At 43.4% G+C, this 144,179-nt stretch overlaps 1 protein-coding gene across 1 annotated transcript; it reads left to right on the forward strand.

The window, feature by feature from the left end:
* Positions 1 to 31,984: 31,984 nt before the first annotated feature.
* LOC118701484 (neuromedin-K receptor-like) lies at positions 31,985 to 97,184 on the forward strand. Its single transcript, XM_054517769.1, is given in 8 exon segments — positions 31,985 to 32,004; positions 42,689 to 42,877; positions 44,616 to 44,766; positions 93,786 to 93,816; positions 93,819 to 93,975; positions 96,869 to 96,947; positions 96,950 to 97,104; positions 97,106 to 97,184. Coding segments are annotated over 8 exon segments (861 nt in total).
* The last annotated feature ends 46,995 nt before the right edge of the window (positions 97,185 to 144,179 follow it).

Consider the following 144,179-nt stretch of genomic DNA (forward strand, 5'->3'; position numbering starts at 1 on the left):
ATTTCCTTTTATGACCATCTGGTAGATGCAGGAAAGGCTGTGGATATTGTCTATTTGGACTTTATCAAGGCCTTTGACACTGTCTCTCCACAGCATAATTCTGGAAAAGCTGGCAGCCCACAGATTGGACAGGAGCACTCTTTGCTGGGTTAAGAACTGGATGGATGGCCAGGCCCAAAGAGTGGTGGTGAACGGTGCTGCATCCAGCTGGTGGCCAGTCACCAGTGGTGTCCCTCAGGGGTCTGTGCTGGGACCAGTTCTGTTCAATATTTTTATTGATGACATGGATGGGGGGATTGAGTCTTTCATTGGTAAGTTTGCGGATGACACTAAGCTAAGATTGTGTGTCAATCTGTTGGAGGGTAGGATGGCTCTGCAGAGAGACCTGGAACAGTTAAATGGATGGGCTGAGTCTAACAGGATGAAGTTTAATAAATCCAAGTGCTGAGTCCTGCATTTTGGCCACAATAACCCCCTGCGATGTTATAGGCTGGGGACAGTCTGGCTGGACAGGGCTCAGGCAGAAAAGGACCTGGGAGTACTGTTTGCAGTGTGCCCTGGTGGCCAAAAAAGCCAACGGCATCCTGGCCTGTATCAAGAATAGTGTGGCCAGCAGGACCAGGGAGGTCGTCCTTCCCCTATACTCAGCACTGGTGAGGCCGCACCTTGAGTACTGGGTCCAGTTCTGGGCCCCTCAGTTTGGGAAGGACGTTGAGGTACTTGAACACATCCAGAGGAGGGCAACAAGGCTGATGAGGGGCTTGGAACAGAAACCCTATGAGGAATGACTGAGGGAGCTGGGATTGTTTAGCCTGGAGAAAAGGAGACTTAGAGGTGACCTTAGCACTCTCTACAACTTCCTGAAAGGTGGTTGTAGTCAGGTGGGGGTTGGTCTCTTTCTCCAGGCAGCAACTGACAGAACCAGAGGACACAGTCTCAAGCTCAGTCAAGGGAAATACAGGTTGGATATTAGGAAAAATTTTTTTTACGGGAAGAGTGATAAAGTTCTTGAATGGTCTGCTCAGAGTGTCTTAGGTTGGAAATGGGTGTGTGCATTCTATTCCTATCTGATGGGGCAGTTATCTTCTGTTAATTGGGCCATTTTCTTTATCTCTTCCACAACCAATCCTCCCTCCAGGGAGATATCTTCTGTTAATGGGCCATTGAGTCTCCCTGCATGACCGATAAAATTGCATCATCCCATTGTATGATGCTCTGCCCAGAGGGAGATGCGACGGTGTTCACAGGGGTTTTCAGGTGAGGGAAGAGATGAGAATGTTGACTCTATGTTCAGAAGGCTTGATTTATTATTTTATGATATATATATTACATTAAAACTATACTAAAAAGAATAGAAGGAAAAGTATCATCTCAGAAGGCTAGCTAAGCTAAGAATAGAAAGGAATGAATAATAAAGGTTTGTGTCTCGGACAGAGAGTCCAAGCTAACTGGGCTGGGATTGGCCATTAAATTGTAAACATCCAAGATGGCCAATCACAGATGCACCTGTTGCATTCCACAGCTGTAGATAACCATTGTTTACATTTTGTTCCTGAAGCCTCTCAGCTTCTCAGGAAGAAAAATCCTAATAAAGGATTTTTAATTAAAAGATGTCTGCGACAGGGAGGAGCCAAGCATTCCTACCTAGATATAATCAGAGATTTGGAAGACCACAGCCAGCCTTTTCTGCTGGATTCCCAGAGGAAGACCAGGCCCATCTACTCCACCACTGGATTTTCAGAGGAAGACTACACCCTTCTACAGGATCACTGCTTCAACAGAACCACATTTGTCACTCCAGGACTGCAGCCACCATTTCAATTGGACTGCTACTAACACCCTGACAGGGTGTCTGGTCGTATTCTGACTCTGTCAGTGTTGTTTTGTATTACTGCATTGTTTATTTATTTATTTTTAAAAATTTTCTTCCCTAATAAAGAACTGTTATTCCTGCCCCCATATCTTTGCCTGAGAGCCCCCTTAATTTCAAAATTATAACAATTCGGAGGGAGGGTTTTACATTTTTCCATTTCAGAGGAGGCTCCTGCCTTCATTAGCAGACACCTATTTTTTCAAACAAAGGCACCGGAGAGTTGGTGGAGTCACCATCCCTGCATGTGTTTAAAAAAAGACTGAATGTGGCACTCAGTGTCATGGTTTAGTTGTTAGGGCATGGGTTGGACTCAGTGATCTTTAAGGTCTCTTCCAACCCAGTCATTCTGTGAATTCTGTGAAGTTTAATAAAGGACAATAGGAGACGAAACAATAAAGCAAAGGTTATGGCTGGCTGCATCTTGGCACTCAGCCAAGAGCACACCTGCTATTTTGGAAACACCCTCTATATACAATTTCTATTGCATCAGCCTGTTACATATTCATAAACAATTATGCATAGTAAACTTTTTCCACAAACTATTTTACATATTCCAAGAATTGCTTAGCCTGGCTCCTCCTTGGTTCCACCTTTTTAGAGCATGCATATTCCTTGGTTGTGGTTTTAGTCCATTATTATCACCTCCAGTTTTTGGGCCTTGGTCCACACTGTCTTCAGATGGTGAGTGCTGATAGTTGGCATATCTGTAGCAGGTGTCCTCTTCATATGTTCATTGGATGTTATCCCATCGAAGGAGGCATTTTAACACAGGCATACTTATATCAGCTATTTCACTTCTATGTTTAAGCTTATTTAACAACAGAAATAAAAACTATATCTTTATAAGAAAGTTACTTTAACAGCGCACATATAAAATCCATTTTAATATCTGTGAAAAGCCAATATTATAATATGTATCTATTACACGGGTGATGCAGAAGGATGGAAAGACACGATGTATACCTCAAGGGGACCTTGTTTTAGGGTGAACCACCTGTCACACTGTTTTTATATCTAGATCTATATGTATACATGTATATAATTACGGTAGTGCATGTATGTATTTAGTTTAAAAGTCTAAGTTTGATGTAAAAGGTTGATATGGTAAAAAAAAAGCATGGTGGATAATGTTGCAGGTTAGGAGGTTAGGATTTTTCCTCTTTTTTTTTTTTTTATGGAATTTGTCTCTTATTTGTCGCCTAAGAGATGGATAGTTACGAGAAACAAAAGATGTGGCCAGGGAAGGGGGAAGGGGTGCAGCTTGTTATCCTCTCTTAGCTGGGGGGTTTTCTCTTGGGAAAGGCAGAGATATCGTGAAATTTTGGCTGGGGGTGAGGAGCTGGCCTCAGCCCTCTTTCTCTCTCTCAGGACCACAGTAGAGACAGGTGGGGTTTTGATGCCTGACTATTGCTACCCAGAGGATTCGCTGCCACTGTGCAGTTTTTGTCCTGCACTGCTACTACTTATCATGTGTGAGCCTTTGCTTGTAAGAGCAGCTGTTGAACTGGGACATTTTCAACATCCGACCTCACTGGGAAGGGGACCATGACCCCTTCCCCCACCCCACTCTGAAGGGAGCATCTGCTGGCTGCTTGCGGCAGCTGCTTGCAGAATCCTGGCTGCCGCTGCCAGACCAGCCCTGCTGTTTTCTGTTGCTGCTTTGGGCTTTTTTGCTACACTTGAACCTGACACCCTGTGTCCACCAAGATCTCCCACGGCTCCTGGCATGGCTTTGGAGTTCATGTTACACTTTGTTTGCCACCCTCGGTGTACTTGCCTCTGCTGCTCCAGCCTGCTGCTCTGAGGTTCCTGCTACAGTCCATTTTACCATCTAGAGGGGCACTGGGACTGGCTGCTTCCCGTGAGTTTGTAAAGGAAGCCCCTTTTCTCTCTCTCTCTCTCTCTCTCTCTCGCTGAGTGAGCTGCCATTACCACATGGAGAGGCTGCTGAGCTCATGCCACAGCACCCCCTGCACCTATGGGGGAATCATCACACCTGCCCTGTCTTGCCAGGAGCCAACAGCACCCCTGCTGGCTGTGGCCATAACTACACCAAAGGGGAGGTTGTGTGACAGCCAAGAGAAGGCTGTTATTGGGTGTCTGCTTCTTTCTGTTTGTTGTTACTGCTGTTGTTGTTTTCCTTGTTATACATACATATACTGGTAAAGAACTGTTATTCCTTTTCCCATATCTTTGCCCAACAGCCCTGTAATTTCAAAGTTATAATAATTTGGAGGGAAGAGGGTCATATTTTCCATTCTAAGGGAGTAAGGGAGCTTCCCACCTTTTTTTGGCAGGCACCTGTCTTTCAAACCGAGACAAATAGGGAAATGAAAATTGGTATAACCCTGAGGTGGTGGTTCAACACATAAATGTGGTTTTAAGTGAACAAAGGGTGCGAAAGGAGAAAGGTAAAGTAGTTTTATGTGCAATTTTGGGAGTGGTTTTAACCACTGCCAAAAAGGAAAGGTATCCCAGCAAATGGGCAGAGGGGGAAATTATTGGATCTCTGCAGGATATGGTGAAAGGTTTGCAGGATCAGTTAAATGAGGAAAAGGAAAGAAGGCTTCAGGCAGAGGTGTTGCTTGTTGCTGAGTGCGATCCTATTAGGAAGCTTCAGGTGGAGCTTTGGGATGCATATGAGTGAATCTTATGTGAGAAATTGCAGGATTTAGAATCTGGACCATTTGCAGAAACACTGTCTCACAACTCTGACTTTTTGTATCCAGTGAAGGAGCTGGAAGACAGTAAATGTATCTATTATTCTGACAAAAAATGAGACGTAACATTTGCATTGTTATCTATGGGGAATAGGACAGATAGTAAGATGGAACTGATAAAGCAGCCTGATATGTTAGGCCTGATCGAGCAGAAACCATGGGAGAGACAGACACAGATAACTGCTCCCCAGGGTAGAAGTGAGCAAAAGACATGATTTGAAACTTTGTGATAAGATAATGATTACCAGGTAACCAATGTCATTAAGCATGTGCAACCAATGGGAAATTGTTACCAAAAATGGAATCCTATATAAGTACCATAAAAATAAAACCATATATAAATGCATTGTATTCTCAATAAAAATCAGCTTCTGATCCAAGCTCAGACATCCTTGTCTCTCCATCGCTGATAATTGGTGCCCCTATGTGAGGAGCAAGAAACAGCCTGTCTGTGCTGCAGTAGGCGAGCCCCCGGAACTGGAAGTGCTGGAGCGAGAACCAGGAGCAGGCCCAAAATAATCTCTCCACGAGAAGGAGGTGAGCCAGGGGGAACATGGGGCAAAGTATGTCTAAAGAACAGAGGCGTTATTGAACTAGTGTTTGCTTTGCTTGCGAAACATGGCAAATCCTTGCCAAAGCTGGACTTGAAGCTAATTCTTAAATGCGTGGCTGTTAAATGTCCTGACCTCACTGCCTCCTCTATTTTTACAACAGGTGTTTGGGATGATGTGCGGATCAAGCTCTATGATTTAGCCACTGTGGGACATGAATCAGCAATGCATATGCTCCCATCTTGGAGAATGATTTTTGAGATATTGAAGAATCAGAGCAGTCTCAGGCTGTATCCTCTGTGGATACCGCTGGCCCCCCTCCCCGCTCTGACTCTCCCTGCCCACTTGAAACTGGCACCTCTGATACTGATGAGTGGCCACAGCCATCAACCCCCCCATCTGCCCAGTCAAAGGAGGGGAAGACATCGTATCTCACAGTTGTTAGCACCTTATATTGCTGACCATAGCTCTAGTAGTGAGGAGGAGGGGGACCCCTTTGATCTGGGACTTTCAGATAACTGATGCCTCAGGTTTTAGCTTTTATATTTTTCAGATTCTGTGCTGCTTTAGTGTGTGGGTCTGGGCTTCATATTAGGGGATAGTAAGCTCTCTTCACAGAGTAGGTAGACAAAACAATTCCTTCTCTAGCTGGGGACCCAAGGACAAGAGATCCAGATCTCAGGCCCAAGAGCATAAACAACAGTGGACTAAAGAGAGAAAGACAAGAGGGATGGGACTTCATGGGCGAAGCTGTAACTGGACAATTAACTCCAATATGCTAATGGACCAAAACTTATAAAAGTGTAAGACTCCGTGACCGGTCATCCATTTTGTGACCATTTTGAGTTCACTTGGGGTATAGCTCTGGCTGGGCTCTTGTGCTGCCCAAGGTGGATCTATTGAAGCCTCCTAATAAATACCTACTTTATTATTTAGCTCCGTCTAGTCTCTGTTCTAGGTCAGCCTTTACAAAGCATCATTATGAGCCTGACCTATTCCCTCCTGACCCTCTTGATTACTGGATGCAGTTAAGGGAAAAGGCTCTTAAGGAAGGGGACTTTGATATTGCAGAGAAAATAGTCACGCCAATCAGGCTTGATGGCACCAGGGGAAACAACCCACGGTGGGAACACCTCGCTTATTTGGAAATTAAGAAACTAAATCGCACGGCTACAGAACATGGGCTGGGTTCTCCCTATTTTGCTAATCTTTTACGGTCTATGTTGTCAATTCATCTTATGACCCCTCATGATTTAAAGGGACTGGCGATCTTATTATTAACCCCAACTCATTATGCCATATTTGATGGTCAGCAGAAAAAGGGGTTAGAAACTTTGCTTGTAAGATTTGGGGGCATGCAAACCAGAATATTGCAGGTCTCACGACTGACCACCTGGCTGGAGAAGGGGCTCACTCAGACCCTGTGAGGCAAGACCAAATTCCTAGAGAGGCCCCCAAGGGTATTACCAAAGCTGTGCGTATTGCATTTTTTAAAGTTCCCAATGCTGCGACCCTCCAAAAAGTGTTTACTAAAGTAAATCAAGGACCGGCTGAATCTTATATGCAATTTACTGACTGCTTAAAACAAGCTCTTGAAAGACAAATTGAGAATGACATTGCCAGAGAGGTATTGCTTTTAAAAATAGCTGTTGAAAATGCTAATGAGGACTGTAAAAAACTCCTTAAGTCCTTGCCTAACGAGAAACCCATCCTGCTGGAAATGACTGAGGCATGTAATCACGTCGACACGCTTCAGCATATGGCAACAGTTACTGATGCGGCTGTGGGGGCTGGTACAACTAATGCCTTTGCAGCTTTGAAGATTACACTGGGGGACCCCTGAATGGGCTTTGGGTGCAGGAAATCTGGGCATTTGAAAAAGGACTATTTTGAAAAGGGGGAGGCCAGATCCAAAACTACCAGTATTTGCCCTTGGTGCCATAAGGGAAGGCATTATGCTAATCAATGTCGGTCCAAGTATGATTTTGAAAGGTGTCCAAAATCGGGAAACAGGAGACAAAGTGCAGAGCGGCACCACGCGAAGACACAAATGCCACAGCTGATGCCTCAGAGAAGACCACTGCAAGCCTCAGCCCAGCCGCCGCCCCAAGCAGCCTTCGACAGACCACAAGCAGCCTTCTCTGAACCGTCACCGATTTACCACCCGCCACACCAGGGAGTGCTGGACTAGACCTAGAAACCTCCATCACAGTAACATTACTTGATTCATCTGGTCATTTGCTTCCCACAGGAGTTTTTGGACCACCAGGGCAGCATATGCATGCATTGCTTTTATGTTGGTCATCCACCTCTTTGATGGGGCTGTTTGTTCTCCCTGGGGCTATAGAGTCTGACAATGCGATTATGATAATGGCCTGGACACCTTGACCCCCTTGCACCGTTCCCCAAGGGACTCGAATAGCTCAATTGACTTTACTTCCCCAAACCATGAGCGTACTCTTCACAGACGTAATGCAAAAAGGGAGATTTAGGTCTACTGAGACACCCCAAGTATGCTGGGTACAGCCTATATCAGAACAACGCCCCATATGCCGATGTAACCTGACATTAAAAGGAGAAGTATTGTATTTGCTGGGACCCTCGTGGCAGGAAGGAATGATGAATCTGACTCCATGTTCTCAGAAGGCTAATTTATTATTTTAAGATACTATATTATATTAAAGAATGCAATACTAAACTATACTAAAGAATACAGAAAGGATACTTACAGAATGCTAAAAAGATAATAATGAAAACTTGTGACTCTCTCCAGAGTCCCAACACAGCTTGGCACTGATTGGCCAATGGGTGAAAACAATTCACACCAGAAACCCAATGAAAGAATCACCTGTGGTAAACAATCTCCAAACACATTCCAGAGGAGCAAAACATAGGAGAATGAAATGAGATAATAATTGTTTCCCTTTTCTCTGAGGTTTCTCAGCTTCCCAGGAGAAAAATCCTGGGTGAAGGGATTTTTCCAGAGAATGTGAATGTGACAGAGAAGAGGTAACACTTGTTGGTCTCATAGACACTGGGGCTGATGTTACAGTTATCTCTCAAGCTAAATGGCCCTCACAATGGCCCGTTGCTGAAGTGCCTTCAGGCACTTTAAGGCATTGGAGGGAGCAGTTGTAGCTATCAAAGCTGCCACTTGATACAGATCAAAGGCCCTGAGGCACACCTCGCCTCAGTCAAACTGTTTGTGTTACCAGTGCTGATGGTGCTTTGGGGGAGGGATGTTCTCTCCCAGTGGGGCTTTAGAATTCAATCAGATTTTTAATGGGGGCCATTGAAGCACGAAACACTTCAACCTGGAAAACCAAAAATCTGGTTTGAGTGGATCAATGGTCCCTACCATTGCAAAAACTGCACGTGTTAACGGAGTTGGTACAACAACAACTCCTGAAAGGACATATTGTCCCTTCTACCAGTCCTTGGAATTCTCCTTTGTTTGTTATCAAAAAACAAACTGGCAAGTGGCGTTTACTCCATGATCTTCAAAAAATGAACACAGCTATGGAGGACATGGGGGCATTACATCCTGGTCTCCCATCTTCTACCATGATCCTCTGAAATTGACACTTGACTGTTATTGATTTAAAAGACTGTATTTCTGATATTCCTTTCCATCCTGAAGATGATACTAAATTTGCCTTTTCAGTTCCTAGCACAAACATGCAAGCACCCTTACAGCGATATCACTGTGTTTTTTTATCACAGGGCATGGAAAACTCCCCTACTATTTTTTCGTCAACAAATGCCTAATGTTCTTTTGTACCATTATATGGATGATATTCTTGTAGCAACTGAACAACAGGAGATCATGGAGAAAACCTTAACACTTGTCACCAAAGCTGTAAATCAGGCAGGGCTTTGCATAGCTCCTGAAAATGTAGAAAAACACCCCCATAGAGGTACTTGGGGTGGTGCATTGGAGTCCATTCAATGTCTCCCTAAGCTCTGCAAATTCAGACAGACATTCACACCTTACATAATGCACAAAAACAATCACCTGGGTGGGCTCCTTGTTAGGGATTTCAAATGCAGAGCTAAGTCCTTTTTTTGAAATGCTAAAAGGAGACTCAGACCTTTTATCACCTAGACAACTTACTTTACAAGCTCAGCAGGTGCTGCAGTGCGTATCTGATGCCTTAGCAAGCCAGTAAGCTGCACACTGGGCACCTGAGCTGCCTTTCTTTTTAATAATTTCGCATCCAGCAAAACAACCCCATGCTTTGATTTATCAATGGGACTCCAAGGCACCAGACTCTTTGCTTATCATTGAATGGATTATTTTACCACACCAAATGACCAAAAGCATCACTACCCAACATGAAATGATGGCCCAACTAGTTGTTAAGGCCTGACAGAGACTCACTTCTTTTGGGGGAGTGGAATTTTCCACTATTTTCCTGCCTCTTGCCACCTTTTATTTAAATTGGATATTTCAGGAATCAGAGGCTGCTCAGATAGCCTTTGCTGAATTCAGCGGACAAATTTCAATACATCCTCCAAAACACAAACTTTTAACACCTCTATTTCAATTGATAGAAAAACCAAAGAAGAGTGAGGTTCCAATTCAAGCCTTAACAGTATTTGCAGATGGTTCTGGTTGCTTTCATAAATCAGTGGTAGTATGGAGACATCTCTCTTCTAGTGCCTGGAAAGCAGATATATCCACAGTTGAGGGGTCCCCCCCACATTGTTGAACTTGTTGTTGTCAGAGCTTTTCAAAAATTTTCTGTTCCTTTTAATCTGGTTACAGATTCAGCTTATGTTGCAGGAATCATGATGAGATCTGAAGCATCAGTTTTGAAAGAGGTTGAAAATTCACAACTTTTTTTTATTGGTTGCAGCTCCTTGTTTTTTCCTTAGAAAATAGAACATCCCCTTACTTTGTTATGCATATTCAATGGCATACAGACCTTCCTGGATATTTGGCTGAAGGGAAATCTCAGAATCTCTACTGGTTAGGATGACCCCGAGATGCATTAGAAAGTCTCTTTTCCCAGCCTGGCAGTCAAAGAAGGAGTCAGGATTCTTCAGCTGTGGTTTTCAAGGTTGTTTATTTTTCTGTTATCTATAACATTCTTTCTCTGGCCTGCTGAGGTCTGTTCAGCAGGTCAATCCGAGGCACACTGACCGCCTTCAGAGGCAGTGTTATCTTTTATACTAAAAACTACGTGTACGTTATTTCCAATAATTTTCCAATACCTATCACCTATGTTAGACAGTGTGTTCCTACCTTAAACCAATCCAAAAGTGCCACCATCACCCAGAAGATGGAGGCTAGGAAGAAGGAGAAAGAAGGAGAAAACATGCCCAAATTCCTCCATCTTGGGACCCCGAGCCCCCATTCTAAAAACCCAAAAATTCTACTTTTTCACCCTGTGACAACTAACTATTATTCTACTTAAACTCTCCTGACTTGTAATTCTTTGTACAAAGCTGGTAATTTGCTCCATGGGTCAAAATCAAAGTCACAGGTGTCTTGGGCTCTGTGCCAAGGTCTCTGAGCCCCCTGGCAGGGGCTCGAGCCATCCAGGACAGCCAGAGAGATGTCCTGGGTTCCGACAGGGAAAAGGCAGGCTCACCTTTTAATAATGCCTGGACAGCAATCTGTCCTACCTAATAAGATGGAACAGTCTAAATGGAGCCATTATTTTTTTCTTTAAAATGCTGCCACTTTGATTTGACACTTTGTCATTACTAAAGCCCAAGCTTCAGGAATTATTGCTGTTTGTCCTGATTGCTAAAGGTGTTCTTTTGTCTCTGTTGCAGGAGGAGTTAATCCCAGAGGGCTTCAGAGACTTCAAGTCTGGCGGTCACACGTTAACCATTTTTCTGAGTTTGGCCATTTAAAATATGTTCATTCTTCTATTGATACCTTTTCTGGTGCTCTTTTTGTATCAGCCCATTCAGGGGAAACAGCTAAAGATGTCTGTAGACACTTCACTGCTGCTTTTGCAACTCTTGGTATACCATCTGAAGTAAAGACAGACAATGGCCCAGCTTATACTTCCCGTCAAGTTGCTACCTTTTTTGCCTTATGGAGAAGTACGCACAAAACAGGTACTCCTCATTCCCCAACAGGCCAATCTCTCATTGAACAGGCTCATGGCTCCCCCAAGCATCTCTTAGGTCAACAGAAGGGGGGAGCTGGAGACGGCACCCCTGCCAAGAGACTACAGAAAGCCCTTTATGTTTTCACCTTTTTGAATTGTTCTTTGATGGACCCTAACCCACTGATCGCTTGACATTTTAATTGTAATTCACAATTGCAACAAAAGGAAAATCCCCCTGTTTTAGTGAAGGATATAGAATCCAGTAAGATATTGGGGCCTTATCCTTTGGTCACCTGGGGTAGAGGTTTTGCTTGTGTCTCCACAGAGAATGGTCCCAAGTGGATTCAAGCAAAGAATGTGGAGATGTTTCGAGAACCTTTGACTGCATCACCTGAAGATTCACCTCTAACACCAACATCAGAGGAGAACCCTTGTGAACAGGACCTTGTCACTGCATCAGCACCTGTCTGAATGCAAATGTATTTAATGTGGGATACTGTGGTATTGTACATCTCATAAAAAGTGAGATACTTGCTGTCAATGCAATCCAACAAGATGCAGCAGAATGATTAGTGTGTGGGTATAAGTTTGGTCTACCTGAACAATTGAAAATTACTCTGGAGCAGTGGCTTACTGCTACTGAGAATAAGGATAAATTATGATTTCCCGAATACTATGGTATTTACTGGGAATTGTTTCTAGTGTTCAGACACGGCCTGTTAGCCGATCTAAAACAAATGTTTAGGTAACCTTAGCAAATTATACAGGACAAGATACATTGTGTTTGGCCACTGCATCCCCTGATAATTCTTTTTCAATGTGCCTTGTTGCTCTGCCCTTAGACAATTGGCCTTGCCTGACTCAAGCCAATACAATGTTGCAAAACAGCAATCATGCTGACGCCTGAGATCAATGGACCCCTTATCTCTCCCTGGCATCCCTTGAGCCTCAAGAGTTAGAACTCCTGGGCTCAGTGAAAATGGATCTTTGTGTAAGGTTTAATTATTCTGGGAAAAATCAGTCTAAGGCTTGGGATATTTTCCCTCATCACCCTGTATATAAAAATGCGAGCACTTGGTGTCATTATAAATCCGGAATTATTTCTAGCTCAACCAATGCTCCATTACTTTTACCTCCTGGGGTATTTTTAATTTGTGGGGATAGGGCTTGGCCTGCCATCCCATCACATATTAAAGGAGGACCATGTAGCCTATGGCGATTATCCCTTTTAACCCCAAACACGTCCATGATTTTTCAACATAAATATCCCTCTAGAATTAAGCAAACCTTACATGCTTTTGACAAAGATTGTGATGACCAGTTTGATTTTTGGTCCAAAGGACAGCAATGGGCAGCATCGTTTTTTACCCCCAGTCTAGCAGCAGGAAAAGCTTTAGGATTATTTAACAAATTAGGTTGTTGGCTAGCTAAACAAACTAATGCTACGTCCTTAGCATTAACAGGACTTTTAACTGATGTTGATTCTATTAGACATGCTACTTTGCAAAATAGGGCAGTGATAGATTTTTTTGCTTTTAGCACAAAGACATGGATGTGAAGAATTCAATGGAATGTGTTGCATGAATCTTTCCAACCACTCCTAATCGATCCATGCAAGCATTCAAGCCATGAAAGAGGTTGTAAAAAAACTGCAAGTAGATGATGGATTTGATTGGCTAGGCCAACTTCTGGGAGATTGGGGACTTAGTGAATGGATAAGAAATTTAGTTAAAATAGGCTTATATGTATTAGGCATTATATGATGTATTTTTATAGTTATTCCTTGTATTTTCCAGTGTGTAAAAAATTAACAAAGTCACTTAAGAGTGTATTGAAAGGAAAGGGGGAGGTATGGGGAATAAGACAGAGAGTACAATGGAACTGATAAAGTAGCCTGATATCTTGGGTTTGATCAAGCAGAAACCATGGGAGAGACAGACACAGATAACTGCTCCCTGGGGTAGAAGTGAGCAAGAGACATGCTTTGAAACTTTGTGATAAGATAATGATTACCAGGTAACCAATGTCATGAAGCATGTGCAACCAATGGGAAATTGTTACCAAAAATAGAATCCTATATAAGTATGTCCTAGGTTTCAATATAAAAATGTATTCTATTCCCATCCTCAAGAGCTGCTGAAACCAGGAGGGGTATTGTTTTTTTCCTTATCTCCTGTTAACGGGCCCATCAATGTCTTACCCAGCCATTTCTGTTTAATGGGTAATCAAGGACCCACCGCATGACTCAGAATGATATCAGCCCATTGTGAGATGCTCTGCCCAGGGGGGAGGAGTTAAGCATCCCCACCTGGATAGACTCTGGGTTTTGGGACAGAGCAGTCAGTCTTTCCACTGGATTCCCAGAGGAATGGCTGCCCTTACCTACTGGTTTCCAGAGGACAAGAGCTACCAGATTGTTTCTACAGGATCACCACTTCAACAAGACCATTTCATCTGGACTGCTACCACCACCCTAACTAGCAGGGTGTCAGGTTGTATTCTGACTCTGTCAGTGGTTTTTCTTTTGTATTATTGCATGCATTTGGGTTTTTTCCCCTTTTCCTAATAAATTGTATTTCTGACTTGGAGTCTCTCACTGGTTTTGCTTTCAAACCAGAACATAGATTTTGGTGTCCAACATGAGGCCAGAGGTACTGAGAAAAGTCAAAATTACAGTTTTGTATTGTAGAAGCCACCTATTTGCTATGATGCTCAACATGCTTATGTGGGTCTTATACCTAGCTCTCTATATTTTTCCATCCATGGGGAATTATCTGTCGATTATAATGCTCCTGTGTAAACCAGGGTATGGTATAAAAATTGCTTTATTGGTCTGTCTATTGCATGATAACCTCGGAGGTAATGAACATAATTTGGAATATGTACTCGATTTTGTTTGCTTGTCCTAATCTAGGCTGCTACGTCTAGGGCCTCAACAATCACACCCAACCCCTGGGGGGAGGGGTAAAGAATTACTTTTTCAAGCCTTTCAGGTTTGACACGGCAGTTTTTGAAAATGTTGAGTTCTCTCTGGATGCCAAGGACAGCATAGTGTTGTTGTTAGTTCTGCTTTGCCTTCTCTGCACAGCCTGCAACATGCTTAGAAACAAAGCACTACATGGTGTGGTGCAGCATTTTCTTGAGGAAGAGGAAAGGAGAAGCAAAGCAACAGTGTCCGTGTCCACACAGAATGCCACAGAGGAGGAAAGAACCAAATGCCAAACAACAGCATCCATGTCTACGCAGACTATTTCTGACTTGGAGTCTCTCACTGGTTTTGCTTTCAAACCAGAACAAAGCACCATACCCGTAAAACCATGTAAAATGTGTTGTATTCTCAGTAAAAATCAGCTTCTGATCCAAGCTCAGATGTCCCTGTCTCTCCATTCTGATGATGAAGAAGTAACATTACGGCCCCAAATTAAAACTGACACCACAGATGATGGTCAGGGTCAGCAAACTGCTACTAAAATGGTGCTGTATAAGGCAACTGAGATATCTGTTCCAGGAAAAGTATAGCAGGCTTACATGGGATGGAAACATTGGGGTGATTCCAACAAGAAAGAACTGAAGAAAGATGATTCTTCATCTCCTTCAACTCCTGAATCTACTAGACCTCGGGGTAGAGTGGAAAATCACACATGAAAAATGATCCCATTCAATCAAATTCAGGTGTTTAATTTGCAAAAGCATTATGGCCACAAGCCAGGCAAGATTGAAATCCAGCAAGTAGAATCCTATCAATGCATGCATAATAATGGCCCATACATTCAGATTCCAGTAGGTTCTTGTCAACAATTGATTAAATTTCTAATTGATACAGGAGCACAACATTTCATATTGACCCAGCAGGATGCCAAGAAGTAGGGTGTGCAACTCAGGCGGCAAAGAGTTAAAATCACTGGAGTAAATGGAGCAAGTGTTACCTGCTGAGCTGCTAAGATTAATTTATGGCTCCTGGGTGAGAAGCAGGATGTCAGCTACTATTTTTTCAATTAAAGATTACAATGAAAACATTCTAGGTTTTGATCTTCCTAATGATTGAATCTGGTGTCTGCTGAGCAGTAGTGTGTGGATCTTTGGTTCGAGCATCAACCCTAACAGAAATCCAGAGACTGCAGTGTGCTTGCTCTGCACGACACCTGCACTCCCTGATTCAAGGATTGCTAGTGTATCACAGTGCCAAATTTTTGCTGTGGAAATTTGGCCCCTCTAACACCTGTGGTACCCAATATCACAAACCTAGCAGCCACAATACAAGCAGACGTGCTTGAGCATTGACAGGGTGGTAGCATGTTTGGGGAAAAAAGGTATTATCACTCACTCAAACCTCCCTTCTAATTCTCCTATCTGGTCTGTGAAAGACCTGAACAGACAGTCCTGGCTCACAGTTTATTATAGGTAGTGGCCTGCTTGGCCTGCTCAGAGCATACTGACATTGCTGAAAGCTCAGCGTAGAAGAGCGGCTTGTCATGTTTATCTTGACTTTGATAAAAGCTTTCTGTTCTCTTGGGGAAGGTGCATACCAGAGGGATGACTACAGCCATACAGCACGTGTGAATGTTTTTCTTTTACCACCCAGAATGCTGGGAGGTGGCATGTTTGAGAGGCATTACCAACCTCTCTCATTGGCCCAGTTTTGGTCAGCAGCATGTCTATCTTCAGAGCCATCAGCTGTTTGGTCTGCTGGACATGGTGGGAAGCTTCATCTCTGTGGTAATATATTTAAGAACATAAAAACAAAAGTCACAAGTTTGTGCTTGCAGTTAGAGAAGAGGAGGATGTCGTTGTGGAGATAGTCATAACAAACAGAAGAACAGAAGAACACACTGTATTTAAGAAGGCTTCTCTATATTTATTTTACAGCATGCTGTCTTTTTATACTCTTCCACAACGTTTATACATATTCATTGGTCAGAACAAATCAACATAGTATTCATTGCAGCAAGGCGGCCTCCACCACTGTTTTCCACCCAAAACCTTACTACAGGCCACTCGTTTATCTCTCTCCCTCCTTTGTTTCCATGCTGACAGCCTTGGTAAAGCTCCTTTCAGGAGCAAAGGTGACTTTTATCAGCTCCTGTTGGAACCCAGGACATCCCTCTGAGTGCCCTGGATGGCTTGAGCCTCTGCCAGGGGGCTCAGAGACCTTGGCAAGAAGCCAAAAACACCTGTGCCTTTGATTTTAACCCATGGAAAAAATTACCAACTTTATATGAAGATTTACAAGCCATGAGAGTTTAAGTAGAACGATAGTTAGTTTGTTAGAAGATAGAAAAGTAGAATTTTGGGTTTTTAGAATGGGGGTTCAGAAGCCAAGATGGAGGGATTTGGGCATGCCTTGTCCTTCTTTCTTCTTCCTAGCCTCCATCTTCTGGGTGATGGTGGCACTTTTGGATTGGTTTAAAGTAGAAATAAACTGTCTAACATAGGCGATAGGCATTGGAAAATTATTGTAAATAATGTACATGTAGATGTACATGTAGTTTTTAATATAAAAGATAACACCGCCTCTGGGGCGGTCAGCGTGCCACAGACCAACTTGGTAGACAGACCTCAGCAGGTCAGGAAAAGAATGTTATAGATAACAAAGAATAAACAATCCTGACAATCACAGCCAAAGAATCCTGACTCCTTCTCCAATCTCGGGGCTGGGAAAAAGAGACTTTCTAACACCTTGGGGTCATCTCAACAACAGAAACCCCGAGAAGCTCCTCTCTTTCTGACTCACAGACCAGCTATGAGCCCCTTCCACAGGAGGAGGTAAGAATGTGTGAGGGAAAACAACATGGCGACACCAAGGTCAGTGGAGAAGGAGGGGGAGGAGGTTCTCCAAGCACCAGAGTTGAGATTCCTCTGCAGGTTGTGGTGAAGACCATGGTGAAGTAGGCTGTCCCCCTGGGTGGGATGGGTCCACGGGGGATGCAGAGACCCACCTGCAGCCCGTGGGGGAGGTGCCCATGCTGGAGTGGGTAGATGCCTGGAGGAGGCTGTGATCCAGTGGAAGACCCAGTGGAGAGAGGGGGCTCTTGCTTCCAAGCTGAGGCAACCTGTCCTCAGAGGACTGCATCCCGTGGAAAGAGACCCATGTTGCAGAAGTTCTGGGAGGATTGTCTGCCTGTGGGGGGAGTTCATGTTACAGCAGGTGTGGTGAGTGGACCCACACCAGAGAAGTTCACAGAGAACTGTCTCCCGTGGGAGGGACCCCATAGCCTCACAGGGGAAGGGCTCCTCTCCTGGAGCAGTGGAAGAAAATCTCGGTGATGAACTGACCAAAACCCCCATGCCCTGTCTCCCTGTGCTGTCAGTGGGAAGGAGGGAGGGGCTGGGGGGATAAGGTGTTTTAAGGGCTGATTTTACTTCTCATTATCCTCCTCTGATTCTCTTAGTAATAAATTTCACTTTGCAATTTGAGCCTATTTTGCCCTTGAAATGTTTCTCCTGGTCTTTATCTCACTCATGAAGTGTTTAGTTATTTTCTTTTCCCTTCTGTGCCCAGCTGTGGCAGGGGAGGGTGAGTGAGTGACTCTCGTGGGTGCCTGACATTGGGCCAGTGTCAAACCATGACACTGTACTCAGTATTTCATCCACACCTCTTGATTCCCTTAAATGTATTTCTAAGGCTTCAAAAGGGGCATGTGGTTTGTGCTTACCTTTTCCAAAAAAGGCATTCGGTACAGTGTAAATAACAGATGCTCAATGACACACAGAAGCCATTTAGCCCCAGGCAATGGCCACACCATTAGAGAGGATAGGGGAGATACAGCAGGGTTTCCCAGATGTGGGATCCTCACCATCACTCTTTCTGGTACACCTCTGTTTGTAAAATCTCACCAGAGTGCTCAGATATGCAGGCCCTGTTGATGTCATTTAGCTTGTTGTCTAGAAGATTCTCAGGTTTTGTGCAAAGTTTAAGTGCCCTGGAGATGAAGGTGTCCAAGTCAAACTCAGGGTCTGTTTCACTGTTCACCTCTGTGGGTTCTTTGTGGAGATGGTGTGGAAAAGATGGCAGACTTTGCTCCTGAATCTCTGGAAGAGAGCTGGGACACTCAGACCCATCTGCATACTCTTCACCCACTGAGCAGTCTCCAGTAAGAGGTTGGATGGTTCTTTTTCCAGTGATAGCTCAGCTGCAGGTGCTATGGTTGCTCTTTTCCAGTGGGATAAATCTAAAATTAGCTTGGGATCTGAGTAATGATGGGGCTTATTGTCTCTCCCTAGCAATTTGTCCAAATAGGAAGGTGACCCTGCTTTGTAATCACATGATTTCCCACAATTGGCATTAAATACTCGTTCCATGGATGAGCAGGATAGCTCCAAGAACCTCGGCAAGCTGCTTTGTGAGTATTTCCGTGGATCAACCTGTACTTCTTCAGCGATGGATTCAGACCCTGCCCAGGAGTTCCGGTGAACCTCATCCATGTCATGGTGTTTATAGTGTCTCCATTCCAAATCAGAGGAGAGGCTTATGTGATATTTGTGAAAGACATGCTGCTATTACACACACAGATGATGGCTTAATTGGAAACAGCAGTGCTCAAACCAATATGCTTTGCCTTTTACTTGCTAATATACCATTTACCTAGAGGTCACTAAGTTCTTATTAATACTAAAGACCTTTTTCTTGTGTGCTAAAAAAGATGGGGGTGGGTGAGTAATTTATTATGAATCTGAGATGGGACCAGTAGCAGGAATAAAACCCCAACAACCGAGTCAATTGGCCCCTTCATTTAGTCTTTCATCTTCTCTCCACTTGGGATTAAAACATGATTATCAACATTAATAATCAAACTGTCCCTCAGCCCACAGACAAGTAACACAGTGTGAGTGCTCCCTGTCTGTTGCCATAAAAGTAAAAAAGATGAGCTTAAATCCCCACTGAGATTGGACATCACCAGTTTACTCTGACAGTGAGGACCAACAGCAGCCCTGAAGGATCACATTGCTAAGTGATAACTTCTCCAGCCAATTAAACTCCCTTGATTGCAATTACCCAATAACATCCGTTCTTGGACAGTTTTCAAAGTGACATCTAATTTACTGGTTCCTAACTGAGCTGCTTTTAAGACATGTTATCCCAGGTATTGAGGCTCTATGTCCTGTACCAAGGGGGTCCGGTACCTTGAGCTGCAGGACCATGACTGAGAGAATGAACAACTCCCAGTCAATCCTGAAACTACGAGATCTGCTGCTCCAGCTGGATCCTGACAAATCTATGGGGACTGATGGGATTCATCCAAGAATCCTCAAAGAGCTGGCTGATGTAATCTCAAAACCCTACTCAGCTATCAGGAGTCTTAGGAATCTGCAGAGGTCCTAGCTGACTGGAAGATGGCAAACACTGTCCAGATTTTCAAGAAGGGCAAGAAAAAGGACCCTGGAAACTATAGGCTTGGAAGTCTCACTTCAGTGCTTGTGGAGTGCTCCTGTTCCTAAGAGGCGGGAATTTGATTGTACCCTCCTTATGTTGCTAATAACTCCTCCCTTGACCCAAACCCTCACTCCACCCCTGCGATACCCAATAAAAACCCCATGACCCTGCCTTTGCCTGGTCTTTCATCTTTGTCCCACCCCTCCTTCCCGGGGCTAATAAATGGATTCTGGAGCTTTATGAAACGAAGACCCGTCTCGTTTGTTCCCATGCCCAGCACCGGCAGCTGCACCCTCCCTGGATACGATGAACTGTGTTGCAACGCAATGCAACAAATGGCGGAGAATGCAGGCAACCAGTGAGAACAGCACAACTGGCACCTCGTAAGTCACCCGCTGATGGTTACACCTTGTGGGACCCCTATCTTAAAAAGGAGGACTCAAGAGTACCATGGCGAGAGGCCAAGTTGAGAGTGACCTTAAAAACATGGGGGGAGGGGAATTCCAAGTAAGGAGACCAGCTTACTGGGACCGGACAATGGGACTGACATCTACCATCACTCAGCAAGACATTTATGAATGGTTAATTTTTCTCATTTTTTATGGGAGGGAGTTTTTAAGTGGTACAAGTGGCTAGTCTGCCTGCAAAAAGGACCATTCTACGGACTCTTGTCAACTTTCCCGACATGTCTGCTGCAGCTTATGGACATTAAAGCCCTGGAGGCTACTTATGCATGGTTATGGATGATTGCATGCAGTGTGTCATGGCCCTAGATCAGTGGTCCCCCCTCCTGTAAACCCCAACGTTTTTCAGTTTTTGTGAAGCTGCCCATGTCTTTCCTTACCCTTTTGTTCCTAAGACAGCAGCAAGGAGTGACAACTGCCAGGATGGCATGGAGTTGCTACCGTCTCTCTGTCACCCCCTGTCCCTCTCCACCACCCTATACCCCTTTTCCTGAAGGCAGAACAAGGGTCAGAATCCATCCAGAAGTGATGCAGGAGTGCTACTGTCCTCTCACTGTCCTGTGTCCTCCTTTACTCCCTGTCTTTCCATATCCCCCTGTTCCCTACCCGGGAAGGTGATGGCTGCCCTGTCCTGAGCTCTCCTTCTAAAAATGGCGCTTACCACGCTGTTTAAGATTCCCCCTTTTCCTGTCCAAGTTCTTATTTTCTGGTCCCAAACCTCCCCTTCCCCCCTACTTACTTCCCTCCCTTCTTGCTGTACGGCTGCAGCTGGCCCCACCCCAGGCCTGCATGGCAGGGCTGCTTGGCCCAGTGAGAAGCCAGCCCCTGGAGCTGGCCCTGCTCCAAGCCCTACACCTGGGGCCCTCACCGCTTCTCTCGCTTTGCAGTCATCATCATCCAAAATAACAACATCCATAACACCAGTGCCAAAACTGAGACTGAACACTAAGGACTGTGTCTCTTGTGAAAAGGTGATCAAAGAACTGCACCCCTGCTGGTGAGAAGATCAAAAGCCAGAGGAGATTGAACTATTAACTCATTAAGTAAAATGTATTCATTTAATAAAGCATCATCATTTCTGTTACCATATCCTTGGTGATTAAGTCTCAAATGCTTTTCTATTCCTTGTTAATTTAGCTTAATAATTTTCATTTTGGTTTTGTAAACTATTAAGTCATATTCCCGAGAATCCCCTTATTCTAAGCTATTCAACATACATTGATCAATTTAAAAATGGGGGAGTTGTGGAGTGCCCCTGTTCCTAAGAGGCGGGAATTTGATTGTACCCTCCTTATGTTGCTAATAACTCCTCCCTTGACCCAAACCCTAACTCCACGCCTGCGATACCCAATAAAAACCCCATGAACCCTGCCTTTGCCCGGTCTTTCATCTTCGTCCCACCCCTCCTCCCCAGGGGTAATAAATGGATTCTGGAGCTTTATGAAACGAAGACCTGTCTCGTTTGTTCCCATGCCCAGCACTGCAGCTGCACCCTCCCTGGACATGATGAACTCTATTGCAACCTGTGAGACAAAGTAGAAATTCTCCAGAGTAGAAATCCATTTTGATTTAAGTGAAATGTACATCTTTAAGTCTGTGTAGCCTGACTGCAAGGCCTAGGCTCAAGAGAAACTGCTTCAATGAAGGACAGAGATAAGGGAAGACAGAAGGTGATAGAGAGACACAGAGAGACTGCTGTGAGAGCAGGTCAACCTGACCTAGGAATTCTTTCTGATAAAGAAGAACTAGCAGCAAATGTCACGCAAAATTCGTAAAAATGAATATGTATGAACCTATTGTGAAACTGTATGTATATGTATTTGAGAGAGAGATAAAAAGGGACCTGAAATTCCTAGAGGTACGCATGTCTTTTAAGGAGAGTAATCTCCACATGCATGCAGCGCTGTAATAATAAACATACCAGCTTTACAACTTTCACAGAGTTGTGGAGTTTTTGGCTATCTCCGCAAAACACCTGATGCAACAAGTTCCTGGTAAAGTTATGGTGTAAGTTATTCTGGGAGATATTGAAAAACACCTGAAAGACAATGCAGTCATTGGTCACAGCCAGCACAGCTTCTTGAGATGGAAAGTCCTGCTTATAAAACCTGATTTCCTTTTATGACAATGTAACCTACCTAGCTCATCAAAGGAAGCCAGTTGATGTAATCTTCTTGGATTTCAGTAAAGCTTTTGATGCTGTCTCTCACAGGATCCTTCTGGACAGAAAAACCAGCACACAGCTGGATAAACACATCATGCAGTGGGTGAGCAACTGGCTCACAGGTTGGGCACAAAGGGTTATAGTGAATGGGGTGACATCAGACTGGCAATCTGTCACTAGCAGGGTTCTACAGGACTCCATCTTAGGCCCTGTGTTCTTCAATATCTTCATAAATGACTTGGATGCAAGACTAGAAGGGATACTGAGCCTAGTAACTGGGGAAATCATCTAAGACATGAGAGACCTCAGCTCAAGGCTTTGATCTACTCCTAACTTCCCATATGGCTGAGGAAGAACTTTCCAATGGTACCTTTTCATCAGGGCTTCCCTGTTGATAGTGGGGACCGAGAATGCGAAACGCGGTGCATCGTCAGGGCGTAGGGGAATTTGGAAAAAACAATCTTTTATATCAATAACAGCTAATTTCCAATCCTGGGGAAGCATCAATGGGGATGGCATACCAGGTTGGAGAGAGCCCATATCTTCAATGACATTATTAATTTGTCGGAGGTCGTGGAGGAGCTGCCATCTCTTTTTGTCAGCTTTCTGAATGACAAACACTGGAGAATTCCACGGAGACGTGGTCTCCACAATGTGACCCTTTTTCAGTTGCTTTTCCACAAGCTCCTCAAGCACCTTCAGTTTTTGTTTACTGAGTGTCCACTGCTCTACCCGAACTGGTGTGTCTGTCTTCCAATTCAGTTTTTGGGTGTAGCGCTTTTCAGTGACCGCTGCCCAAAAATCCTGTGGAAAGTCTGGAATATCAATTGTGACACCCCACTGAGCCATTAAATCTGTTCCTAACAATGGTTCCGGATAATCTAACACAAATGGAAGTATATTTGTCAGTTGTCCATTTGGTCCCTCGATTTGGATGACACTCTTGGATTGTCTTGCCAATTGCATGCCCCCTACACCTTGAACGTGACCAGTCACGTTTTGCAAAGGCCAATGTGCTGGCCAGTCCTGTGCTGGGATCACTGTGCAGTCTGCACCCATGTCTACAAGCATCTCAATGCGTTTTGACTCCCCACCCCCACTGACATTACACCATAATTTGGGTTTGTTTTTCCCAATAACTTGGACCCGGGCGACTGTGGGCCCTTGTTTTTCGGTGCCTTCAGGTAAACTCGGCACAGGGATAGCTTGTGCAACAATTTGTCCCTTGGGAAGAAACAGGGGTGGGTGGAAACAGTGCAGCCCAAGAATTAATTGCTCAGGATCTGATGTTGTCATTCCTGGAGCAATTTCGATCTCATGTGGTGTGTGTTTGGTGTCCCCAATGAGGATGTACTTACAGCGAATTCGGTGGCAAGTACCCTGCTGTTGTGGGTTCACGGAGACAAAATGCCAGTCAGTGTCTTTCAGGTGGAGTGGTTCTGTCAGCTGCAATCTGTAAGGCTCATTAGCAGAAGTTGTGGTTAACATAGGTTCACCTAAGTCATAACAAAGGTTATTTGGTTTCACTTTCAGTGGTGGACCAGCAGAAATGGTACTTGAAGCATCTGCTTCACTTAGAGAAATAGGCATGTTACGGCGCGCTTGGTCTTTTTTGCTTCCCTCATTGCCTTGGCGTGCTCTTTTTGTGTCTGCGCGCCTGGCAGGCGGGCGCTCCCCATTCAGTTTTTTTGTTGTTGTTGACCCCCTGGGAGCACTTGTAGTTCTCCTCCCCTGCTATTTTTAAATTAATCAAATTGATTTTTCAGGGGACACTGGTTACTCCAGTGCCCAAGGTTGTTACAAAGCAGGCATGGCTTTGTGGGGTCAACCCTTGCTGGTCTTCGCTGCTGCCCAGTGTGCTGCTGTGCTGAGGGAATGGGCGCAGGGCTGGCAACGGCGACTCGCTGAGGTGGTCTTGGCAGCAGCTTTGGTCTGGTGTCTTCAGCCACACTCATCAAAGGCACTTTCCTGTTACAGACTAGAAGCATATCTTTTAGCGTAGGGGGAGTTTCTAGAGGTAAGCTTAAAATTGCTGCTCGACACTGCTCATTTGCGTTTGTAAATGCCATTTCCTCTAAAACCTCTTCCCTTGCATTCTCTTTTTAAACTTGGATTTCAATAGCTCTAGTCAACCTTTCTACAAATTTCAAAAAAGGCTCTGATGGTAGCTGCTTGATCTTACTATAAGGCTCAAATAGGCCTTCAGGTTGGAGGGAAAAGAAGGCCTTTTCAGCTGCTTCTTTGACTCTCTCAAGGGCTTCTACAGGAATTAGTGCAGCTTGGATTGGGCCTAAAGACCATTAGCCCTCACCAGCGAGATGCTCAATGGTAATTGGCAAGCCATTGGCATCCTTTGCTGTGTTTGGATCAGCATGCAAGTCTGGGAGAGCTTCCTTTAACAGTTGTTTCCATGCCGATTCCCATAATTTGAATTCAGTAGAGGTCATGAGGCACGAAAAAAGCTGTTTTAAATCATGTGGTATAATAAAGCCTCTATTCTGGCCTTATTATCGAGCAGTGCAAGATGGCCCAGGAGCCCAGTCCTCAGGGAGAAAGGGTGCCCGAAAGCTCAGCTAGCTCATGGCCCTTGCTGCAGGTTACCCCCTTAGCAAGCTTGGTGATTGCCAGCTCTATAGTGGTATCAGCTCTCTTAGGTTATCAGCTCTTAGCTTGCTAGGTAGATAGCCCTTGGCTTGAGGCTGCAGCAGATGGCGAGAGAGGAGGAGCGCCTTGGTGTTCCACAGCGAAGGTTTATTGCGGGAGAGGCCGTGAAGGTTCCAACGACAGCTCTTCTTCTGTTGAATGGGCTAAAATAGTCCCCTTCTATAGGGTTAAGGGGGATCCAAACTTGACCAATAGTAATGTTTAGGTAAAATGGCCTATAGGGTTACAGAGATAAGCTTTGGGGCGGGGGTTCTGAGAGACAGGAACTTATGATGACTCAGCAGTTCCTACTGTTCAATTCTCCATGGAGCTTTAACAAGCTCCATGGGGTTTGCTACAACTCCACTTTCTGTTTTTACAAAAAAGGCGTTCACTATAGTTCTTTTGAAACAGTGAACAAGGCACGAGAACATAGCTAACACAATAACAACTACAAGGAGAATCCACAACATTCCCTTAACCAAAGATGCAACCCATCCTGTTAATCCCCATTGCCCAAAAAGTTCATTGACCCAGTCTGGGATTCTCTCTACTTTCAAGTCCTTCATGAGATCTTTCAGTTTCTGGATGTTCACATGGATGGATTCCGAGCATGAAGAGAGGTTGAAGCAGCACATCCCTTCGAAGTCTTCACAGCCGTGTCCATGGGCAAGCAGCAGGAAGTCAATTGCTGCTCGATTTTGGAGAGAAGCCTGTCTTGTGGTTTCTTCTTCCTTTAAAAGATCGCTCAGGGCTGCAGATGTAGCGTTAGCTTGTTTACTGAGCCAGCACCCAAGGTGATTGATTTCACCGAGGGCTTTAGCTGCAGCTACCCATGGTAAGAATAGGGAGACAGCAATCTTTTTTGGTTTGTTCCAATCGTATAATTTGGGATCACAATTTTCATCAAATTCAGTGTAGGACCTTTTTTGGCGTTTTGATTGACTTTCTTTTTTCCAATTATGTAACAGGGTGATGTTTGTAGTGAGGGTAGAAAGTTTTCCAAGGGTACAGGGACCTCCCTGGACTTGGGAGGGGATCCCAGCCCATACTCTGTCACCACAGATGAGAAACGTTCCCTTGGGTAATACTTTGGGGTGGAGAGAAGACACAGAAATCACACGAGCCATGTAATTGCACTAATCATGAGAGTTATAGGCTTTGTTAATTGGTGATATATCCTTTCGCTATGTGTTTTTGTTCTGGTTAATTTCTGGCCAATTGTTTTTTGGACGTCTAAAGTAAAATTTGACACAATATGTGGCCTTGGAGGACCCCAACAGATCTAATTCTTGGGGTTCCTCTTGAGCATCTGGCAGAATTTTTGTCCACTCATCCCAAGTATCAGCCACATTGGGTCTCTTACCTGTTGTGCAGAGGAGCTCTGAGTTATAGACGGGCCAGTCATCTGCTACAAAGGGAATTCCTACCAGACATGTGGAAAGTGGGTTATCAATGCTTCCCATGGACAAGCACATGTTGTCCTGTTTTAATGTTTTTGCTAAGGTTACCCAAACATTATGGCTAGGCTGTGGGCTAATCCAGCCGAAGGCACGTGGTACGGTAAAGAACATCCAGGCAGCAGTGAGGACAGCACCAACGGAGATATTTTTCATCTTTGCACAGGGATAGGGCGTCTGATAGGGAATATAAGCAGAATTTGTTATCTTTATGATGGGAGGGTTTTCTCCCTTGTTTCTTTCTCTGTTCCCCTCCTCCCCCCCCTGTGATGGTGGTCACAGGGGTTTGCAGGTGAAGAGAGAGACGAGATTGTTGACTCCATGTTCAAAAGGCTTGATTTATTATTTTATGATATATATATATAACATTATAACTATACTAAAAAGAAAAAGAAAGGAAAAGGTTCCTCAGAAGCTTGCTAAGCTAAGAATAGAACAGAAAAGAATGATAAGAAAGGCAGCTCTCTCGGACTCTCTCTGATATAGCTCCGTCTTGATTGGCCATTAATTATAAACATCCAAGAGGAGCCAATCACAGGTGGACCTGTTGCATTCCACAGCAGCAGATAATAATTGTTTACATTTGTTGCTGAAACTTCTCAGCTTCAGCAGGAAAATCCTAAAGAAAAGATTTTCACAAAAAGACGTCTGCGACACCCCCCTTTTTTCTTTTAATTTCTAAACTACACTAAGGGAGGAGTGGGTAGAAGGTTAAGGGGTTTTAAAAGGTTAGGAAGAGGGAATAATAGGGTTTTTTGGGATACAAAAAAAAAAAAGGGTAACAACACATAATTCAGAGAACACTTTTGTGTCAAGGCTATCTATGGCTTGATGCAGCAGAATGATATTTAGGTTTCAATTTTGTCTGCTGTCTTGTGATGGGGGCAGTCTGTTCTTGTGTTTGTGGGTATTCGGCGATGTCTTCGTCTCCAGGCAGAGCTGGTTTGGTTTTGAGGTGGTCTTGTGTTTGACTCAGGAGAGTTCTTGTCCTCATTTGCAGGAGTAGTGTTTGCAGTGCCTAGGTATGGTTTTATGTTTTTTTCTGGGTACCGCCTTGGACCGGATGGTAGTAGCAGGCACGCATATACTTTACCCCAGGTAATCAACTGGTAAGGCCCAGAAATTGGGTGTGTTTCAGGGTCCTTCACGAGCACCGGTGGTTTCTCAGTGAGCTTTGCTTGGGTGGTATTTGCAAAGTGGCGAAGTATTTGGGGGTCAGGCTCTGATGCTGTACAGTTCAGGAAGTTGATGACATAGAGAGCCTTGCAAAGTCTTTCCACTGGAGGTATGATTCTCATGTCTCTGTTCTGTAGATTGAGGACTCTTTTGAGGGTTTGATGTGTCCTTTCCACGATGGATTGTCCTGTGGGGTTTGCAGGTATGCCGGTCTTGTGTGCTATTCCCCATTCATTGAAGAATTCCTTTAACTTGCGGGAGGTATAGGCAGGTCCATTATCTGTTTTAATCTCATTTGGTACTCCCAGGGCAGCAAAGGCGAGGAGAAAGTGTTTTATTGTGTGCAGGGTATTTTCTCCTGAATGTGATGATGCAAATACTGCTCCTGAAAACGTGTCAACCGATACGTGTACGTATTTTGACCTTCCAAAAGTTGCGAAGTGAGTTACATCTGTCTGCCACAGCTGGCAGCTATTCAGACCTCGGGGATTGACTCCCATCCCCATAGATGGTATCTGATAGTTCTGACAGTTCAGACACGTAGCAACAATAGCCTTTGCCTGATCCTTTGAGAGCTTAAACATTCTCATAAGGGCAGGTATATTTTGATGAAAAAACGCGTGTGACAACTTTGCCTGGGCAAAGATGTTAGGAACATTAGCAGTTTCTGCTGCCATTGCTAATGCATCCGCTTTTCTGTTGCCTTCTGCAACAAAACCTGGGAGGTCTGTATGTGACCTCACATGCATTATATGGTAAGGTTGCTTTCTGTGGGAGATTAGGTGTATTAATTTAGAGAGCAGTTGGTACAACTTTGGATTAGAAACCTCTTTGAGAAGAGCATGTTCTGCTCTCATAGATATCCCAGCAACATAAGATGAATCTGTGACCAGATTGAAAGGTTCATTTTTAAATTTTTCAAAGGCATGGACAACAGCTGCTAATTCTGCAATCTGTGGAGATCCCTCCACTATTTGTATTTCAGATTCCCAATTTTGTGTTTGGGGGTCTTTCCATGTAATCACTGACTTGTGGGAAGACCCTGAGCCATCTGTAAAGATGGCTAGAGCTTTGAGAGGTTTTCTACTTTGGATTAATTTTGGAATCAAATGGAAGGTTACATCAGGGTTAAAAAGTTTGTGTTTTGGGATCTTAACTGAAGTTTGGCCCATATAACTATCTAGGGCAAACTGGAGGCTTTCATTGTTCTGGAGCAAATCCTCAAAGTCTGTAAGGGTTATTGGCAAGTATATGCATGTGAACTCACAACCTGAAAGAGAGCAGAGGCGAGTCCTAGCCTTTTTTATTAAATGTGCTATGACCTCCTGGTAGGTGGTAAGTGTCTTTGTGGGCTGGCTACTTGTAAAGACCCATTCCAGTATCAACAAAGGGTCTCAAAGCTGGGAGTCCCATTGGAAAATCAGTCCATGGAATCGAGGTGCTTTTCCCAGGATGATGAACTGGAAAGGCAGGCTGGGCTCGAAGAGATGGGCTTTGTGTGAAGACAGGGCTTCCTGGACTTTAGTAATGGCACCTCTGGCTTCTGCTGTGAGAGTTCAGAGAGTCCAGGTCTTTAGGCCCATGAAGAAGATTGAACAGGGGAGCAAGGTCCTCTGTTGTGATTCCTAGCAGTGGACGTACCCAGTTGATGGATCCGCACAGGCTGTGTAAGTCCCTCAGGGTTTTTGGGTCGTCGTTTATGGTGAGCTGCTGGGGTACGATGGTCCTTTCCTGGATCTGGACTCCAAGGTAAGTCTATGGGTTGGTGTACTGTATTTTATCCTCATGAATCTCCATTCCTGACTTTTCTATGGTTTCAATAGTCTTTTTAACTGTTTTGTCCAAGTAAGCTTTATCTGAAGCACACACCAGGATATCATCCACATAGTGGTGGATGATAGCATCTGAAAATGATTTCCGAATGGGAGACAGGATGTGAGCCACGTACCACTGGCAAATAGTGGGGCTGTTTTTTAGTCCTTGAGGAAGATAACACCAATGATATCTTTTGAGCGGGGCCTCCTTGTTAAGAGAGGGAATGGAAAAAGCAAACCGTGGAGCATCCTCAGGGTGTAGAGGAATTCTGAAGAAACAGTCCTTAATGTCTATGATAGCAAGTGTCCAGTCTCTAGGCAGCATCGATGGGGAGGGCAGGCCAGGCTGGAGGGTGCCCATGTCCTTGATGACCTCGTTGATTCTGCGAAGGTCGTGGAGAAGCATCCACCTGTTTCTCCCAGCCTTTGGTAGAACCAAGACTGGAGAGTTCCAAGGGCTTTTGGACTCTACTATGTGGCCTTTTGCGAGCTGTTCTTCCACAAGGGTGTTTAGGGCGTGCAGCTTGGCTTTAGAGAGGGGCCACTGTTTGATCCAGATCGGCTTGTGGCGTTTCCAGGTGAGACGAGGTGTATCTGGCAGTGCACGTGCTTCAGTGGCCCCAATTAGAAATCCTGAGTGGGAATATGTAGGGAAGCTCCCCACTGGGATAGAACATCTCTGCCCCAAAGGGTGATGGGGGCCCTTACCACGAATGGGCGGATGGTTGCCAGCTTGCCTTCAGGCCCTTCCACGAGGATGTTGTTCTTGCTTCTCATGGATACTGTAGCTCCACCAATCCCGGAAATCATGCCTGCAACAGGTTGTAGATCCCAGTGTGCTGGCCATTCTGAGCGGGCGATGATGGTCATGTCAGCACCGGTGTAGAGCATCCCTGGTAGGTGGGTCTTCTCCCCTTTGCAGGTAAGGCCGCACTCGATGGTAGGCTTGGATGGTCCCACAACTTGTGCCCACATAGCTGTAGGGTTAAGAGGAATCTGTTCCCTGTGATTCTTTGGGAGTAAGAAGGCTTGTGCTATTGGAGTTCCCTTTGAAAGAAAAAATGGTAAGTCTATGCAGTATACCTGGACAAGGATCTCTTGTCCTGGATGCACTGTCAGCACTTCTGGAACAACGAAAATTTCCTTTGGGCTATTAAGAGAGTCACCTATAATTAAAATGTCTGAAGGACCACCTTTTGGCCCATATTTGCCTGTGGGAACACGGTGAACATTCTCATTATTAAAGTCAATGGACAAAGCAGTTACCAATTGGCGGCGGGTTCCCATCTGTATCGCCCCGTGTGTTGGGTCCTCTTCTTGTGGTCCAGAACCTCCTGGGATGGTGCATGGTTGGGTCTGGGTGGCCTTTGATTTGTTGTCAGCGCCCGGGGCTCCACCGGGCTGTGCAAGGCGTTTCCCAGACGCTGCTGGTAACACGGCTGATTCTGGGGTCTTTGATAATTGTTACAGTGGTATTGGGGAGGTGATCTCTCTGGGCAGTCCTTTATGTAATGTCCAAGATCCCCACAGTGATAGCATTTAGCTTGGTCTTTAGAAGCTATTACTGCATATGCCCCAGAAACTCCTTCAGCAATACCCTTAGCAACTGCTTGGGCCACTGTATTTTCAGTGCACATGTGACGTGTACAGCATTCCAGCATTTGCTCTATGGTAGGGTCTGTATCCACGGGTAGAGACCTCAGAATGGCTTTGCATTGTTCATTTGAGTTACTCAAGGCAAGTTTACATAAGAGTTCCTTCTTTGCCTCTGTGCTCTCTATCTGTTTCTCCAGAGCATCTCTAAGTCTGTCCACAAATTTGATAAAACTTTGATCTGTCCCTTGTTTAATAGTAGAAAAATGCATTGTTGGCATTGACTCATCATGCATGAGAAGTAAAGAGGTTTTTGCTGCAAGTGCCACATCTTGCAGTGCCTCTTTATTTAAAGTTTCCAATTGGTCTGCTGGTTTCTGTAAATCACCAAAAAAACCAAATCAGCTATGGATTTCCAAAAACCGCAGTTAACAAGTGAAAACACGCAGACCTTTAGCCCTGCACTACGCAGCTGCTTGTACTGCTTTTAAAAGTGCCGCCAGCAGCAGCACAGAATCAGAACTCGCCACGCCGTGCCGGGGGATAGACAGAGCCCCCCCGCCCGCGCGGCAAACCCGAAACCGGAGCTGCCTTGCGCTGCGCCGAAAAAGCCCCCTCCGCGCCTAGTGGGTTTTTTTCCCTGCTTTCTCCTTTTCCAGCAGGCTGTTTGCAATCTACTGCAGAGATGGCACAGATAGTTCAAACCAAGTTGTTTCAGGCACCAGAAGCAGCAGGGATTTTATGCTGTGCTGCTTCATGGGCATTCATTCCTGCATTCTTCTGTAGCTCACACTGCACAGTTCCATTGCTTCCAGTGCAACAGTTCCTTTAGCTATGTTATGTGGACAAACTTATAAATAGTCCAAGATAAACTGAATAGGAGATAATTCTGGAGCCAATATGCCCTTGTCACTCACCAGTGCATGATCCTAAAGGGTCCATCCATGATTCTAAACTCCATCTGTGATCATGGCAATACAGTGTGTGACTGCAGTTCACTTCTTGGACATACTAATGACAGTAAATTATGCAGAATTTAGGCCACCTAATACTTAAGATCTGCTGTCCTTTCCTACAAGATCTTAGCATGCAAAGAAGGTTGTTCAGGTATGCCAGCAATTACTTTTGTGTCCTGAGATTGCTTCATTAGACAACCTGTTTTGTGTGTAGGCCTAAAAATTCTCTGCAGATGCTTGATGATTACAGTGGAAGTTTGGGGATGCAGCAATATAGCACAAAATAACATGCCTTCAGAAGAGCACTTAGTACTATGCATTTTCCCCTGGTTTTAGCACATTTACTGTATTACTTTCTCAGTTACTTTTCTCTCTGCAATTCCATAATGATTTTCACATGTCAATGAATTTAATTCTTCGTAAAAGCAACTCCTCTGGACTTAAAAGTATTCTAATAGCAATGGTGAGTAGTTGCTGATCCTATTCACATCTTACCATTTATTTTCTTTCTAGTATGTCTGGAAGTTTTTAGTCTGTGAAGGCAAAAAAGCATTTGATTCATTTTATGTGACTTTATATTTAATATTCAATTTTATTTCTCCTCTTGCACAGCCTTCTCTCTTTTTTACGAACCTTAGTGTTACCTAGTTTCTAGCATGCATATGTATGTCCTTATTCAATACCTGTCATTCTAGTTTCCCACCTTATTTTCTCACTTTTAATATATCTACAGAAGCACACATATCCTGTGTCAGTTTTCTCTTTTTCCTGTGACATTTTTCAGTTACTGATGGCTGTTAATAATCCTTCTATACACTCAGACTTCAGCAAAAGTAATGATACAAGCTTGTAACAGAAGACGGACATGAGACAAACACAGGATTCACCTCATAAAATAAAACCCAAACTCATCATATATACACACTCACATCCTCAAAATATCACTTAGGCTCTTCAATCTCTCCAGATGTATTCTGTAAGAGCAGTTATTATTGTCACAAAATAGTACCACATGCACTATAAATTAATGTTACTGAAATTCTGAAGTAGGCAGTTGGCACAAAAATGTCTTATCTTTCCAGTAGAATACATTTTGGTATCACACTCTGCCTGATTTCCCATTCCTGGGACAAATTGCTCAAGGCCTTCATGCACCATAAAAATTTTAAACTGATATTCCTTCCAAACCATCTATTATCTGACTGTTATTAAGTATCTGTTACCTGCCTTGTGTGCTCAGAAATAATAAAGTACAGGGAAATAGGAGCACTCATCTTGGTGCAAATCCAAGTGAAAGTAATGGACCTCTCACTAGTCCTAAACACATTCATACTCTTAACTCTAGTAACCCTCTCCACCCCCATACTATTCCCCCTTCTATCCAGCAACCTCAAAAATACCCCCAGCACAATCATAAACACAGTCAAAACTTCCTTTCTAATCAGCCTAATCCAAATAACAATTTAGATCTACTCCGGAACAGAAAGCCTCACCTCCTTCTGGGAATGAAAGTTCATCATAACCTTCAAAATCCCCATCAGCCTAAAAATAGACTTCTACTCTCTTATCTTCTTCCCCATTGCACTGTTTGTATCATGATCCATCCTACAATTCGCAACATGATATATAGCCTCAGATCCTTACATTACAAAATTTTTCACTTAGCTACTATTCTTCCTAATCGCTATGCTCATCCTAATCATCGCCAACAACCTATTTGTCCTATTCATTGTCTGAGAAGGAGTCGGAATCATATCCTTCCTACTAATCAGCTGATGACACGGTCGGGCAGAAGCCAACACTGCCGCCCTCCAAGCCATACTTTACAACCGAATTGGAGACGTCGGACTTATCCTCTGCATAGCATGACTGGCCTCCTCCACAAACACCTGAGAAATCCAACAACTTCCCACCCCCTCCCAAACCCCCACACTACCCCTACTAGGCCTCATCCTAGCCACAACTGGAAAATCCGCTCAATTCGGCCTCCACCCATGACTCCCAGCTGCAATAGAAGGGCCAACTCCCATATGTGTAAAAATGATCTCAAACATTTCTGGCAGGTTAAGACATGGAGTGCACAGGGCATGACCCTGTGTTATGGTTATATGGCAGCAGTGTCAGCAGGAGATGCACATCAAGAAGATCTGCTGGTATTTGCATCCTTGAACATGAGCTTGGCACCAAGTGTTTTGTGCTTGGCTCACTGGTGAATGGAGGAGGCTGAAGCAGTGACAGAAGGAAACCTGCACTGCCCAGCCAGCTGCCACACCTGGCACAGAGCTCAGCTCAAACAGATCTGCAGCCTTTGGCCTCTCTCTCATTCCCTATCCCTCAGATTTAGATCTCTCAAAATAAATGGTTTTCGTTTAAAAAGAAGTGAGAATTTGCACTGAAGACTTGTGAGAGATGAGCATCAGAACAAGAAAAACAAAAAAGGAGATGGAGTTTTTTTCAGGTTTCTTGTGCTTCACAGGCTAGAGACCTCCCACTCATACCTGAGAATATTTTCACCATAAGAAATTGACAGAGCTTCTGTCTTTTTCCATAAGATGCCACTTTACTGTAAGCTGGCTTTTCCTAAAGCCTCTGGTGCCACATAACTACAGAAAAAACTACCTGCCATACCCCTACTATCACACTAAAGTGCAACACAATGTTATTTCAAACTGATGGATGATTTCAAAATCACAACTTCAGGAATTAGCCTTGGTCACTGCACATCACAAAGGGAAAAAAATGCAAGATATGCTTTAGAAATTATCACTATTATTTCTATTCTTACTTTTCCAGTCAAACCATAGAATTCAAAGAGGAAATCTCTTCCCCATTTCTCTGTCTTCCTCAAAGAGTATCTGAAGATGAAGCACATCTTATTTATGGGTTCCAGTATCTAGGCTGCCCTCTGAAAACTACAAATTCTCAGAATTGGAGAGAAAGTTCAATAGGAGGGCATTAAGGGTTCAAATATCAAGAGCTGAATCACAAAGGACTCTCTATCACCTGGGGGTCTAAAAATATTTTTTTTGACTTGACAATTCTCTTTCTCTCTTAGTAAGGAGGTGAGATAGTTTCTGCAGAACACTTTGAAGCAATGGCAACAGGATTCAGCATGCAGAGGCCTAGGAAAAACAAACCTTTTCTTGCAATGGTACAATTTCATAGTGATTGGGCAAAAAGACAGGACTTTCTTGAAGTTTTGGTTAAAATTCATGTCAGAGTTACATTATTAAAAACATACTGGGGCAGTCTGGAAAAAAAATACAGGCATAACAGTTATTTTTTGCTTTTTGTTTTGTACTGAGTTGTTGCAGACATCTTTTATGAAAATCCTTTTCTTAGGATTTTTTCCTGCTGAGAAGCTGAGAAGCTACAGCAACAAAATGTAAACAATGGTTATCTGCTGCTGTGGAATGCATCAGGTGTGTCTGTGATTGGCCCATCTTGAATGTTTACAATTAATGGCCAACCACAGACCAGATAGCTTGGACTCTCTGTCTGAGCAACAGACCTTTGTTATTCATTCCATTCTATTCTTAGCTAGCCTTCTGAGATGAACCTTTTCCTTCTATTTCTTTTTAGTATAGTTATAATGTAATATATATATATATCATAAAATAATAAATCAAGCCTTCTGAACATGGAGTCAACATTTTCGTCTCTTCCCTCATCCAAGAACCCCTGTGACCACTGTCACACTGAGTAAATATTCTATTTAATAAGCTGCTTTCAAAAGGTGCTGTAAAAAAAGAGGTTGATACACCAATATCTTGAGAAATACAAGCAAGCAACATTTACAACAGTAACAAGCCCCCAGAATTGTTGTTCCAGAGAGGAAATATCCAGTACGTTTTAACTTTATGTTCAAACAAGAAGTTCATTTTAGACAGTCTTAGCCTAAAAGGCATACTCTTATTTATAATTTAATGAAAACTATTAAAATATGTTCTGTGGTTTACTATGCAATGTAGCCTGTGGTACTTTTAAAAGTTAGTCAAGGGTTGGCGTGATGAGTTTTTTGGGGAGAGAGGTTTGTTTTGTTTATTTGTTTGTTTTCTTAAATATTATTGTCTAAATGCATGTTTTTCTGACTAATTTACCAACCAGGAGAGAAAGCTGTATCATTCACATATTTGTGTTTCACTAAAATAAAATTATTTCAAGATAACTGCAGAAACAAGAAGGAAGCCATCTAGATGACAGTGGCAGAAATGTAGACACTAACAGTGGTTATGCAGCTGGAGCTGTTTCTACAGATCTTGCACTGATACTGGTCCTCAATAGACTACATAGATGATATTAAAAGAAAAGGAGAAACAGAAACCTTTCTGTCAGAGGAAGTCAGTCTACCATTTTATGAGACAGACCTTTCCTATCAATATTCATAGGTATAGAATACATTGCATAAAATCAATTACATACTCATAAAAATCTAGCCCATTGTCAGTTACCAGATTCTCCTCAAGCAGAAAGCGCTGTTTATGAGAGCTCAGCCATCCTGGAAACTTTCAGTATTACTGGTTTTAGGTTTTAGTTATGAGGTGCTTGTAAGCAAGGCATTAGAAGCTACTCCTGATTTCAGAAAAACTTCAGTGTTTCCCCCTGCTCAAAGCACAAATAGTCATTCACTCAGAGCAACACACATTCCTCTGGGTAAACCAAGGCCAAATTATACTCCTGGGATATTGCCCACTGATATCTCAAATGTACCATGTGTTTATCTGTCATGTTGTCACACACCTTCTTTATGGCATTAGCTTTAAGGTGAACACTGCACAACAGACCCTTCAGTGCACCAAAACCAGTCTTTCTCAACAGTCAGTTATAGTCCTACAGAAATGCCCACAGCCACTCTTCCTGCAGAGAAAGTCAGACTAAATAAATGAAGACAAACCAGTCCCACAAGAAAAGAAGGAGCCTTGCTCTAGTAAACAAAATCTTAAACTTTTGTATTCTTTAATCTCTATCTGCTAGAGATTAGGTAGCAGATGGAGATTAAGGAATACAAAAGTTAAAGATTTTGTTTTCATCATACAAAAAATGCCTTTAAAATCTCAGCTCATTCCATCACCTTTAGTCTACTCTATATAGCTGACATTTTGGAGGATTTTCCACAGCAATGTTCTAAACAAGGGCAGGGAATCACAGAAATTTCCTTCAGTTTTTTAAATACCAGTTGATTCTAAATAGAAAGTCTCAAGATCAGCTTCTGTCTTGAGGGAATAACAGCCTCTGTGTATTCATGAAAGAAGCATGCTTTGCTGTCTCCTGTTGACAAGTCACTTGCATGCAAGCATTATGATTTTTCTCTCAGTCTCTTCCTTTGTCAAGTTCCAATTTCCTGTTACAATCTGGAATGATTACATTTTGCCCCATGTGAGTTTATAAACACATTGTAAACAGGTGAAACAAATCAGTTAGGATGATTAAAGGCTTCCAGCTGGGTCTCCAAATGGGCATTTGTAGGATCCAATTTTGAGCATCATTTTGTTTTAATAACACCTTGTGTATTTTTGCCACAATTTTCTAAATGATATGTTAAAGACTAAAGGTCTTCCTGGCTGTATTGGCCAGTCTATGCTATTTTACAAAAAGACAAATTAGGTTTATTTTTTATCTTTTCTATTGTTGGGACCATAATACACAAACTTCTCAAGCTTTTATAGTATTTAGCAGCTATTTGGCTCATGTTACTTGAAAACTGTAAAAGAGATACATGATTATGCTGCTATTAAAACTACTGGCTTAAAGAGTTTATCAACATTATTCAAAAGAAGACTGTCTATATTTTTGTTTCAGAGAAAACAGATTTTCTTGATTTGGTGAACCCAAGACACAAGAAAAGAAGAGTCTAAATTGTAGACTATAGACAAACAGAGCAGTTCAGAAGGGAACTGGATCTGTTCTGACCCCAGCAGCTACGAAAAGAGTGCAGCAGCAAGTACACCATGATGCACCAGCCATTGTATCATGAAGCCTGAGTGATTTCTCATTAAGCTCAGTGGAAAGACTCTTGCTGACTTCAGTAGTAATCAATTAGGGACAAAGATTAACACAAGATAAAGCTGTAAGAGAAGTGATGACAGTGGGATGTCATATGGCCAGAAAAAAAAAGAAATCATGTGCTAATGATGTGCATATGAAACTGAAGTGCTACCTAAAATGCTTTGGAGTCATACATGGAAGAACATGGTGCAGTTGTTGAGCAATCCACATTCTTGGAAGTGCTGGCTTGAACTCTACCTGCACATATTTCCATCCCTGCATTTCTAAATATGCATATTCCATCTTATAATTATTTCCAAGTATAAATGTTTTGTTGGGTGGGGTAATAATAATTTTTGCTTGTTGTGATAAATGAGTATAATGAGTTCATTCCTTTCAGCGATATAGATTTTACATCCCTGCTTTGTTGGGTAGAATAAGCTATCTGTGGCACTATCAGCAGCTCCCACTGGAGTGAGAAATCATTACAAGTCCCATCTTTAAATCAAACCACCTCAGTGGGAGTTCAGAGTCCTTTATTCAGCAGGGAATCACACTGTTCAAGCCTGGTGACAGACTGAACAGTAACTGTCCAAAGACCGCAAAGCAAATTGTCACAGCACCCCACTGAAAAAATGTCTGTGTGGCTCCAGAATGCTTTTCAGTGGTGTAACAAGGCTTCAGTTGCTTGTAGCATTAGAAATCCTTCTTCAGCTCAAATGCCTACCATCTTTTACAGTCCCTGGAGAGGAGGTGTGGAGAGGTACAAGGTCTGTGTATAAATATCACAGAACATGGTGAACCTATGAGGGCTTCTGCATTTGTCACTGGCTTCAGAACAAGTGCATAAATTTTGGGCACTATAACATAAAGGCATTAATCTGTCTAGAGAGCATCTAGAGGAGGACCACAAGGCTGGTGAAGGGTCTGGAGGGGAAGCCTTATGAGGAGTGGCTGAGGTCACTTAGATTGCTCAGCCTAGAGAGGAGGAAACTGAGGGAAGACCTCACTGCAGACTTTAGCATCCTCACAAGGGAAAGCAGGACAGGCAGTGGTTTCTTCACCCTCCTGACCAGTGACAGGACCTGGAGGAACAGCATGAAGCTGAGTCAGGGGAGGTTTAGGTCAGGTATCAGGAAAAGGTTCTTCACTGCGAGGGTGGTTGGGCACTGGAACAGGCTCCCCAGGGAAGTGGGCACAGCACAGCCTGTCTCAGCTGGATAATGCTCTCAGGCACACAGTGGGATTCTTGGGGATGGTCCTGTGCAGGGTCAGGAGTTGGACTCAATGACTCTCATGAGTCGCTTCCAACTCACTCTGTGATTCAATGATGAAGCTCAGACTACTTGAAAGAACTGTGGAGTAGCAGAACAGTCTGTAAGACAGATGACATTGGAGCACCCAAGAAGTCCTGCTGTTCCCCTCGCACACTGTTTATGGTTGGCTGATTACAGAGAGAAAAACTCTCTGGGAGTTCTCTCCCATACACCTGCAGAGGCAAAAGGGCTTGCCACCAAGCCACACTGCCAAAATGTTCTGGTTTTATACCACATCTACTTACCTTGGAATCTCTCCTATGCTAGGGCTGATTTCTGTCATGTCTTTTGCTCTTACATGACCCCCAGTTTCCTTTCTTATTCTCTCCTCTCTCAACACAATTTCTATATGCTGTTATTCTACAATTCTCCTTTCTTTGCTTCTCCTTCTAGTTTCTCATTTTTCTCTTTTCACTTCTATTTTTTTCATTCAACAAACTGCTCCCTAGTCTCAGTTCTTTTGCTAGATCCTATATATCTCATCATTCTCTCTTTCACTCCTGGCCTATTCAAACATTTCTTATATCTCTACACCATGTTCAGCACCATTCACTGCACAATTCAGACAGCATACCTACTCTTCCCCCCCTTGTAGCTAGCATTTTTCCATCCTTAATATATGTAAGGATATCATACAGAGCAAAAAATTAGCCATAATGACAGAACTACACCATGAAATATGACAGTAGTCAGCCATGGGGAATTGTAATATACAGGGGAAATATGCTCATCATACATACCCATTATCTTAACCTCCTTACCTCACTGATTTTCTGAGCAACACCTAAGCATGGAACTTCTAGCCTGTGCTAGCAGGAGCTTTCATTCCTGCTGGAAGCACCCTTGCTGAATGGAGAGAGATCAAAAGCGAGAGCAAACTGAAAATTTAGCTACCACTACTTCAGATTGAGCCTAAAGAGATAGACAAACTACCCTTAGATACCTGTAATGGCAAGATAACATTTACAGCAAACAAAATCATAAGCAGGAGCATGTGTGCCTCCTTTGCAAATGACAGCTAACAGTGCAGGAAGAACTCACTTCTTTTCAAGGCTTCTTTTGGCTACAGAGATAACATCCAGATTCTGTTCAAACATGGAGGTAGTTCTTGACCTTCAATGAAGGCTCATTCCACATTTTCTACTTTACTTGTGGCAATGATGGTTTCCCTAAGAAAATGCTACCAAACATGTATGACAAATCTGAGTGAATATAATAATTGCAGTTATAAAGCAATATCTCACTATGTTAATGAAGCAATTTTGTTTCTAAGAAAAGCCACTTAGAGAACTTACAGAATACACTGTAATTGTTAGCGTACCGGCAAAGTAGAATAACTTAGATTTGTTATCAAAGGCTCTGTAACAGAGCTGTCAATACTCTCCACTAAATCTATCCAGCACAAAGCTATTATTGAGGGAATAGTCAAAGTTCCCCTACTTCCTTTCCATTTTGCTTGTTAGAATGACTGCCTGCTACATATTTGTAATCAATCTTGTGCAATAGCTAGGCTGCTGGCTTATCATTCAGATTTGAACTCTAAAGATAAATAGCATACTTTTCATCTGATCCTTGGCCTTTGACTTATTTTACTCAGACAGCCAGTTGTTAAAAGTTCCATCAGTAGAGCTGTATGAGTCACTTCACCCAAACAATCCATGTCTTTAAAGGGCAGACAGGGAGATAAAACAACCAAATTTTATCTTAGGCAACAAGACCTACTGTTGGTATCTACTGGGAGTAAGAGTAATATAACTGAGAATAAGAATCATGTGAATATAATAGAAATCTGACAATAGCACATAAAATAATAGCAATGTGCAATCTGAAGAAAAGTAGCAATTTGAAGGAATTATTCCAGGCTAGAAGGAGATGCCTTAAGAGTCTCACAAGCATGCTTACAGCTTATCACTTACTACAAGTAAAGATCTTCAAATATTTGGACAGTGCTTGGCAGTCCACACAAAAGCCAGCTCAATTTGAAAGATGGGGCTCATGACTACAAACCTGACTTTACCAAGTGGTACCCACCACTCAAAACTATTTCATACTATGTAATACCAAATGCACCAGTTTAGCTGAAATAGAAAGCCAAAAGGCATGTGAAAGAGAGGGGAACTAACTGTTACCCTACAGAGAAAAAATATCAAAGTACAGTAAAAACAAAAAATTAACAAGCTTGAAATACCAGATATGGAAATTGATGTTTCAGAACTGAAGCTGTTTTAGATCACTCCCTGTTTCTGACAGCACTTAGATGTTTTAAGATATTAAGGTAGTTACGTCTACTAGAAAAGGCATAGCACTATTATGACCAATGTTGGATTTATCACATATTTTATCGTTAACTATAAACAGAGTTAGCTTTGCTAAAACAAATATCTGTTCTGTAATTACTCATCTGTCAAAGATAAAATTTCCAAAAAATAAGACTATCTTGAGTGAAATTTGTGTACCACAGCACGTAAATATGGATGCAAAAGATTCTTGCACAAATTTTTATCAGGAATATTATCTTATAAATATTATTTTTATTGTCTCATGGTTAATGTCTATACGTAAAAACCTTGGACAAGTCTGCCAAGAACCTAGATGTGTACCGTAACAATTAAAATATATCACTCCTTCATTTATTTGAAATGAGTATGAGTCTTTCAATTGCAGCAAACACAAGATATTCATCAAAAAATGATGGATAGAAATCCTGTGTCTCCCTTATTCCTTGCACCTGTAACAGAGATCAAAAAACAGAAAATAAGACTTGTTTTTCTATTATTGTCCGTCTAGATGCTTTTTCTCATTGCTTTTTTTCCTAAACTTTTATATTGTAATTACTTAAACATTTTGATTCTTTTTTGGCATGTTCTTCTAAGGTTACCAGCATACCTGAATTGCCAATGCAATTACAGGGCAGCACAAAGAATGCTATCCTTCCTGGGAGCATGGGAACTGAGAAGGCAAATGAGATGTTTTCTTGCTTTATGCGTCTATTTCCCTTGGTGCTTTTACCAGTTCCAAACTGGCTCTTCTCTCAGTCTCTGTATGAATCGGTTGCTCTGGTGTTCTTTGGCAGACAATCTGAAGTCAGTCTCTCTCTACTGAAATAAATGCATGTGGACTTATCAGGTTCCTGTAGCTTTGGGACAGATGACTAATAATCCTGACAGCTTGGCTGTAAAATTTTGTATAAGAAATAAATGTTGTATGACCTAGCAGAGTAACAGAGGATCCAGCTGCATTCTGCTTTTCCATCAGGCTGTACAGTAACAGAATGGTCTAACTTTTTGCAGAATAGTTTCTCTACTGATTATACATATGATTAAGTGGGTGTCCCATGGCTGCAAAATAATATCCAATGAACCTGCTTCTCCTTTCAGCACTGCCTTCATTGGAGCAGAACCACACAAAGAGCACAGCAATATTAGAACTGCAGGAAGACAAATATCTCCACTTTTATCCTAAGCTTTGGCTGATTCCAGATACATGTGAATCTCTGAAGAGTTCTTACACAGAGGTTTTTGCTTTGTTTTACAGATATATGGCCATTATTGATCCCTTGAAACCTAGGCTCTCTGCAACTGCTACCAAGGTGGTCATTTGGAGCATATGGATTTTTGCATTCCTGTTGGCCTTTCCTCAATGCCTATACTCCATAACCAAGGTGATGCCTGGGAGAACTCTTTGCTATGTAGCATGGCCAGGTGGTCCAAAACAGCATTTTACGTAAGCTTTTGTTCTTTTAAACTTGTGCATGGTGGTGTTGAGACTTGTAATGGACTTGGCAAAATCTCTGGCATTGTGCAGATAGTCTACATGCAAAATAACTAACAGCTTTGATCACTGAGATATGCAGAGCCAGATTTCTAAGTAAGGATGATAAAGCATTATGTGTGATAAACAGAACAAATTTATTCTCTTCCACATCTGTGTGCTCCCTCCTGTGCTGCACTTTTACCATCATTGCTCCACATAAGATTGCTACTTCTATACAGACAGAGATGGTCAGAACTGGGAACATAACATGCAATTCAAAGCAAGTTTCCTCTTTATCCTAACCAGGAAAACAAGGCTTTCTAGTCTCTCCTTAGAATCATTTAAGTTGGAAAAGACTTCAAAGGTCATCAAGTCCAACCACTGACCCTACACTACCAAGTCTGCCACTAGACCATGTCCCTGAGTGCCACACCTACATGTTTTCAAAAAACCCAGGGATGGTGAATCAACTGATTCTCTGGGAAGCCTGTACCAATGCCTGACAAACTTTCTCATGAATAAAATTTTCCTGATATTCAGTCTAAACCTTCCCTGGTACAGCCTGAAGCTATTTCTTCTCTTGTAACTAGGGAGAAGAGACAAACATCCACCTCTCTACAATCTCCTTTCAGGTAATTGTAGAGAATGAGAAGGCCCTAACCAGTTTTTTTTTCTCTAGATTTCTTCATGGGAGGGCTGGATTTTGCCACTTCATTCTGTTACACTACCACAATTACTTATGTCAGATATTAGTCCAAAAGAGAAAACTGGATAACCTGTAACTGTTTCCACTTTCTGAAAATGAGAATATCAGTCAATTAAATTAAATATATCCTATTTGTCCCTCTGGTAGAATTAGGAATAAGTGTCTACTTAGGCATCTGTCCTTTCATGTCATCACTGACATTTAAGAAAAACATAGTTACACAGACTTTCAGCCTTGAACACAATCTGGAATCAAATTTGACCTTTTGCTCTTTATGAGGCAGGTGAAAGACCTCCTAGTCACATATAATTTTTATCACTTTAGAAGCCAGTCACAGACATATCTCTTTAGGGCAGGAAGGTCACTCTCAGTGACAGTTGGGGATCCTTCACTTATCATTCACTAGGATTTCATCTGAAGCTGACATTTAACCAGGAACTAGCAGGAGGCAAAAGAAATTATCTTTGTTTTCCCAGTGCTGACATCAGCAGTGGTGACTATATTGCACACAGGCTGCAGATCTGTGTTGTCTGTGTGCAATAGATCTGCCATATGAAAAACGGTGGGTGACAGGACTCTTATCAGGGTTTTTGCATCAATATATCACTAAAATACTTCTTTTTCTCTTTCATTTATGGTCCAGACTAGAGCTCCAAATGCCTAGCTTTCCCTCATGATACTTGGCTGTGCAATTAAATCAACTCAGCTAGTTATGAACAAACACACCTTACTCTGCAGTCACTAATCACAATAATAATAGAGTCACTCATAATATACTAGTGCAGGCTCAGCAGTAGATACCCCACAAAGCACATGCATCAAAATGTACATAAATTTGCAGTGCAATTCCAGACTTTCAAAAAGACAGTGAAAACACCAAGGACTAGTCAGTTAATATAAAACATGCTTTGTGCTAAAATAGAAGTCTTGACTTGCAGCAGCCCGTTCCATTGGTATAGCTCCTCTGAAGGCACTTACCACCTTAATATCTCTTCATCGCAGGTATCATGTTATTGTGATTGTGCTGGTCTACTGCTTCCCACTGCTTGTCATGGGCATCACTTATTCCATGGTGGGAATTACCCTCTGGGGAGGAGAAATACCAAGCAACACATCCAACGAATATCATGAGCAGCTCAAAGCTAAGAGAAAGGTACTGTTCCAGTAAACCCCACTAAGTGAATACTTATAAAATCATCTGCAATTTTGTTGCAACATATCACAGTAAATTCTTTCAGAAACACCAAATCACTTGAAATAGCAGTAATGAGAGATCAACTTCAGTACAAAATTTGATTAAGTTTGACAAGTTGTCTTCTCTGTTCACTGGCTGTTCTTTTCATAACATTAATATTTGTCATTAAATAAAGGAAATATTTGGGTTTTAACTTCTTACTCCACATGCAGCAGCACACACTGTGTCTGCTATGTGGAAGCTAAGGCAAAAAGTTTAGCCTTCAGAGAGTTAAGATACTGACTTTTGAACACTGGGCTAGCAAACCATTAGCTCTTGTTAGGTAAGATTGTCATCCTACTGAAACAAAAGTGAATCTTGCTGTAGCTCTCAGGGGATTAAGGTCCATGCATATTTGAGATAAGCACTAATCAGACTGCTTGTAATAAATAAATTAGATTTTTAAACAATAATTTTTTTTTGTGAGAAATGCAAACAAGTTTTCCCAGATATTTTCTTTCAATCCCTTTCACTGTAGGTATTGCTTAAACTAACTAGACTTGGGATTGCTTATAAACTATTTAACTATCTCCAGTTTAGTTTTCCTAATATTGCAGTGCAGTGAAAGTTTCTTTCCTACAACATTCTTTTTCTTAACCTAACTTTACTTATTTAGTAAGGCGGCCTTCTGCTTTTTTATTTCTGATACATTTTTTTTTACTAAAATGTATTTAACCTTTCAGATTTGAAAAAATGGTACCTTAACACAAACATCTAATTCACGATGAGCCCATTTTCAGTTGCTCAGTTTGCTTCCTGATGCTGTATGTTTTAACAGTGGAATATGCTACTGGGCTGCAGCAACAGCAGAGTGGGGCATATTTTGTTCCTGAGAGAGCACGAGATCTCCTGCAAATTCTGGAGAACACTAACATTTTCATTTCTTTCAGGACACTGCAGAAATCACTTTCTGTAACAGACACATCTTGCAAAAGCAAATGTGGAAGGGAAATTATTAAATTATTGCAGAACCAGGACATGCCAGAATTTCAGGACCTGTTATCATAATGACTAAGTAAAATAATCATCTTGTGACATAGAAACTAGAGGTCTCTGAAGACCAAATCTGGCTTTTACTATATGAAACAGAGAGCCCAATTAAATCCCTTGAATACTTTAAAAACAGCACCTGTTTAGAATTCTAAATATATACAAGAGACAAAGAGGAGGATTCCTAATTAAAGGATTTTAAATGTGAGAGTACAGAGATGCATACCTTCGAGACATGCAACAAGGGAATTAAATTATGTGCAGATATATTATAACTGCATCAGTGACTTTATGGGTAGAGCTCCATGACAACACTTTAGCTACACTGCTGTGCTCTCCAGCAGGATTCATGAAATAACTGTGTCATGGTTTGACACTGGCACAACGCCAGTGCCCCCATGAGGATACCCTCTCCCTGGTTTCTGCTGTGAGATGTGACCAGGAATAAGCAAAGCAGGCTCCCACTTAGAAATAAAGAAAACAAAACTTTATCAACTACACTACAACTATAAGTAAAAAGGAACACACACAGGAAAAATGAAAACCTTACAAATACATTTCCTCCTCCCCCCACCAAATTTCCAATACAATACATCTATTCCCCAAATCACCAACTCTTGGTCCAGAACCACCCTTCAGACAATCAATCCTCAGTTCATCAAGAGGAGAGGAGTCCTTCTTGTACCATGGGCTTCCCCTGGAAACACAGCTGAAGCCTCGTGTGTTTCCGTGTCACTCGTGGCACCGCCCGGAGAACATCTGCCGTCGTGACCTCTTCCTTTCCTGTCCAGTGTTCTCACCACTGAACATGGACCAGAGCTGCTTCTAGGGTTGTCTTTTTAAGGATGCTCTGTCCCGTTCCAAAAAGAGCACAGTCTCACCTTTGGGACACCTGCCCCCCCCATATTTTTTCACCCCCTGGGGCCGAGGGGTACCAACACTGAACCCTCTTGGTTCTGAGGCATTGCCTCCCCCTAGATGCAGTCTCTGTATCACAAGGAACAGGGTTCTGTCCATGGCTGTACAAAAAGAGTCCAGCAAAAGCCACTCCATCATCTCTTCCCTCTAGGATTCTTCTCTATTCTTCCACTATTTCTCACTCGCCCAGACCTCTCTCACACTTGCCCATTTCCTTCCTCATCTTCCACTCTATCTCTCTTCTAGGAAAGGTCAATGTTCTGTAAAGTTTTCATTGTCCAAAAAGGGTTAAAAACTCGGACTCTGCCTTCTCAGGAACTCCCACAGTGGCTGGACACCTTCTCGCTGCATCCTCCCCCCGCCTCCACTTCTCCTTCTCAGCCGTGCTGCCGGCACATGTTATCAAGTTTCAAGGTAACACAGTCTCAAGCACAGGCTGTACTCTCTCTCTCTCTTGGGGGGGGGGCTGCCCGGTGCCTCCTGGTACTTCTCCCACCCTTCCATCCTCAGGGGCCTCTTCACCTCCCCTCTCGGTCCAAGCCTCGGCCTACCTCACCCGGCTGCATGGCTCCCCTCCCCCGCCCAGCAGCAGCAGCTGGACGGGGGAGAGATCCAAACTCTTTCCTCACCGGAACCCAAGAGAGCCTCCCAGGGGAGAGCTCTGCTTTTAACCCCGTGTTCTCAGAGGCGGATCCATGTCCTAATGGCCATATTAGATGCCAGTATTAAAATCTGAACATCCATTGGCCCAACCATAGCATCCCAAAAAACACATTTCCTGTCAAACCACCACAAACTGGTATTTGAAAAGATGAATCATAATTGGTTATTCATGGAGAGGAACTAACAGACTGGAATCCAAATAAAGCCATAACTCAGCTTGCCTCTCAGAGCTAGTGCTTTGCCCTTTTCAGACAAAGAAATAATCTGTTTCTATTGCTATTTAGTATATAGGCATCAAGACATATGTAAAATCTATGCACTTATAATGAAGGAGAAATATTAAATAGCTGACTATGTTTCATATCAGGCAATGTTACAGCACAAAAGTGTCTGATTAGGGTTGTTTGAAATGGAATTTAATATTAAGAAGGTAGTGAACAGTTCATGTAAGACCTTTAAAAGAAACAATGTTTGCCAGCAAAAGATTTGAAGCTTGACAAAGTTGTTAGTAGTTCAACATAGTCTCATCACTTCATATATATGATTGGGCAATACAGTCCTGAATCCTCCCGAAAGCATCATTAAGGGAAGAAGGATTCAAAGAATTTCACACTGCACACTGTAGGCTGGACAACACAAAGTCATGCTTAGTATCTGTAAAGTCAAAGACCAAATATTTAAAAATTCAGGACTGGATGAAACTACAAACCCCTTTTTTTTTTTTGGACACACAGCTCAAATATCTCAGGGACTGTCCCATTTAAATCTGCCTGGTATCAGTCTTTTGAACTTCTGAACATTTGCTACATGTGGGGACTTTGCAGCCATTATCCCTTCTTCTTAAAGCTCCTGGCATGAGACTGACTAATGTCCAGCTGAACATCATCTATTCTCCTGCAATTCCTATTTTCATAATGTGGAATTATAGTCTCAATGGTGTCACACATAACAAGCTTGTACAAGTGTCTCATAATATTACTATAAGATTTGCTAGGTCAAAATGTTCTTTATATCCACTGCAAATCCTTGCTCTCAGATGTCGTCTCCACACCCTGCTTTTGCTATCTAACAAGTTCCAATCATTCTTTCAGCTTTACTTAAACCATAAGAGGGAATAATCACGTACTGCAAGTAAAATCAATTAGTATTGTTTTTATCAAGAGGTACAGTTCTGATATAACAGTTTGCTGAAAAAAAGAACATTTATCTCATCAGAAGATGCTATTGCCTGGCCACAATGGGAAGAATATAGAGGAGCAGAAAATGTTCTCCTTTTCTATTTCCTTTACTGTTCCTTTTACTCATGGCTGTTACTTTGTGATAATATGCCACCAGGCATCTTTTTCAGTAATTTTCATTCCTCCACACTTATGCTTCTGCCTGTATTTTCTGCTTCTCCTAACACAGCCTGACGTGTCATCTCAATTTATTTTAGCAATGAAGATTGATTAAAAGCCACATTGTTTCAATGTGTTTCTTTTTCTCAAATTTGAGTATAAAATGAGAAAAAAAGCCCCATATGTTTTCTTCCCAGCCTCTGTGAGAACTCCTGTATGAATACTTCACACGTATTTCTCTGGTTTGTTCTCTTTTTCTTTCCCCTCCTTTTCATAGATTTAGAGAAAGTCCAAGGAAGGGCAGCTAAAAATGATCAAAGGACTTATGAAGTGATTAAAATGGCCTGCACTTTTTAGTCTGGAGACGAGGAGGCCAAGGGACAAGATGTCAGCGTTTAGAGAAACACAAAGGTAGTGGATAAAGTGACTGAAGAACTTCTGGTCACCAAATCCTGAAATGCAAGAACTAATAGGAGAGGAGCACAAGGTTGGTAGAAGAGAGAGCACTTTAAGAAAGGGTAAATTAAAAGCCAGTAAAGGGCATCTGAGAGGTTCTCCTGCCAGATGCTTATGATCTCACAGGATTAAGAAAGATTTTAGAAAAATTAGCAAACAATAAATTCATAAATCATAGAGTTGGAAAAGGTTTGAAAAGACCTCCAAGATCAACAAGTCCAACATCTGACCAGTCTCCACTGTCAACCAGACCACAACACTAAGTGCCATGTCCATTCATTTCTTGAACACTTTCAGATATAGTGACTCCACCACGTCCCTGGGCAGCCTTTTCCGATGGCTGACAACCCTTTTAATGAAGAAATGCTTCCTGATGTCCAAAAATTCTCCCTAATGTCCAAGCAGATACTGAAAGGATGGATCAGAGATGCACTCCTCTTTAATACAATCCTGGGTGCTGAGACAGTATTAGGAAAATAGAAGCTGGAAAATGGCCAGGTTCATGGGATAAATAGCACTTTCTACTGCCTCTGGACTGAACAGTAGGATAGATGGGCAGCTGTCTGATTCAGAAGGAACTGTCCTATGTCTTTATGCTCCAGTTTTTACATAGCAGTGCAGCTATAAAAATACTCCTGAATTCTCACTGGCTTTCAGTGCCACTAAAAATGCAGGTTTTCCTTTTTTATTTCTTTATCACATATGAATAAATTACATGAAAACACATCAATATGTATTTTATACCACAATTTACAAAGAGAAGCACTAGTTAGAAAAAATGTTACTTTTGCTGGCATTAAAAGGTAGCCAATCAGGTCAGACCAAAAAAATAGAAGATTATTTGTTTCTCTATGGAGTAATTTATTGTGGAGAAGAGGCAGGAAAAAAGAGAAAAGGAAAAAAAAAAGCAAGAGAGTCAAAGTCTAAAACATTGCAGTATGGCATCAAAACTCTTGAAATACTGAATCAATTATGGGCTGACACAGATTTGAAAAACAAGACTCTCCTCATAATATAAAGCTTATTAAAAATAAATAGGTGATGAAAATATTACACTATGAACTCACAGATCAGATGATAGCAAATAATTAACTCTGAAATCAGAGATCCTTCTAGTTAACAAGCAACCACTAAGCCTAGACAGACAGACTAGGGTTAGATATTGCTCCAGTCATAAAACCTTTTGTGAAAGTTTTCATCCAGCCATGTGAAACAAAATGTTTTGACACTCTGGGTCCAAGGGTTTGTCTTGCATGTGACTTTCTACACCATCTTGAAACTTCACTTTTATCCTACATATTTGCTCAGACTTCTTCAAGGTTGGAAAGTAATTGCTTCCTCATGGGACTGCATAAAGACATGGTAAGTTTAAAATCTTCAGTCAGTTATTTAAAACCAGTTATTTAAGCAACCCATCTTCTGGCTTATCCCAGCATGGGACCAGCACTGCAATCTCAACTTATATTTATATGCCATTTTCAAAATGGCATAGGGAATAGAAGTTTAATACAGCAGAAAGTAAATATAACTTGATTATCCTAAATTCAATTAAATCCTCCCCTGCAGTCAACTACTCTACACAAATTTGTACTACAGATTTCAAGGGAAAGCCCAATCTTGACAGCTGATGCCCTTATATACACTGAATCATCACTTGTGACTAGTTTTAAAAAGTCAGACAGTAAGAAACACAATTTTATGGTCTTTTTTCAGGTAATGTTTTGCCAAGGCTGCCCATATGTCAAAATATTCACTAGACATGTTTAGGTGTGCAAAGAGAACTAAATCCTGGAACACCCTGTATGCACAGTGAAGGCATCTTCACCCTACATACAGTGTAGAACTACAGATCACCCAAACCTGCCATGCAACAGCAGTCTACTGAAGAGAACTTACATTGCCATTGTGCCTTCCTCATCGATTTATTTATTCATGGGACATGAGTATTTCCACCTTGAAGATTCGTTTTGTGCTTGTGCACCCAGACAGAAACAACTGCCATGGTGGTGTCAGAGCACTTTGCTCACACACCTCTTCCCTTTAGCTGATCTTACACTTTCTGGGAGTGATATGTTAAACAACCTACTCATCCTGTTGTGGGGTAATGAGGTGCAGAAGCTCAGTTTACTAGGAATACTGTGTATCTCCTGCCAAAAATAGGGGCCTGTGTAATTTTTTGGTCCATCAATACACATCTTCTGTAAATGCGTCTTCTCTTTGACTTTGCAGAGAGTGGCAATGAAAACAAAGTACAAAACAGACTAAATAAATACCAGAAGAGAGCTAACATAGAAGATTAAGCTGGAGAAATAAACACTGTTTTAAGAAGAGGCGATCTCACTGATCTAACAGTCATAGCACTATGGCTTATATTGTAATGTGTGGGTGGCTGTATGGCTTGACTAGCTGAAATTTCATACAGCTACAGTTAAATCATCATTTATCCAAAATGTTGATGCACTGTGAGCACCTTACCGGCCAAAGCTCTATCATGATTGAAAGCCACAGGTGTACTTGAGTGCAGCCACATTCACAAATTTAGCAATCCTTGTTCAGCACATTCAAAAAGAAAAAAGGCTTAGTAATATGAGGTTGAAGAACAACTCGCCCCAGCTAGCACCACTTCTGGGCACTCCACTGCTCTGTTATCAGCCAACAATCAATAGAAACAGAGATGCTTTTTAAAGACTGCAGTCCTTACATAGAAATGTCCCTGATTAATTCCTCTGGCAACTGAAGGTGTAACAAAAATACCAAAGTGGCAGCTTATGCTCATACACTGTGTTTCCCCTAAGCAAAATACAAAGTGACTGAAAAGTTCCTGAAGTGATAAGTCTGACTTTATGATTTCATACTTTTAAGTCAGTCTCCTCTGAGGCTATAATCACGTAGTCATATATCTCAGATTTTGTGAAGCTACTCTCGAAATTAAATATTTTTGAAGATTTTCATATCAATGAGTCATGGAAAGTTTTGTGTTCCACAGTGTCACATTTCTTACTTAACTTAAAGAGAAAGAAAACAGGAAGAAGGAATTCTCAGATGGTTTTAAAGGCTCTTCAGAAAACAAACTCATCCCTTGTTTGCCAGACACTGGAAGATGTCGAACTGTGCTGTCCAGTGCTTTCTCCACTTATTCACTGAGTGTCAGTTTGTGTCTTTCAATGGTAAAACATTAAATGAAAACAGAACAGGAACCAGCCCTCAGGCCTGTCACCACAAACAACTCTTAGAGAATTCCCTTGATATCCTCTTAAAACTCCATCTTCTAAAACACTCACCAATCCTAGAGTTCAGTTTCCCAGGCTAAATTTCTTTATAGACAGCTCTATGCCATTATTCTCAGTTAGTTTAATTAATTACTTAACATCCCTCACTGGTGTCATGTTTACAGATGGTTTTATGTCCATTTCTTCTCTCAGTCTTTGCTTACATTTGTTACATAAATGAAACTAGTGCTTCTGATCTTCTTTTATATAACATCTTTATGCAACAAGTGACCAAAACCAGACAAGGAATGCCATCAATGTAGTGTCACCATGGTCGTGCACAGGGGTAACTCCCTGTTCTCTACTGAGAATGCCTCATCTGGAACATCCTAATAATTCTTTTTTTTTGCTTTCATGAAATGGATGACCTGGTCTTGCTGTAATGAGTCAAAAACATCTGTCTCCTCCTTTTTTGTTCACAACAGGCAAACAAATTCACAGCATAAAATTTTATTGGTCCTTAATTGAGCAAATGCCAGAATTTTTCTGAGTAGGATCATACCTATGGAAGTACAGTGTAAAACAACCCATCAAAACTAGCATAGTACCAGTCCAGCAGTTCCCATCTGCTCTGTGATATCTGTCACTGCCGCCACCCCACCTAGGGACACAATCACTACTGGTACCATACAAAGTATGTGACCAGCACTGTGACTTCTGCTCCCACAGCTCTTCCACATCCCAGTTCCTTCTTACTTCTGCAGCAGCACAGTTGCTCAGAAGTGCTTGTCATCAAACTTATCTGGCATGCCTTTATTTTGCTGTACAAAACTCCTAATACATTAAATTAGGTACATCTCAAGACTGATACTTAGAGAATACACCCCAGATTGGAGAGAGATTAGTATTAAATAATTTCAGTAATTTTTTTTCTCTCAACCACCTTTCCAGTGGAAAGTGTTTCCCAAATCATGCTCAGTAGTGAAATATAACAGGTAAAATTACTTACAAACATTAATAACTAAAGAGGGGTTTCCTCTCATTCTGCTTCAGGGCACCTCTTACTATGATATCCTTAACTCTGACTATTCATGGGAAATATGAAATTGCTTTGTTAATATGGTAGATGCAAACCAATCCTAATGAAGCTAAGCCTGACTTCACAAAGTGCTACACATGCCTAAAATTGGGTTTGTAACCATGTAGATGGACTAAGTTACATGAGGAGATGTGACATGCTTCCTACAGAGCACAGATGCTTACCCTGCCTGTTGCTCTTCTCCATGGCTCTGCATATGTGAGCCAGGACTGGCCATTAACAAGGTTATTGGACCCCACTGTAGATGTTAGTGTTCCACTAACATTTTGAGCAGTTGTTCCATAATCATAAAGATAAATACCCTGCCAGACTCACCAGATTGCTATTAACACTAAAGTCAAAGTCTCTACTTGCAAGTAATTGCTATTGCAGTCAAAAGTTTGCAGAATAGGACTTTTTTTAAGCTTATTTTCTCTAAGTTTTTCTTAAACTTGAAAAGGGTAATGAGGGTCAGAATATCACATGAGTATCCTTCTGGTGAAAATACATGCAGAATAAGATAGCTGTTACTATTTTGATCAGTAATACATTCCCATAGCTACCAAAAGTCTCCACAAGAATACAGAATACTAACATGAAAGCCTGATTTGGGCTTTTCATTTACGATTAATTAAGTTCTTGCACAATCATCACATTAATTACAATGTATGACCCCCTCCGTAAACACATACATACAAAGAGGCACCTTTTATTCCATAAGGATGAGGCAGAATAACCAATAATCTTTGGTTTTAAGTTTTAAAAAATTCTGTAAACTCTTTCTATTACCAAGTATATGGACTGAAAACCCACTGAAAATGTAGGGAATGAGCAAGGTAATTATTAATGTTGTGAATCATGATTTCTATTTCACAGTCTCACTCTTCAAATGCTTAGAAATTGCCTAGGGAAAAATTGGGGCATGAGGTACAGGGGAATTACTGTCATTGCATGTTAAACACAAAATATTTTTTACAGAGCTGTTTTATGGTCTTAGAAATCCAGAAAAGAAAGGATTCACCTGTTCTTCTTTTCAAGATTTTTTTTCCTAGCAATTTGTTCTCTTTTTAATGATCTGCCCATAACTTTGAACAAGATTTCCTATTGAGGTAGAAATAAAGTCAGATGTCCTCCTGATCATTCTCTGAACATGACTGTCACAGTGAAATACAACAAAATAATTGGAATTATTGCTCTTCTCTGCTCTCTATCTCCAAATAGCTACAGAACACTCAGCAGCAGTATCAGCTTCCATTCATTGCCTCAAGGTCCTAAAACTCAGCTATGACCTGTGAACCAACACATCTTTCCACACCCATCGTCCATGCTTCAAGCAGCAATCACAGAGAAGTAAAAGCAGAGTAAATACTAAAAAATGGCTTTATACTGTGCATAAGCCTTGCCAGTTTACATATTTACTGACAAAGTTTTCCGGTCAATACATTTTATAGAACAGCTGGCAACACCTCCAGGTCAGGGGCAGATTTAATAGACTGGTTCTGCATGGTCAATGATTAGGCTCAGAATTGTGCACTTACAGTTGCTGTGATGTTTCTCCTTATTATTTTAATATTTTCCATCACTATTGGCAGGAAATTTATGTGAACTATAAAGTCTGTGGGACCTTGCCTGACGCATGAGAATGCTTCGGGGACGCCCCCTGCCTCCCCTGTACTGACGTCACTGTCTCCGTCCCGCTCCACCTCCGAAGTCTCCTCCCTATTGTCTGTTCCTGTCCCTCTCTCCTCCTCCTCTGACGCTGTATCCACACCCTCCGCCGAAGCGCGCAGCCCCCCCCCCCCGCGGGTGCCCCCCTTCGCGCTGCGATTCGAGCCGATCTCCGGGTCCAGATTTCCGGGTCTGACGTCACCACCGCGCGTCTCCTGCGTCCCTCCATGGCAGCTCGCTGGAGCTCTGCAGCTGCTCCGCCCTTGCTGCCCGTGTCTGACGCTGCCGCGCTGGTTTGAGAGCTCTCCCCGGCCGTCCTTTGAGTCTTGCTCGACCCGCGCACTTTTGACACCGCGCTAAATGGGGCCGCTGCTGCTTTCGGCATTGCGCTCGCAAAAGCCGCACCAGAACCCGTGTCTCCCATCGCCTCCACGCCCCCCCCGCCGGCCGCCGCCGCTTCCGCGCCGCCGCGCATGCCGCGAGAGAGCGCATCCCCCCTCCCCGCTTGTTCCCTTTGAACCCCCCTCCCCGACTCCGCCACTTTTTCCACCTCCTCTCCCTCTGATTCCTCGATATCGCTAGGAGAAAACTTTATTTCATCAGGGAGCAGAATGGCATCATCTGTGTCTGAGTCAGAGTCTGAAGCCCCTGCACTCTCTGGAGTTTCAGGGCGCTTTAGGGTTCCCTTGGGTTTTCGGGATGGTGGGACTGAAGGCAATGACATTTCTCCCGGTCCCCTTTTCTCGGGCACCTTTCCCCCCGGGCTAACTGAGATCAGAGCCAATCTCTGCTTGGAGCCTTGCTCTGGTCCCTCTGCCCTTTTGGGACCCGCAACAACTTGTTGCCTGGCTGACCCTCTCAACTGAGTCGAGGTCGCCTCTAACATAATTCTTGCTGAAGACAGCAATTTCAAGGCTGTCTTATCATCATTGGTGGCTAGAAAATATAGGTGTCTGTTAATTTCTTGCCAAAAGCCTACTTCAAATAACAACCGTGTTTCTGAGTACGGGTAATTACACCGCACCCACAGCAATAATTCTCTAAGCTTTTTCTTTGGGATCCCCCTTGTGTGTGTGTCTGCCACGCCCTGTAGGTCGGACAGAATCTCTATTTGTTCCTGGGAAAGTGTACCCCCCATGTTCTTAATTCTTGACCTTCTCACCGAATTCCTGTCGTCAGAGCAGTCCGAAGGCTCCTGGTCTCTGGCCTGCAGGTCACAGGAGATGGATTCGGAGGCGCCTTTTCCAATTCCGATCCGGGCTGTCCTGCTACAAACTTTCTTCGGTGGAGGTGGAGTGCGATGTTCTCTGCGGCCGCCGCGTCTGCAGATTCTCCTGGCTGCTTTCTGGCTGTTTTCCCAAGGAGTTATCAGTGCTCTCCTGGGAATGAGTCCAGCTCGGGAGCTGCCCACTCGGAGCTTCAAGGCTGCCCCTGTGCAAGAGGTGCACAACAGAGCTCACCGTGGCTCAGCGAATGCTGCCGGATGCTGCTGGATCGCCGGTTGCTGCCGAGTAGCTCCCCGGGTCGTCCGCCGGGTGCCCACCGGGTGCCCACCGGGTGCCCACCGGGTGCCCACCCAGGGACGCCAAATGTCGGGTTCGGCTGTCTGTCTCTGCCCCGACACGGGTAGTGTGGTTCTTGGGTGGCACGCGTTTTAAAGGACGAGTCTGGACTCTTCAGCTTTTCGGTCTTCAGGTTATTATTTCTTATCTACAAAATTTTCTGTCTGCCCAACAGAGGTCTGATCTGCAAGCAGTCACAGGCACTCTCTGACCACCCACGGGGCGGTCATGTCTTTTTATACTAATATCTACGTACATAATATTTACCTTTATTTCCCAATGCTTTTCACCCATGTTAGCAAGTGCACCTTCACCATAAACCAATCCCCAAATGCCAACATCACAACAGGAGATGGAGGACAAGAAGAAGGAAGAAGAAGGACAAGACACGCCCTGATCTCTCCATCTTGTCTCCATAACCCCCCTGTACCCAAAAACCTTAAAATCTATATTTCACTTTCTAAATGTGCCCCTTTTACACCTTTTCTCTAAAGTGATTCTCTTGTCCTCAAACTCTTGTTATTTCTGTGGATGGATCAAAATCAAGCCACCAGACACTTCTGGCAACATTCCAGGATTTTCGAGACCCCCAAGGGTTCTCCTGGCATCTCTGAACATCAGGAATGATGTGCTGAGATCCCACAATTATCTTGACAAGCATTTATTTTTGTACAGTCAAGCATTCCTTCCAGTATTAAAGTATCCACATGGCTTGGATACTTTAATCAATGGTCAACACATTGGTAATTATTGCACTGGTTTGATACTCCTGTGGTATCCCAATTTGTGGAATAAAGTATAAGCTGACCCATGCCAGGGTGGCTGAAACTGTTTCCTAGGAAACCTGCTTTAAAACCTGGGGAAAATTAATTACTTCTATCCACCCCAGAAAATGAGTAATGAAATAAAGCTGCTTTGAATAGGTTGCAGTACAGAAGCTTCTAAAGAATTAAATTCTTGAGTTAAAGGATTAGATTTGTTAGGAGAAGGCATTAATAGACATAACATAGACACCCCTCTGTGTGGAGGTGTGTAGATTTCTGCTTTAACTCAGAAAAAACCTTTGCTGAAATTACATTTTGTTTTGACATGAAGAGCATCCTGTAATGAATGCCAAAGTGTGTGGGTGTAATACTGGAACTGCAGTTCTGTTCTGCTGAATAGATGGGTCTTGGCTCTGCAGTCCTCCAAAATGAATGATCTGCATCAGATTTCTGGGACTTTTCACCACACAGATGCTTGGCAGTATTCTGGAAAGCTCAGCAGACTGAAAACTCATGCTAAAATTAATTTGTTCATGACTTCCCTACAGGGATTTGATGAGGAAGGGGCTTCTTATGCACTCTCTATCTGTATGTGTGTGTGTGTGTATATATACATGTCTTTTTATGCACCCATGTGCAAACAGGAATATTCATGTGATCATAATTTAGCATATGTAATGGGATAACTTTGACTGCAGATTAGATGAGACAACAAAAGACCTTTTGAAGTTTCCAAGGTTTCTTTATATGCTGGTGAAAAAATTTACATACAACTTAAAGAACACACTTTGTCCTGAATGTGGGATTTTAAGGTTATCGGTCTGGAGGGTCAGGTCCCAAACTTGACCTTGGGGAGAACTGTACAGAGCAAGTTAAGTCTGTTTTAAAAAACCTAACTCCATAGTTTGAAACATGAAGATCCTAATCTCCATGTTGAAAATCTGAATGTTGAAAAAGAGACACTTGGCTTTCATTTGTCTTTTTTGTAGGTATCTTGGTTTTATTATTAACAAACGTGTATAGTTGAATTCAGCAATGCATTTGAAAACATGCTGAGCTTATTGACATTGGAGTGAAGCATTGTTGAAATTTTTTTGTCTGTTAACCTAGTGTTACTTCCATTCTTAAATATATGAGGCACTAGTAAGCAGAAATTTTTGCCCTGGGACTGTGCCAAACGCCCCACATTTGTAGCATTGTCCTCCTGATGGATTGCTCTTCTTCTGGATAGTTGCAAGAACTTTATTTATGTTTTCACTCTGTTGTTGGAGTACCTTTTCCAGCATCTTTTCAACCTTGTCCTGATCTTCTGACTGCCTCTCCGGGTTTCTTCTTATCTGTTCTCCCCATTCTCCTCTCAGCTCATCCCTCACGATTGACGCAACGTGCTGAGGTGTTCCCACTCTGCTGCATGCCTCCACCATCTCTGCCAAGGATGGCCGTCCTGGCATTGCGCTGATGACCCGTTGACAATCCGGGTTGGCATTGCCGAAAGCTAGACTTTCCATGAGAGGTTGCTTCTCTGGTCCCACAGAACCATTCTCATCTTTCATAGATCGACTCACGCAAGCTGTGGATCGACAGGTGACGATTGATGAGGCGAAGCAACCTCTCATGGAAAGTCTAGCTTTCGGCAATGCCAACCCGGATTGTCAACGGGTCATCAGCGCAATGCCAGGACGGCCATCCTTGGCAGAGATGGTGGAGGCATGCAGCAGAGTGGGAACACCTCAGCACGTTGCGTCAATCGTGAGGGATGAGCTGAGAGGAGAATGGGGAGAACAGATAAGAAGAAACCCGGAGAGGCAGTCAGAAGATCAGGACAAGGTTGAAAAGATGCTGGAAAAGGTACTCCAACAACAGAGTGAAAACATAAATAAAGTTCTTGCAACTATCCAGAAGAAGAGCAATCCATCAGGAGGACAATGCTACAAATGTGGGGCATTTGGACACTTGAAAAAGAATTGTCCACATGCACACACACAAGTGCAGACACAAAAACCTGCAAAGCCACTTTGTGCGCAGTGTGGAAGAGGAAGACACTCTGTGAAAGAATGTTTTTCCCAGACAGACGTGGAAGGGAATCCTCTACCGCTTCCGGGAAACGGGAGAAGGAGCGCGCCCACAAACCGTCAGCGCGCGTCGACACAAGTGATGGCGGTGACACAACACTTCCAGGATTTCTAGCGGAAGGGAATGCTCAGGCAGACAGATTGACAATGCCCATTTCACAAACACTTCCGGACATTTTTGAGCAAGCACGACTGAGTCATGCATTTTTTCATCAGAATGCGCAGGCGCTGATGGAATCCTTTCGTCTCACAAAAACTCAGGCGAGGGAAATCATTAGTGCTTGTCCAGATTGTCAACTCGTGCAACCACCTGCTTCAACAGGAGCAGTCAATCCACGAGGACTGCAAAGTCTTCAGCTGTGGCAAACAGATGTCACAAAATATCCATCATTTGGGAGACTCAAAAATGTTCATGTGTCAGTAGATACATTCTCAGGGGCAGTCTTTGCTTCAGCACATGCAGGGGAAACAGCAGAACATGCTTGTCGACATTTTTTGCAAGCATTTGCATCATTAGGTGTGCCTCAAGAAATAAAAACAGATAATGGTCCAACATATACAGGCAGGGTGCTTGACAGATTCCTGAAAAAATGGGGTGTCAGACACACATTTGGCATTCCACATTCACCCACAGGTCAGGCAATCATTGAAAGAACACATCACACCCTGAAATCCCTTTTAGACAGGCAGAAAAGGGGGGAGCCAGAGGCGACACCACACATGAAATTAAACAAAGCATTGTATGTGTTGAATTTTCTTAACAGCTCGTCTTCTGAACCCAATCCGCCAATCGTGAGGCATTTTTCAAACAGCTCTCAGGCAAAACTAAGGGAGAATCCTTTGGTTTTGATCAGAAACCCAGAGACAGGACAAATAGAGGGTCCTTTCAAACTAATCACTTGGGGCAAGGGTTTCGCTTGTATTTCCACAGGGCGAGGGCTGAAGTGGGTGTCAGCGCGGCACGTGAAGCCATTTCGGGGAAGAGAGCAGGAGAGCACAGATCCCAGAGGCAGAGAAACGAGTACGCAGACGGAGGAAGAAACTCAAGTTGTGAGCAGCGACTCGGAAGAGGGACGAAAAGAATAAAAACTTTGGGGGTTTTTTCCTTTGTGGCTTTGAGTGGGAGCATGACAATGAAATTTTATAAGGGTGAAGTCGTGAGCTTCATGATGCTCATGCTTTCATCTGTTGCTTTAAGCAATAGAGCAAATCTAACTGTCAGTCAGCCAAAACAAAATGTTTGGGAAGCGTTAGCCCAGGCAGCAAATTTAGAAAGTATCTGCCTGACACATTCGAAACCAGGGAAACCATTCACAGCATGCATGGTTGGGTTGCCAGTGGGCAAATGGCCAATTCCAGGGCATTCTCCAATGGAGATTTCGCAGGTCATCAAAGATCCTGTGAATGAATGGTGTGCTTGGACACATCTTTTACCTGTGGCTTCTACCGAACCGCAGGAACTGGAAATTTTTGGGTCCACAACAATGGAGCTATGCATGAAATTCGAAATTTCGAATGTGTCAAGGACAAACAAAAGTGTTGATGTCACACCAAATCACGAATATTATAGAAATGCATCAGCCTGGTGCAATCACACTGTGACGACAGCCAAAGGATCAATCCAGGTTCCAGTGCAATTGCCACGTGGGTTGTTTTTAATTTGTGGGGACAGAATTTGGCACGGCATTCCTGCAAATGCCAAGGGAGGTCCATGCAGCATTGGGAGAATTTCAATGTTGTCACCAGATTTGAAAGTGTTAAGAGAGCAAAAACACAAAGAAAAAAGGTCCTTGCAACATTACAGTGTAGACTGTGATGATGAAGTGTACACTTGGGACAAGGCAAGGAGAATTGCGGCAGCAATTTTCTCACCTCAGACAGCGTCGGGGGTGGCCTTGACTCAACTGGACCACATGGGTTGTTGGTTGAGCAAGCATGCTCAATCAATCTCTCTCGCTTTGAGTGATATGTTAAAAGACGTAAGCAGTGTGAGAGAGGCAACTCTGCAAAATAGGGCGGCAATCGATTATCTATTGCTTGCTCATGGACATGGATGTGAAGAGTTTGAAGGAATGTGCTGCATGAATCTCTCAGATCATTCAAGATCAATTCATGAAAGCATTCAAAATATAAAAGACAGTATAAAGAAACTAGGCGAAGTCACTGGATCATGGATTGATGATTTGGCGGGATTTTTTGATCTTTCTCCCTTATGGAGAGGGTTTTTAAAAATGGGATTTTATATTTTAATAATTCTCTTAGTCCTCATGCTCATCGTCCCATGCATCTTTTTGTGTGTGAGACGTGTCATGAGTCAAGTTGCCAAAGAAGTCTTCTTGGTGCAAACAGAAGGGGGAGATGTGGGATCTCAGCACATCATTCCTGATGTTCAGAGATGCCAGGAGAACCCTTGGGGGTCTCGAAAATCCTGGAATGTTGCCAGAAGTGTCTGGTGGCTTGATTTTGATCCATCCACAGAAATAACAAGAGTTTGAGGACAAGAGAATCACTTTAGAGAAAAGGTGTAAAAGGGGCACATTTAGAAAGTGAAATATAGATTTTAAGGTTTTTGGGTACAGGGGGGTTATGGAGACAAGATGGAGAGATCAGGGCGTGTCTTGTCCTTCTTCTTCCTTCTTCTTGTCCTCCATCTCCTGTTGTGATGTTGGCATTTGGGGATTGGTTTATGGTGAAGGTGCACTTGCTAACATGGGTGAAAAGCATTGGGAAATAAAGGTAAATATTATGTACGTAGATATTAGTATAAAAAGACATGACCGCCCCGTGGGTGGTCAGAGAGTGCCTGTGACTGCTTGCAGATCAGACCTCTGTTGGGCAGACAGAAAATTTTGTAGATAAGAAATAATAAACAACCTGAAGACCGAAAAGCTGAAGAGTCCAGACTCGTCCTTTAAAACGCGTGCCACCCAAGAACCACACTACCCGTGTCGGGGCAGAGACAGACAGCCGAACCCGACAGATAATGACACTCCTGATACTTTTCATCAATAATTGACCAGAGCATGTACCACTTTTTATTGACCAAGTATTTCCAAAATATTCTGTATGTGAGTTACAAGTCTACTTATCCTAATAAATTCACAACCTTGTACAGTCATTTGAAGAATGACAATAATAAACTAGGTGCATGAAATTCAAAATATAAACCTCAACATTACTGACATTAACATTTTCATTTTAAGTCAATTTAACTGAAAATGGACTGGGGAACAATATTAAAATTTTTTGCCCTTTTTTTTTCTTAGGTGGTAATAAAAGTTTTTTCTTCAGACTTCGAAAGAGAAGATGCTATTACCACTGCAAATGCATAATTAGGATGGCAACTAAAAAACAGCTTTAACTGTGCTTTTCTCTAACAGAATTTTGCCATCCAATTTAAACAAGTACAGTCCAGGAATAATTCATAGTTATTTTCTTATCAACAGAAAAGAAGTTTTTCAAACTATGTAGTAAACAATCTGCATTACTTCTCATTATTTTCTTGTGCCAAAATTCTATAGAAATATGGTAAACATTCAAATGGCTTCTAATTATATAAATCACTTATTTAATTCTCCTAGGTGAATAAGATGGAAATAAAACAATTCAAACAGTAGTCTTTCCATATGAAATAAGAGTCTGTGCTCCTATTCTGAAGATAACAAAAGGTACTCATTTAATTTTAGGTTCAGGAGGAAAGTTTTCATTATAAGGAGCCCACATAAAGTAAAACAGAAGTAGGATGGTATGCAACTTGTGCATAATTCATTGGCATAATTCATCATAGCATTAGTTGGTTATTGCAGCCTCCAATACATAAGATTAATTTTCAAAAGAGAACATTCACTAGTGCCATTCCTTCAGAAGTCTTACACGGAAAATTAATTTAAACATTGAGCCTACAATAAGGATTAAAGGTTCCAGAACAATTTCAGAATTGAGAATTGTGTCAAAGTGGACTTCAGAATTAACTACCCCTATTAGCAAAAAAAAAAAAAAAATTATGATTATTTTATTTCCCCCCACACCAAATCTCATATTTGGTTGAAGGCATGGAAATGAACTGGGCCCCATCATTCACTCCCAACAAAGAAGGAAATTATTGTAAAATAAGTGGTGGTATGAATCTTAAGCACAGAAGCACTAGATCAGCTTTTCCACTTTTTTCCCAGAACTTGATCTCAGGTGGAAAATCATGCCCAATAATGCCAATCCCACAACAACCACTCAGAGTCGTTTTCTAAAGAACATAAACTTGTTATGCCACTCAATGCTTAAGACCAAGACAAGGATACAAGGCCACTTACCTTGTTGTCTAGCTTACAGAAAAATCTCTTAGGTTGAGTAGCAGACCTTAGCATATTGCCCAACATCCAACAATCTCTTGTGAGAAAGTGAGTCATCTCTTCTTAGATAAAGTAACAAAACTTGTGGAAACTTTTCCTCCTTGCCCCAGATCAGATGTGATAGTGGAGCCCTGGAAAATATTAAAGATAGACTTTGAAAATGTTAGGCTTTGTGTTTTCTCAGATCACTGCACCTGTGTAAGCAGTATGATAAATGATATAATTGTTAGATGTGATGATTGTTTAGTAACTAAATATAATTATTGTATAATCATAAGAAGAATCATGAGAAACTATGTAAGAAATTTAAGGGGGGAACCATGAGAAGCTGTGTTTAGCTGAAATCTATGTATACAATAGAACAATATAAGTTTAATAATTAACATGAAAGTTACATAACGATAGAGTATAAAACACGTTCACCTCGAATGTATGGTTGGAATCAGATTTGGGTGGAAACTACCCCGATTCCCAGAGCTCTTAATAAAAAGCACCGCATATAATCGCTTCTGTGATTATGTGTTTTTGAGCGCTAACATTTTGGCGACCCCAGATGGGACCCTGCGGGTGCTGCTGAAGCGAGTTTCGAGACTCGACCACGCTTCAGCCGGCACCGAGGGATTCTCGGAGAGCTCGATCGGCCGCGACCGCTTCTGCCGCTCACAACGTCCCCGGGAGAAAGGTAAGGTGCTTTTTACTTTGGTTTGGGTGCCTGCCAATAAGACGCTGTGAAAGCTACGCTTGGTTGGGCTAAAGGAATTCCTGCTGGTACAAGCCTAGGCGCCGTTCCATAAGACAATTGCGAAAGCAATGCGGGTTTGGCAATTTGTGGTATATTTGGAATGGAGAAACTTAAAGGGATTTTGGGCGGCAACACCTCTATCCCACAAAGTTCTCCTTTGGGGTGCTTATTAGCACATTGGAAACAGGGTAATTTTGGGGAAGAATTACGTAAAGCTAAGTTGATTGATTATTGTAATACATGGTGGCCAGAATATGCCTTGGAGAATGGTGAAAAATGACCAAAATACGGTACTCTGCAATATAACACTAGTTCGCAGTTAATGTCGTTTTGTAAACAAGAAGGAAAATGGGATGAGGTTCCGTATGTTGATTTGTTTTTCTATTTACGGGGAAAGCCAGAAAGCTTGCCCCAGTTGTGGATAGAAAAGACATAAACAGACAAAAACAGACCGTAATTGCCCCCTTGCAACAAGGTGTAGGAGTGGAAGGGCCAGTATTTGTAAAAAAATGCCTTTCTCTTCTGCAGATTTAGTTATTTGGAAACAATCAGCTGGAACTTATAAAGAAAATCCTGATAAAATGGCATGAGTAGTCAAATGGTTATAAAAACTCAAAATCCTGACTGGGATGACATACAAGTAATATTAGATACTTTGATGGATTCTACTGAGAAAGAGATGGTACTTAAGGCAGTCAAAGAAAGGGCAAGAGAGGACATCAGAAACAGACTCGTAACAGGGAATTTAGATGAGAATTTTCCAATTGAGGATCCAAATTGGGACCCTAATTTATTTTGCGATATGGGGAGACTACGGAAATATCAAGAGTGGATCCAAATAGGAGTTCAGAATGCTGTGCGCAAAACTATAAATTGGTCTAAACTATATGAACTTCGGCAGGAAAAGAAGGAATCTCCCACTGCATTTTTGGAGAGGCTTAAGGAGGTAGCAAGAAAATATACAGATCTCCAAATGGACACAGAACAAGCAAAGGTTCAGCTCGCTCTCATATTCTTGGGCCAGTCACAGGACGACATTTGTAGAAAATTGCAAAAATTAGAAGGGGAAGAACTAAGGAATTTGGATAAGCTACTCGAGGTAGCCTGGAAGGTATATAACAATTGCAAAAGAGAAGCTAGTAAAAGGCAGCAGCAGAATCTGTTGGCAGTAATACAAGGAAAAGGGAACCCAAATTTCAGGGGACGTAACAGGAATGGTCGAGGTAGGAGACCAGTTACGCAGGGGTTAAACCTAAATCAATGTGTGTATTGCAAGCGGGAGGGCCATTGGAAAAGACAATGTCCAGACTTGAACAACCAGTTTCACCAGGGCAATCAGTTCCAGCAGGTTACCAAGGGGATGGTTTTGGGGGAGTATACCAGCTGACTAGACATAGAACCGGTAGAACAAGTTAAGGAACCAGTTATAAATATACAATTAGGACATAAAGAGGTCAAATTTCTAATAGATACAGGAGCTACTTACTTGGTATTGAATGATTTGCAAGGAAAAATTGGGGACAAGGAAACAAATATAGTCGTCGCTAAAGGGAAAGAGGAAAAAACGGCCATTCTTGCAACCCCTTGATTTGTGTTTTGGAAACAAAGTTATAACACATGAATTCCTATACGTACCTGAGTTTCCAATTCTGCTTTTAGGGAGAGATTTGCTAGCAAAACTTGATGTGGTAATAACCTTTGAAAATGGGGAGCTTATAATGAAAATATCTGAATCAAAGATGGGACAGATATTGATGATCAAAGAAAAACCTGTTCCCTCTATCCCTAGGGAGGTAGAAGATGCAGTGATTCCCTCTGTATTGGAGACAGATATACCAGGGAAATCTAAATTGGCACAACCAGTGCATGTAGAGTTAAAGGAAGGGGCGAGGGCTGTACAAGTCAAACAGTGTCCCATAAAACCAGAAGCATGGCAAGGAATAGTAAAGATTATTGAGAAATTCTTGAAATACCGAATTTTAGAAGAATGTGAATCAGAATTTAATACACCAATATTTCCAGTAAAGAAGCCAAATGGTGAATACAGATTAGTGCAGGATTTGAGAGCAATAAATAAAATAAGAAAGGACATTTACCCAGTGGTAACAAATCCTTACACATTGCTAACATCCGTAAAGGAGACATATAAATGGTTTTCTGTAATTGATTTAAAAGATGCCTTTTTCTGCATCCCCCTTGACAAAGAAAGTAGGAAACTGTTTGCCTGTGAGTGGGAAAACCCAGGGAATGGGACAAAGACCCAGCTCACCTAGACACGATATAAGAACACGCCGACCCTATTCGGAAACCAACTGGCAAAGGAGCTGGAGATTTCGACCGAGAATGGGCAAGTACCAAGAGACCAATACCTGTTGTTGCAGTATGTTGATGATATACTAATAGCTACAGAAGAAAAAGCAACCTGTATAAAGGTAACCATTGAGATTTTAAATTCACTGGGAATGGGTGGTTATAAAGTATCCAGAGAAAAGGAGCAAATTGCCCAACAGACTGTGATCTACCTGGGATATGAAATTTCACAAGGGCAACGAAAACTAGGTACTAACCGTATCCAAGCTATTTGTGCTATTCCAGAGCCCCAGAATTTACATGAGCTGCGAGTCTTCCTTGGGATGGCAGGATGGTGTTGCCTGTGGATCATGGACTATGGACTGATTGCAAAACCCCTGTATGAAGCTCAGAAGATGCAGCCATTCACCTGGGGCAAACCACAGAAAGAAGCCTTCCTAAAATTAAAGGAAGCACTGACAACTGCTCCAGCATTAGGGTTACCTGATCTGTCTTAAGATTTTCAGCTGTTTGTACATGAAAGGCTGCACCTAGCACTCGGAGTCCTGACCCAACGTCTGGGAAGCTGGAAAAGGCCGGTGGGCTACTTTTCCAAACAACTTGACAACATAAGTGCCAGATGGCCTCCATGTCTGCGGGCAGTTGCAGCCACTGTGATGCTGATACAAGAAGCCAGGAAGCTTACTATGGGAAGGCACATAGATGTCTATGTACCACACATGGTAACCACTGTCTTAGAGCAGAAGGGGGGGCCATTGGCTACCCCCAAGCAGGATGATGAAATTCCAGGTAGTCCTGACTGAGCAGGATGATGTCACATTAAAAACAACTAACCTTTTGAATCCAGCTTTGTTCCTAGGTACCACAACTGAAGAAGGCCCATTAGAGCACCACTGTGTAGAGGTAATAGAATACACCTATTCAGCAAGAGAAGACCTGAAAGACATCCCACTAGGACAGCCAGAGTGGGAGCTGTTTACAGATGGGAGCAGCTTCGTGGAAAACGGAACCAGATACACTGGATATGCGGTAACAACAGTCAATACAGTAGTGGAGGCAAAAGCATTACCACCAAATACATCTGCCCAGAAGGCAGAACTGGTTTCTTTAACCAGGGCACTAGAATTAAGTGAAGGGAAAAAGGTAAATATCTGGACTGACTCAAAATATGCTTTTGGAGTGGTGCATGTACACAGAACACTGTGGAAAGAGAGAGGATTACTATCTTCTTGAGGTACGCACATTAAACATCAGGATGCAGTTCCTGCAATTGATAAAAGCAGCACAAAAACCTGAACAAGTGGCAATTATACACTGTAAAGCACACCAATCAGGGAACTCCAAAATCTGTGAGGGAAATAGAAAAGCAGACTGGGCAGCCCAACAGGTTGCTCAAGAGGTGCAAACAACAATGGCATTGATACCTTTAAAGCTTAATGTATCCCAATTCAATTTGCCTCCAAAACCAAAATATTCAGTAGAAGATGAGAGACTGGCACGTTTGCTAAATGCACAAAAGAATTCAGAGGGATGGTATGTGACTGCACAAGGACAAATAGTGGTACCCCCCTTGATAATGAGAGAAGTTCTACAAATTAAACATAACAAATGTCACTGGGGAGCAGAGGCATTGGTAAAACTGCTAAAGCAAAGTTTAATTTCAGTACGGATGTTAACAATGGCAAAATCAGTAATGTCAAAATGTCATATCTGCTTGAAAAACAACCCAGTGGCTAGGCGACAAGGACAGCTAGGAAGAATTCGGATAGGAATAGAGCCAGGAGACTATTGGCAGGTAGATTTTGTAGAACTGCCAAGAACTCGAGGATACAAATACTGGGCTGAACATGAGCCAGCAGTGTGCCCAGGTGGCCAAGAAGGCCAATGGCATCCTGGCTAGTATCAAGAATAGTGTGGCCAGCAGGAGCAGGGAGGTCATTCTTCCCCTGTACTCGGCACTGGTGAGGCCACACCTTGAGTATTGCGTCCAATTCTGGGCCCCTCAGTTTAGGAGGGACGTTGAGATGCTTGAGCGTGTCCAAAGGAGAGCAACGAGGCTGGTGAGGGGCTTGGAACACAAGCCGTATGAAGAACGACTAAGGGAGCTGGGTGTCGCAGACATCTTTCATGAAAAATCCTTTCTTAGGATTTTTCCTTGTGACAAGCTGCAGTTCAGCAACCAAAGTAAACAATGGTTATCTGCTGCTGTGGAATGCAACGGGTGATTGGTCTCCTGTGGGTGTTTGGATTTCTTGACCACTCATGGCAGAGCTGGCTCTTGCTCTGTCTGAGACACAGATCTTTGTTATTCATTCTTTTCTATTCTTAGCTTAGCTAGCTTCTCAAGAAACCTTTCCTTTCTATTGCTTTTTAGTATAGTCCTAATGTAACATATATCATAAAATAATAAATCAAACCTTCTGATCATGGAGTCAACATTCTCATCTCTTCTTCACCCTGAAAACCCTTGTAACCACAGTCACAATTGGTGACCCCCGACTGAGGAGGACAATCATCACTCGGTGAGACCACCAGAGGAGCATTGCTGCACTGGGTGAGCCCTGAATGTGTGGCCTTGATGGTTGCTTCACAAGTGACCACAGAAGTGGATTCTAGCCAGGAGCTGAAGAAATGAAGATCCGAATTTGGACAGAGTTCACAGCAAGGCTGAGAACCTTCTGAAAAGCCTCCAGGAAGATGTTCGGAAAGCTCAGCAGAACCATGCAGATAGCCAGAGAGTCCTGGACTGTAGAGAGCTTTTTGGATAATTGGTTAGCTGAGAAAGGACATTTCAATGTGATACCAATGGATAAGGATAGGGGAAACAAGCTGGGAACTGAGCAACCAGTGTCCAATCACTGACAAAGGTCACAGTGACCTTCTCTGAAACGGGAAGACGGGGGAGAAAATCGCTTGCCAGAAAATGTAGTTATCTTAGGTAGAAAAGTTAGAAGAATGCAAACATAGAAGCAAAATAATTGTTAGAAGATAGAAGTAGGTGTGGTTGATCTAAGTGTGCTTTAACCAATAATGAGCTCAGCTTTTGCAATATGTATAAGCTTCATTAACACCAATATAAATATGTGTGGGGTTTCAATAAACTTCGGGATTTGCTATTCATCGCATATGGTGTGTCGCATTTCTCCCGCCGTATCACGACAAATGGTGACCCCGGACGTTCTTCTTCGGGACTAGCCACGGTCGGCGGCGTGAGAGGGGTTCAGGTCCTATCTGCAGCCGAGGACGGCAATAAGCACCGCTGAAAAAGGGACGGTGCCGGCCCCGGGTGACCTGATAGCAGGGCCCGGCTGATACGTGCCGCCGGAGCTGGAAAAGGGCTGCAAGAAGCGCGCTATTGTCGTAAACATGGATAAAGACAGGCAAGCAGCATATGATTTATTTACTGACTTTTTACGAGGGCGTCAGGTGAAGGGTATAGATTTACAGAAAGAGCTCCCTGGGTTGTTAGCTTATGGGTGTGCACAGGGGCTTTTTCGTAATCCGCACACGGTGCATGAATTGTCGGAGTGGCGTATATTTAGGGATAAGTTGTGGCAGGCAGTCATAGATGATGATAAGACCGCGAGAAAGTTGGGAAATTTATGGTGAGTCGTGCATGCTGAATTCTTGAAATACCAGGCAGAGGAAAGAGCTGCCCAGAAGACTAGTGCAGCCCATGAAAGAAACAGGAGTTACGGAGACTGGTTTGGCTCCCCGCCGATACAAGCTCCTGCTCTAAACAGCAGCTCCCTGCAGCTATCGGCTCCTGCTTCGGGCAGCAGCTCCCCCCCCGCGCGTACTCCAGCCGTGCCGTCCGCGCCGCATGTCCCGGTGTTAAACCCTACACCTCCTCCGCCTCCTCCCGCTCCAGACCCGCGCCCTCTGCCTCCCCGCCGCAGCGCACAGCCCGCAGCTGCCCCGCCGGAGGGGCTCGTGCCGGCCCCGGCCCTGGGCGACTTAACAGCTGCAGCGCGGCCGCCTCCCGTCCCGCTCCGCTCCGCAGCCGCCCCGCCCCCGAGCCGAGGGGGGGGCGGCAGGACGGGCCTCCCACCCCCCGAGGGGAAGCGGGCTCCGGTGAGTCCGCCCGCCCCGCGGGTGCCCGGCGCAGTTCTGCTTCCTGGCCACCAGCCGCCGCGCCCAGACACAAGCAGCAGCGGCCAGTAACCCTGCTGTCTATTCACCCGGAAAAGGTTCCAACTGGGGTAAAAGGACCGCTCATTATTGATGGGTTACCAATGGGAGCTTTGCTTTTAGGACGTTCCTCAGCTACAATGATGGGATTATTTGTTTTACCTAACCTGGCTATGTTGCCAAGGGACTGGCCACTTTTGATTATTGATCTGAAGGACTGCTTCTTTACTATTGCTCTTCATCCTTGAGACACTGCAGCAGATATTAGACTGTGTTACACAAGGCAGTGTTCGGAGACGTGACCTTGATCTCACTATACAGCTGACAGTTTGGTGTGGACAAAAATTTTTACTGGGTGCACTTACTCAGCATAACAGAAAAACGGGGGAGACATGGGCCTTGGAATGGATATCTCCTCCACTTCAACAACATAAAACCCTTCTTCAGAAAATTGAGATTTTAGCTGATTTGCTCAAAAAAGGGCGTGATAGGACAGTGGGGTTGGATTCAATGCCCAAAAAGATCACTAAAGCCCTTATCGGATGCTATAACTGCCTACACTGATGCAGGAAGAAAATCCAAAACTGCTGCAGTGACCTGGCGAGAAAAGGGACAATGGCATCATCACATACTCCGAGCTACTGAGGTGGACACTTTATAAACGATGGAGCTATTGGCTGTTGTATAGGCCATGATGCATTTCTCTGGACCTCTTAACATTGTAACAGATTCTTTGTATGTTGCAGGCATGTGTGAGCGAATAGAGGATGCCTCTATAATTTTATAGAGGTTCAGAACAGGAGGTTACATGAGCTGTTTATGCAACTGCAGAGAGCAATTAAGCTAAGAAAGCATTCTTTTTGTGTTATCCATATCAGAAGTCACAAATGGGATATTGGTTTGGGAGAAGGTAACATGCGAGCAGATAAATTACTCTCAATCACACAAGCAACTCTGATTCCCAAACAAACCATAGCCAGAGAGGCACACTCCATGTTCCACCAGAATGCAAAGGGCCTTCATAGAGAATTTCAGATATCTATGGAGGAGGCACGGGCAATAGTCAAAGCCTGTCCTATATGTAGTCATCATAATGGAGGCTGTGGTCTAGGACTGGGAGTTAACCCGAGAGGGCTGAGCACAAATGAGACCTGGCAGATGGATGTCACACATGTTGCTGAGTTTGGGAGGTTGAAGTATGCACATGTTACCATAGACACTTACAGTCATTTTATATGGGCCACAGCACAGACTGGTGAAAAAGCAGGGCAGGTAGAGAGACATCTCAGCAGTTGTTTTGCAGTAATGGGAGTGCCACAGCGCATCAAGACAGATAATGGGCCTGCTTACTGTAGCAAAAGAATAAAGCCGTTTCTGCAAACGTGGGGGATAGAGCACATAACAGGCATCCCCAATTCTCCTACAGGACAAGCGATTGTTGAGAGAGCAAATGGTACCTTGAAAAGATATCTGAGTAAATATAGGGATACCAGAGAGCCACAAGAGAGATTGTTAAAGTGCTTGTTTGTCTTGAACCACCTGTGTGTTTTTGGGGAAAATAAGGTTCCTGCTGTGATTCGTCACTATGTACATGAAACAGATGGTGTAAAGAAAGATGTATGGGTGAGATACAGGGATCCCAAAACAGGACAATGGCAAGGTCCTGCTAAGGTGTTATATTGGGGCCGCGGATATCTTTGTGTTTCTGCCCCTACAAGATCTCTGTGGGTACCTGCTAAATGGACCCGAGCAGCTGTGTTTGATGGAAACTTTATGTTGTTGCTTTATTAAATTTTTGCTTCTTTTGGGGACAGTGTAGACCATCAGGCATGGGCCCCTCCTCAGCCCAAAACTAACATATGGGTCACCCTGGCAAACCTAACTAAACAGGAGACCATTTGCCTGTCACTGTCTTCTCCTGGCAATCCTTTCACAACTTGTTTGGTTGGATTACCAGCAGATCCCTGGCCGTGCCCTTTACATATACCAACTTGTAAGGCCGGCAATGCTAGGATGAGTGTGGACAATTGGGATCAATGGATTTCCCGCTTTCCTCTAGCACCACAGGAGCCCCAAGAGTTAGAGTTGTTAGGGTCAGTGATGGCAGATGCATGCATTCATTTTAACCATAGAAGCCTGCTGTCAGTCAAGAACCACTCTAATGTTGTAACTTCTAGCATGGCTGTCTACCGGGATGCATCGGCCTGGTGCAATTATACAACGAAGAGAGTGTCAGTCTCATCCAATGACCCTATTCAATTGCCAGCAGGATATTTCCTAATATGTGGAGACCGTGCTTGGGCCGGTATCCCGTCAATGCTGCACGGGGGACCATGTACACTTGGACGGCTGTCTCTACTTACACCTAACATGTCCATGATACTGAACATGAGCCGCCGCCATCGTAGAGGCGGACGAATGGCTCATGCTTTTGCAGCTGACTGCCGGGACGATGTAAAGTTTTGGTCCCCAGCGGCCATAGTTGCAGCATCTTTCTTAACTCCAGGGGTATCAGCAGCAGGTGCTCATGCTATTTTAAATAAGTTAGGGTGTTGGCTTGCTAAACAAACAAATGCAACTTCTTTAGTGATTTCTAGTCTTTTGCTTGATGTAGATTCTATTCGCCATGCGACGCTTCAAAATAGAGCTGCAATTGATTTTCTCTTACTTGCACAAGGCCATGGTTGTGATGAATTTGAGGGCATGTGTTGCATGAATCTCTCTGATCATGCACGATCTGTACACTCACAGCTCTCTGAGTTACGGAGGTTAACTGGGAACTTACAGGTGGAATCAGGCCTTGGTATTGATGGATGGCTCAAATCTTTAAACTTAGGATCATGGTTACGTTCTATTGTTAAGATTAGCATTGTAGTAGCTATTGTAGCTTTGCTGTTAGTATTAGTCTTGCCTTGTTTTTGTATATGCTTACAGAATACGGTGCGAAAGATGATAACTACCGCATTTAATCAAACCATGCTTGTTCAACAGAAAAACAGGGGAGATGTAGAGAGCTTTTTGGATAATTGGTTAGCTGAGAAAGGACATTTCGATGTGATACCAATGGATAAGGATAGGGGAAACAAGCTGGGAACTGAGCAATCAGTGTCCAATCACTGACAAAGGTCACAGTGACCTTCTCTGAAACGGGAAGACGGGGGAGAAAATCGCTTGCCAGAAAATGTAGTTATCTTAGGTAGAAAAGTTAGAAGAATGCAAACATAGAAGCAAAATAATTGTTAGAAGATAGAAGTAGGTGTGGTTGATCTAAGTGTGCTTTAACCAATAATGAGCTCAGCTTTTGCAATATGTATAAGCTTCATTAACACCAATATAAATATGTGTGGGGTTTCAATAAACTTCGGGATTTGCTATTCATCGCATATGGTGTGTCGCATTTCTCCCGCCGTATCACGACACTGGACACTGTCACAAGGTACTGTTGGTTTTTCCCCTCCTAAAGATGAGGCCATTCGCAGTTTGTGGCTGCTCATCTGGAGGACTTCTCCCCTAGAGGATGAGGTTCCATTCTCCCCTTCAGAGGAGAAACTTATTGCCCTCTGGCAAAAATGGGGTGAAGAGGACAGAATTCTCCTGTTGGAGACAGATCTCTATGAGTTTTTTCGATGGGCAAAGCTCTTTGGTTTTTTTACGAATGTGCTATATGCCCTCGATGTGTTTGTCTGGGAGTGTATGGGCTCCATTTTCCAATTCTTTTTATACCGGGGGTTTGGATGCCCCTCGATTTATCCAACCTTTTTGAAGCTCTTTCTAGTCTTGAAACGGAGAGCAGCTGTTTTTCCCTGGATTGCTAACTGCAAGGGCAAAGCCCCGTTCCCCCCAGTTCCGGGGGAAGACCCTTTGGAGGGGGATGCTCTGCTGCTTTCCAGCCCCCCTGAACCACAGTGGGGCGGCGAAGTTTCGCCCGCAGCCGAAGTTTTTTTTACTGCGTCTTCGGAGCATGCTCAGACGGAGCCGTTTGTTCCCCCCTCCCGTTGCTCTCAGGGGGATGGGAGTGGGCGGCGCCGCCCCGGCCAGCGGCACGGGTGCCGCCCCAGCCCGCGCCACGGGCACCGCCCCAACCCGCCCCGCGGGTGCGGGCGTTTCCCTGCGCGGCCCCTCCCGCGGCCGCCCCTCCGGGGGAGCCTGTGGGCGCTCCGGCCGTGGTTCTGCCGGCTTCCCCGTCTGCATCTGAGGCCTCAGAGACACCGCTTCCCGCGGCTGCGCCGATGTTGCTGGGCAACAGCGATCCACCGCTCCCCCCGGCCGTCCCGCCGCCTTCTGCGACTGCGGTTCCGCGGCCGATGTCCGGCGCAGAAGAAGCTGCCGACCCCGTGCCGCCCCCACCGCCTCCCCAGGCGGCCCCGCTGTCCACCCCTGCGGGGACTCCGTCCTCCGTGTCTGCATCAGAGGCTTCCCTGGAGCCGGCGGCAGCTGCAGCGGTGCCTCCTGCGTCCAGCGTGACTTCCTCCCCGAGTTTTTCGGGTTGTCCCGGGGCTGCCCCTACGGGGGGAGCTGGGACAGGGGAAGAGGGCGTCAGCCTGTCCTTCCGTGGAGGAGGCATGGCCCGACAGCTGGCTGTGGGCGCAGCGCGGCTGCCTGTTTTCAAGATCAGCATTCTTGGCGGGTTGGGGGGTGTTTGGTCCGGGGTTTCCCCCTGGGGGATGCGAATCTCTCTGCCGCCCCTCGCGCACCCCAGCGGCGAGGGGGAGGTGGGTCCTGGAAGTTCTGCCTCTGGTCCCCAGCCCAGAGGGGGTGGAGGTGGTGCCGTGAGGCAGATGGGAGGAACACCTGGTGCATTTGCATCGCAGAGGCAGAAGGCACAGCAGGAAGCGAGCATCACTTGTCTGCTGTGGGGAAAGGACATCCCCAGACCCGAGACGAAGTTTCTTGGGACAGTTTCTGTCTTCCCATTGCCGACATGCCTCGGTGATTTTGGGGAAAGGAAGCGTTTGGTCACCCCTTCTGCCATTGTACTGGCAGCAGGGTGCGGGTCTGTGCCAATGCAGAGCCTGCCTCGGGGGCTGGGCCTGGGCCGTCTGCCTTGGTTGCTTGGGCCAGGGCCACCTCCCGGCCTCCTGTTGGGTTTGGGGGCTTTGCTTCCCCCTTCTGGTCCTGGGCCACCTTTCTGTGGGCCAGGTCTGAGGTTCCTGATCCTTCCACATGGGCCAGGGCCCCCAAGGGCCTCTCTCTGGCTCCTCTGCTGCTGCTGCTGCTGCTCTTTCCGACAAGAAAAAAAAAAAAAATTTAATTGAATAAAAAAGGGTGAAAGAGCTGGCAGCAGCTCAGAGGCATTGAGCAGAGGCATTGAGGAGCCAGGGATTGGCTTCAGCCCAAGTTGTTCAATAAGGGCTGTGGCAAGACATTTCAGAAATTTTCTCAAAATCGTTTGAAGACTGTCAATGGACTTTTGAAAACTATTGATGGACTTTTCTGTAGCAGGCCTGTTTCAGGACCAAAAGAAACTTTCAGATATGGCAAAGAGGAACATCTTCAAGCCATGGACTTTTCCTGAAACTCAGCTGCTTGGACTTTGTTGTGGTTTGTGTTTGGTTTGTTCCGTTCCCCCCTCTCCTAGCTTGGCAAGTTGGTCTGGCTCAAACCCCCAGTTATGTCAGTCACGGTTTTCCCCTCCTTCTTTTCCCTCATTATCCCTTATTTGTCCTTGTATCCCCTCCCCAGGTCTTCTGCCAGTCACCGGCACCCCACCCCAAGTTCCAGAATCTTCCAGCTAGGGTGTCGAGTGATTGGCTGGTAGGCCTGGGCTCCTCCCCTGACCTATCCCCATTGATCCACACCACCCATCAGTCTTCAATGTATCCAAATTTTCGTTCTATGATTGGTTTCTTGTGTACCTACCCCTTCCCTTTAAAACCCGGTCCCTGGAGGGGCTCGGGGCTCCTCCTCCGCTCGCCACCTTTGGGTGGCCACCCTGCACTTCCCCTACCCTGGATTAAACCAAGTTATTTCACCCAGCAGAGGAGGGCCGTCTCTTTTCTTCACTCCTGCGGCGCGGTTGCTTTAATATCGGTGACTGTTTCCTCTCGCCCCACCCACGGTCGGCACATGCCTCTGGCTTCGTGCCAGGGAGTGCCGGTGTAACTGAAGGTGGCTGGTCTCTCTAAATCCCTTCAGCCGGGCCCCCCTTAAAAACAGCCACAGCTTCAGTTGCTGGCGCCCAACGTGGGGCCCCTCTGCATCGATTGCCTGCTCCTGGTCGGCCGGATTCGGGACCAGTAGAGCCTGGACTTACAATCTTCGCAAGGACCCTACGGATTTTGGACTCCGTCCTTTGGACGCAGCAGCACCCCGAGGTGAGCAGGCCCTCTGAGGCAGCGCTCCCCGGGGACCGGACGGGAACTCAAGCACCCGGAGCCGTCCGGCCGCAGGACCCGCTTCGCCGCGCTTTCCTTTGATCGCCCACCGGACACGTGAGTGTTTCGCCGCTCTCCCTGTCGTCCTCCCCAGTCCCCAGGGTGTTCTGCCGCCCTCCCTTGATTTTACAGGCAGGGGCCGGTGGGTGGTCACCTTTTAGTTTTCGTTTTTCCTTTTGCGTGGCAGATTGGGCTCGAAGTTCGTAGTAGTGGACATTTGACTTCGTGGGAAGTCTCTACTAGCTATGGGTGCTAAGCTGTCCACTGCCCAAAAGAGACTTATTATCCAAGTTGAGGGAATCCTTGTTGGGGGGGGAATTGTTTATGAAAAACCCGTTGTTGAAAAATTAATAAAATGGGTCTCTTCTGAGTTCCCGGAGGTTTCGCCTGACCTGATCAAAGATCCGGCCTTTTGGCGGAGGGTCAAAACTCGACTCTCGGAGTTGATCAGGCCAGGCGACGCTTCCCTCATACAATTGGCCAGGCTTGTTGCCCAAATTAGAAAAATATTAAAAGAAGAAGGGAGCTCAGAACAGGCCACAGTTCGAGTTAAATGTTGCCCCAGTTCGGTTTCGCACCCCAGTTCGGTTTCCTCACCCTCTGTCCTGAATACCTCTTCCCGTACGCCCAAACTTAAAACCGGGATTCTGAAGGGGGCACCCCCCCAGACCAGCCAGGCGCAGGGCGTTCCATCATCCCCTGGCCCTCTCCAGAATACCCGGTCCCCCCGCCCCGAGAGTTCTGGCCAAACTCTCGGGGGCTCCTCGACTTGTCCTGCCTCCCCTGCTCCTGTCCCCAAACCCCAGAGTTATGTACCCCAGTTCGTTGAATCCCCAGTTTGCCCCGGGTCGCCTCTGGTTTCACAAGATGGCCGCGGCGCGGCCCAAAATGGAGGCGACCGCATGGTCGAGATGGCGGGAAAACCCCCATCCTCATCCCAGAATCCTTTTCTTCCAAGTTCCAACCCCTTCCTGCCTCTCGGCCACTCCCCTTTCCCCGCCCCTTCCCTCCCGACCTCCCCCCAGCTCCACCCTCTATCTGACCCCTCCCATCTCGTTTCCCCTCCTCCCTTTCCCATGATAGCTCCTCCCATCGTTCCTCCCACAATCCCGCCCCTTTCCCCGCCCACCGCTTGGCACTGTGCCCCGCCTCCTGCTCCCGCCTCTGGGGACGGCCCCTCGTCATCGGGCCACCCAGTCTCCCGCCACGCCCCCTCCTCCCCTTCTTCCGGTTCCCACGCCCCTCCCTCCGGTTCCCACGGTTCGGGGTCCGGGGGGGGGGGGGGCGGGTCAAGGGCCGGGAACCGGAGCCGGCCATTGTACCATCGGCGGCTCCGGTTGTTTATCAGCCAGAAGCGGGTGGGGGAGTGCGTCGCCAATGGGTCCCATTGAGTCACTCACAAATCAAGGAGCTGGTCAAAGCCCAAAAGGAGTACGGCCGGGAGAGTGAATACTTCCGGGGAGTGTTGGAAGCGACACTCTCCGAAGCAGAAATCACCCCCTTCGATGTCCGGCGGCTTTTCAATTGCCTGCTGAATCCATCCGAGCGGACAATGTGGGAAGCCGCCTGGAGGAGGGGGGTGACTGAAGCCCTCCCGAGCCTGTGGAGTCAACCCCAATCGGGAGTTGATTTCACGGGTCGCCCTTTGGCCATCGACCAGCTCCTGGGGACCGGGGACTGGGAAGATGGGTACTCCCAGGCGAGTACCCTTCCCCGGGAGGCTCTTAAAGCGTCGGCAGCTGCCGCAGAAAAAGCCTTTTTGTTGCTGCCGGGGGGCACGCCCACAACTGCCTTCTCTAGAATCTTTCAGGGTCCAGATGAGGCCTTCCTTGACTTCGTGGAGAAGTTGAGGAAGGCCATTGAACATCAGGTGTCGGACGAAGGAGCTAGAAGCACCATCTTGCGGGAGGTGGCGTCCTCAAATGCCAACCAGGCATGCAGGGATGCCATCCTCAGCCTGCCCCTCCACCCGGCACCACAGATGGCTGATATGTTGGAAGTGTGCGCGCGCAAGGTCCCGCTACTGACCACCAGGGACAGCGAAAAGAGGAGGATTCAACCTCCCCGAGTCGCCGCGGCAGAAGAGCCCTCCACCGAGCAGGGTGTTGCAGCAGCTGTTTCATCGAAGTCCTCCGCGCCTTGCCACTTGTGTGGAAGGACTGGACATTGGATGCCGGACTGCCCCCTACGGGCAGAATTTTACAAATTTAAAAGGGAACAGGGACAGTTGGGGGCCAACCCCCCAAAAAACTGAAATCGGAGCGCAGTGCCCCCCTGCGCGCTGACAAAAATCAGGCGGGCCATTTATCATCATCGCGTAGGGGGAAGGGAGACCAGGGACCGCCGCCAACCGGACATGACTCATATCAATCTGATCCGACTTCTGCATTTCCTATCCAGACAATACCTGTACTAACGACCGCTTCTACTTTTGCACCCTATAGGTTGCGGCTCTCGGAGGCTCTCCACCTGAGGACCTCCGACTTTCAACTCGTTGCTGTCGACCCGGAGTGCCCAGGTAACTGGGGACGGATTCGCTGCAAGTATGTTGTGGTCGGTGACACTAAGCACACACCACCGACGGTGAACATTATCCCGGGCCTCTTACCATCGGACCCGGGGGTGTTCGCTGTCGGCCTGCACTGTGTCCAGCCCCCCATCTTTTTGCCTAAAGGGCAGATTGTAGCGCAGGCAATACCAGTGCCTGAAATAACCTGGGAATTACACCAAACACCAGGAGACACCACGCCAACTATCGCTTGGGCCCAGGTTTTGGGGCATGAAAGACCTCGCCTCGACTGCTATATTACAAAAGGGGGGGAAGGCAAACAGCTAAAAGGCCTGTTGGACACTGGGGCGGATGTCACGGTCATTCCTTCTCGGGAGTGGCCGTCGCATTGGGAGTTGCAAACCGCGCCAGGACACGTCCGTGGGGTTGGGGGTTTACAATTGGCCAGACAATCTAAGAGCATCGTGCAAATCACGGGGCCGGATGGGCAATTGGCTTCTATACGCCCATTCATTTTGGATTATACGGAGCCCCTGTGGGGGAGAGACCTCTTAGCCCAGTGGGGAGCCCGAATTGACCTTCCAGCGGCTCCCCAGGTTTTTCGGGCGGCGGTCACTGATGAGCGCCCTACCTGGAAGCTCAATTGGAAATCAGATAAGCCAGTCCAGGTAGTGCAGTGGCCGCTTAATAAACAGAAATTGGCGGCGCTCAAGGAGCTCGTTGAGGAGCAGCTACTTAAGGGCAATATCGTGGAGACCACGTCACCGTGGAATTCTCCCGTGTTTGTCATCAAAAAGCCCAATAAGGACAAGTGGCGGCTTCTCCACGACCTCCGCCAGATCAACAACATTATAGAAGATATGGGGCCTCTCCAACCAGGGATGCCCTCCCCAACGATGCTCCCACAAAATTGGGAATTGGCTGTGATTGATATAAAGGATTGCTTTTTTCAAATTCCCCTCCACCCGGACGATGCCCCGCGTTTTGCGTTCACGGTTCCTTCCATCAACCGTGAGTCCCCAAGCAAGCGCTACCATTGGCGGGTTCTCCCGCAAGGCATGAAGTGCAGCCCAGTGATCTGCCAATGGTACGTCGCTTCCTTGCTGTCCCCAATACGTGCAGTGGTAAACGATGCCATCATTTACCATTACATGGATGACATCCTGGTGTGTGCCCCGACCGCCGACATACTTGGCCACGCCCTTGACCTGACAGTCGATGCGCTGGTTGCTGCAGGGTTCGAGCTCCAGCAGGAAAAAATTCAAAGGGTGCCGCCTTGGAAGTATCTGGGCCTGGAGATTACTAAGAGGACCATTGTTCCTCAGAAATTGGCTATTGTAACAACTGTCAAAACCTTGGCGGATGTCCACCAGCTGTGTGGATCTTTGAATTGGGTAAGACCTTGGCTGGGCATACCAACAGAAGACCTGGCCCCCCTTTTCAATTTATTGAAAGGGGGAGAGGAGCTAAGTTCTCCCAGGACCCTTACCCCAGAGGCGAGGATTGCACTAGAGAAAATTCAGAGACTCATTTCGGCTAGGCAGGCCCACCGTTGTCATCCGGGCCTGCCATTTAAATTCATTATTTGCGGCAAACTACCACACCTCCACGGGGTGATCTTTCAGTGGGACAACGCCACCAAAGGCAGGGACCGAGGCTCGAGTGACCCCCTCTTAATCATAGAGTGGGTGTTCCTCAGCCACCATCGGTCCAAGAGAATGACGCAGCCCGCCGAACTGGTGGCAGAGTTGATCCGGAAAGCTAGGCTGAGGATCAGAGAGCTGGCAGGCGTTGATCTTGCGTGCATACACATTCCTCTTAAATTAAATTCGGGCCACCTAAAACAAAGGGTAATTGACAGCCTGCTGCAAACAAATACATCTTTGCAGTTCGCTCTGGACAGCTACCCCGGCCAAATTAGTGTTGATCGGCTGGCCCACAAATTATTCAATCAGGAATTTGTGTTATCTACGAAATCGATCCAGAGTAGAACCCCTCTAAAGGCAATGACCATTTTTACTGACGCGTCCGGAAGATCCCACAAGTCAGTCATGACTTGGAGGAATCCCCAAACTCGGGAGTGGGAGTCCGATGTCACCGAGGTTGAAGGTTCACCTCAAATTGCCGAGTTGGACGCAGTCGTCAGAGCCTTTGAGAGGTTCCCTGGACCTTTCAATTTAGTTACGGATTCGGCCTACGTAGCGGGTGTAGTGTCCAGAGCTGAAAATGCTGTGCTGCAGGAGGTGTCAAACCCAAAATTGTACGACTTGCTCTCCAAATTGGTTCAATTGGTCTCCCACCGAGAGCAACCCTTTTATGTCATGCACGTGAGATCACACACCGATTTGCCGGGGTTCATAGCGGAGAGCAACCGGCGTGCTGATGCCCTTGCCGCCCCGTTCAAGCGGCCCCGCTCCCTGATCTCTTCAGTCAAGCCAAAATCAGCCACCAGTTGTTCCATCAGAATGCGCCTGGCCTGGTTCGGCAGTTCCATCTGACGCGCGAACAGGCCAAGGCCATTGTGGCTACATGTCCTCACTGCCAGTCCCACCAGCTCCCTTCTATCCCTCTCGGAGCTAACCCCCGTGGTTTGTCCAGCTGCGAGGTGTGGCAGATGGACGTGACCCATTATCCATCATTCGGCCGCTTTAAGTTTGTACATGTCTCGGTGGATACTTTCTCTGGTGCTGTCTTTGCCTCTGCCCACACAGGTGAGAGGGCTGCGGATTGCAGGAAGCATATGCTTCAGGCATTCGCGGTCCTGGGCATCCCTAAGGTAATCAAAACAGATAACGGCCCAGCTTACAAATCCAAGGAACTGCGGAGCTAGCTGCAGCAATGGGGAATAGAACACAAGACCGGCATCCCCTATTCCCCGACAGGCCAAGCCGTGGTGGAGAGGACCCACCAGAGCCTTAAAAGGGTTTTGGAGCAACAGCATTCGGCAGTGAAGGTGGAGTCCCCTCACATCCGTCTCGCACGGGCGTTGTATACTATCAACTTTCTAAATTGCTCCTTTGAAAATCTCAACCCGCCCATAGTGAGACACTTCGGGAAGCACGAGGAGCTGCGACCTAGGGCCAGGCCCCCGGTCCTCATTAAGGATCCGGAGACCTGGAAAACGGAAGGGCCATTTGATCTTGTGACCTGGGGTAGGGGATACGCTTGCGTGTCCACTCCCTCAGGTCCGAGATGGATTCCATCAAAGTGGGTCAAGCCCTTCCGCCCTAAGCGGGGTGCAAAACCAGAACCGGTCCCAGAGGTAGCAGAGGCGTGTTGGCGGCGGAAACGGAGGAACTGGTGGGTGAGCCACCATTGACCACGGTCCTGACCCCCCCCTCTCGAGCCAGACCTTCTTAATTTATATTTCTGTTTCTTTTTAGTTGATCTCCCGCCTGCATGGACCCGATGCCATAGTTCGGTCCGTCTCATATTCTGTTTTAGTTATATTCGTAATTGTCATCGCCTGCTCCCTATTGTGGGGATTGGTTAAGAGACTTCTGCTGAATGCCTCAGCGGCCAACATAAACCATCTGGAGCTTTCAGATGTTGAGGAGGACCCTGCCTCGACTTCAGACTCTGAAAGCGTGAGCGGTGGAAGCCTGGACTTTAAAACAGCACAAGAGACAACTGCCGCCTGATTATAAGGGACTGTTTGTTTTCTCCCTTCCTTTTCTTTTTAAAACAAAAAAGGGGGAGATGTTGTGGTTTGTGTTTGGTTTGTTCCGTTCCCCCCTCTCCTAGCTTGGCAAGTTGGTCTGGCTCAAACCCCCAGTTATGTCAGTCACGGTTTTCCCCTCCTTCTTTTCCCTCATTATCCCTTATTTGTCCTTGTATCCCCTCCCCAGGTCTTCTGCCAGTCACCGGCACCCCACCCCAAGTTCCAGAATCTTCCAGCTAGGGTGTCGAGTGATTGGCTGGTAGGCCTGGGCTCCTCCCCTGACCTATCCCCATTGATCCACACCACCCATCAGTCTTCAATGTATCCAAATTTTCGTTCTATGATTGGTTTCTTGTGTACCTACCCCTTCCCTTTAAAACCCGGTCCCTGGAGGGGCTCGGGGCTCCTCCTCCGCTCGCCACCTTTGGGTGGCCACCCTGCACTTCCCCTACCCTGGATTAAACCAAGTTATTTCACCCAGCAGAGGAGGGCCGTCTCTTTTCTTCACTCCTGCGGCGCGGTTGCTTTAATATCGGTGACTGTTTCCTCTCGCCCCACCCACGGTCGGCACATGCCTCTGGCTTCGTGCCAGGGAGTGCCGGTGTAACTGAAGGTGGCTGGTCTCTCTAAATCCCTTCAGCCGGGCCCCCCTTAAAAACAGCCACAGCTTCAGGACTTGAATTTTCTTTGCATTGTTTTTGCATTTTCTTATATTATAGAATTGTTTTAGTGATATGATAGAATTTTATGTTCTACAGGTGAAGAAATTCCCAGTGCATTCCACAGGAGCACTTGAGTGGAGTTTGATTGGCAACAGATAACCTGTCGAGTGTTTGTCTTTTTCTTCGGCATGAGTACAGCAGAGAAAATTACAAACACTTTTTCCTTTTAGTTTAACTAAATAAAAAAAAGGTGACGTCGCAGGCATCTTTCATGAAAAATCCTTTCTTAGGATTTTTCCTTGTGACAAGCTGCAGTTCAGCAACCAAAGTAAACAATGGTTATCTGCTGCTGTGGAATGCAACAGGTGATTGGTCTCCTGTGGGTGTTTGGATTTCTTGACCACTCATGGCAGAGCTGGCTCTTGCTCTGTCTGAGACACAGATCTTTGTTATTCATTCTTTTCTATTCTTAGCTTAGCTAGCTTCTCAAGAAACCTTTCCTTTCTATTGCTTTTTAGTATAGTCCTAATGTAACATATATCATAAAATAATAAATCAAGCCTTCTGATCATGGAGTCAACATTCTCATCTCTTCTTCACCCTGAAAACCCTTGTAACCACAGTCACAGCTGGGGTTGTTCAGCCTGGAGAAAAGGAGACTCAGAGGTGACCCTATCACTCTCTTCAACTTCCTGAAGGGTGACTGTGGTGAGCTGGGTGTCAGTCTCTTTCTCTGGGCAACAACAGACAGAACAAGAGGACACAGTCTCAAGCTGTGCCAAGGGAGATACAGGCTAGAATTAAGAAGGAAGTTTTTCACAGAAAGAGTGGTCAAATACTGGAATCATCTACCCAGGGAGGTGGTGGAGTCACCATCCCTTGATGCGTTTAAAAAAAGACTGCATGTGGCACTTGGTGCCATGATCTAGTTGAGGTGTTAGAACATGGGTTGGACTCGATGATCTTGAAGGTCTCTTCCAACCTAGACATTCTGTGATTCTGTTAGTGGGGGTTGACACATTCTCTGGGTGGCCAGAAGCCCTTCCCTGTCGTACAAACCAAGCAAAGGAAACAGTTAAGTGGTTACTACAGGAGATTATTCCCAGGTTCAGGGTACCCCTAGGGGTATCATCAGATAGGGGGCCCCATTTCATAGCTACAGTAGTAAGAGAGGTAAGTAGATTGCTGGGGATAAATTGGGACCTCCACACACCGTGAAGACCCCAGTCGAGTGGACAGGTAGAGAGGATGAATCAGACACTAAAAAGGCAAATCAGTAAAATATTCCAAGAAGCCAAATTGCAGTGGCCCCAGGCTTTGCCAATAGCACTGTTGAGGATTCGGATAAAGCCTAGGAGTGGGATGTCAGTCAGTCCTTATGAGATATTGTATGGGAAACCATATGAATCTCCTGAGCCTAACCCTAATGTACACGTCACAGGAAAGCAGGAAGTGTATAATTATGTTCCGTCTCTCGGGAAAACTTTAGCTCGGCTCCGGAGCATCCTCGTGTGGAATAGACCACTGACTCTTGAGAATCCAGTTCATAACATACATCCAGGAGACGAGGTGTACATTAAAAACTGGAACGAAGAACCGCTGAAAGAAAAGTGGAGTGGACCCCATCAGGTACTGCTGACCACCATAACAGTCGTCAAGGTAGCCGGCATGGACCCCTGGATTCATTACACCCGAGTGAAGAAAATCCATCCGGGATCACGGACTGTGTAAACTGTGGAACCAAGAAGGCTGCAGATAAGATGTGTTTAATTACTTTGAGAATGCTATCAGTAATTTTGCTAACGTTATGGTCATTAATGTCTTTGGGATGTGGAATGCAAAATGATCAACTAACTACTCTTCATTCTAGAATGAAGAGAGAGGTACAAACAGAAACACAGGTGATAAAGGTTTCTAATGCAGTTCGGGCTGAGAATGTAATGATCGGATTAGTCAAAGACTTTGCCAAAAGGCAAAAACCAGTAGAATAACTGCCTGTCTGCCAATACCTAAGGCAGCAGGAGACCTAGTAAATTGGGGAATCATAACATCAAAATTACCTGAAATACAAAAGAACAAAACAATTACATGTAAACAGGTACCCGAATCGAGGCAAGTAGTCAAGGAAACTTGGGAGAAAATAGGAACATGGATGAGACCCACGGGCCAGAAAGACTATATTCTAAGTGATGGCATACTAGGAACCCCTATGGGATAGTCGGGAGGCATCACACAATGGCAATGCTATTTGCCACACTATAAAAAGATTATAGAAAATGTTACAGAAACCACTCTGGTATGGAAGTGTGAGGCCAAGGATCAGAAAGATCAGAGAGAGCCTTGGGACAGTGTGTGGTCTGTGAGTATTCTTCAAAGATTCCAATATATGGCAAACACCCCTTGGTGTATTAAGTGGGAAGGCTCCGAGAATGAAACAGAGCTAACAGTAACAAACACTGCCACTAGTAGCAGAACGAGGGCAGACAAAGTAAGTTGGTGGGCATGTAATAAAACTTATGACTGCACTTCTGATGATGCATAGATAAAACAGATGCCACCCCTGGCAATAGCCCTACAAATTGGTTGTGCTTGCAGAGGGATCAAACATAAACAAGGCAAAATGAATTATAAAGTAGTTATAGGATGTACCAGGAGTACAGTCCGAAGTCCAGGACAATTTGTATGGGCAAGAAGCGATGGTACCTGGACAACACATCTGCCTGTAGATGGGAAAGTAAAGGAGATTACTTTAGTCCTCCCAACCTCATGTGCAATTTGGAAAAAGTCCCCATTTAACAGAAAACATGAACTTCTGCAGATAAGAGCAAGACGAGAAGTTCTAGACAATGAAAATCCAGATGACACTTGGCAAGAACCCTCTAGTGGAGTGAAATCTGGGTGGGCCCTAGAGTCATTACTTGGTCCTATAGCAAACTATCAGAGTAGGGAGATGCTGTACAAACTTACAGGTCAGGTAGATAGACTGGCAAGAGTCACCCAGGAAGGATTTAAATAATTAAACGTACAACTACAAGCCACCACAAAAATGACTTTACAAAATCGATTAGCCTTAGATTTGTTACTCCTGAAAGAGCATGGAGAATGTGGATTTTTAAAGGGACAAGTTGATCATTGCTGCGTTCATATCCCAAATGTAACTGCAGATGTAGAATATGACATCAATCAGTTGAAACAAATAGAGCATGAAGCACAAGAAGAGCAAAAGGACTTGACTACAAGCTGGTTAGGAAAAATCTTTAAAGGGTTAGGGTGGAATTTGAGTTCATGGATTAAATCTATCATTGAGAGTGTGATAATCTTACTAATTGTATTCTTAGCAATTTGGTTAGTTTACAGCATCTTAAAAGGAGAGATAAAGAAGAAAACGTCCTGGAACCAGAAAATAATAAAGGCACTGACACGAGATCCATGCCCACCATCTTCTGGTTCTCCAGTTCCTGATAGCATCCACATCAACCCTGGATTTGAAGAACACCAAATATAAATTGAGGAATAAAGGACTGTATCAAGTGAAAACATTTACACCTACAGTGAAGTGAAAATGCTTTCAAAGGGGGGAGAATGATAGGGGAGCCCTGGAAAATGTTAAAGATAGACTTTGAAAATGTTAGGCTTTGTGTTTTCTCAGATCACTGCACCTGCGTAAGCAGTATGATAAATGATATAATTGTTAGATGTGATGATTGTTTAGTAACTAAATATAATTATTGTATAATCATAAGAAGAATCATGAGAAACTATGTAAGAAATTTAAGGGGGGAACCATGAGAAGCTGTGTTTAGCTGAAATCTATGTATACAATAGAACAATATAAGTTTAATAATTAACATGGAAGTTACATAACGATAGAGTATAAAACACGTTCACCTCGAATGTATGGTTGGAATCAGATTTGGGTGGAAACTACCCCGATTCCCAGAGCTCTTAAATAAAAAGCACCGCATATAATTGCTTATGTGATTATGTGTTTTTGAACGCTAAGAGATGCTTGTGAAATCACACATTCTCAAGGAAAATAAAACTCTGAGCAAAATATTTACCCCTTCTTTGCAATGGAACAGATATTTCTTGACATGCTGAGAGAAACTCAAAATCACTGTCAAACCTGTGTTCTATGAAGCTTTGGGGGAAAATAATTTAAACCAGCAGTAGCTAAGACCATTCATAAAAAATGTCAGAATTGCTTTGGTTTGAGGGGAGTCCCACATTGGGGAATTTGGAAGAAAACAAACTAATTAAAAACTACTTCACTCTAGACAAGAATATAATTTTGAACTTTGGAGCTTAACTAAAAAGTAAATGATTATGAATTCTGTTTGCAACAAGGGATTATGCAAACTGAAATTAAAAACAGTTTCTTTATTTCAAGTAACTAAGAAAAACAGATGGAAAACATAAGTCAGAAGACTAAAAGTATCTGGAGCACTGGAATTGGCAAATACCTTATCTGGCTGAAAGACTTCCAAGCGTTCTCATACTTTCTCCTCCTAAATGTGCATTTCCTTCAGCTATTGATAATCCATCCTTTCCTATGGGCTGAAAGAATACAGAAAATCCCTGAGTGAGTCAAAGCACTTGGTACCTCAGAAGTCAGCTCCATCTCTGTACTACTGCCAGCAGAATTACCTTGAATCCTAACTTTCCTGCAGAAGGAGAGATAGTTTACTCCAAATAAGCATCATGGAGAAGCAAAGGCATATTGGTGGTTTTTTCTCTCTGGTGTTTCATGCATACAAGTGCCATGTATGTCCCCAGGTCTGGGAAGTGGATTTACTGGCTGCATCCTAACATGCTGGGAGAAACACCGTGAAATGTTAGTGTGGCATTTTACTTCTCACACAAGAGCACGAGGCCAAAATTATGATTCCAGGGATTATCTGTGAACTGTGTTTAGGCTGTGTTCATGAATAAATAACATCCAGGAGAGGGTAAACAAAGACATTCTTACACTCCATGGGTTCTTAAATCATTTGCTTCTGGTTCATATCTGCATAACACCCAGGAGTAAAAGTTCTGAAAGTAATAAATTGTTCCCTGTGATATAAGTGCAAATGAAACCAAAAGCCAAATTCCTGTACTTGTAAAAGCAGCAGGATCAAAGATGACTTAGAAAGGCAATAAGGAGCTGCAGAGAAGATTGAAAAGGAAATGATTGCAGGGTCCAAGTATTTGCTGGCAATTCATGGCCTTGCAATGTGAACTGCTATATTCCTCCAGCAGCAACTGAGTCTCTCAGAACAGTATATGTTATTCCCAATCTTTCAAGAGCTGCTCTAAATGCTACATCTTAAACCGGACTACTCTTTTAGCTATTCTTCATGCAAAATAAAAAGAGTATGGAAAAATAAATGTACTTGCTGGTTTTTCTAAGTGCAGCAGAATCTATTAGTTCCTTTTCACTTTTACTGTTCCAAATGTCTCACAGCAAAGGTAAACTTGCAAATTCCAATTCCAATGAACTTACATTGGTTTTGCTCTTTTATATCCTTTTTTTTTCTCATTACATTCATTAATGAAAGAATGCTTCTTACTCAGAAAGGATTTAAGGAATGGATAAGACCAGAAAGCATATAAATTAACTTTTTCTAGACAGAGTTTTTCTTAGACATAGGCAGCAGTGCAGCAGAATCAGCAGAACTGGTTGATGAAAACCAATGTATAAAAATAAATACTTGGATTTTACATTTACAAATCAAGCCTCAAGACTTGCATGAAGGTTGCACAACTGGGAGACTCAGTACAACTCATTTAACAAAAGTATTGCCTAGAACAGAAAAAATCCTCTTTCCTCCAGTCATGCTGCCCACAATATACACAGAGGGAGACTGAACAGAACACCAGGAGAAAATGGTGCCACTGGGATAAAGGATTTTGACTGCAATTCACATTTTGGAAAGCTCCATGGTGAAATGGTGGCAAGAACAGAGCTAGATTTTAAGCTAACTGAATTCAGTCATTTTCTTGCTTTAGAAATGTTTCCTAATGCACAAGAGAAAACCTTTCTAATGAATTCTATGCAACTCAGAACAGAAAGAAAAGCAACTGAAAAATAGTAATATCTCAAAAAGTGAAACAGAACAGACCTATTAAAAAGAGTTTTTTTTCAGTCACAGGTTTAAGTAGTCAAAAAACAACTGAAGCTCTTTTATATTCTGCAGTTGGACCTGTAAAGTGTCACTGGGGTTTCTTAATGAAACACCACAGAGTACTGGGAAAAGACCATTAGGTTTTTGTGGTAAATTCATAATGGGCCTGTTTAATTTACTTTCTCTGTTGGTTTTCAGGCACTTGTTCATCAGAATTTATTCCAAGTAAACTCAAGGTGCCCTGGGTTTAAAGACCTTGAAGTCACTTTCTGTTCATAGTTATTGATATAATCAAGAAATGAAACTTTATACTGCAAAGACCAACATTACAGACAAGAACCACAGCTATAGACTGCAAGGTATGGCCTTGCAGTGTGTGCCTCTCTCTGAAAGGGAAAAGGACATCGGGAATAATCTCCCTCCTTCTCCTGATTCTTTTTTCCCTCCACTTTGCCAACACATAGTCATTCTTAGATGATGAAATGAAAACAGACTAGGTCTTTTTGACTCCTCTCACAATTTCTGCATTTGACTTCAAATTTAACCTTAATTGCCTTCTGTTTCCAACAATTTTGCACCATACTGACTTGCAACACCTCACGTATCTTCTCCTAGGAAATATGTCAATAACTGCACTGTACTATATAAATACTTAAAATGACATGCAAACCTGAATGATTAAGAATGTAATGTGCTTCACTGTCTGTCATTCAAGTGACTTGTTACTTCACAAATTAAATCAAACACTAATGTCCATCTAAAATCATCTGTAGCTTGTTATCTAGTTTGACTATTTGCTTCAGAAATTTCTGCTTTCAGGAGGATGATGACTTAATATTTAATCATGGATTTCCAGAGAGAAACAGCAACAAGAACGCCTTACATGAATCTCACTCTTTTAAACTATGAGTATTTTGTTTTAAATAAAAGAGTAACCTTGCAGGGAAAGATGCAATTCTCTGGGGGTGATCTGGCATTTTTCATTTTAAAACTTAAAGTTAAAACATTAAAAATTAGAACTGAATTGCCTGAAATTGTGACAAGAAAAATTTTGGATTTTCTTTGCAGGGTAAAAATTAGTTGGGGATTTCTGGTCCCTTGAAGAAAACCTGAAATGTTGTATTTAATAGTAATTTAAACTGAAACTTCATTCCTTCAAGGTTAATTGTGCAGCAGCTGAAATCTAAAAGCTCGTTTTCGTACAGCTTGTGAAGGTTTATTAGCTTTAGGAGACCTTTAAGTAGACTCTAGAAGCACTGCTTGCCTTGCCCGTCAATATATCACAGAAAATTAGACAATGAGCATTTGGATGTCAGAAAAAAGACAAACAACTTTCTTTTGGAAAAAAATTGACACAATTGAGTATGCCAAACAGGCAACATGGACTCTTTCTGTGATTTCTAGCATCTCTGGGGCATGAGTGACACAATGCTCAACCAGATTAAGCTACATTTGTTGCTGGGATGCTCTACTGTTTTGGTTCTCAAGCGCTGCACAGATGAACTGTAAACTGTAAATACAGATTTACCTGTTTACACTCTGAAAATTTGGACACAAAATCCTTTCATTCAGTACCTATGATATTCCAGTGATGACTAATTCTAGGAACAATTTCACATGCACAGCTGGAACTGCAAGGCTTGCTAATTAAATATCAAGGTAAATAATTAAGACTCTCAAGTGTTCTGAAATTACAGAAGTCCTAAAAGGTGCTGAGGTAACACTTATCATTCCTGACAGATCTATAAAAACACAACCACAAGCAAAGGGCACCTGTAAATCAATGACAGGGAGTTTAAGTACCATGGTAAAACTACAGAATTAAGACTTCTATCTATACAATGTGTGCAAGGCAGAGGTGTAAGTCCCCAGCAGAACAGTGGAAGTTATGTCAAAAGCAGTGAAATAGCGATGCCATTTAATGATAGACTGATTTGACAACATATTTTAATGCATCACTTCACATACATAGTTTAGTCTAGAAATTTCTGTCCACATAAAATCATAACCTTTTCCCCCCCACCCCAAAAATCACATATATAGCCCCCTAAACTTCTATATATGCCTAGATGTAGATACACAGACGTACCTGTGAAAGGCAAAAGTGATACCATGTTTTGGTGTGTTGCCTTCCTTTATAAAACTGATCTTCCTGATCACAGGATGATTTATAGTTAACTGATGAGAGGTGCTTCAGAAGAAATGTTTTATATTTGGCCAGATGCCTCTTTTTTGCCTTTAAATGATGATCAGTGCATATATATAACAATAAGCATTCTTATAAGCAAAATCTTGCACATTACAGTCCCATCCAGCAAGAAAGATTGTTAATTGGTGCCAGCTATTAAATGAAAAATTGCTCTATGCTTCCCATAGGAAGATGTAATGCGAGTTAAGGAGGATACTATAACATTTATATGCAAAATTATTTAATTATGTTAGTTGGAATTTTATAAAAACATTAACCAAAGACACGTAAGTATGGCAAGTTTCAGCTCTTTGGATTTTTTCCCTTGGTAAAACTAGAAACAGTATGAAATGGCACTTTGTACAGAGAAAATACAGGAACTGTTTGTAGAGACCCCTGTTATTCCTCAGTATTCACAAGTACAAATGAACAAGAGACTTCCCAGCATGGTTCTATCATGTTCACTTCCATTTCAGCTACAAAAAGAAAACCTGTGGTGTAAACATGTGACATATTGTGCTGAAAATGGTAGCTGGACTAGTATTTGACATAGCTGAAAGGAGAAAGATGGGAGTGAAAATTTTACATAAGTTGCAAGCTTTCCTCACATGTTTGGAGCACAAAGCAGAGCTCCTCTTCATTTGTGTTACTGGAAACTATGGTAGCTAACAGATGTGATGCCTGCAGAAAACAACAAATAAGGATCACCAGCCAAGGGATCTGTTCGGCTCTGAAACTACACAGGATGCTGCAGTTGCTCATTTCCTACAACCTAGTGGTATTCAAATCACATCTAAAAATTTGGGACAAGAAATAGACTTGCAGACCACAATAAAAATAGACAGCAAGGTCAATAAAGGCCAAAATGAGGTGTCTGAATAGAACACTCTGTAAACTTATGCCATGGCTAGATGTACAGAAAAGAAGTAATATTTTAGATAGCCAAATACATTACTTGCAAAAATGAATACAAATAAAGTCAGGAAAGGTTTTCTTGCTATTTTTCTTAGGAAAAAGAGGATCTCCAGTCAAGAAAAAAATAATTGAGTCAGATTAAAAGGAAAAACTATATAAAAGCATATTCATCTTTCCTTTGACTAACTTTAAAAATTAATTACAAGAAAATTATTAATGGATATTGAAATGCTAGTCCAAACTAAAAAGGCTTAATACTATTATTACTTCTTTCAGGTGGTAAAAATGATGATTGTGGTTGTGCTGACATTTGCTGGCTGCCCTACCACATTTACTTCATAGTCACTGGGATCTATCAACAATTAAACCGGTGGAAATACATTCAGCAAACCTATTTAGCCAGCTTTTGGCTTACCATGAGCTCTACAATGTACAATCCCATTATCTACTGCTGTCTTAATAAGAGGTAAGAGCTGGTTATGAAATGAGGTGCATAACTTCACCAAGAACATAAACTGCTTAAATGGAAAAAAAAAAGACAGAATTTTCACTTAAATAGCTTCCAGTTAATGGGGAAAAAACAAAATGGAAAAAAAACCCAACCCTTTTCTTAAGGTTTGTACTTGAAAAGAAGCCCCAAAAACCCAGAGGCAGACTTCCAGTAAATATTCTGGTCTACTTAAAATTTGAGAGCAAAATGCAGTTTTCAGAAACCAGTCCTTTCCATGTGCACCTCCAAAATTTTTTTTAAAAAAAACTATAGCATTTTAATGGTTTTGGTTTGCAAAATATAAAAATAAAGAAGATGGTAATTAGTGATATAGAGTGCAAGCTGTATGTTCACCAATTGTATACCCAATTTTGTTTTGCTGGAAGAATGCAATACAAAATGTGATTTACTGTGTTCTGCAGATCTCAGCATTAGATTTCTACTGCGCTCCAAGATCTGCAATAGGCTGATAAATATTATACAAATATTACGCATTACTTAATACTAAATTACAGTATTGTTTGATAGCAACGCATTATGCTCTGAATTTCAAAGGCACTGCACCTATTGAGTTTGGTGACATTTTACAGATACTTGCTAGCCTGAGACTACTGCATTCCAGAATAGACTCAAATCTTTCATTTCAATTTATAGGACCAGGATCTACACAAACATCATCCTGGCCATCTTATTCACCAGTATTTCTTCTAGCATTATTGGATAAAGAACACCAGGAACAATTAATTACTTCACAAACTCAGTCAGTATGAATCAGTATTGATTAAGTAATCTTAAATATTATTTTAAATCTCTTTTGACTTAGCAGCCAGTGCAAAGTTTAATTACTGTCAAACTTTATAGCAATATTGCAAGGTATTTCTAAACCCCAACTAAAGATCATGTAGCACTTGTCAAAAGGAATCTAATCAAAAATGAAGTGAACAAATCCTAACAAGTTTTTATTGGTGCAAAAACACTGGTGTCATCCTTCTTGATGAGGATAACTTATGACAATTCCATTCATGATCTTTTAAAAAGACAAGGTAATGACTAAATTCATAGAGCCTTCTGATGAGCTTTTTATCGTTTACAATTGTTTAAAGACGAGGAAAAATTTTAGCGTGCCAGAACAAAACTAACTAAAATGGCAAATTTTCCATGAATTTCAACAGAAACCAGATTTCACTAAGTGTCCAGTGTCTGCAAAATCAAAGGCAAGGACAAATGAGGCTTCATTTTTTTCAGTTACTACCATAAAACTTCTAAACCAATCCCATTTTCTTCAAAAAGTTGTTATGGCACAGTTACAAAAGTATTTATAAAAAATAATATCTCTGATGTGGCTTATGTTTGACACTTGCAAACTGCAAAATTAAATGTCTGGATTATAGAATACAGCCCAATAAAAATTAATATTTTGAGACATACTAAAGGTCACCTTATTCAGAATTTGATGCAAGAATGAAGTCCTGGCAACAGTGCTCTTATAATTAAGTTCCATATTGAAATGAAGATACCAGAATATCTGCTTCCTTTTCATTAAATAGGAAAATAGAGCTTGTTGCTGGGAGTCAGATCAATTCATGCTTCTGCTGCATCTAGTATCAGACAGACCATCTAGCCCCAGCATCATCTTCCAGGCTAATTAGGATATTACGTATCTAGATAAAGAGAGCATTATTTCAAGATGAAGAAAAAACATGCCCTGAATTAGAAAGAGGATGGAAGGTGCCAAGAAAAGTAATACAGTTAAAAGATGTTTTGGTTTTACAATTCCTGTCACTAAATCCATTTCCATCAGAGGCTCTTTCAGTATTTTTCCAAAATATGGACTGCATGTAAACAGAGAATGCTGAATAGCAACCTACCTGCTCAGTTGTCATCATGTGAGAACTCCATGGCAAACTTAAAAATTTGAGGAAGGAAAAGTCACTTCTGTGAGATCTGTTAACTTTAACTGAACACTAGATCTGAATTTTTACCTGCGGTCATCACTGTGGTCGTTTAACCACTTCTCCAAAAAACTTACAAACAGGATAAACAATGGAGCTGATTGTTTAAACAAAACAAGAGAAGCAAGACAAGTGAGAAAGTCAGATAAGCTTTAGGTGCAGGTGAAAAGGTCTTCTTTTTCCAGTTATACACAGATACATAGAGAATTGCTTTTCTAATATATTAAGCTTTTATTCTGGAAGCGCATACACAGAAAATGTAACAATGGTCTTTATGGTGAATCCCTGCCTCTGTATGAGTATTGCAAACACTGACGCTCTAAAGCTTTAAAATATCTGTTTGTAGATTGCTCACATTCAGATTTCAACTTTCTAGGATCCTCTTAATTATTAAAAATTATTTTCCAAATATTTCACATGAACAATTATTAGTCATTAACTCATTCCCATATAAGCATCTCTGTTAGAGAGAAACACAGAAGGGATATTGAAATTTGGAAACTGGGATGGTATTTTAGAGAAAAGAAAGTTAGGAAGTTTCTTGCAGAAAGAGGAAGAAAATATAGGTGCAGATCTCAATAGAGGTCAAATCAAAACAATTTCTATGAAGACAGTTCTGTGAAAGTTGGTGTTTGTTTACTTTGCACAGGCAAAAGACAGGAAATTCATTATAAGGAAAATACCACTGTTAAAATGCAGGGACAGCATATAGAAAATCAGAAACCGAAATGAGTTGTTACCACTATCTTTTTTGCCCTACTCTGACTTCAGTCAAGGAAACTCCCACTGACTTCAGCCCACCCAGGTCTAGGGGCAGGATAACTGGCCAAGTCAGTATCCTGGCAGCACTGTGTGTTTTCAGATGAAGGCCTGGGGCCTTGCAAGCCCAGGCTTTCACCAGGCTTCTTTCCTCCTAGGTTCCGAGCTGGCTTCAAGCGAGCTCTGAGCTGGTGCCCCTTCATTGAAGTGTCCAACTATGAGGAGCTGGAGCTGAAGGGGCAGCCAGGTTCCACCCCACGTGGCAGAGCAGCCTCTACGCTGCATCCAGGATGGACTCCAGCATGACGCTGGTGTTGGACACTAACGATGGAGACAGCGTGCACGCCAGCCATAAGAAAAGAGCAGCTCCAAGGGACCTGAACTTCAGTGGTTGCTCACAGGAATTCCAAGACTGTCTCCATGGCCTCAAGCCTCATCAGTTCACTGCACACATCAGCAGATGTTTATTCCTAAAATTTCACATTGCTAGAAGGGCAACACTGGACAATGTTCTACTTTGGAACTCGGCATCCATACCACAGGAAATCAAACCAGATTCCACTAATAAACCCTAGCTATAAATATTGTGAGACTTTTGGGAAATCTCTTCCTTTTTTTTTTTGCTTTCGACAAGAAGAGGAATTTGAAGACATATGTATGTCTCAGTCCAAAAGCATAGTTGAACCTTAGCCGCAACAATGTTTGTAGGGATTATCCAGAATAAACCAATGGCATTAAAAACTTTATTTCAGTTGTCTCTGACCTGTGGCGTTTGACTTACCAAAACGTAACAGGCTCCTTTACTTATTGAAGCAGAAATGTACTGTTTTCCATTATGAGTGTATTAATTCTACAGTAACAAAATTACGTAATATTTGATTATAAAGATATATTTATAATTAACACCTAATGAGCCCCAAGTCTATAAAGCTGTTTCACAATTTAGCTCCATTCCCAGACAGATAAAATTAAGTTCACATGAATGCAGTTCAGCTCTGTCTGCAACAGTAATTTTGCAAATATATATAAGAACAGGAGAACATGACTAAGAGACTAAGTTAATTCTACCAAAGTTTGCATATTAGTAAACATTAGACTCTAATGGGATTGTAGTTCAAGGGGAATATATTGCTTTGATGAATCTCTCATAGCTTTGTATCTTAGTTCTAGGGGTAAGGTCTGTCTCCAGTGACCTTAACAGAACCTTTCTGATTGACTTTAGAAAGGCCAAAAGATTTTAAACTGGAGATTCATATATGAAAAAAATAACACTGTGGCCACAGACTCTTCTCTGCAGAAGATAAAGTAACAAAATTCATGATGAAAAACTTCCACTGGAAAAAAAACCCAAAAAACTATTTGGGCTCTTTTCACAATTTTTCCATAACTTGATGCATGTAAAAATACTCCTGTGCCTGCCTCTGAAAATATGCTAGGCATTCTTACACAGATATCTTCCCACTGAATTCAGACAAAATCTGCTTACCATCACTGTTGCAGAGGAAGCTGAATGTAACAAAAAAAGGGACCAGAGAGCAGCCTTAGTTTTAGTTAAATGACTGTGTCAGTTGCATGGATAGACGGGTTACATGAATGTTTGTTGTCAAACAATTAATAAAAACACAAGCAAGAGTGTGACTGTCTTCCTGAGTTAGCCAAACCAGCACAGGACAGTGTATATCTGGCTGAACCCAACACAGTACCAAAGCTGAGCAATTAATAAAGAGACATTTGAAGAGAGAAAGGCTTGAGCTGGCTTTAGTCCACATTCCTTCCCAGCAACTGGGGATGATCAGCATTGTGACAGTGAGCATATCAAACAAGACCAGTAAAACAAGAATCATATTTGTATTGTGATTCATGTATACAGTCAATTGTTATGTTCTGCTAAGTGTTAACTTGTACTCGTATAGTGATTGCAGTGCACTGTGGTATCACTTACTAAATCAAAATCCTGCATAAGGTAAAATATCCTCAAATACATAAACCTGATACATTAAATTCTCCATGAACAGAATAACTGGAGAACCTGGTCATAGAATATTGTACTCTTACAAAAATGAATCACAATTCCAGACTCACACTTTTTCTATCTATAGCCTGTCCTAGGGTGACGTTATGATGCTTGTATCCTCATTCATGTGTTCTGTTAATGTTGGATATTATGTTCTGTACCTTTAAGACCGGCTCTGAAGAGGGAAAGTTTTGTTTTGGTTTTCTTATCAGCCTGGCAGGACACAGAGACTGCAGCTTTTGCTTCTGCTTGCTTTTGCTTTTTGCTTTGATCTCTCGCTCAGTAGGTCTCACCTTGTGCTTTTTTGTAAGTCAGGGTATTTTCTCCCTCTTCAACATACTTATGATTTTACAGAATTTCTGCTCTGTTGTGACTGCAGTTATTTATTCTGGGTCCTGTTTCATGCATCTGCTCTACTTTCAGAGTCAAAACTTCCAAGATATTGCTCTCACATCAGCCTTACACCTTTTCCTACTATCACAACGATACTTTGAACTTATCATTATTCTACCAGCCTGTTTACCACTAACAGAATGTTTGAATCAACAAGAAGTTGAAACTGAGAGAAAATTTGATCTTTTAGAACAGTGATGTAGAATCTCTGACATAAGGGGGGAAAATGCAGTAAAATTCCAAAAACATGAGAGATAGTACATGAAATATGATAAACTTGTTTTGTAAAAGAATCATTATTACTATTGAATGTATCATATAAATTATGCCAGTCAGCTGCCCTGTTTTTTGGGGTTTTTTTTCAGGTAATGCCATATAAGTCTTCTTGATATAATTGGAATAGCAAAATTAACTTTATGAAATTAAACTTCCAAATATGTTTTGGTTGGTTAGTGGTTTTGACAGAAAGTCAGTGGAGAAAGAATCATCTTCATTTTTTCTGGCTCAAGATCCACTTTAAATTTAAGCAAAAAAAAAGTGAATGCAGGGGGAGAAAAAATGCAAAACTATTTAGTGTTTTGCCTGTGTTTAGGACTTTCTGGTGTTCAGATTTGTGTGAACTAGCTAATGGTTGTTTTTCTCTGATTTTGGTAGTATAAGAAGTTGCCATTTTTAAATGAATGATTTGACAAATACTCTTCATTGTTCTAATAGCTGAAAACTAGATAAGAGCATATGGAAGAGTAAATAGATTCTTGTTAACAATCTGTTTGGGGGAAAAAAATCTCCTTTCACAAACTGGACTGTGTATTCATCCAGGCAAGGAGAAGGTCATAAAATCTTTATATGAACCTTAAAAAAACAAAAAATCCTCTGTAGACTACGTTGAATTTGTTGCAGTTGCTAGAAAGATCACTTATATCCTCACTTCCCCCCTCAATAACCATGAGACATGATTAGCTTTCTTTTTTAATTTTTATTATAAACAAATTGTGTTTCTACTACGGAGAGGCAGCCAGGTAATTCATAGAAAACATTGACACCAGATCAGAAATTCAGACTTTGTTCTTTCATTTCTGCTCCAAAACTGCTTCTGATATTTTCTCAGTATTGTAATGTCATCTGGGAATCTGCAGGTAGCTGATTTTTCTAGGATTTCTCTAGTGCTTCTTATGTTCATATGTATTTGTCTGTTTCTCAGTGCAGTTGTTCAATGATTTTGATGTGGAAAGATATCCCAAGTGCATTTGTTGCATATGTAACTAAGCACAAAGCTGTATATTAGCATAGGAAAGCCTGAAGACTGGACATAAAGGACAGTTTCAGTTTGTGATATGTAGCACTTCATTTTTCGTGTCCTTATTGAGTAACATTAGATGTGCTTTAACACCTGACTCTGCAGAAGTGTGTGTTTCAACAAGAATAGTTTTCCTGGCTTCTAAAGAAGCAAATACAGACAGATCCTTGTTAGGGGTAAGATTCCTTACTTGTGCAAATTCTTTCCCTTTATAGCATGTCTGACCAAAGCTGTCTTTACTACTACCTATGAAGTCAGCTACTTGTTTTGCAGCAGTTCTTTGGCTTAGCACTGGAATTAGTAGCTAGAATTGGCTCCTGTATCTACTGGGGACCTGTCCTTCTGTCTTCTTTACAGTGTTATTATGTCTTTAATTGGTCTTTCTACTCAGACTCAATTCCTGCTCTCCTTCACATATACACACCTTGAATTGACTTGAAAGGAAGAATTTTCTTGTTATACTCAAAGCACTTTTCTTGTCTGTTTGGTTCACGTGAAACAAAAGTGCATAATGACCAAAACATTAAAGAACCCCCATTATATTAGTGTCACTCTTTGACAGTCATAGTGCAGTTACCTAAATAAGTTAAAATAGGTACAACTTATAGCACTAAGGAAAAACAACAGTGATGGCTCTTAGAAATCTGCCTTAGAAAAAATTGCCTTCTGTAGACACCAATCCTTCCTGTCTCTTGCAGACTGTTTTCTTCAACATCTTTATTCTTCTTTTTCCTGACCATCTTTTTTCTCATGTGTCTAGGTCAGCTTGATGAGTGACATACAAACCCTCTCAAAAATTGAAAGATTAGCAAACTTAAAGCATCTGTTCCTTCTCTCTTAGGTATGAAAAATAGCGACAAATCTTAATTGTGTTTTCCCCATTTGGAATATTTTGGTTCCCACAGGAAGAAGTGACATTCTTCCTATATGGATTTAATGGGAGTTGCTGTACAGATACCACTTTATACATATCTCAGGTACTGTGTAAGCTTTCTGTCAGTGTCTTTTTATGATACTCAGGTGTGAGTATGGGGTAGACTTCAGTGATGTAGATGGTGGAGGGTTTTTTAAAGAAGTGAGTAAGCTTACACCATTGATGAGAACCATATGAGAGACCTGCTGAGATAATCTGAATCAGCCTTTGGGCACCAAATGTCTTATTTTACTGTCTAGCTTATAGTGAGGATAAGTTCAGTCTCTTTTTAATCTACTGAGTCTCTGAAGACAGGCACTCTACTGGCTAGGTGAAAAGCAAATACTGATAGTAAAAATGGGAATACACTGATGGGAAAGGACAGTTCAGGTAGAGTTCTTAGTCTCAAGGGTGTTCCCAATTTCTTTTAGAATCTTCATGGTGTGTACTCTTTTGCTTCATACTCTGCTTGATACAGTTGTGCCTCTGCATTGCTCAGTGTGGTCCAACAGTTTACTTAGTCTAAGTTTCTTTATCACAATAGGATGACTGTTGTCGCAGACATCTTTTTCACCAAAAATCCTTTCTTTAGGATTTTCCCTTCTGAGAAGCGGAGGCCTCAGAAAAAGAATGTAAACAATGGTTATCTGCTGCTGTGGAATGCAGCGGGTGGATTTTTGATTGGCCCATCTTGGATGTTTATAATTAATGGCCAATCAAAATGGAGCTATCTCGGACAGAGTCTGAGAGAGCTGCCTTTGTTATCATTCCTTTCTAATCTTAGCTAGCTTCTGAGAGGAAACCTTTCCTTCTATTTCTTTTTAGTATAGTTATAATGTAATATATATATCATAAAATAATAAATCAAGCCTTCTGAACATGGAGTCAACATTCTCATCTCCTCATTCAAGAACCCTTGTGACCACTGTCACAGACTGTCCTGGACACTGCTGGTTTTGTTACTGCTTTTTACAATGGTGGTGTTTGCTGTAGTATTAGCCAATGAATTAATGAGACTAGGGATTCAAGCCAAGCTTTCTGTTGCTACAAGTTGTGTTGAGCTGGTGTTAAGGTAGATATCTAAAGATGGGAGGTTTTCCAGTGGCAGTAACTGAGCAGCAGAATGCACTTCTAAGTTCAGTGCTGACTTCTGAATGATACTTTAGCAACAATCAATGAGAGTTTGAAATTTATCACATTAAAAATAAAAGGCATCTCAGTGAGTAAACTACTGTCAAATCTAACTACTGTCTGTTTCACCTGGTGCAAAATAATGAGAATAGCTTAATGACAAATCTAATAATCTGTGACATGTTTGACTATAAAACTTCCTCATCAGTGTACGTAGTTTATTTCTGAATTTGCAGAAGCATCATTCTTTACTTTTAGAAAACCACCAATTACATGTGTATAACAAAGCCTCTCTTCTGGCCTTATTATCAAGCAGTGCAAGATAGCCTGGGAGCCCAGTCCTCAGGGAGACAGGGTGCCCAAAAGCTAGGCTAGCTCGAGGCCAACACCACAGGCTACCCCCTTTAGCAAGCTTGGTGATTGCCAGCTCTATAGTGGTCTCAGCTCTTAGCTTGCTAGGTAGGTAGCCCTTGGCCTGAGGCTGCAGCAGACGGCGAGAGAGGAGAAGGAGGTCCTGGCGGTTCCACAGCGATGGTTTTATTGGGGGAGTCTGTGAAGGGTCCCAGCGACAGCTCTTCTTCTGTCGAATGGGCTAAAACAGGCCTCTTTTATGGGGTTAAGGGGGATCCAAACTACTTGACCAATAGTAAGGGTTAGGTAACATAGCCTATAGGGTTACAGAGATAAGCTTTGGGGTGGGGGTCAGAGAGACAGGAACTTATTTTGCTGTCTCAGCAGTTCCTATTGTTCAATTCTCCATGGGGCCTTACCCAGCCCCATGGGATTTACTACATGTGTGTGCATTTTATATAGAAATTGAAATGAAACCTAGGGTTTTTTTAGAAATAAAATTAAATAATTGGTATAATATGTTTGCAGGACATTCTGGCTTATGTTATATTCCACAAAAGTTCTTAAAAATTTAAGGGTAAGAGTTAGCTTAGTTTCCCCCAAAAGATTCTGTACAACAACAGATTTGTCTATGAGACTTTGTACTGACAGCACTGCAAAACTGAATGCACCACAAAGTGTAAGTGCATAAGGATGGGGAGGGCGTCAGTGTTTGGTTCACTGTTTAGGGAGCCCTGCTTTATGTTACTGCAATGGTGTTTGTCATCCATTCCTGTGCATTTTAGAGACTCTGCTATGATTTGTGCCCTAGCAGAAAGTCAAGCTCCAGATCAGTGCACAAAATACTTCCTGCTGCATTATTCTCTACCTTTCTTTTACTTGGTACAGACAAGCAAACATAAACACAGTAATTTAGTATTGGACAAAGAAATTAGAGAGAGCGAGGATCTGTACAAACATATGAGGAGAAAAGTGGAATTAAAAAACAAGAAGAAAACAAAAAGTTGTTCATGAATGAAGGAGAAAATAGTACATCACTGAAAACTGAATTTCATTTTTTTAAGAAAGGGCTAATGCTGAAAACCCCTGCGAATGTCTATATAAATACGTGATGTAATGAAATAGACCAACTGCAAAAGCCAAGGAAGATCTGTGCTTTTCTGAGAAATGTCATGACAGAAAAAAGTCTTTTCTGTTAATTCTAATTCTTTAAAGGATGGCAGGAAAAATATTGTAAAACATGTTGTAAGAAATAGCTTTTCTAGAAAAAAAACTTATCAGATGAAAAATTTAGACACTTTTTAAAAGTGTCTAAATAAAACCCAGCAGTGGTCATCTTTATTGCATTGAAGATGACACTGCAGTACTTCTTGTTCCTATGGTGCCTGACAATATATTGTTTCCCACAGAGTAATAATTTTGCAGGGACTGATGAAGAGCAGAGGGTGAACAAGATGGTACCAAGACTGGTTTGTAGCACTCCATCTCATTTACAAGCATTGTGGTGTCAGATTTCTTGGTCTGTCATCTTGCATGCTTAAACTTACAGATGTCTGTGAAAGTAATGCAGACCTATGACGCCTGATGTTCCCTGTGCTGCTTTAATCAAATATTATGAGAAAGTACTTTACTTGCTAAAATGAAAGTTTTGCTAAAACTTTTAATGGGTGCTACTGAAGTTTCTGGTTGGAAGCCTTTGCAACTTCTCCATATGCCTGAGGTGGGTCATTTTAATTAAAGGTTCATTAAGTTTTACCAGTTCCTAAGGGGAAAGGGATTGACTTTTAGAATTTGTTCTTAAATTCTGTCCCAAATTTACCAAGATGAAAACATTTTGGTTGCAAGGGGAAGAAGGACAATGATACTCTAGTGAGGTATCGAGCTACGTGATTGTCTCAGGGAACCCAGCTATGTGCACAAATACACAGCCACACACATTTAGCTAGTAGTTGAGTTGAAGCTCTCTTAAAAACATGACAAAATCGAAGTCTCTGATTCCTTGGAGATATTTTCTTCTTCTCTAAGCTGGTTTGTGATTTGATTCCAATGTTTTTTTCAAGTTCTTTCAGTTGCATTGCAATTGTAAGGTTTTCTGCTACAGAATATTTTCTAACGATAACTTCTTTGGCTTTTGTTTAGTTGTGAGATGATGCCCCAGCCCCAGTGGTGAACACTAGCCATAGCAAGGGAGTAGCTAAGGCTGAATATGTGCTTTCTGTGATGCTTGTTAATCAGAATAGTATGTCCCAGATATATAAGGTTTCAACTCTTGGTTGGTAATAACTCTTGGTACACAAGGGAAGTGAGCGATTCCTGTACTTCTTGTTCTTGTAATAACAGGGTGCATGCATTTTGTAAGATACCTGCCTAAGAATAATTTTCAGTGATACTTTTGTTAGCTTTTTTCCTTTGTACCTGTGATTCATCAATTTCAGTCCCTGAGCTGCTCAGAGAATGTGCATCACACTGTTCAGCTTACAAGTCTCATGTTTATATTAAGAGAGCTTTCTGCCTTGAGTGATTTAGTGGTTTCCATAATTTGTACCTACACACCAGTATGTTATGAACACCTTCCTAGCCATGAATTCAAATCATAGCACTGTGAGGGCAGCTGTGGGAAAAACGTAGCTCCATCATATTCAGGCCCAATACAATCTCCACCCTTTATTCCCTATGGTTTGTACCAAGCTTATGTTCCACATAATTTAGTACACACATCTCTATACATCAGTTTGTAGCATTAAATTAGTTTCTCTTTGCTTCTTACTGTGTTGTTGGGGCTTTTATCACATGTTGTGGAGGTTCATTGTGAAAGTTTTTTTTTCTTCCCCTGGAACAAGATGTTCCACTTACAACAGTCATTCAGGCAAGCTATTCTGTAGATTTTAATACATATTTATAAAAACCTCTCAGTCAGGCCCATTTCTATTTAGATACTTCTGCAGAGTAACAATTGTGTGGATAAGAATAAAGGACAACCGGTTCCCTAAATTCCATTTTCTGATGCGTGTACCTGAAACCTGTTTCACAGAGGCTAAAGCAACTAAGTTGTGACTTTTGAGTCTGTAGGTGTGTCCCAGGGAGACGTTATGATGCTTGTATCCCCATTCGTGTGTTCTGTTAATGTTGGATATTATGTTCTGTACCTTTAAGACCAGCTCTGAAGAGGGAAAGTTTTGTTTTGGTTTTCTTATCAGCCTGGCAGGACAGAGACTGCAGCTTTTGCCTTTTCTGCTTTTGCTTTTTGCTTTTGCTCTCTCGCTCTTGCTTGCTTCGCTTCTGCTTGCTTTTGCTCATTAGCTAGTTCAGCTAAACTGTCCAATTTCTTCCTGGACGGTTTCTCCTTTCCTTTTTCTGATCATTTCGAACCTGCTCCGGACTGGGACCTGAGAAACACCAAGATCCTGCACCTTGTGGCCTGCAGCAGCAGCCCCAGCGCTGGAGGGACTGAGAACAGAGTGACCACCCCCAGAGAGAGAGTTCCGAATTTGTCATCTTTTTTCAGGGTGGTGTCATCCGGTATTGTTCATTTTGTGTGCTTGAGGGTGCTGTGCTTGTTAAATAAACAGGTTCTTTCCACTCCTCTCCGAGGAATCCTTCCCGAACCGGTTGGGGGGAGGGGCTGTGTGGGTTTGCTTACTGGAGGAGCCCTAATTTGGAAATTCTCCTCCAAATTTGCCCTAAACCAGGACAAAATCTTGGCGCCCAACGCCCGGCTCGAGAGACAGTGAGTGGAAAAACCCTGTTTTGAGGGTATTTTGGTTGCCATTACTCTCTGTTTGTTTGAAGCAGTTAATAGCCATGCTTTTTGAATTCATGATGAGTGTTGGGGTGAAGGCTTGCATGTATTTCTTGTCCCTAGGGTTTTTTGAGATCTTAATACCTCTGTGGTCCCTAGGTTTATTTTCCTATCCTGAAATAGTTCTAGTATTGTCCCTCATACGTAGTTTTTACAGTAGAGGGGCAGTGACCAGAATAGCTATCCTTCTGGGCTTGATGGCAATGATGTGCAAGAAGTTTATAAACATGTTGGGGTCTGCTCCAGGTATGAATGGTTCTTGGCTATGGTTATTCGTCCAGTTTGTTAGAGGAGGAGCAGCAGGGAATGAGGCTTTTCAGCCTTTGCTTTCCTTCTTCTCCTATGAATCGGTTGCATCAGTAGTAAAGGATGTTCAGTTTCCCCTGAATGTTAAAGAAACCATCGTTCTGGTATTCAATCTGGTAACCTTCTTCTATACAGTCTGCAGTTTCTCCAGAATGAAGGCTGAGATTTCTAGACGGGCTGATGAGACCCCTGACACAGGAGTAGACTCAGGCGTGAAACATCCTGAGTGGTGTGGGAAATGGGAGGAAATGGGCCACATCCTGAAGGAATTCTCCGACCCTATAGTCTGGGATTTTCCCCATAAACAAATTCAGAACCCAGCTGAGGTGGGGAAATATCTGAAAGAGAAATACCAGGATGAGCCTAAGGAGAGAAAGGTCATTGCAGTGAGCTGGGCCCTGGCATATGCTTATCGCACTCTGTTGGAGACTGTAGGACAGCAGACGGAGGCAGGGGGACAGGGAGATAAATCAGCTATCCCAGTCACTCAGGCTGCAGCCAACACCACAGGCTCAAAGCCAGCAGCCAAACCAGATAGTGAGCCTAAGCCAGCAGCTAAACCAATGGCCGTTGCTACCAGTACCAGAAGTGGGAAATGCACGGACAAGACCAATCGACCAGTGGATGATGATGATGATGCAGGAGAAGGAACCTCAATGCCTCCTGACATAAAATCAGGAGTCAAAGCAGCAGGTGCAAGACCAAATGCAAATATTGAGTCCTTTTCCCTGAAGGACCTTCGTGGCTTACGGAAGGATTACACCCGACGACCTGATGAATCTATAATTAGTTGGTTAGTCCGTCTCTGGGATGCTGCAGGCGAGGCTACAATTCTGGATGGCACAGAAGCAAGGCATTTGGGATCCCTATCACATGATCCTGTCATCGACCAAGGAATGATGAGGGGGGCAAACCCTCAGAGCCTCTGGGCACGGGTCTTGGAAAGTGTTGCACAAAGATACCTGTGTGCAGATGATCTTTATATGCAACAGACACAGTGGAAGACCATAGAGCAAGGGATCCAACGCCTGAGAGAGATGGCAGTGGCAGAGATTATCTTCTCAGATGATGTGACAACTAGGAACCCAGACTTGGTGCCATGCACGTCTGTGATGTGGCGGAAACTTGTGCGACTTGGGCCACACGAATATGCTTCTGCCCTAGCCATAATGAAGCGGGATGAGAGGGACGGGACTGTGCTGGATATGGCAAGGAAGCTCCGAGCATATGCAGATGCTGTGCATGGCCCAACACATGCCAGAATTGCAGCGGTAGAAACACGTCTGCAGAACTTAGAGGATAAGCTAGAGGAGAATCATAAGAAGCTCAGAGAGGAGATTAAAGAAGACCTTCTCCAAATCTCGGCAGTACAGATCAGAGGTTCTGGTATCCAAGGCAGACGTTCCCCAGATGGCCAGAGAAGGTACACCCCACGAACAGAGCTGTGGTTCTACCTGCGTGACTGTGGAGAAAATATGAGGAGGTGGGATGGAAAACCTACTGCTGTTCTGGCACGACGGGTGCGTGAATTGAAGGAAGCCACTAGGAAGAAAGCAGCTCCACTTGCCCGTAGCCGAACCACCAGGTATGATGCTGATGATGCCACGTCTGATCCCCTTGAAGGAACATCCAAGACATATGCCCAGGGAAAGAAGGATAACCAGGCTTAGAGGGGCCCTGCCTCTAGCCAGGTAGAGGCCAGGGAAAATCGTGTTTTCTGGTCTGTGTGGATGCGTTGGCCTGGCACATCGGAACCACAAGAGTATAAAGCTTTGGTTGATACTGGCGCGCAATGTACATTAATTCCGTCGAGACATGTGGGGACAGAGTCTGTTTCTATTGCTGGTGTGACAGGGGGATCCCAGGATTTCACTTTGGTGGAAGCTGATGTGAGCCTCACTGGGAATGAGTGGAAGAAACATCCTATTGTGACTGGCCCAGAGGCCCCATGTATTTTGGGCATAGACTACCTTCGAAGTGGGTATTTCAAAGACCCAAAAGGACTCAAGTGGGCATTTGGGATAGCTGCTGTAGAGACAGAGGGCATCCAGCAATTGAACACCTTGCCTGGGCTGTCTGAGAATCCATCTGCAGTAGGATGTCTGATGGGAGAAGAGCAACGAGTGCCAATTGCCACCTCCATAGTGCATCGACGACAGTATAGAACCACTCGAGATGCTGTGATCCCCATCCATAAGATGATCCGTGAGCTGGAGAGCCAAGGGGTGGTCAGCAAGACCCACTCACCCTTCAACAGCCCCATTTGGCCTGTGCGAAAATCTGAAGGAGAATGGAGATTGACTGTGGACTACCGCGCATTGAATGAGGTGACTCCACCACTGAGTGCTGCCGTGCCAGACATATTAGAGCTCCAGTACGAGCTTGAGTCCAAGGCAGCGAGGTGGTATGCCACTATCAACATTGCCAATGCATTTTTCTCCATTCCTCTGGCAGCAGAATGCAGGCCTCAGTTTGCTTTCACGTGGAGGGGAGTGCAGTATACCTGGAACCGACTGCCCCAGGGGTGGAAGCACAGTCCTACCATCTGCCATGGACTGATCCAGACTGCACTAGAAAGGGGTGAGGGTCCAGAACATCTGCAATATATTGATGACATCATTGTGTGGGGGAACACAGCTGCGGAAGTGTTTGAGAAAGGAAAGGAAATCATCCAAATCCTCCTGGGAGCTGGTTTCGCCATTAAAAAGAGCAAAGTAAAGGGACCAGCTCGTGAGATTCAGTTCCTGGGAGTGAAGTGGCAAGATGGACGGCGTCAGATTCCTACAGACGTCATCAACAAGATCACAGCAATGTCTCCACCCACCAATAAGAAAGAGACACAAGCTTTCCTAGGTGCCATAGGCTTTTGGAGGATGCACATTCCTGAGTATAGTCAGATCGTGAGCCCTCTTTACCTGGTCACCCGCAAGAAGAACACTTTCCACTGGGGCTCTGAGCAGCAACAGGCCTTTGTCCAGATCAAGCAGGAGATCGCTCATGCAGTAGCTCTTGGCCCGGTTAGGACGGGACCAGATGTGAAGAACATGCTCTATTCTGCAGCCGGGAACCATGGCTTGTCCTGGAGCCTTTGGCAGAAGGTGCCTGGGGAGACTCGGGGTCGACCACTGGGATTTTGGAGTCGAGGCTACAGAGGCTCTGAGGCCAACTACACTCCCACAGAGAAGGAAATCTTGGATGTGGGATCTCAGCACATCATTCCTGATGTTCAGAGATGCCAGGAGAACCCTTGGGGGTCTCGAAAATCCTGGAATGTTGCCAAGAGTGTCTGGTGGCTTGATTTTGATCCATCCACAGAAATAACAAGAGTTTGAGGACAAGAGAATCACTTTAGAATAAAAGGTGTAAAAGGGACACATTTAGAAAGTGAAATATAGACTTTAAGGTTTTTTGGGTACAGGGGGGTTATGGAGACAAGATGGAGGGATCAGGGCGTGTCTTGTCCTTCTTCTTCCTTCTTCTTGTCCTCCATCTCCTGTGGTGATGTTGGCATTTGGGGATTGGTTTATGGTGAAGGTGCACTTGCCAACATGGGTGAAAAGCATTGGGAAATAAAGGTAAATATTGTGTACGTAGATATTAGTATAAAAAGACATGACCGCCCCGTGGGTGGTCAGAGAGTGCCTGTGACTGCTTGCAGATCAGACCTCTGTTGGGCAGACAGAAAATTTTGTAGATAAGAAATAATAAACAACCTGAAGACCGAAAAGCTGAAGAGTCCAGACTCGTCCTTTAAAACGCGTGCCACCCAAGAACCACACTACCCGTGTCGGGGCAGAGACAGACAGCCGAACCCGACAGGCTGCCTATGAAGGAGTCCAAGCCGCCTCAGAGGCGATTGGTACAGAAGCGCAACTCCTCCTGGCACCCCGACTACCGGTGCTGGGGTGGATGTTCAAAGGCAAGGTTCCTTCCACTCACCATGCCACCAGTGCCACATGGAGCAAGTGGATTGCTCTTATCACTCAGCGCGCCCATATAGGTAAACTGAATCGCCCTGGGATTTTGGAGGTAATTACAAATTGGCCCGAAGGTGAGAATTTTGGTGTCACAGATGAAGAACAAGAACCAGTGCCACGGGCTGAAGAGGCTCCTCCATATAACCAACTGCCCCCAGAAGAAACACGCTATGCTCTTTTCACTGACGGTTCCTGTCGCATCTTAGGGATGAACCGGAAGTGGAAAGCAGCCGTATGGAGCCCCACACGACAGGTTGCACAAGCTACTGAAGGAGAAGGTGGATCAAGTCAACTTGCAGAACTCAAAGCCGTTCAACTGGCCCTGGACATTGCAGAAATAGAGAAATGGCCAAAGCTCTACCTCTACACTGATTCATGGATGGTAGCCAATGCTCTGTGGGGATGGCTGGAGAGGTGGAAAAAGGCTAACTGGCAGCGTAGGGGAAAACCAATTTGGGTTGCTGATGAGTGGAAAGATATTGCTACCAGGGTAGGGAGGTGTCGAGGTTTAGGGCAAATTTGGAGGAGAATTTCCAAATTAGGTCTCCTCCAGTAAGCAAAGCCACACAGCCCCTCCCCCCAACCGGTTCGGGAAGGATTTCTCGGAGAGGAGTGGAAAGAACCTGTTTATTTAACAGGCACAGCACCCCCCAGCACACAAAATGAACAATACCGGATGACACCACTCTGAAAAAAGATGACAAATTTGGAAAGTCCCTCTGGGGGTGGTCACTCTGTTCTCAGTCCCTCCGGCGCTGGGGCTGCTGCTGCAGGCCAGAAGGTGCAGACTGTTGGTGTTTCCCAGGTCCCAGTCCAGACCAGGTTCAAAATGGTCAGAAAAAGGAAAGGAGAAACCGTCCAGGAAGAAATTGGACAGTTTAGCTGAACTAGCTAAAGAGCAAAAGCAAGCAGAAGCGAAGCAAGCAAGAGCGAGAGAGCAAAAGCAAAAGCTGCAGTCTCTGTGTCCTGCCAGGCTGATAAGAATACCAAAACAAAACTTTCCCTCTTCAGAGCCGGTCTTAAAGGTACAGAACATAATATCCAACATTAACAGAACACATGAATGGGGATACAAGCATCATAACGTCACCCTAGGACATTCCACCCCTTATCCCCATATCATCAACATACTACCACACATCATGCATTTATTCACACAAAATTTCCAGCTGCTTCCCCAAAATTTACAAGCAATACCCATCATGCCCTCATCACATCCCCACACTGGACCACTGAATCCAGGCCCTATACTACAGAGCGGCAGGATTTCACCCCTTTCACTTTACTCACTCAAAGCTCCATCTATCACTTGCTCAGACCTTCGACACTTGCACATCGCCTTCTCCATCTCCCACTTGCCCAGACCTTCAACACTTACACATTTCCTTCTATCTCATGTCTGTATGGTTTAATGTACAGGCAATGGCAGTAACATCCAACAAACAGTGATATTGCATATCATTCTCACCCCACAATCAGATCTCCCTGTGGTACACATCGTGTTGTTCCATCTCTTTGCATTATCCACCATGTGCAACCTGGTCCCTGAGCAAAGACAACCCCACGAATGGGTTTGTCTGTACTCAAGGCAGAATTGACCCACACATTCTTCCCTAACAAACCTCTAACACAGACCACTGGGACTTTATCTCCATCTATTACATTCAGGGACTCAGACTGGGCAGGACCTGCTCGGTTCGTGGAACCTCGGGTGTTAACTAACCAGGTGGCCTTTGCTAAATGCTGCTCCCAATTTTTGAAAGATCCCCCACCCAAAGCTTTTAGCTGGGTTTTTAGTAGTCCATTGTACCTCTCCACTTTGCCTGCAGCTGGCGCATGGTAGGGGATATGGTACACCCACTCAATGCCATGTCCGCTAGCCCAGCTGCTGATAAGGCTGTTCTTGAAATGAGTCCCATTGTCTGACTCAATCCTCTCAGGGGTACCATGTCTCCACAGGATTTGGTTTTCCAGGCCCAGGATGGTGTTCCGGGCAGTAGCATGAGACACAGGGTAGGTTTCCAACCATCCAGTGGTGGCTTCCACCATGGTCAGCACGTAGCGCTTGCCCTGGCGTGTCTGGGGCAGTGTGATGTAGTCAATCTGCCAGGCCTCCCCATACTTGTACTTGGACCATCGCCCACCGTACCATAGGGGCTTCACTCGCTTGGCCTGCTTGATAGCAGCACACGTCTCACAGTCATGGATAACCTGTGAAATACTGTCCATGGTTAAATCCACCCCTCGGTCTCTTGCCCACTTATAGGTGGCATCTCTGCCCTGATGGCCTGAGGCATCATGGGCCCATCGAGCTATGAATAACTCTCCCTTGTGTTCCCAATCTAGGTCTATCTTGGACACCCCTATCTTTGCTGCCTGGTCTACCTGCTCATTGTTTTGGTGCTCCTCATTGGCTCTAGTCTTGGGGACATGGGCATCTACATGGCAGACTTTCACAGGTAGCTTCCCTACCCTGGTAGCAATATCTTTCCACTCATCAGCAGCCCAAATTGGTTTTCCCCTACGCTGCCAGTTAGCCTTTTTCCACCTCTCCAGCCATCCCCACAGAGCATTGGCTACCATCCATGAATCAGTGTAGAGGTAGAGCTTTGGCCATTTCTCTCTTTCTGCAATGTCCAGGGCCAGTTGAACGGCTTTGAGTTCTGCAAGTTGACTTGATCCACCTTCTCCTTCAGTAGCTTGTGCAACCTGTCGTGTGGGGCTCCATACGGCTGCTTTCCACTTCCGGTTCATCCCTAAGATGCGACAGGAACCGTCAGTGAAAAGAGCATAGCGTGTTTCCTCTGGGGGCAGTTGGTTATATGGAGGAGCCTCTTCAGCCCGTGGCACTGGTTCTTGTTCTTCATCTGTGACACCAAAATTCTCACCTTCGGGCCAATTTGTAATTACCTCCAAAATCCCAGGGCGATTCAGTTTACCTATATGGGCGCGCTGAGTGATAAGAGCAATCCACTTGCTCCATGTGGCACTGGTGGCATGGTGAGTGGAAGGAACCTTGCCTTTGAACATCCACCCCAGCACCGGTAGTCGGGGTGCCAGGAGGAGTTGCGCTTCTGTACCAATCGCCTCTGAGGCGGCTTGGACTCCTTCATAGGCAGCCAAGATTTCCTTCTCTGTGGGAGTGTAGTTGGCCTCAGAGCCTCTGTAGCCTCGACTCCAAAATCCCAGTGGTCGACCCCGAGTCTCCCCAGGCACCTTCTGCCAAAGGCTCCAGGACAAGCCATGGTTCCCGGCTGCAGAATAGAGCATGTTCTTCACATCTGGTCCCGTCCTAACCGGGCCAAGAGCTACTGCATGAGCGATCTCCTGCTTGATCTGGACAAAGGCCTGTTGCTGCTCAGAGCCCCAGTGGAAAGTGTTCTTCTTGCGGGTGACCAGGTAAAGAGGGCTCACGATCTGACTATACTCAGGAATGTGCATCCTCCAAAAGCCTATGGCACCTAGGAAAGCTTGTGTCTCTTTCTTATTGGTGGGTGGAGACATTGCTGTGATCTTGTTGATGACGTCTGTAGGAATCTGACGCCGTCCATCTTGCCACTTCACTCCCAGGAACTGAATCTCACGAGCTGGTCCCTTTACTTTGCTCTTTTTAATGGCGAAACCAGCTGTCAGAGATTCTACATCACTGTTCTAAAAGATCAAATTTTCTCTCAGTTTCAACTTCTTGTTGATTCAAACATTCTGTTAGTGGTAAACAGGCTGGTAGAATAATGATAAGTTCAAAGTATCGTTGTGATAGTAGGAAAAGGTGTAAGGCTGATGTGAGAGCAATATCTTGGAAGTTTTGACTCTGAAAGTAGAGCAGATGCATGAAACAGGACCCAGAATAAATAACTGCAGTCACAACAGAGCAGAAATTCTGTAAAATCATAAGTATGTTGAAGAGGGAGAAAATACCCTGACTTACAAAAAAGCACAAGGTGAGACCTACTGAATGCACAGCATCCAAGATAAGAGAGGCTGTGAAGACACAAAGGAATTTCTATTAAATTCTCAGCTTGAGGAACAATTTCAGCAAACAATTCACCAAAGTTTTGTGGAAAAAGTATGTCCCTGTCTCCCCAGAGAATGTGTGGGCATGTGTCTAACCAAGTCTCCACATCTTCACACAGTGGACAGTAATGACTCCTGAGTCCCATTTCCAGACTTGTGATACAGAATACTCCTGTGTGCTGATTAGAGGTGGTCCAAATGAATAAGATGCAGTGCAAGAGATCCTAGAAGATCTAGATAACATTTTTTCCAAAGAAATAGAAAGAGAAGTTCTCAAATACTGCCACAGGAGTGACTGACAAACTTTTCTATAAAGTAATTTTGCTACCGAATAAAACTACTTGAGAAGAGTTACAAGAAACCTACACAACAGTAGTAGCTACAGGACAAGAAATAAAAATGGTAACTCCCAACCAAGAAATAACTTGTGTCATTCACACCATATGCTTAGCTTGCACTTAAGCATCCATATTGTTGCAGACATCTTTTCACTAAAAATCCTTTCTTTAGGATTTTTCCTTCTGAGAAGCTAAGAGGCCCCAGAGACAGAATGTAAACAATGGTTATCTGCTACTGTGGAATGCAACAGGTCCACCTGTGATTGGCCATCTTGGATGTTTATAGTTAATGGCCAATCAAGGAACAAGCTATCTCAGACAGAGTCTGAGAGAGCTGCCTTTGTTATCATTCTCTTCTATTCTTAGCTTAGTTAGCATCTGAGAAAACCTATCCTTTTTCTTTTCAGTGTAGTTATAATGTAATATATATATATATCATAAAATAATAAATCAAGCCTTCTGAACATGGAGTCAACATTCTTGTCTCTTCCCTCATCCAAGAACCCCTGTGAACATGGTCACACCATATTGCCAAAAAACAAAAAAAAGGGGGGGTTTCTGTCTTTAGATATTATTGTTGCTGGCAGGAAGATTTGTGAAGGTATCTTCCAAAACAGCAGTACTAGAGAACTGATTGGAATGGAAAAGAACAAAAAATAAACCAACCCATAATCAATTGAGCAGGTTTTATTCTCCAAAGAGAAGACTGAATCATTGCTGAGAGATTAGTTCCATTAATGAGGAGGTGAGGGAACACAGATAAAAGCCATGGAGCAGCAAACACAGGGTTAAGACAGTTCAAATAGCTCTGTTGTCCAAGGTAAAATTAATAGCTCCCAAGTCACTGTTCTTGTCAAACTGGGATAGCCACTGTCTGAATCTTCTCATAGTTACTTTCAAAGTCCAATAAAATCCCAAGGATTCTTTTTTCTCCAGGTAAAAACCACATCTTTCAGACAGGAGAGACAGAACAAGTAACCTTTCATACCTAAATCTGGTGTTTGCTGTAGTCATTCAATTGAGTGCACTTTTTTCCCCGCATAGTTATTAAAAATGTCCCCTCTATATATTTTTTGTATCATCTTTAAACATGGATTTCTACTTCAGAGGTTACTTCCCTCTTATTCCCTTTGGTAGGCTTTTATGCACTAACCACTGAAAAAGAAGACTATGAAGTAGAAAAGAATTCTGGTAAGTCAGTTCACTGTGTGAGAAGTAACTAGAGCCATTAGTGTCATTCTCAGACTCACTGGCTACATGTTTATTCTTCACAACTTGCTTGCTTTTGAAAACCAAAAGCTGGACTATATTTTAAAACCAATCAATTGTCTGCTAGAAAACTCTGCTGGTGTACCAGCCCTATCCATAACCCTGTATACATAAAGTCCTGTCTGGTTTGTTCCCAGATCTCTCTATTCAGCATGGAGCCTCCATAGGGCTTATACCCCTCAAGAACATAGCATGAAGAAAAGATACCAGGTTTAGAGCATAGGCAAGACTACAGTGAGATCAAGAACTACCAACCAGGAGCTGGCAGGACAGAAAGGGGTAAAAGAGAAGAGGAAACAGGACTGAAATGGAGATCATTGGTGAATAGCACTATATGAGTGCACAGGTACATCATAAATAACATAAGGAAACTGCAGGAGGAGTTGACCAGCTGGAGTGGTTGAGTACTGCCAGGACATGCAGGGCAGAAGTTCCCTGAGCTCTTGCTCATCAGTGCAAGATGCCATTTGTGTTGCCAAGCCCAGAGGCTTTGCAGTGCCTTGAGTCACTGTGTCAATCTGCCTCTGTCACCAGGAACCACACATGGAACTCAGGTGGGGTTGCTCCCTCATGGCACTGCAGCCCCTGTCAGCACTCCACTGATATTGCAGCGGCAGACAGAACATCCTAACATCCCTTTCCAACACACACATCCTCACACACCACTTGGCTTCACAAATACTACCCTAATTACATTTCCTTGGAAAACAATTTGTAAGCTGGTGACACTCCTGTCTTCCTTTGAAGAAACCTATTTTGATGTATTTGAGCACTGAATTTGGCCTGTGCCCTTGCCTCAGGCTACATTTTTCTTTACAAAATTTCAGTAGCTACTTCACTAGGTCTGGTCCATGTCATAGCACAATCTGTCTACACTCCTTGTCTGCTTCACAGCTTAGTTCCTTAGAGAGCTAAACAAAAGTTGTCTTCCCTCCTATGACCTGATAGAAGTATTTACACTGCAGACTTATGCATGCTCAAGGAATCAATGCTGGTATATTCCTATTCTGAATTACTACAGACATTCAGCAATTTGTCCGCAAAAAGATTCTAAGAAAGAAAAACAGTAAAGAAATTACTTTATATGTCTCCTGAATAATGCACAGGAAAAAGAATGCTATAAAGCATCTCCATGAAAATAATTTTCATAATTTTAAAGTCACTTTCCAGGAAAAACATTTTCATTGACAAAAAGAGTATCAAGTTCTGTCTTGCCCTTGTTCTAGAATTCCCTTGCACCAAAAAATGGAACAAATGCATTACCTTGACAAAAATATATCCAGGATACACCATCTTCCAGCAATAAAGAGGCAGAATTTAGTTGCAATGCTTTTATAATTTAAATGGTGAAGAAATTGGAACCTCCACTAGGTTGGTAAAAGAGATAAAACTTGAAATATTTAAGTCAACATGAAGTCAAAAACAAAGTTTGCCTTTAGGCTCATGACAGCACAAGGGCTAAAGGGTTGAGGGCTTAGACAGAAACTGCACTGACAAAATTATTTTGTGCTTTCATCAGTCACTACATCAAGTCTTTCAGACAACAGAACAGAGGGTAATTGAAAAGGGAAAAAAGCAGTAACCTCCCCCTCTCAATGGACTACAAAAAAGAACCAAAGATGATAAAATTTCACATGGAATAATTGAATATAGCAAAAATAATGAGCTGAAAATTAAAATGCACCTTATGTGAAGTGCCCCATAGTAGCATACTCCAAAGAATGAGATTAGTTCTTGTCTGCATTCTGCAATATTAAAAAGCCCTTCTGCAAGTGATGCTCATCAAAATAGAAGCCATCTTCAATTAACAAAAAGATTCCTCTTTATTATAAAAATAATTGCTTCACCCTCAGAAATAATAAAGAAGCAGTTCTGTAGACAAACATGTTTCAGGATTCTGTGAGTGTGCAATCTGGCCACAAAGAAATACATAAAGTTTACAAGATACTTGGTACAAGAACATAAACATACTGCAACTTCTTATTTTTACACTGGAGAAAAATGCAGTATTCTCCAGCAAATTTCCACTTATAACCAAATCATTACAATGAAAACCCTCTTCTCACATACAGCAATGGATGGACTTCATCATCTTAGGGAACTTCTTCAACTAAAATTTTTCTATGATTCTATATAAATTTTTAATCAAAACTGCCTGATAGTTCTATTCCATTGACTCTAAAGAGATGAAAAGGGTTCTATTTTACTATTCCAAACACAATTATGTAATATAGCTTAAAATCAATAAACGCTTTGAAAAGAGACACTATCATCTCACTCTCTTACCCCTGGAAGCCTCTTCTGTGTAGACACAGTTTTATGGTTACATTAAAGTGGGCAAGGAAAACTTGACTTAAATACACCATTGCTAAATAAAGAATAAAACTACTCTGTCTCCTGGAATATGAGCACCTTTCCTTCTCAAGGGAGTTTTTAAGATTTCCACTAAATTACATCAGTTGGTAACTGAGATACTTGAATTAAAATATTACCATTCTGTCTTCTTCCTGATTAATTCTGGTAAGATTTGAATTACTTTGTTTGAACAGCCATAATTTTCTTTTCATATGCGGCCTTTGAAAATCATTCAGCACAGTTGCCTATGAACAATTTAAACCTAACCTCCAGTCTATTATTTTAAAGTTTGCCATTTAAAAAAAAAATCTTACCGTTAACCCTTATAATTCATTTACTGTCAAGTTGAGTTATATTACTCAAAAATATAATTTCTAGCTTTGATGAATTAGTGTCTAAAGGCTGAATTGGTGTATTTATATTCAAAAACAGTTCAGAAAAAATTTTCTAATCCAACAACAATAAACCTGCTGCTATTACACTATTCAAAATGTATAGCTGGCCTCTTAGCTTTATGAAGTTTTTCTCTAGTCCCACTTTCTTACTTGCTCAATCATTCTTAGTTCTTACAGATGCAAATAGAACCAAAAGCTGAAAATGAGAAATGAACTCACTACAATTTCTTATGAGGGACTCCTTACTGATGTTCATAAGTGGCTGCTGGGAAGTTACTGCAATACCAGTGTAGATTTCAACCAGTACACCATGTTCTATGCTAGCAAAGCAACCTGAAGATTAAAATTAAAATGGGAGGTTAGAGCCACGCACAAGCGCAAGAAAAATCAAAGAAAGAAGAAAAAGCTTTTTGTATTAATGTCATAGCATATGTCACAGTTGAGACAGCCACAATACAAAGTATTCTCATACCATGTCAGAAAGCTAAAACCCATACAGAGTAACACCAGACCACTGCAGAAGGCTTCAAGTGTCAGCCCTTCTTATTCTTCAGCCCAACCTTTTATACCCCTCATTGTCCATGCATTGCACCTGTGTGCTCTCTGTTCCCTTTGGTGGTTGGTCAGTGCCCCTGGGCACTCCATGGCTCATTGCTGTCAATGCTGCTCACCTGCTTCTCACAGCTGCAGCCCACTGGGGATGAGGCTCAGCCACAGCCCCGCTCCCAGTTACCACAAACTGTATATACCTACATATTAAGCTAGTTATTAATAAATATTAATAATTATTAATACATAGCAATACAATTCTACTCAACAGATTTGAGATGTGAGCAGGCTCTGTATTTACTTTGAAAGTCTATAGGTCACATGCCTTCCGTTTGGATCTACATACAGGCACTAATTCAAACCTCTATTTATAAAGACAGTTTATCTCCCAGCCTTTCCTTGTATTTACACTCAGTGAAAAGAATTATTTTCACAGATTAAATCTATTGCCAGTGGGAAGCAATGCTGCCTGTACTACTAGCAACTCTCCTGTTGCCCAGTTAGGCAGAAACAATAAATCACATAACACAGCTCTACTCATAATTACTAAGCTTTAGCAGGGAAAGTTCATAGGCAAGGTAAAATTTGGTGCAGCTGTGGGTTTCAGCTAAGCTGCTGTACTTTCTATCCATCCAAGATCTGTCCTTACTCAGTGAAAAAGCTAGAAGAACAAACAATAGCTCATGGTAAAACTTGACATAAACCAGCAAGTAGTCCTTAAGACACAAAGCTTTATTTTAAACAGGCCTTCAAATTTCAGTACTAATGACCAGATTCTTGGCTTCTAAGGATTTGACTAACAGGGCTGCAAACAATGGAACAATCATCAGCTTTTGTGTTCCAGCACCTGCTCCTTGTAGACCAGATAAACAAAGGGTCTACCCCCCCTTCACAAGGGTCAATTAGAAGAAGACCCTGGATATCATCACCTGCACTGCCAAAGTAAGAATTAATTACAATTGTACATCTGTTTTGAACTCAAGAAAAGCAGAGTGTTCTTAGGTCTCTAATTTAATGACTTGAACTCCAGCCCCTTTTTCATCATAATGGATGAAAATAAGAAATGGGATTCCCTTTGGCTTCATCTGGAGTGCTGCAAGAAAACCCTCCTTAGGCATTTTGTAAATCTGCAGTATGACCAGTCCTGTACTCTCCTGTAAATTAGCAGTAATTAAGCAGTTACACTGATACAAGAGGCTGACATGTCACTGAGGCTGTAACTCAGCCCCTGCTATCACAAAGCCATTATTCAATAGTTACAGATTCAGGCAGAGAATATTACACCAGTGACTTATATCCTGCAGATTTATGCCTAATGACAAGGATCATTCAGTTCTTTAAATAAAGACTACACTCATCATAAAATATCCACTTATTTGCTATAAGATGTAGTAATTCATTTATCAATAACAATTTTGTCCTTTTTCCTCACCCCAGAAAAATTTGCATTCAAACACTCCATCACATTTTGAATTGGAATGGATAGTTGTTCTTCATGCACAATAAAAGAACTATGGTATTTTAAATGTATGGCTGAGCTGTCAGCCCTCTCTCCAGCCTTCCTGACAGAAAAGCACCTTGATAGACAAGCACAAAACTTTTCCTGAACACAATGTCACTCAAGCTACCTAAAAGGAAAAAATGTACCATACAATATCAATAACCATGAGAAGGAAAGGAAATTTAACTTTTCTTGAGACAGCAGAAACAAAGAAAAAAGTTTCTTAAGCATTGCCCTCACCCCACTCCCCAAACCCAAGTTCAGGGACTTCTAACCCTAATGACAAAAGAATGCACAGTTCCCTTGCTATCTTCAAAATAGCCCAAGTGCATTCTTTCAAGTTTTCATGCTGGGAGAATGTACTTGCTAAAGATTTTTCTTCAGGAGTAAAGAAGAAATAATGGACAAACAGATTCTGGAGGAGGCCAACAGAGAACCAGCCAGCTATAATCTATGTCCTTGCACATGATGACATGCTGGTACATTTAGTTAAGGATTTAGATCAAGGCTGTCTTTATCCAAAAGAAAGGCAAAATTCCTACAGAATTCCTACTACAGAATGCCCAGACATTGTGAGGAATTGTAGCATTTATTTCATTTTAATTTTATGTTCTTCTAAATCACCTGCCTTTTATAAATGTTCTGCCTCAAATTGTCAGCATTATATTACAGCAATAATAAAGTGACTTATTGCTGACCTGTTATCTTTGAAGTTCCAGAAGGTCAAGAAGGGCTGAAAAATGGATTTTATGACATCCATTTCCCTTATGTGAGAACAGACCAGACTTCTCCGATTTATTGATTCTTTTTTCCAGCAAACTAATCATCATAAGTTATCCATTCATATATCAGTTCATGACTGTTTCACATTACTACCTACATATGAGGAAAAAGTCTATTAAGAAATAATAAGAAAAATAATTTAAAATGTGTATCGCACAAACCACAAAGCTGTTTATCTGAAGGAAGGTGGAAACTGAGTAAGAACACAATAAATTAAAGAAAAAAAAAAACAGGAATTAATTTATATAAGCAAAACCCAGAAAAACAGATTTCAACTCTAAATCAAAATGACAAATCTGAATTATTTCTACGTTGATGTAAACTTTAACTACAGAATCTTAGATATTTAAATGGCAACTCAGTACAACACAACTTCAACCACAGCTTGTTGCTGTTGAGATTGAGCAGTTGATTTTACACAGCAGCATAAGGAACACCACACAGCTTGAGTTTACAAGGGTTTTTCCAAGTGAGCAGTGACAATTTGTCAATCTTTTTGATAAGTAACTCTTCATAGGTTATATACAGTGCATTTGAGAAAAGTTTACATTAGTAAAGTTCATATGGATTAAAAATCTAGGGTTATAGAAGCAACAGGCCTAGACTAAAACAATTTTTTTCAATTTTCATTCATGCATTCATCTGATAAATTTTCCAAATGTTCATTACTTAGCTCAAAGAAATTCCTCCTTACTCTCATAAACTGTTTCACAGCTTCACTTGTGCCAACCATTACTTTGCTAGCTTTGCATATAACAGCAAAGTTCCCTGCATGATATTTTCCACAATTTTAGTTGCCTTGTTGCCCAGATGGACCTTTTCAACAGCAGAATGTTAGTTTGCCCAAAGTTTTAATTACTCTGGTACTGTTAATTGAATCATTGAATCCCCAGGCATTCCACAAAGCCAGGCTCCATTTTCACCACCCTATCCTATCAATATTTTTAACAATCTCTTCTATCTTGATTACTTTTTTCCATTTTGCCATTTCCTCTGTCGTCTTACTTTACCCTCACATCACTGTAATTTTTCACCCTATCATCAGTACTGGTAATACCACTGTCATTTATAAACATTACAGGAAAAAAAATTACTCCTCACTCCCCCACTGAGATAGCTGCTTATTTTCCACTGTTAATTACCTTATGATATTTTTTAAAAAAATCTAATGAGGATGACAGTCATGATTATGCCTCACCAAATAAAGGAGTTGTCTAGAACTTTATCACAACTTAATTTTACACTTTATACCCAACTGAAATGGATAATTAGCTCATCATGCAAGGAAACATGGTCAGCAGTATTCAAGGGAAGTAAACACAAGGATAGCAAGCCTCAGCTGTCATCACAAACCATGAAACCTGACTGTAGTAAACCCCATAGATTTAGGAAAAGCACCATGGAGGATATGAACAATAGGAATGCTGAAACAGCAAAAGAAAATTCCTGTTTTCTTGTCCTCCACCCCTTAACCTACCTCTGTAACCCTATAAGGCAATGTCATGTTAACCCCTTACCCATTGGTCAAGCTTGGATCCTTTCCAACCCTATAAAAGAAGCATACTGTACCCCATTAGGGGAGAAAGAAGAAGAGCAGAGACCCTTCACGGACCTCCCCAAATAAAGCCATCTTCGTGGAACAGCCTGCGCCTTCTCCTTCTCCTCTCTCTCCGTCTGCTGCAGCCTCAAGCCCAGGGCACCACTACCTAGCAAGCAGAGCTGAAATCCTGAGAGCTTGCAATCACTATAGAGCTGATAATCACCATGCTTGCTAGATGGTAGCCCTGCGGCCTTGGCATGAGCGAGCTAGCTTCGGGCACCCAGTCCCTACCCAGGGACTGAGCTCCTGAGCCCTAGTGCTCTGCATTATGATAAGGCCAAATAAGAGGCTTTATTAAAGTGGCAGCCCAACGACTTCGGGTTCGGACCCCCCCAGAGGCGATATCCGTCGGTTGAGCAACGAAGCCCCCCTGGGGTTTTCTGTGATTGCCTGTTCGGGAAGCCGCTCCTTCTGTGAAGGGACTTTTCGTTTTAGAAAATCCTTTCCCCAGGAGGGTCAGTTCGACACTCAAAATTTACATCTGAACGACAGAAAGTTCCGAGGAGAACTGACGCAGCAGATCCCTTCCACAGATCTTGGACCCCAGGAATTGTAAGTATTAGCTAATATTGCGCGCATAACTTTGGGGCTCTAAAACTTTTTTTTCGGGTTTTTTTTTCTTTTTTTTTCACGTTTTTTCTGCTGGAAGGGCTAACCATTAACATGGGTAATATTTTTAGTACTTTAAAACTAAGTAAAACCGAGAGAGAGATATATTCAACTATTTTAGAAATCTTATCTGCTAACAACTTCTCCTTTTCTAAAGGCAAGCTCTCAAAAACTAATCTTAAAAAATTTGTAACTTGGATTATTTCGCAATACCCTGATACTGATAAGAAAGCAGTCATTGAAAATTCGTTTTGGGATATGATCGGGAACACAATATATATCTCCCAAACAAACCAGGATTTCTCTGCAACTAACTATTTGCCTTTATTCCATATAATAACTAAAACTGTTGAAAGATTTAACAGAGAAAAAATCTTGCAGGGCTTAACAGATACTTCCTCTTCAAATAGTAACAAGATCGATAAGGACTCAGAGGAATGTCACTTGCATATCTCACACCACCCCTTCATTTCTAAAGTCCCTCTCGCCTCCGTTACTCCTAAAGCAGGGGTTACGCTGCCCACCCCAGTTCCCCCCCCCACATCCTCCACCCTTGCGGGACCTGCGCTGCCCAACTCCGCGAATCCTATCTTATCTGTAACTCCACACATCCCCCCTACCCCTGGCTCGGCTTCCTCCTTGCTTCCGGTCCCGGGGGTCCCTTTTCCTGCCTCTGCCGCCCTCTCCACCCCTGCGTCGGCTCTTCCCCCCTGTGCTGCGTATCCCCCCACCCCCGCGCTGATGTCCCCCACCATCCCTCCCGCCGCCGCGCCCGCCGCCCCCGCTCCCCCCGCCCCGGCTCCGACCAGCCCGGCCCCTCCCGCGGGCTCCCCGAGCCACACCCCCGCCGCTCCCGAGCCCGTGTCCATCCCCGCCCACCCTCAATGCCACCCGAACGGAATCCCAGACACTTCCCACGGTGCTGTCCCCCCCACCCAGTCCTGTGCGTGCTGTGCTGCTATCCCAGCTCCAGTGGCACCTCCCCCCGGCCAGGTCATGCCATGTCTCCCCCCCCAGCCATTGAAACCTTTGAAAAACGCTTCTAAACGAAAAAAGCGCAAGTCACGCATAGCAACCCTCCCTCAGTCCTCCACAGAGGACCAGAGCTCTTGCAGTGAATCTGATTCTGATACGATCCACACGGATCCATGGGCTCTTATTAAAGTAGAAGCGACAAAGGCTGGAGACTGGGAGCTGGCACAGAAGATTAATGCTTTCCCAGTAGAATATAAGCAAGGACGGAATGGTGGCGAGTCCGCTATAAAGACGTGGAAAGCTAACTCCAATAAGGAACTAGTGCAATTAAGAAATATAGCCAAAGAACATGGGCGAAGCTCACATATTTTTAGAAATTTTTTAGAAGCCATGTTTTAGCACATGTCTTACTTCCCCACGATGTAAAAAATATTTCACACTGCCTCCTGTCCCCAGCAGAATATTTGTTATGGGACAGGCATTGGAAAAGACATTTAAAAACGTTATCAGATTCATATTCTGCGGATGCTAATAAGACGAATTTTACAGTAGCCCAACTAGCTGGTGAAGGTGACTTACAGAAACCAGCAGACCAATTGGAAACCTTGAATAAAGAGGCACTGCAGGACATCGCTCTTGCAGCAAAAACCTCTTTACTTCTCGTGCATGATGAGTCAATGCCAACAATGCATTTTTCTGCTATTAAATAAGGGACTGATGAAAGTTTTATCAAATTTGTGGACAGACTTAGAGATGCTTTGGAGAAACAGATCGAGAGCACAGAGGCAAAGAAGGAACTCTTATGTAAACTTGCCTTGTGTAACTCTAATGAAAAATGCAAAGCCATTTTGAGGTCTCTACCCATGGATACAGACCCCACCATAGAGCAAATGCTGGAATGCTGTACACGTCACACGTCCACGGAAAATACAGTGGCCCAAGCAGTTGCTAAAGGTATTGCTGAAGGAGTTTCTGGTGCATATGCAGTAATAGCTTCTAAAGACCAAGCTAAATGCTATCACTGTGGGGATCTTGGACATTACATAAAGGACTGCCCAGAGAGATCACACCCCCGATACCACCGTAACAATTACCAAAGACCCCAGAATCAGCAGCGCTACCAGCAGCATTCGGGAAACTTCTTGCGCCGCCCGGTCGAGCCCCGGGCGCTGACAACAAATCAAAGGCCACCCAGACCCAACCCCGCACCAGCCCAGGATGTTCCGGACCACAAGAAGAGGATCCAACCCACGGGGCAACCCAGATGGGAACCCGCCGTCAACTGGTAACTGCTTTGTCCATTGACTTTAATAATGAGAATATTCACCGTGTTCCCACTGGCAAATATGGGCCAAAAGGTGGTCCTTCGCATATTTTAATTATAGGTGACTCTCTTAATAGCCCAAAGGAGATCTTCGTTGTTCCAGAAGTGCTGACAGTGCAGCCAGGACAAGAGATTCTCGTCCAGGTATACTGCATAGACTCACCATTTTTTCTTTCAAAGGGAACTCCAATAGCACAAGCCTTTGTACTCCCAAAGGATCACAGGGAACAGATTCCTCTCAACCCTACAGCTATGTGGGCACAAGTTGTGGGACCATCCAAGCCTACTATCGAGTGCGGCCTCACCTGCAAAGGCGAGAAGACCCACCTACCAGGGATGCTGGACACCGGTGCTGATGTGACCATCATCGCCCGCTCAGAATGGCCAGCACACTGGGATCTACAACCTGTTGCAGGCATGATTTCAGGGATTGGTGGAGCCACAGTGTCCATGAGAAACAAGAACAACATCCTTGTGGAAGGGCCTGAAGGCAAGCTGGCAACCATTCGTCCATTTGTGGTAAGGGCCCCCATCACCCTTTGGGGCAGAGACGTTCTATCCCAGTGGGGAGCTTCTCTACATATTCCCACTCAGGATTTCTAATTGGGGTCACTGAAGTAAGCGCGCTGCCAGAAACACCTCGTCTCACCTGGAAAAGTCACAAGCCACTCTGGATTGAACAGTGGCCCCTCAATAAAGTCAAACTGCGCGCCCTAAACACCCTCGTGGAAGAACAGCTCGCAAAAGGCCACATAGTGGAGTCCAACAGCCCTTGGAACTCTCCAGTCTTCATTCTACCAAAGCCTGGGACAAACAGGTGGAGACTTCTCCACGACCTTCGCAGAATCAACGAGGTCATCGAGGACATGGGCCCCCTGCAGCCTGGCCTGCCCTCCCCATCGATGCTGCCTAGAGACTGGACACTTGCTATCATAGACATTAAGGACTGTTTCTTCAGCATTCCTCTGCACCCTGAGGATGCTCCACGGTTTGCTTTTTCCGTTCCCTCTCTTAACAAGGAGGCCCCGCTCAAAAGATATCATTGGCGTTATCTTCCTCAAGGACTAAAAAACAGCCCCACTATTTGCCAGTGGTACGTGGCTCACATCCTGTCTCCCATTCGGAAATCATTCCCCGATGCTATCATCCATCACTACATGGATGACATCCTGGTGTGTGCTTCAGACAAAGCTTACTTGGACAATACAGTTAAAAAGACTATTGAAACCATAGAAAAGGCAGGAATGGAGATTCGTGAGGATAAAATCCAGTACACCAAGCCATGGACTTACCTTGGAGTCCAGATCCGGGAAAGGACCATCGTACCTCAGCAGCTCACCATAAATGACGACCCAAAAACCCTCAGGGACTTACACAGTCTGTGTGGATCCATCAACTGGGTACGTCCACTGCTAGGAATTACAACAGAGGACCTTGCTCCCTTGTTCAACCTTCTTCGCGGACCTAAGGACCTGGACTCTCCCTGCACTCTCACAGAAGAAGCCAGAGGTGCCATCACTAAAGTCCAGGAAGCCCTGTCTTCATGCAAAGCCCATCACTTCGAGCCCAGCCTGCCTTTCCAGTTCATCATCCTGGGAAAAGCACCTCGATTCCATGGACTGATATTCCAATGGGACTCACAGCTTCGAGACCCTTTGTTGATACTGGAATGGATCTTTACAAATAGCCAGCCCACAAAGACACTTACCACCTACCAGGAGGTCATAGCACATTTAATAAAAAAGGCAAGGACTCGCCTTCGATCTCTTTCAGGTTGTGAGTTCGAATGCATATACTTACCAATAACTCTTACAGACTTTGAGGATTTGATCCAGACCAATGAAAGCCTCCAGTTTGCCCTGGATAGCTACACGGGCCAAATTTCAGTTAAGATCCCAAAACACAAACTTTTTAACCCTGATGTAACCTTCCATTTGATTCCAAAACAAATCCAAAGTAGAAAACCTCTCAAGGCTCTAACCCTCTTTACAGATGGCTCAGGGTCTTCCCACAAGTCGGTGGTTACATGGAGAGACCCCCAAACACAAGATTGGCACTCTGACATACAGATAGTGGAGGGATCTCCACAGATCGCAGAATTAGCAGCCGTTGTCAGAGCCTTTGAAAAGTTTGAAAACGAGCCTTTCAATCTGGTTACAGATTCAGCTTATGTCGCTGGGATAGCGATGAGAGCAGAACATGCTCTTCTCAAAGAGGTCTCTAATCCAAAGTTGTACCAACTGCTCTCTAAATTAATATCCCTAATCTCCCACAGAAAGCAACCTTACCATATAATGCATGTGAGGTCACACACAGACCTCCCAGGTTTTGTTGCAGAAGGCAACAGAAAAGCGGATGCATTAGCAATGGCAGCAGAAACTGCTAATGTTCCTAACATCTTTGCCCAGGCAAAGTTGTCACACGCGTTTTTTCATCAAAATATACCTGCCCTTATGAGAATGTTTAAGCTCTCAAAGGATCAGGCAAAGGCTATTGTGGCTACGTGTCCGAACTGTCAGAACTATCAGATACCATCCATGGGGATGGGAGTCAATCCCCGAGGTCTGAATAGCTGCCAGCTGTGGCAGACAGATGTAACTCACTTCGCACCTTTTGGAAGATCAAAATACGTGCATGTATCGGTCGACACGTTTTCAGGAGCAGTATTTGCATCATCACATGCAGGAGAAAATACCATGCACACAATAAAACACTTTCTCCTCGCTTTTGCCGCCCTGGGTGTACCAAAAGAGATTAAAACAGATAATGGACCAGCCTACACTTCCCGCAAGTTAAAGGAGTTCTTCAGTGAATGGGGAATAGCACACAAGACCGGCATACCTGTAAACCCCACAGGACAATCCATCGTGGAAAGGACACATCAAACCCTCAAAAGAGTCCTTGATCAACAGAACAGAGACATCAGAATCACATCTCCAGTGGAAAGACTTTGCAAGGCTCTCTACGTCATCAACTTCCTGAACTGTACAGCATCAGAGCCTGACCCACCAATACTTCGCCACTTTGCAAATACCACCCAAGCAAAGCTCACTGAGAAACCACCTGTGCTCGTGAAGGACCCTGAAACACACCAAATTTCTGGGCCTCACCAGTTGATTACCTGGGGTAGAGGATATGCGTGCGTGCTACTACCATCCGGTACGAGGTGGTATCCCGGAAAAAGCATAAAGCCATACCTAGGCACTGAGAACACTACTCCTGCAAACGGGGACAAGAACGCTCCTGAGGCAAACACAAGACCACCTCAAAACCAAACCAGCTCTGCCTGGAGACGAAGACGTCGCCGAATACCCACAAACACAAGAACAGACCACCCCATTACAAGACAGCAGACAAAACTGAAAAGCTAAACAACAGTCTGCTGCATCAGACCATAGATAGCCTTAACACAAAAGTGTTCTCTGAACTATATGTTGTTACACTGGTTTTTTGGGTTTTTTTTGTTGTATTTAAAGAAAGAAAAAAAAAAAAAAAAAAAAAAAAAAAAAAAAAAAGAAACACTGTTATTCCCCATCCCTGATCTTTTAAAACCCCTTAACCCTCTACCCACTCCTCCTCCCATAGTGTAGCTTAGAAATTAAAAGAAAAAGGGGGGGAGGAGGGGAACAAGAAAAGAACAAGGCAGAAAACCCTCTCATCATAAAGATAACAAATTCTGCTTATATTCCCTATCAGAAGCCCTATTCCTGCCCAAAGATGAAAAATATCTCCGTTGCTGCTGTTCTCATTGCTGCCTGGATGTTCTTCACCGTACCATGTGCCTTCGGCTGGATTAGCCCACAGCCTAGCCATAATGTTTGGGTAACCTTAGCAAAAACATTAAAACAGGACAACATGTGCTTGTCCATGGGAAGCATTGATAATCCACTTTCCACATGTCTAGTAGGAATTCCCTTTGTAGCAGATGACTGGCCTGTCTATAACTCAGAGATTCTCCGCACCACAGGTAAGAGACCCAATGTGGTTGATACTTGGGACAAGTGGACAAAAATTCTGCCAGATGCTCGAGAGGAACCCCAAGAATTAGATCTGTTGGGGTCCTCCAAGGCCACATACTGCGTCAAATTTTACTTTAGACGTCCAAAAAACAATTGGCCAGAAATTTACCAGAACAAAAACACATATCGAAAAGAGATATCACCAATTAACAAAGCCTATAACTCTCACGATTGGTGCAATTACACGGCTCGTGTGATTTCTGTGTCCTCTCTCCATCCCAAAGTATTACCCAAGGGAATGTTTCTCATCTGTGGTGACAGAGTATGGGCTGGGATCCCCTCCCGACTCCAGGGAGGTCCCTGTACCCTTGGAAAACTTTCTACCCTTACACCAAACATCACCCTGTTACATAATTGGAAAAAAGAAAGCGAATCAAAACGACAAAAAAGGTCCTATACTGAATTTGATGAAAATTGTGATCCTAAATTATACGATTGGAACAAACCAAAAAAGATTGCTGTCTCCCTGTTTTTACCCTGGGTAGCTGCAGCTAAAGCCCTCGGTGAAATCAATCACCTTGGGTGCTGGCTCAGTAAACAAGCTAACGCTACATCTGCAGCCTTGAGTGATCTCTTAAAGGAAGAAGAAACCACAAGACATGCTTCGCTCCAAAATCGAGCAGCAATCGACTTCCTGCTGCTTGCCCATGGGCACGGCTGTGAAGACTTCGAAGGGATGTGCTGCTTCAACCTCTCTTCACGCTCGGAATCCATCCATGCGAACATCCAGAAACTGAAAGATCTCGTGAAGGACTTGAAAGTAGAAAGAATCCCAGACTGGGTCAATGAACTTTTTGGGCAATGGGGATTAACAGGATGGGCTGCATCCTTGATTAAGGGAATGTTGTTGATTCTCCTTGTAGTTGTTATTGTGTTAGCTATGTTCTCGTGCCTTGTTCACTGTTTCAAAAGAACTATAGCGAATGCCTTTTTTGTAAAAACAGAAAGTGGAGTTGTAGTAAACCCCATAGATTTAGGAAAAGCACCATGGAGGATATGAACAATAGGAATGCTGAAACAGCAAAAGAAAATTCCTGTTTTCTTGTCCTCCACCCCTTAACCTACCTCTGTAACCCTATAAGGCAATGTCATGTTAACCCCTTACCCATTGGTCAAGCTTGGATCCTTTCCAACCCTATAAAAGAAGCATACTGTACCCCATTAGGGGAGAAAGAAGAAGAGCAGAGACCCTTCACGGACCTCCCCAAATAAAGCCATCTTCGTGGAACAGCCTGCGCCTTCTCCTTCTCCTCTCTCTCCGTCTGCTGCAGCCTCAAGCCCAGGGCACCACTACCTAGCAAGCAGAGCTGAAATCCTGAGAGCTTGCAATCACTATAGAGCTGATAATCACCATGCTTGCTAGATGGTAGCCCTGCGGCCTTGGCATGAGCGAGCTAGCTTCGGGCACCCAGTCCCTACCCAGGGACTGAGCTCCTGAGCCCTAGTGCTCTGCATTATGATAAGGCCAAATAAGAGGCTTTATTACCTGACATTATACATTATGCTTTTCACTCTTCTAGTGCAGATTCCTTTTGTATACTATTACCCTTTTCCTACATTAATGAATTTCTGCATTAATTGTCTGATAGCAATATCATGCTGTTTGTGTCTTAAAACTAAAGTTCACGTAGAGACACACACATCTCAAAGGAATATTAAGTTTGCTGATGACACTAAATTGGTAGGGACTGTTGACTGTCTCCAGGGAGGAGAGGCCCTGCAGAGAGACCTTGACAAATTAGAGAGATCGACAATCAGCAAGTGTAGAAAGATTAAAAAGGGCAAATGTCAGATTCTGCACATGGGACAGGGCAACCCTGGTGGTGTGTATAGGCTGAGGAATGAGAGGCTGGAGAGCAGTGCCACAGAAAGGGACCTGGCAGTCTTGGCTCATGACAAGTTTAACATGAGTCATTGTGCCCTGCCAGCCAGGAGGGACAAGCATGTCTGGGGGGGATCAGGCATAGCATCAACAGCAGGGCAAGAGAGTGGGGGATTGTCCCTCTCCGCTCTGCACTGGAGCAGCCTCACCTTAAGCACTGTGTGCAGTTTTGGGCTCCACAATCTAAAAAAAAAAATATACTAAACTATTAGAGAGCCTAAAAAGAAGGGCCACAAGGAGGGTGAAGGGTCTGGAGGGGAAGCCACATGAGGAGCAGCTGAGGTTACTTGGCTTGTTCAGCCTGGAGGAGACTGAGGGGAAACAGAGGGGCAGACACTGATCTCTTCAGTTTGTGACCAGGGACAGGACCTGAGGGAACAGCCTGAAGCTGTGTCTGGGGAGTTTTAGGTCACATATCAGGAAAAGGTCCTTCGCCCAGAGAGTGGTTGGGCACTGGAACAGGCTCCCCGAGTAAGTAGGCACAGCACAGCCTGTCCAAGTTCAAGATGCATTTGGACAATGTTCTCAAGCACATGGTGTGACTCTTGAGGTGTCCTGTGCAGAGCCAAGGGTTGGACTCAATGATGCTCATGGGTCCCTTCCAACACTGCATATTCTATGTTTCTATGGTGAGTTGCACTGGAGCCATTGTCCACTTCCTTTTCTAAAACAATGTTCATGCTAATTTTATATGCAAAACTATGTTTTGACTTTTCTGTAAGAAAAAAAAAAATCTAGTGAAGAGAATAGCCTCTCCAGTAAGTAATATGCAATTAGCCCAAACACAGCCAATGTCTCTGCTAAAAGATTGTAGTAATATACGTCAGATATTGCTTCATTGCATTTCATTAGAACATTGCATTTCATTAAAACATTACTTCCACTGCAGTATTTACTTATCTCAATATGTAGAAATAAACATAGGCCAAGCTGCTAGAACACATCATTGACAGAATGATTGATTCAATCATTAGTTTAGTTCACAGACCCCATAGCTTCCGGCTAGAAGTTCCTTCTCATTACACCTCTATGCTCATAACAATTCAGAAAACATTTACCCCTGCACTTCCACAGGAAATATTAGTTTACACTACATGAACAAAATTTGTAGCAAGTAAGTTTATTGCAATAGATTCAGACAGGAATTAGAAAATTGTCTTGCAACATTTCCCACAAAATAATATTCTGCAACGCAGAAGAGAAGGGCTCTTCACCTTTAGTTACTAGTCCATGGGGTTAAGTTGTTACCTTACCTGCTTTTTCTATTGGCCTGTCCACACAGCATAATCTACAGACAGAAAAGAAAATTTTCGTCTTCCCTCAAACAAAGTCACACAAAGCACCTGTCAGCATTCAGCTATACAGTTAGTGTGCAGCAGCAGCCAACCAGGCTTCAGAAGCTTTTCTGGTAACCATTTGGACAGTCTTTGAGGTACTGTGATGGACATGCTGGCAATCCAGAAATTGACGCATTTGTGCTTTCTCTTTACATACAGCTTTACATGTATTGACATCAACTACCCATTCCAGGAAATGCAGGCTAAGACCACTGCAATGAACCTATCATCTGTCAGGTATTTTTTCCCTCTGGCAAGCAACTGACAACACTTCATATAAATCCAGGTTTATTGTATAAAGTGCGCTGGCCACTAAAGAAAAACCTGAACTGCAATTTAAATTTTTCTATACTTTGGAGTTGGACTCTTGACTACTCATCTTCAGTTGCTGCTTCATTCATGGTTGGTTTTCAACAGTTTTTCAGCTAGTATTTTGTGAGGAACAGAGGGAGTTGGCAACACTAAGTGCTGAAGAAGCAGCAACCCTAAGGACAGACCCTGTGCTTTGTCTGTAGGATGATATGAAAGATCTTCAGCAACAGGATTTGAGAAGTGACCATCGGCCTACTACACAAAGGCAGGGATGGACAGGGCTTCATTCCAAGAAACAGGGGGGTTGTGGAAAACAATCTGTCCTTTTATCTTGCCAACAAATAATCAGAGGTTAAAGGGAAGTGGCGAAAAAAGGATTAATTCTTCTTTTGCCTACTTAATCTCCTTCAGTCTACTGACAAGCTTCTGTATATTCTTTATGAAGAACTTTGATCTGCTCCAGGTTAAAAGAGACTAAAGGCATATGAAGTAAACACAAATCAGATTATTTCATTCAGAACTAACCAAAGGAAGAGACAAAAAGCCTTAAAAGTTCTGACCATTACAAAAAACAGCTACAGTTTTCAATGATTTAGTGGATTTGATATCAAGGCAGGCTGTGATGGACCCAGAAGCTAATGGAACTTTGAGAAAGAAAAGTTAATCCATTGTCTAGGTGGGACACAAGTCCAAGTTTTAGACTTCTTACAACTTCTTTTTTGCCTTTGAATAAGTAATTTCAGATTTTACTCAAGATTCACTGCAATATTTAAAAGCAAGAATTTGAACAGAAACTTGAAATGCTTTAGAGGACTAAAGAAAGCTGAGACTTCCCAGCCAGTGTCCAAAATGACAGCATTTTATATGCTATCTGTGAACAGAGGAGGACTGAATTTGTCTACTGTATAATTCAAATGTCAACTTAAGGTTTTTCCAGTACCACATGGCTTGGTGCAATTTGTTTAGAGTATTGTTACTCTCATCTTTTGGTTAGGTATGAGAAATTAATGACTGAGAAGTAAAAGACTCTGAATCTTATTCCGCGTTCCCCAACTGTACTAAGACCCTCATCCACAATTATTATTGGGAATATATATGTCTATATCCCTGTATATTTTTATAAAAGAAATTATTTCTTAAGGAAAAAAAGGCAACAAAGTAAGCATTTCAGGGAAGAAGACAAGTGAAAGGTGCTACACATAAAATCATGAAGTTTTCCCTTCAAAGATCTAATTTCTATATTCAAATATATGCAATTTGGGAAATGATAGCATTCAACAGAACGCATCAATTTAGGCAATGACCTCTTTAAATAATGTTACAGATGTAAGATTGCTGCAGCTATTTGGAAGAATAGCCATTCAAAGACCAAAGTGTGCCTTTAGGACTTAGGAGATCTTGTTATAATTTCCTCTTAGTCAGAGGCTCTTTGTAAACAGATTCAGAAAAGTATTCAGTAAATCCAAATTAATGCAATAAAGACATTTAAAAGCAGCATCTCAGCTTCAGTGCCTCATTTTTTTAAGTGTTCTGTCATCTAAGCATTCTCCCATTTCACCAGTGCTGGGAGGGAACAAATATATCAAAGAGTGAAAAGTGTTCATATCATTGTGCACACATTATTTTTATGTATAATAATAGGAACAGGCATTACATGCAATTTGGAATCTTATACATGTTCCAATGCAGAGGAAATAGCAATTTGAGCCTTACTGTGAAACACTGTAAACAGATATGGAGAGCTTTGTGGATAATTGGCTAGCTGAGAAAGGCCACTTTGATGTGATACCGTTGGATAAGGATAGAGGAAACAAGCTGGGGATTAAGTAATAAGTGTCCAATCACTGACAGAGGTCATGGTGACCTTTGCTGAAACAGGAAGATGGGGGAGAAAATCGCTTGCCAGAAAATGAAGATAGCCTAGGTAGAGTAGCTATAAGAATGTAAACATAGAAACAAAATAATCATTAGAGCATAGAAGTAGGTGTGGTTGATCTAAGTGTGCTTTAACCAATAATGAGCTCAGCTTTTGCAATATGTATAAGCTTCATTAACACCAATATAAATATGTGTGAGCTATCATTAAACTTTGGGATTTGCTGTTCACGCATATTGTGTGCTGCAATTCCTCCGCCGTTCGCGACAAATGGTGACCCGAGACGTGATTCGCCGGTAGCCACGGTCGATCGGTGTAAGGAGTTCGGGTCCTACCACAGACGAGGACAGCAAAAGCACCACTGAAAAAGGGAAAGTGCCGCGCCCCGGGTGAACTCATCGGAGACCCTGGCCGATACGTGCTGCCGATGCCTTGAAGGGCTGCAAGAAGCACGCTGTTATCTTTAACATGGATAAAGAAAGGCAAGCAGCATATGATTTATTTACTAGCTTTTTACAAAAGTGTCAGGTTAAGGGTGTAGATTTGCAGAAAGAGCTTCATGGGTTGTTAGCTTATGGATATGCACAGGGACTGTTTCAAAATCCTCACACAGTGCATGAGTTATCAGAGTGGCGTAAATTTGGGGATAAGTTGTGGCAGGCAGTCATAGATGATGATAAAACTGCAAGAAAGTTGGGAAAGTTGTGGCGAGTCGTGCATGATGAATTGTTGAAATATCAGGCAGAGGAAAGAGCTGCTCAGCAGGCTAGCGCAGCCCATGAAAAAAACAGGAATTACGGGGACTGGTTTGGTTCCCCGTTACCCCCTGTTACGTCCACAGTCAATCTGCCGCCGGCATCGCCTTCTGCTCTAAACGGCAGTTCCCCACCGACATCAGCGCCTGCTTTAAGCAACACGGCCCCGCCAACATCGGCGCCTGCTTTAAATAGCACTTCCCCGCCGACTTCGGTTCCTGCTTTACACAGCAGTCCCCTGTCGGCACCAGCACCTACTTTAAACAGCGGCTCCCCGCCGAGATTAGCTCCTGCTCAAAACAGCAGCTCCCCACCAGTATCAGCGCATGCTTCAGGCAGCAGCTTCCCCCCCGCATGTACTCCAACAATGCCGTCCGCACTGCCTGCCCCTGTGTCAAACCCTACACCTCCTCCGCCTAGTAATGCGCCCATCCCTGGGTCAGAAAGTGACCTAGCAGGGGCCATTGCCCAGCAGCGAAGGGAGGCATGGGCAGCGGTAGCAAAAGAAATCATGGACACGGGGGATGACAAAGCGATATCAGCTGCTATGGAAATTGCCTGTCCAGTGGTTTATTCTCCCCTGGCGGGGGGAGGGTTTCAAGCTACAAAAACTGCTTTGGATTGGAAATTGTTATCACAGTTACGATCCACTGTAGAGAGCTTTTTGGATAATAGGCTAGCTGAGAAAGGACATTTCGATGTGATACCGATGGATAAGGATAGGGGAAACAAGCTGGGAATTATGTAACCGGTGTCCAATCACTGACAAAGGTCATAGTGGCCTTCGCTGAAACGGGAAGACGGGGGAGAAAATCGCTTGCCAGAAAATGTAGATACTCTAGGTAGAGAAGCTAGAAGAATGCAAACATAGAAACAAAATAATCATTAGAAGATAGAAGTAGGTGTGGTTGATCTAAGTGTGCTTTAACCAATAATGAGCTCAGCTTTTGCAATATGTATAAGCTTCATTAACACCAATATAAATATGTGTGAGTTTTCAATAAACTTGGGGATTTGTCATCCATGCATATTGTGTGCTGCAATTCCTCCGCCGTATCTCGACAAATGGCGACCCCGGACGTTCTTTCAACGGCAGCCACGGTCGAGCGGCGTACAGGGTACGGGTTCTATCGCAGCTGAGGACGGCAAAAGCACCGCTGAAAAAGGGAAGGTGCCGTGCCCTGGGGACCTCATCGGAGACCCCGGCCGATACGTGCTGCCGGACCTGGGAAGGGCTGCAAGAAGCGCGCTGTTATCTTCAACATGGATAAAGAAAGGCAAGCAGCATATGATTTATTTCCTAGCTTTTTATAAAAGCGTAAGGTTAAGGGTATAGATTTGCAGAAAGAGCTCCCTGGGTTGTTAGCTTATGGGTGTGCACAAAGACTGTTTTAAAATCCTCGCACAGTGCATAGGTTATCAGAGTGCCGTATATTTAGGAATAAGTTGTGGCAGGCAGTCATAGATGATGATAAAGCCGCGAGAAAGTTGGGAAATTTATGGCGAGTCGTGCATGCTGAATTGTTGAAATACCAGGCAGAGGAAAGAGCTGCCCAGCTGGCTAGTGCAGCCCGTGAACGAAACAGGAGTTACGGAGACTGGTTTGGCTCCCCGCCGACGCTAGCTCCTGCTCTAAACAGCAGCTCCCTGCAGCTATCAGCTCCTGCTTCAGGCGGCAGCCCCCCCCCCCCACACGTACTCCAGCCGTGCCATCCGCACCTTCAGCCTCCCCGCCGCAGCGCGGCCCGCGGCCACCCTGCCGGGGGGGCTCGTGCCGGCCCCGGCCCTGGGCGACTTAACAGCTGCAGCGCGGCCGCCTCCCGCTCCGCTCCGCAGCCGCCCTGACCCCCGAGCTGAGGGGGGGCCGGCAGGACGGGCCTCCTGCCCCCCCCGTGGGGAAGCGGGCTCCGTTGGATCCGCCCGCCCCGCGGCTGCCCAGCGCGGTTCTGCTTCCCGTTCACCAGCTCCCCGCGCCCGGACACAAATAGCAGCTGTCACCACTTCAGCTCAACCTGCCTCCAGCCCGCCACCGCCGGGAGCCTTGGAGTGGACCTGGCAGCAGCAGCAGCCAGTAACCCTGCTGTCTACTCACCCTGAAAAGGTTCCAACTGGGGTAAAAGGACCACTCATTATTGATGGATTGCCTATGGGAGCCTTACAACTAGGATTACCTAATCCAGCTGTGCTGCCAGGGGACTGGCCACTTTTGATTATAGATCTGAGGGACTGCTTCTTTACTATTGCTCTTCGTCCTCGAGACACTGCAGCAGATATTGGACAGTGTTACACAAGGCAGTGTTAGGAGACGTGATCTTGATCTCCCTGTACAGCTGACAGTTTGGTGTGGACCAAAATTTTTACTGGGTGCACTTACTCAGCATAACAGAAAAACGGGGGAGATATGGGCCTTGGAATGGATATCTCCTCCACTTCAACAACATAAAACCCTTCTTCAGAAAATTGAAATTTTAGCTGATTTGCTCAAAAAGGGTCGTGATAGGACAATGGGGTTGGATTCAATGCCCAAAAAGATCACTAAAGCCCTTATCGGATGCTATAACTGCTTACACAGATGCAGGAAGAAAATCCAAAACTGCAGCAGTGACCTGGCAAAAAGAGGGACAATGGCATCATCATATACTCCGAGCTACTGAGTTGGACACTTTGCAAACGATGGAGCTATTGGCAGTTGTATGGGCCATGATGCATTTCTCTGGACCTCTTAACATTGTAACAGATTCTTTGTATGTTGCAGGCGTGTGTGAGCAAATAGAGGATGCCTCTATAAAAGAGGTTCAGAACAGGAGGTTACATGAGCTGTTTATGCAACTGCAGAGAGCAATTAAGCTAAGAAAGCATTCTTTTTGTGTTATCCATATCAGAAGTCACAAATGGGATATTGGTCTGGGAGAAGGTAACATGCGAGCAGATAAATTAGTCTCAATCACACAAGCAACTCTGATTCCCAAACAAACCATAGCCAGGGAGGCACACTCCATGTTCCACCAGAATGCAAAAGGCCTTCATAGAGAATTTCAAATATCTATGGAGGAGGCTCAGGCAATAGTCAAAGCCTGTCCTATATGTAGTCATCATAATGGAGGCTGTGGTTTAGGTCTGGGAGTTAACCCAAGAGGGCTGAGCACAAATGAGACCTGGCAGATGGATGTCACACATGTGGCAGAGTTTGGGAGGTTGAAGTATGTACATGTTACCATAGACACAGTCATTTTATATGGGCCACAGCACAGACTGGTGAAAAAGCAGGGCAGGTAGAGAGACATCTCAGCAGTTGTTTTGCAGTAATGGGAGTGCCACAGCACATCAAGACAGATAACGGGCCTGCTTACTGTAGCAAAAGAATAAAGCCATTCAGGCAAGTATGGGGTATAGAACACGCAGAGTTCAGGGCGTTAGTAAAGCTCATTTTTACTCAGCATCAACAGCTTTTGTTCAATGCACATTGGCAAACGATCTGTCAGCAATGTGTCGCAATAGTACGGCAACCAGGCCACCCGTTATATGGGGTAACCCTGGAGGAATTAATGGGGTTCGGGCCTTTTCTTCAAACGGAAGCACAGGCATTAATTGGTCCTGAAAAGTGCAGGGAAGCTATGCGGTTGGCACGTTTAGCTATCGACAGGATTAAGGATCCGGGAGGAATTCCTTCTTACATGGGAATAAAGCAAGATAGAGATGAGTCATTTGGAGCTTTTATAGATAGGGTGGCCAATGCTATTGAACGGGCAGGAGTCCCTGAATTCATGAAAGGGACCTTGCTAAAGCAGTGCGCCCTCCAAAACAGCAATCCGCCTACCAAGAATGTGTTAAATACCCTGGGAGCAAATTGGTCTATAGAGGAAGCTTTAGAACGGTTGGCAAATGTTCCAGTAGGATCACAAGCAATGCTAGTAAATGCTATTAAAGAGCTAGGGGTCGGGTTACAGAAACAGGCAGAGTCTTCACAGAATCAGATGCTAGCGGCCCTCGCCCCGCTCCAAGCAGCAGCAATAAATGCTCCACGAGCTCCATCTACTGGCCGATTCAAATGCTACCGGTGTGGAGGTATGGGGCACATGCGACAGGCTTGTCCCGCAATCAGTGTTTGGTGTCATAATTGCCACCTGGATACCCATAACACCGGAGCCTGCAGACGCCGCTCGGGAAACGGCAGAGCCAGTGCGTCCACCAGCCGCCGCGCCCAGACACAAGTAGCAGCTGTCACCGCTTCAGCTCAACCTGCCTCCAGCCAGCCACCGCCGGGAGCCTCGGATTGGACCTGGCAGCCACAGCCACAGTAACCCTGATGACCACCCACCCAGAAAAGGTTCCAACTGGAGTAAAGGGACCACTCATTATTGATGGATTACCTATGGGAGCTTTGCTTTTAGGTCGTTCCTCGGCTACCATGATGGGATTATTTGTTTTATCTGGAATAATAGACGCTGACTATACAGGGGAGATTTCTATTATGGTGCATACTCTTTTTCCACCTATGCAAATCAAAAAGGGGGCAAAGAATAGCTCAAATCTTTAAGCTTAGGATCATAGTTACGTTCTATTGTTAAAGTTGGCATTGTAGTAGCTATTGTAGCTTTGTTGTTAGTATTAATTTTGCCATGTTTTTGTATATGCTTACAGAATATGGTGCAAAGGATGATAGCTACTGCATTTAATCAAACCATGCTTGTTCAACAGAAAAACGGGGGAAATGTGGAGAGCTTTGTGGATAATTGGCTAGCTGAGAAAGGCCACTTCGATGTGATACCGTTGGATAAGGATAGGGGAAACAAGCTGGGGATTAAGTAACCAGTGTCCAATCACTGACAGAGGTCATGGTGACCTTCGCTGAAACAGGAAGATGGGGGAGAAAATCGCTTGCCAGAAAATGAAGATACCCTAGGTAGAGAAGCTAGAAGAATGTAAACATAGAAACAAAATAATCATTAGAGCATAGAAGTAGGTGTGGTTGATCTAAGTGTGCTTTAACCAATAATGAGCTCAGCTTTTGCAATATGTATAAGCTTCATTAACACCAATATAAATATGTGTGAGCTATCAATAAACTTTGGGATTTGCTGTTCACGCATATTGTGTGCTGCAATTCCTCCGCCGTTTGCGACAAACAGACAAATCACAATACGGTTCTCTATTAAAGAATTCCCAGTGCCAGATGCTGCTCCTGCCATTATTTATGCACAGCCATAACTCTAAAAACATAAGTCCATTGACTGATTTATGACTCCAACAAGTGTTTCCACAATCAAACCCAAACTATTTGATGACAGGCAACAAGCGGATTACCACACAGACAGGGAAAAATAATTTCTGAATCATTTCTGAGCTGAAGCACATTAATAAAATCCCTTTTAAAACATTTTCATTTTGATTTCCCAGGAGACTACAAAGTATCTATGCACCCAGGTTTTGATTTAACAGGATTCTACTAACTAGCAGTCTCCCAAATGCAATCATGGAATTCTCTAGCATAGAAGCTAATTATCCAAAATACTGCTAATTGTGACTTTTATGCTATGCTGGTCAAAACAAGTTCTAATTAATTTGTTCTGCCCTGGAACTTGTCTGCAAGGAAGGAAGATGCCATGTGGCACCAATGAGTATGAAAGGAGAACTACAGCACCCCCAGCTGCTCATCCCCAGACAAGCTCTGCTCCTCAGGACACAACGCTGCATGGGGACTTGTCCTCTGACACTTAGTTGACACACCAATAACACCTTTATCCTCCATAACTGATCTTCAGATGTCAAAGGCTAACAAATCTCATAATGAGAAAAGAGGCTAGGAGTTCTATTAATAAGACTCTTTACTGCTCTATTTATACTCATCAAGAATGTTGCAATCCCTAATTTTGAGACCAAGCTTTTTCAGTAAGACCGTTTTAAAACTAACATATGTTCACATCATATAAACTATAGTCAGTCAATTTTCCTAACTTTTTAGATGCATAGATGTTTTAGCACTTGTCACAGGGAACTGTAGTAGCGTATTGTTTCTGTAATGCTTCAGAGACAACTCAAGAAATTCTGTAACACACAGTTATCTAGTAGCATCCATGTACAGATGCTTCATGTTAGGTTATGTCATCAGGAACAAGGTTTTGAATTTCAGCCAATTCAACTGGTCTTCTTACAGCTTTTCATCACAACCCCATATGTTTCACTTTTTCCACCTTTTCAAAATGCAGTTGACACAAAGCTGTAACTCAGCCTATCACATTCAGGCATTTCCTTGCTTTCCTTCCTGTCTTTCAAGTCAGGATCTTATCCTAATTAATTCAAAATACATTATTTTCTTTTTTTATTGTTTGCAGTGAACACAACAGAAGTACTCTAAAAATAAGACCTCCAGACTTCCATCTCCAAGTGTGATACTTTTAAAAAACAAGCTCAGTCAACTCCTGTTGCAAGATGGAACCAGTTTGTGTATATGACTACTCATTGAAAATTTTTTCATTTATATTTTTCATACTGTTGCTGCTTTTCATGGAGACCATTAGTCTGTTGTTTTTCTAGTATTTACTTCTCAAATTACCTCTTTTCAATTAAAAAAGTTACTGAAATATAAGGAACCAGGGATGGAGAACCATCATACATCTCAATATACTACTTCAAGGGTGCATTTTTGTAAAAAATAAGAGAAGAATTAAATGTAAATAGCTTACTTCAGAGCTGTTAAGGGCCTTGACAACACAAACACACCAGGCCTTCCTTTTCCTATGTTTTCCCTCTCCCTGTTTGGCAATTTTAATCTACAGACAGCTACAGAAGCACATCAATGTGCAGTGTGCTCACTGCAGTGGCTGCACAGGTCAGTAGAGAGGACCCCAAATGTGACTTCAGGACTCTCAGATGATTCAGGACAAACCTCCCTGGAGTTCATTCTCATGGTTTCTGCTGCATCATGAGCTACATCTCAGTGAATCCAGTCTCTGCTTTACTGGGACACCAATTAAGCACAACTCTATGCTTACCAAACCTTGCTGGGACTAATGTTTGTTCTGTTACCCACCTCAAATGCAGGGCTGAGATCTTGGAGTACCTGTGGCCAACAGCCCCTCAGATTCCTTAGCAGCATGCTTAAATCAAGGAAAACATTGCCATATGCAGAGCACAGAATTTTAGGGCACTCAGCAGAGTGAGTGTAGTTAGGGATGGGGCTCTACATCTCTGAAAGAAATTTAGAGTGAGGAAAAGGCTGCAGCTGACTCAGAATCTGTTGATAAAAGACTAGAAGGTCATGGAGAGAGCATTTTCTTTTCAACCTCAAGTTAAAAAGTCTTCATGCATTTAAGTAGCAACAACTTAAATGTTGTTATGTTTTAATATGTTAAAATAATTACACCCAAAAGCATCAAATATATAGTATCTTGATAA

This window comes from Molothrus ater, chromosome W, assembly GCF_012460135.2.
Source record: "Molothrus ater isolate BHLD 08-10-18 breed brown headed cowbird chromosome W, BPBGC_Mater_1.1, whole genome shotgun sequence".
In the NCBI taxonomy this organism is placed as follows: domain Eukaryota; kingdom Metazoa; phylum Chordata; class Aves; order Passeriformes; family Icteridae; genus Molothrus; species Molothrus ater.